General features: G+C 40.2%; 1 protein-coding gene across 1 annotated transcript; it reads left to right on the top strand.

Moving 5' to 3' along the window:
• Positions 1-52110: 52110 nt before the first annotated feature.
• Positions 52111-54973, top strand: LOC145000884 (CASP-like protein 1B2). The gene is made up of 3 exons (XM_078960186.1): positions 52111-52380; positions 52573-52696; positions 54615-54973. The coding sequence occupies exons 1-3, from the start codon at positions 52154-52156 to the stop codon at positions 54855-54857; spliced, it is 594 nt and encodes a 197-aa protein (XP_078816312.1). The 5' UTR covers positions 52111-52153; the 3' UTR covers positions 54858-54973.
• Positions 54974-144179: the final 89206 nt, after the last annotated feature.

Genomic DNA, 144179 nt, shown 5'->3' with positions numbered 1-144179 from the left:
CTTACTTTTTCCTTTCAAATCCTTCGTCAATTGTGAGTTTGGTGTAGGACGAGAATTAGGCTTAGAAGAAAAATGAGAACAAGAAGAATTAAAGGAATATAAATTAGAATGAGAATCTTTCCTCACTTGAGGTTTGAAATGACCCTTCGGTTTTGATCATTTGAAGGACCGAAGCTGGACCATCGGTTGCTATTTGTTGATGAACCGAAACTGCCTTTTCGGTTGTTGTGAGTTGTTGGACCAAAACTGGGTCTTCTACTATAAAAGCTTGATGGACTGAACCCTGGTCGTTGTCTGTTGTTGTTTGGTGGACCGAAACCAGGCTTTCGGTTGTTGTTACTTTCAGGACCGAACCTATCCTTCCGGTCTTGTTCTTTCTGTGGCCCGAAAGTATTCTTTTGGTTCTTTTGATCTAACGGACCGAAGCTCCTTTTATCCTTATTCTCTTGTCCTTTTGGTTTGGAGTTTCTATCAAAGTGAGTATAGTGAGGATTTTGGGAGCGCCAAAATTGCTTTCGCTCTGAGAGATTTTTCTTGTATCTCAGATTCCTCTGGTGCTTTTGATTGTTCACCTGTTTCGGTTGTCTGTGAATATTTGCCTTCTGTTTCGGCTTCTGAACAACAGGTTCGCTTTCCATGGAAGAGGTTTCGCTTGTTGAGGAGACGTATTTCAGTGGAACCTCTTTTGTGCCACTGGTACTGGGCACGCCAAAGTTGGTAGGTTTATTAAGTGGTCCTGCCACATATCTACCTTTGACCTTCCATAATGTTCGCTCCGACAAACCAACTGTTTCATCTGCGTTGTCTATCGGTGCAGACCAGAAAAACTCATCACAACCATCTGCATTATCTTTATTTACCAATGCAGTGAGTTTGGCTGTCTGATGTTCGGTTACTCCTGTGACATTATAAAGCTGATTGGGGGTGGTTCTTACCTTTTGGTATACAACGGCCTTTTCTTTAAGAATTGGGGACTTATTTTTGGACAGACGAGCAAATTCCACAGAATTTTCAGAAACCAAGTTTTTGTGGTTTTCAGGTTCGCTCCTAATAAACTCTGAACAATCAACCTTATCCTCTACAAAGATTTCACTCATGTCATCGTCCTTATTAAGTTCATATGCATTTTCAACATCAGTTTTATTCTCTGAACTTAATTTGGTACTTAATGAGTCAAATTTTTGTATAGTTTCGGCTCTGAGTTTCAACCTATCATTTTCATCCAAAAGGTTCTTAAGCATGTCCTTATGGTCTTTGGACTTTATAGAAGATTCAATTTTGTCCAGACCAAACATATAAGTGGGATTTACATCATCTGAAGATACAACACTTTCACAGTTGTATGCTTCGGCATCAATTTCATCCTCCTTTAGCTTAAGGAAGGGCAAAATCATGTGATGTATTTTCTGGCCTATTTCATAGTCTAAATGTAGTTGTGTAATGTTAGTATAAAGTCTTTTTGCAATCAAACAAAAAACATTTCTCTGTTTTAACAATTTAAGATTGTCTCTTTGCAAATAGATATTTTCATCCCTAGACCTAACCAGCTCCAACTCCTTCTGCTCAATCCACATTCGTCGCTCCTCACTTTTGGATGACACCCTGCTCATTTGGTCAGTCAGATTAGAATTCATGACTCGTGTTCGAGTTAAACAACTATCTAGATTTGAAATTCTTGAATTCAAGTTATTTAATTCTTTTTCATATGATGTTTGTGGAATTTTAAATGAAACAAAAATGGATTGTACCTTCTTGATTAGTTCATCAAGTTCACTGATATGCACACTGAGAGGCTTCGCTATAAAGCACACGTCCTCTCGCTCCTTAGCCTCTTTGTTTCCACCATTAGTGTTGTATCCCCTCATCTGGGATACATCTGTCACCATTAAACATCTTCCACTAGCATCACCACTCTTCGCCACATAAGCCTTTCCATGAATAGGATTTCTCATTTCATCATCTTCTGAGTCGGTCGACCACACCAGTACACCACCAAACTCATCATCATCTACCGAACCCTGCACAACTAGAGCATTCATAGAGGGATTAGTAGCAACTTTCTTCCTTTTAATATCCTCCAGTCTTTTCAGGACACTTGCATCTTCATCCTTCTCCTCATCTTTCTCTGCTATTTTCTTCAACACGCAATCTTTTGCGTAGTGATTTTTCCCTCCATAGTAAAAACAACTGACACCAGAATCAGCTTCACCCTTCGCTTCTTTCTTTGGTTCTTCAACCTTCGGCTCCTCTTTCACTTTTTCAGAGCTGTAATTCCCTGCCAATTTCGGTTCTTGTGGTGGGGAACTTCTTCTTGATGAACCTCCTGGGATTTGACACCATCATTGCATAGTCTTCAGATGTCAGATCATAGTCTCCCAAATTTAGATCTTCTTCTTCTTCTGCTGCGTTCTTACCTTTAGACAGAAGGGCCAAAGACCCCAAGTTTGAGACCACACTCTTCTCTTATAGCACAATCGTTTCCTGGGATTTCAGAATCCCCACAAGTTTTTCCAAAGAATATGATTTGAATTGCTCATGTGCTTTAACCGTTGACACAACCTCCCTCCATTTGGGTCTTAAGCCATTTAAGAAAGTGACCTTCTATTCGATGAGATTTCTTTCTATGTCATGTTTGATCATCTTTTTGAGAAGATGATTGAACTGATCGAACGTTTTTGTAACAACCTCCTCTGGCTTCTGCTTGAAGTATCCAAATTCTGAGAGAAGTAGGGTCTGAATCGAGTGTTCCAGATCTTCATCTGTAGAATACAGTTCTCGCAGCCGATCCCAGATTTCCTTTGCTATACCACATGAATTTACTAACCAAAACGTGTCAGATTCAAGGGTGAATCGAATTAGTCTCAATGTGTAACAGCCCGGAATTTCAGGTATTGCTTTAAATCTAATTTGGGGCATTTTAGGAGGGGACTCGGCGAGTTGATGCCTGACTCGCCGAGTAGGACCACAGACTTGGTCGCGGATTCGCGACTGGACTCGACGAGTCCATTAGGGACTCGGCGAGTCGACGCTGTTCAGCACGAACCCTAGCCGTTTGGTTTTGGATCGTATATAACGCCTCTTAGGCCATCATTGTTCGTTTTTGCTTTCTGAGAAGAACCCTAGAACGATTGTGTGCATCTGGAGCAAGGATTGAAGACCATTGTTGGGTTTGGAAGAGTTGTGTGCAAGGAAAAGGAAGGTTTAGCTAAAGGAACAGCAAGAGAATCACGTTCTGAGGATTGGGGACACAGAAAGTGCATCAATCAGGTAATATCTCGGATTTCGTTCTTCTATGATTGATGTGAATATGAAGTTAGGGTTTATAGAACCCATTTGATGATTAGATGGATTATTATGTTGTTACCCAAGTGTTTATACCCCAGTAATAGGATGTTAGAGGTCCAGATAGTCCCATGAGTGTGTATTTCGGGACCATACGTGTTTCAGGAAGCAGTTGATCGACTGCATGGCATGGACTCGCCGAGTCGGATGAGCAGACTCGGCGAGTAGCTTGAAGATTCACTGGGACTCACCGAGTTGTTCTTCAGACTCGGCGAGTGGAGTCGGGGTGGCCCCGCGATTCTTCCACGAGGACCTCGTCGAGTCAAGAGGGATACTCGACGAGTAGAAGGGGGAACAACAGGGAAAATTGGGGAGGACGTCTAGACTCGCCGAGTCGCCTTTGCACTCGACGAGTCTGGTCAAGTTGACCGTTGACCAGAGTTGACCTGCATGTAAATTCTTAGAGTCAGTTGTCTTGAATGATAAGAGTATTAATAAGGGTATATGGTATTATAGGGAGTCTGCAGATCGGCGGATCGAGTGCGAGTAGTTTCAAGAGTTGATAGCTTACATTACCACGAGGTGAGTCTTCTCACTATACTGTACCCGGAAGGGTTTGACTGTGTGACCGGAAGGTCGAATATGTTATGTGTTATATATATGCTATAATTGAAAGGAATAGTTGCTATGCATGCTATGTATGTTTCTATGGGCTGGAAGGCAATGTATTATGTGACAGGAAGGTCAGGTATGATATATGATATATGTGATATATGTGTTAGAGTAAATGTATTATGTGTTATATATGTTTGTGGGCCGGAAGGCAATCATGTTATGGGCCGGAAGGCAATTATCTTATGGGCCGGAAGGCAATCATGTTATGGGCCGGAAGGCAATTATGTTATGGGCCGGAAGGCAATTATCTTATGGGCCGGAAGGCAATTATCTTATGGGCCGGAAGGCGATTATCATATGGGCCGGAAGGCATTGTACTGTGGACCGGAAGGTCCGGGCCTGGAAAGGCGTATATGTGTAAGTAGTATACTGGGGAACTCACTTAGCATTTATGCTTACCAGTTGTTATGTATGTGTTTCAGGTACTAGCGAGGACCGTGGGAAGGCGCCGGCATGATGCATACACACTGCTGTCATTTGAGATCTTGGGGATTTTACATATGTATTTGATATGAAACATGAAATAATATTATTGGTTGAATGAACTCACTTTATTTAAAATGAAAAATTTATTTGAAAATTTGCGTTGTTACACAATGTCTTAATGTTGCATTGGAACTTCTCCTTTTCGTCCTAAGCGACGTCCTTCACATCTTTTAAAAGATCATTGTACTCCTTCGGAGTTTTAATAATTGTTGAAGTATTTGAGGAAAAACCTTTTAAAAATAATAAATACAAAAACTTTTATAAATGGTAAAGTGGTAAACAGGAAAGACGCAGTGTGTACGATCATCCAGCGCCCGAACGGTAAAGATCCCCAGAATACCTTACAATGTTATGTTATGCACTGAATTATGAATTGTTATGCATGCTAGAAGACTAGGTATACATGATAGGACTAGAATGGCCTGTTTTGTGATGCCTTAGTCTAGGGAGGTTGCTTGTATGAGATATTCGGTAGCGTGCAGGTAGATAGTGCATACGAGAAGTAGAGTACTCACTATTCGGGGTTTGGGGAGGAAGATTTGGGACGAATACTGACACGGTGTGGTCGGTGGTATTCGGCCCGTACTACCGAAGACACCGGGTCGGTGGAAGACCCAAGTAAGAATCCCTAGATATCGGAGACTGAGTAGGGTTGTGTTATCGAGTACAATTGTACTTGATGGAGTCTGTGATAATTTTATGTTGTATTTCAGAGACATCATGGTTACGACACGTCACGGAGCGAGTTCGAGCAGTATGAGTGACGAGGAGATTCGTCAGATGATTCAGGAGGAGGTAGCTGCGGCGGTTCGGGCTGAGATCCCAGAGATGTTTGGGTCCATTAAGACCACCCTGATGGAGGAGTTTGAGGAGCGGTACGCCGCACTGACTGAAGCTGCAGTCGCTGCCGCTACCACAGTTGTGGCCGCTGCTAGGCCGCAAGGGGGTGATTCGTTGCTATTCCGGGAATTCAGCAACACGAAACCCCCTGAGTTCGATGGGACGCAGGATCCGATTGCTGCGATGAGGTGGATCGCCGATATTGAGGGGTGCTTCTACACTTGTTCATGCCCGGAGCACCTGAGCGTACGGTTCGCCTTGAACCAGCTCCGTCTGGGAGCGAAGGATTGGTGGAAGTTCGTGACGGCCAACTTCACTCAGGCGGAGATTTCAGCGGTGACATGTGAGAGGTTTACTGAGATGTTCAGGGACGAGTACGTTCCCCCAGTGGAGAGGGAACGATTGATCCAGGAGTTCTTGACCCTTAAGCAGGGTACTGATTCTGTTGCGGTGGTTACACGGAAGTTTCATGAGAGGGCGATGTTCTGCCCCGAGTTGGTGTCTACAGAGCAGTCACGGATGAGCCGGTACTTGGGCGTGTTGAGGAGGGATATCGGGGAGTTTGTGTCAAACTCCACCTATCGTACTTTCACTGAGCTTCAGGCGAATGCCAGGAAGCGCGAGATCGAGTTGGAGACCCAGGCCAGGGAGGAGGCCGAGTCTCGGCAGGTGGACCGGCGACCGGCTCAGTCTCAGCCGGCAGCCAAGCGGTTCAAGTCCGCTGATTCGAGGACGGGAGGTTTGAAGGGCCGCACTTGCGGAAAGTGCGGCAAGAGTCATGAGGGGGCGTGTAGAGCGGGTGGTTGCTACAAGTGTGGCAAGGAAGGACACATTGCCAGGGATTGTCCTAAGGGGTTTATGGTTTGCTTCCATTGCAACCAGACAGGCCATCGGAAGGCCGAATGCCCGCAGCTTCGTCAGGGATCTACACCTACTACCAGGACTACCGAGACACGACCGGCGAAGGTCGAGGCTCCGAGGGCTCACGGGAGAGCCTTTCAGCTGACTGCGGAGGAGGTCCGCGCTGCACCCGATGTTATGGCAGGTATACTGTAATTCGCGTATTTATTTAAAGTTGAAATGTTATGCTTATGTTAATATATATGTAGGTACTTTTCTTGTGAACTCTATGCCTGATCTTGTGTTATTTGATTCGGGTGCGAGTAGATCTTTTGTATCTTTAGCTTTTAGTCAGCATATCAGCATTAGGCGTGAGCCGTTAAGTCGGCCCCTGAGCGTTTCTATAGCGGCCGAGAGGGTGGTTTTTGCTACGGAAGTTCTTCGGGGATGCGTGCTAGAGATTTTTGGGGTTGCATTTCCGATTGACCTAATTCCTATTGCGATGGGAGATGTATGTGTCATCGTGGGCATGGACTGGCTGAGCCGATTCAGCGCCGTCATCGACTGTGAGCGCCAGCTGGTGACTATACGAGACCCTAGTGGGGGAGTTCTTACGGTGTATGGCGAGGGTACCCGTTCGGGATCAGCTTTTTGTTCGGCCGCTAGGGTGAGACAATGTCTACAGCAGAGATGTAAGGGTTTTGTGGCGTATGTGATGGATACGCGGGAGGCTTCCGAGAGACCGAGGTCAGTGGAGGAGGTACCAGTGGTGCGCGAGTTTCCAGATGTCTTTCCCGAGGATTTGCCGGGAGTACCTCCTGCGAGGCAAGTGGAGTTTGGTATCGATCTGATTCTGGGGGCTGCGCCTATTGCGAAGGTGCCTTATCGTCTTGCACCTCCAGAGATGCAAGAGTTGTCCTCGCAACTCCAGGAGTTGCTGGGGAAGGGATTTATTCGGCCGAGTAGCTCGCCGTGGGGAGCACCGATTCTATTCGTCAAGAAGAAGGATGGTTCACACCGGATGTGTATTGATTACTGGGAGTTGAACAAGGTAACGATCAAGAATCGCTATCCGTTACCGAGGATCGATGATCTATTCGATCAGTTGCAAGGGGCATCTTGGTTTTCCAAGATCGATCTGAGATCAGGGTACCATCAGGTAAGAGTGCGGAATGAGGACGTCCAGAAGACAGCATTCAGGACGCGGTATGGGCATTACGAGTTCGTGGTGATGCCTTTTGGGCTCACCAATGCCCCCGCAGTGTTCATGGACCTCATGAACAGGGTATGCAGGCCGATGCTGGATCGGTCTGTGATTGTATTTATCGACGACATCCTAGTATATTCGCGAACTAGAGAGCAGCATGAGAGACATTTGAGGGAGGTCCTTGAGGTACTGAGGTCGGAGAAGCTATATGCAAAATTCTCCAAATGTGACTTCTGGTTGCGGGAGGTCCAATTTCTTGGACATGTTGTTAATCAGGCATGGATATTGGTCGATCCGGCCAAGGAGGAAGCAGTGATGAGTTGGGAGGCACCGAAGTCACCTTCCGAGATCAGGAGTTTCCTTGGGTTGACGGGGTACTATCGGAGGTTTATTAGGGACTTCTCCAAGATCGCGGTACCGCTCACCAGGTTGACCCGGAAGGGTGTTACATTCTCATGGGGACCCGAGCAGCAGATTTCCTTCGAGATACTTCGTCAGAGATTGTGCGAAGCCCCGGTGTTAGCTCTCCCGGAGGGGATGGAGGATTTTGTTGTATATTGCGATGCGTCGATTTCGGGACTGGGTGCAGTGTTGATGCAGAGGGGCCATGTGATAGCTTATGCATCGAGGCAGCTAAAGCCTCACGAGGCGAGGTATCCCACGCATGACTTAGAGTTGGGGGCAGTACTGTTCGCTCTCAAAATTTGGCGTCACTACCTGTACGGGGTTCGTTGTACTATATACACGGACCATAAAAGTTTGAAGTATTTGATGGATCAACCCAACCTAAATATGCATCAGAGGAGGTGGTTGGACGTGGTTAAGGATTATGACTGTGAGATCCTATACCACCCAGGCAAGGCTAATGTGGTAGCCGATGCATTGAGCCGTAGGGCGGAGAGCACTCCATTGCGAGATGTATGTCTGAGACTGACGGTGATGACGCCAGTATTGGATGCTATTCGTGGGGCACAGGCCGAGGTTGTGAGATCCGAGATGCAGAAGAAGGAGCGGGTCGTTGGGTTAATTTCTGAGTTCGTTAAGGATGGACGAGGACTTCTGACGTTTCAGGGTCGGATTTGGGTACCATTCGTGGGCGGTACGCGTGCTACTTTGATGGAGGAGGCTCATAGATCGAAATTCTCGATCCATCCCGGTGCTACGAAGATGTATTTGGACTTGAGAAAGGAATATTGGTGGCCTTGTATGAAGAGAGACGTCGCTTGGTTCGTTGAGAGGTGTTTGACCTGCCGTAGGGTTAAGGCCGAGCACCAGAGACCGCATGGTAAGTTGCAGCCCTTGGAGATTCCTGAGTGGAAGTGGGAACAGATTACAATGGATTTCATCACCAAATTGCCGAGAACTGCCAGAGGAGTCGATGCAATTTGGGTGATTGTGGATAGGTTGACGAAGAGTGCATACTTCCTTGCCATTAGCGAGAGTTCATCAGCGGAGAAGTTGGCGGAGTTATACGTGAGAGAGATAGTATCTCGGCATGGAGTGTCGATCTCGATTGTTTCAGATCGTGATGTACGCTTCACTTCCAGGTTCTGGAAGAAATTCCATGAGGAGCTGGGTACTAAACTGCATTTTAGTACCGCATACCATCCCCAGACAGACGGTCAGAGCGAGCGGACGATTCAGACATTGGAAGACATGCTTAGAGCGTGTGTGTTAGACTTCGAGGGTAGCTGGGATGCGCATTTGCCTTTGGCTGAGTTTTCCTACAACAACAGCCATCATTCGAGCATTGGTATGCCACCTTTTGAGTTGTTGTATGGTAGGAAGTGTCGGACTCCCATTTGTTGGGGAGAGATGGGACAGAGAGTGATGGGCAGTACAGAGATCGTACTTCAGATGACCGAGCAGATTCAGCAGGTTAGGCAGAGGTTATTGACCGCCCAGAGCCGACAGAAGAGTTATGCGGACAGACGCCGGTCCGAGCTAGAATTCCAGGTTGGCGACTTCGTTCTCCTGAAGGTTTCTCCTTGGAAGGGAGTGATCCGGTTCAGAAAGAGGGGCAATTGGGGGCCCCGGTTCATAGGTCCATTTCGTGTAATTGCAAGGGTAGGTCGGGTAGCTTATCGGTTGGAGTTGCCAGCAGAGTTGGGACAGATTCACAATACCTTTCACGTATCACAGTTGAGGAAGTGTATAGCCGATGAATCGGCGGTGGTTCCGTTAGAGGATATTCAGGTGGATGCGAGCCTGAATTACGCCGAGAGACCAGTAGCTATCAGGGATCGAAAGATCAAGGTTCTGCGATACAAGGAGGTACCTCTGGTGTTGGTTCAGTGGCAACACCGGAAGGGATCGGAGATGACTTGGGAGCCGGAGCGTGAAATGCGGGAACAACATCCAGAGTTATTCGCAGAGTGAGACTTCGAGGGCGAAGTCTAGTTCTAGTGGGGGAGAATTGTAACAGCCCGGAATTTCAGGTATTGCTTTAAATCTAATTTGGGTCATTTTAGGAGGGTACTCGGCGAGTTGATGCCTGACTCGCCGAGTAGGACCACAGACTTGGTCGCGGATTCGCGACTGGACTCGACGAGTCCATTAGGGACTCGGCGAGTCGATTCTGTTCAGCAGGAACCCTAGCCGTTTGGTTTTGGATTGTATATAACGCCTCTTAGGCCGTCATTGTTCGTTTTTGCTTTCTGAGAAGAACCCTAGAACGATTGTGTGCATCTGGAGCAAGGATTGAAGACCATTGTTGGGTTTGGAAGAGTTGTGTGCAAGGAAGAGGAAGGTTTAGCTAAAGGAACAGCAAGAGAATCACGTTCTGAGGATTGGGGACACAGAAAGTGCATCAATCAGGTAATATCTCGGATTTCGTTCTTCTGTGATTGATGTGAATATGAAGTTAGGGTTTATAGAACCCATTTGATGATTAGATGGATTATTATGTTGTTACCCAAGTGTTTATACCCCAGTAATAGGATGTTAGAGGTCCAGATAGTCCCATGAGTGTGTATTTCGGGACCATACGTGTTTCAGGAAGCAGTTGATCGACTGCATGGCATGGACTCGCCGAGTCGGATGAGCAGACTCGGCGAGTAGCTTGAAGATTCACTGGGACTCGCCGAGTTGTTCTTCAGACTCGGCGAGTGGAGTCGGGGTGGCCCCGCGATTCTTCCACGAGGACCTCGTCGAGTCAAGAGGGATACTCGACGAGTAGAAGGGGGAACAACAGGGAAAATTGGGGAGGACGTCTAGACTCGCCGAGTTGCCTTTGCACTCGACGAGTCCGGTCAATTTGACCGTTGACCAGAGTTGACCTGCATGTAAATTCTTAGGGTCAGTTGTCTTGAATGATAAGAGTATTAATAAGGGTATATGGTATTATAGGGAGTCTGCAGATCGGCGGATCGAGTGCGAGTAGTTTCAAGAGTTGATAGCTTACATTACCACGAGGTGAGTCTTCTCACTATACTGTACCCGGAAGGGTTTGACTGTGTGACCGGAAGGTCGGATATGTTATGTGTTATATATATACTATAATTGAAAGGAATAGTTGCTATGCATGCTATGTATGTTTCTATGGGCCGGAAGGCAATGTATTATGTGACAGGAATGTCAGGTATGATATATGATATATGTGATATATGTGTTAGAGTAAAATGTATTATGTGTTATATATGTTTGTGGGCCGGAAGGCAATCATGTTATGGGCCGGAAGGCAATTATCTTATGGGCCGGAATGCAATTATCTTATGGGCCGGAAGGCAATCATGTTATGGGCCGGAAGGCAATTATCTTATGGGCCGGAAGGCAATTATCTTATGGGCCGGAAGGCAATTATCTTATGGGCCGGAAGGCGATTATTATATGGGCCGGAAGGCATTGTACTGTGGACCGGAAGGTCCGGGCCTGGAAAGGCATATATGTGTAAGTAGTATACTGGGGAACTCACTAAGCATTTATGCTTACCAGTTGTTATGTATGTGTTTCAGGTACTAGCGAGGACCGTGGGAAGGCGCCGGCATGATGCATACACACTGCTGTCATTTGAGATCTTGGGGATTTTACATATGTATTTGATATGAAACATGAAATAATATTATTGGTTGAATGAACTCACTTTATTTAAAATGAAAATTTTATTTGAAAATTTGCGTTGTTACACAATGTCTTAATGTTGCATTGGAACTTCTCCTTTTCGTCCTGAGCGACGTCCTTCACATCTTTTAAAAGATCATTGTACTCCTTCGGAGTTTTAATAATTCTTGAAGTGTTTGAGTGAGCGAATGGGCCAACTGTGATTGCTTCCCATATCAGATACCCGTTATCTTCCGATCCAATAACGTAATCTTGAAAATGGTGCATCCACACTTCATAGTCTTGAGTGTAGAGGATTGGGATCTTGGTTGTTGATCCGATGCTGTTAGAGATGTTGATGGGATTAGATTGAGAATCATCCATGCTTGATCGTTCAACCTGTTATAACATTAGAGTTTGTAATACATTAGGGCAAGATTAATAATTAATGAGATACATCAATTATGGAGTGATGGCTCAATAAATATCAATGAATGCGGAATGAACCCTAATCACTTCTTTGACAGAAGAGATGTGTATGAATTACACAGCCTCCTGCTCTGATACCAATTGATGAGATGAAAATCTCTTTGATCATTTAGATCTTACACAGGTTAATCAAAATAACAAACATGAGAATGAATCAATATTGAGCTGAATGATTCAATAGATTCACGCCTCAGCAGAGCTCGATGAAGAACTTCCACTGTAGAGGCTTTCAGGGTTACAATCGATAAAAGCAATAATTGTTTTGAATGATCGACTAAACAGCTACGTACCAAGATGCATGCAAGCATCTATAAATACTAAACCCTAATAATTAAATCATGAATGGACAGGACCAATCCGGATACAAAACCGGGCTAAGGAACGATCCCAAGACGCAATACATTATGAACCCAACACCAGACATCATCTAGATGGACAAGTCAAATTTCGTATTGACCTTAATACCAGGAGCCACACCAATTGCCAATTCACCCTACAGGTTGGCTCCCACCGAAATTCAGGAGTTATCCAGTCAATTAAGAGGACTGTGGAGCAAAGGATTCATTGGACCAAGCTTCTCACCCTGGGGAGCTCTGGTCTTGTTCGTTAAGAAGACGGATCCTTCATAACGTGCAGCGGTCTTAGGGAATTGAATAAGCTCGCTATCGAAAACCGATACCCACTTCCTCAGACTGACGACCTATTTGACCAGCTTCAAGGAGCTGGTTGCTTCTCCAAAATAGATCCAAGACTCGTTTACCATCAGCTCCGAGTCCGAGAAGAGAACATTCCAACAACTGCTTTCCGAACTCATCACGACCATTTCAAATTCGTTGTGATACCCTTCGGTCTAACGACTAAACCCACAGTATTCATGAACCCTATGAACCGAGTTTTCCCAACCATTCCTAGACAGCCTTTTCATTATTTCATTATATCATACTTGTCTGCTCATGAAGCAAGAACAAAAACCTATCAACACCTACGATCAGCCTCGAGAGCATCAGGGTTGCTCCTTTCAAGGCTCTTTATGGTCAGAAATGCAGAGCACTCGCCAGTACTCTCATGGGACCATAAACCATTCACGAAATGACAGAGAAGACAATCCAAATCAAAACTCAACTTCAAGCATCGCGAGACCGACAGAAGAGCTATGCTGGTGAACGGCATAAGCCATTAGAATGTCAAGTCGGGGATCGCATGTTATTGAAGGTCTCTCCTTGGAAGGAAATGATTTGTTTTGGGGAAACAAGGAAAACTGAACTCGCAATACATTGGACTGTTCAAGGTTCTTTCCCGGATTGGTTCAATGGCTTATAGGCTGCAGCTACCTGTCGAACCCAACAACGTATACCCCGTGTTCCCTGTCTCAAAATTAAAAAAAAAATGTGCCTATCAGGAAAAACTCTTGTTATTCCATTGGAAAAGATCGAGATAAACGAGAATCTCTAGTTCATCGAAGAACCAGTCGAGGTTCTCTCATCCATGAATCTACCTTTCGAAAGAATGTCGGGACGAAATTCCCTCTAACGGGGGGATGATGTCACAACTAGCATTTTTAGATAGGAAATTATATTCTCATGTAAACATCATCCATTATAAGGCTTATAATCTAAATGAATATCATACTCTATGCTCACTCAACATATTTCTTATAGTCAATAAGGGGATGGAAATCCTAAAAATCCCGATTTAAGTCCTATATGGGCTAGGATTTTCTTATTGGGCCTAATGGGTCAATAAGCTTCCAATTTGACTACCTTGGGCTTAAAACCCTTAAATGGGCTCTAAATGGACCCGTATTCATAAAACTTAACGTAATGGGCCATGTGGACTTAAAATGGCTCATGTTATCCTTAATGGGCCTTATTGGGCTATAACCAACCTAATTAACTTGAATAGGCCACAAAACCTATTCTTTTAGGCTAATTAGGCCATGAACTATCTTAAGAGGCCCAATGGGCCGAAAACCTTCTTATTGGGCCTCATGTGTTCAAGCAAGACCAAAAATGGGCCCAAGTAATCCACTTCTTCTCCCTTTGAGCCCATTTCGGCCCAACTAATAAAAAAAGGAAGATAAAATTTGTGAATTAATAAGGGTAAGATACCTCAAGTTTACCTTGTGGATCTCCATACCAATTATCCTCTAAACAAGAACTAAATCTCATACTTCTAAGCAACCATCAAATCACACCTCTCTTCTCTCCCCTTCTTCTTACCTTTCTCGGCTGAGAATCACACTAACACACACAAATCACTTAGATTTTTCTCTCAAGAACTCACGATATCAACCTCTCATTTCTTCATCAAAATTTCTAAGATCTTGGGTATTTTAAGTAGGATTTTACACAAGAATCATCATCTTAGGTAAGTTGATGCATGGATCCATGATCTAGTTTCTTTATTTCATCAAAAATCTCTTCTTAACTCATACAAACTCATGATCATACTCTTAGAAACCCCTAAGTTTGAGATCCGCCCAAGAAGGCTTGCAAGGATCAAAACTCTTCCATTTCCTCTTCTAAACCGTGAGCAACAAGCAAAGGTGAGTTCATACCCCTCTGTTTTCGGTTTTACATCTTTTATGGGGGAGAATACAAGTGAAATGTGTAGATCTATGTGTATTTGTATGATATGTGTGATTTCTTGTGTTGATGTGATGATTATGTGTTAAAAGGTGATCTATTCGAGATTACTAACTATAATGGGAATAATATGTGATCTAATACATCTTATACATATTAATATCAAGACAAAAGTGTTATACAAGTTTGAAATGAGCAAAACAAAACAAAAATGTTATTTATGGGCCACTTTTTACAAATAAGCAAAAAGATGGGTAAAATGATACCATTTTCGGTTTTATATAGGTTAAAAAGGTCAAATTAGTTAAAATATGAGTTTTTTTTATAAAGATCGTGACTTTTAAAGGACTAAAAATTTAAATTTTAGCTTAATGGACTAAAATTTGGGCTTTTTGGTTTTTAGGCCCATAATTGCGAAAAATGTGATTTTAAGGACAAAAATTTTTATTTATCAAAATATGAGTTTTAAAAACATAAATAACAAGTTTCAGGGGCTGAAAATGTAATTATTACAAGGAAGGACTAAAAATGTAAAGTTTTTAGATTTTTGGATTTGAATTGTAAAAATTTTTAAAATATGGACTACAATTGTAAATCTTTTTAATTAAAGGTCTAAAACTATCCAAAACCTTATTTTGGGCTAAAAATAGTATTTGGATAAGTGTTTGGAACTAAAATGTCATTTTTCATAAAAAGGGACTAAAATGGTCAATTTTATTAGAAAAGGGACTGAATTGGCCAAACAATTATTTTTGGGACTTTACGATTGAACAATAAGTTTAAACAAAACTTCCAATTTTTATATTATGCAAAATGGGTAAACACTAAATTAAATGGGCTTAATATTTGTAATTTATGCTTAATGGGCCTTCGAGACCCATTAACATAATTATTGGGACCAACAATAATAATAATAATGCATGTTGATTGGGCTTCTGGTGACCCAATTACATGCTTAATGGATCCTCAATGGCTTTACATGCTATTGGGCCTTACTGGCCCATCTGCATTGCTAGTAAGGTCCAACTTACTCATGTGCTCAATAACCTAAATTAACATACATGATTAATGGACCACAGTTGTTCTTATTTGTGTTATGTGGACTTTACTCATACTCATGTAAAAGATAAAGGGATTGTGATAATTACTATTCAACTTCTTGGGGTAATAATTGGGATTAGTGAGGATTATGCGGTCGACACCAATAAGTGTCGGTCGTAGCCTGTAGTTATAACCAAAGTCTCCTGGAGGGAGGGCGAGAGTTTGTGTATATATCTATACGGGGGTGACTCCCCCACACCTGAGCAGTTCGCAACAGTTAGACTCGGCCAGTCTAGGGTGACAAAATCTTAATCAAACCGGCGTTTGCAAAAATGCCAAGATAGGCGAAATAGTCATTATCATGAATGGTTATAACGTCTAACATTGAGATCCATTACCATTTCACTATTAATTGGGAAAATTGACTTCATACATATGGTCGTACTATGAGATTTATACGAATTCATAAAGCTATCACACTGTTTTATATGGGAAAATCTCGGATTTTTCGGGACTCAACAACATTTCTATATCATACTTCAACTGCTATATGAGAAGTACTAATGTTAATACGTCATATATACTAGTTCTGAAATTACACATATCTATACACTATTGGATCATCACATCGTGTTGCAAACAATTTTACTTACAAAAAATATCAGATTTTCTGGGTTTTATCAACAACATGAAAAGTTTTATATAATAAATGCTTATGAACTCACAAACATTTCATATGTTGACCATTTTTAAAATAACTTGTATTCTCAGGTAACAGATAAGCAGAAGATGATTGTCATGTGTGATTAGGACTTTATGTTTTGTAACCTTCAAGCAATATACTTTTGAATATGTAATATTTGTTCAATGTACTTGATGTGAAGTATGTAAGTTGTACTATGTAATGTTGGTAATGTATGTGTTTGTTTCATGTAAATTCATTGTTATGGTATTCAATTGTTAGTCACGCAAGCCCTCAGATGTTTCTGTTGTCCGGTTCGAGGGTGTGACAACCTTAAAAGTCAAATTTAAAAAGTCAAACTTAAAAGTCAAACTGATAAACTGACTTGGAAAATTTGAAAGTTAAACGACAACGTCAAAGTTTAAAAGTCAAAGGTCAAACTTGAAAGTCAAAGTCAAAATCTAATTTAAAAAATCAGAAAAATTAAAAAAATCCAAAATTTTTTGTTGAAAATGGAATTTTTAAAAAAAATGAAAATTGAATTTTGGGCTGAAAGTGACAATATTTCGAAATTAGAATCGAGAAAGGAGTCCTTTTGAATTTAATTCGGAAGGAATGAAGCGTGTGGCAAGTTAGATCAACTGGAAAGAGCGCTTGAATAGTGAATCAGGGGACCTGGGTTCGATCATAGGTAACCCCAAATTTTTTTAATAAGTGCACGCTCCTACGAGGACACCTGCTGACCGAGAATGCGAAGCGAGGACGGCGATCAATAGCAAACGAGACTGAGTCATGAACCCAAGGACCGTGAACTCCGAGGATCGCAAATGAGCAAGCTGTAAACCTCGCATCGCAAACCACCGAGGACCGCAAACCCTCGTGGGTCGTGAACCCTTCTTTGACTGTGAACCCGTCTTCTGTCGTGAACCCTTCAATAGTTACGAAAAAACGATGTTTTTCACCTTTTTTGCTCCAAAAATCGTTTTTATCAAAAATACGAAGAACAAACCCCCTATTTATCAAAGATCAATCCAAAAAGGAAAAACTCCTTCAAAAATAAGATCAAATACGCTCAAGATCTACCAAAATTAATTGATACAATCCAAGCTCTGATACCGCTTGTAAGTCCCAAATCTGCTTGTGTATGAATCAGATGCACTTGATGGTGTGGAATCCTGATCAAGCGGATGATGCCAGATCTAATGAGGAAGAAGGAGGGGAAGAATAATATGAATCTTGTTTGAATTGATGATATGAATGAAGTTCCATTACACAAGATTCACACACTTACACACACTTAAGCCCCTTTCTCTCTCTCCTAGCCTTATGCTCATTAACCACTCCTCACCCCTAACACACACACACACACACACACACACACACACATATATATATATATATATATGGGGAACATGGGTAGTAGATGGGTTCACGACCGTAAACACCCACCTAGGCAGTGAACATAACTGCAAACACATATTACATTACAAAAAACCCAATTGCCTAGAAAAACAAAGTATAAACCAAAATTTGATGCAACACTTGAGGATGACGATCACCTCACCTTTGATGGATATGATCAACGGGGCATAGGTGGAGGGATTGAAAAAGGAGAATTGGACGACTGACCGAATTCAGGGGCAAATTCCATTGTTTGTTCGAGATAGCTGAGGATTATTCACTCAGTGGCGGGATTTGGTTTCCGACATTTGGGGGAGTGAGGAGATCACCATAGGCATTATCACGAAGTTATCTAGGACGATGCAGAGTGTTGATTCCATTTGGGTTATTATGGACAGGTTGACCAAGAGTACTCATTTTAGTCCGATTTCCAACAGTATCTTCGCTGAGAAGTTAACGGATATTTATGTGCGGTAGGTGGTGATCAGGAATGGAGTGCTGGTATCTGTGGTATCGGACTGCAATGTTCGATTCACCTCCAGATTCTGGAGGACGTTTCATGAGGAGTTGGGTACTCAGTTGCACTTCACCACTGATTACCACCCCAGACTGATGGTCAGAGCGAACAGACGATCCAAACACTCGAGGATATGCTTTTGGCATGCGTGTTAGACTTTGGAGGGAGTCAGGATACTTACCTCCCACTAGTAGAGTTCTCATACAATAACAATTATCATGCTAGTATTGACGACCTCCGTTTGAGATACTGTATGGTCGGAGGTGTAGGACTCCATTTTGTTGGGGAGAGTATGGACACCGAGTAATGGGAAGTGGTGCTTAAGACCACTAAATTGATTCAACAGGTGCGTAAGAGACTACGGATTACACAAAGCCTTTAGAAAAGCTATGCTGCCCAACGCCGATTAGATCTCGAGTTTTAGGTGGGAGATTTTATGTTGCTGAAAGTGTCACCTTGGAAATGTGTCATCCAGTTTTGGAAGAGGGGCAAGTTGGGGCCCCGATTCATTGTTCCATTCAGGATTTACGTCCGAGTTGGCAGGGTTTCTTATCGGTTGGATCTTCCGAATAAGTTCATTCAGAACCATAACACATTCCATGTGTCTCAACTGCGAAAATGTGTATCGGATGAGGTTGCGGTTATTTCATTGGATGATATTCAGGTGGATGAGAGCCTGAACTACATGGAGAAGCTGATTACAGTTTTGGATAGAAAAACAAAAGCTCTATGTAACAAGGTGGTGAAGCTAGTAAAGGTGCAATGGCAGCATCGGAAGGGCTTCGAAAGGACTTGGGAGCCGGAGGAGGAGATGAGATCTCACTATCCAGATCTGTTCGCATCAACAGACTTCGAGGACAAAGTCTAATCCAAGTGGGGGAGATTTGTAATGATCGAAGTTGAGGTAATTACTTTTTCCCCCTTGAATGGATTTTTCTTTGCGAAAAGGCCCTACGTACAGTGGGCGTACATAGGCGTACACTTACCATACTGGGGGAAGGCTGGTCATGGTCATGCACCATGTACGCGGGGCGTACCAAGCAATACACGGGGAGTACATGGATCAGCAATAAAACCCTAATTTTAGGGCAAGACCCCTATTTAAACACCTTTATGTTGCTTGGACCTTATCCTACTCAGCCTTAATAGTCTATTATCGTCCCAAAATCCCTAGATTCTCTTAATAGTGTAGTCTTTGAGCATAAAAGTATTTTAGTGGCCATTTTTAGTAGGTTTTAAGAAGAAGAAGGTGGTGATAAAACCTTGGATGTTATTGAGCTTCTAGATCCTGCATCTAGTTCATCTTGAAGAACTCCTGGAGGTTAAAAGTCTTAACCTTGCCATCTCTTTTGATAGTTTGAGTTTGGGTTTTGTTATAAAGTCCATTTTTAGTTCACGGTCTCTCTCTCTTGTGAGTTGAGCATCTCCATAGACTAGGAATGTTAGATCTAAGCTCCTTGAGCATGCTTGATGCATAAAGATGCCATCTTTAAGGTTGTATTGAGACCATGCATGAGTTTAAGGTCTCAAAAGTGGTCTTAATGGGAAATATGAAGTATTGGGGACCCATGTGGCATGCAACGGCATAAAGTTGCCAACTTTATTACCTGGGACATCTTAAAAGACTCGGATCTGAAGTTAGACGTTGAGATCTCAATCATTAAGCACTTAATAGATTTTATGCATGGACTGTTTGTACGTCGGGGGTAAGGTTGTGAATGCAATGCATACAAAAAAAGGGTTAGGTATGCTAAGCGTACTGATGTGGTACGTTGGGCGTATGCAACACAGATGAGTTGGGCTTCATTGGGCTTGTAAGCTTTTTGGGCCCTATTCAGCCTTGGTCCCAGTCCCATTCAGAGTTATTGGACTTTTGTTCTAGTTTGGGGGATTGATGTCATGATTGGGCCTTATCGGGCCATGTGGCCCATTGTAGTTTGGGATTTGATCTTAGGCCCATTAATGTAGGATAGACATTTGGGCCTTAATGGAGGACCTTAGACTGAGATGTTGGGCCTTTTCTAAGTTGTGGCTTAATTCTAATTAGGGTTGTTTGTATATTTGTTTAGTGTGAGACTTTGGGCTAGTAGTCGAGCAACTTTTGTGTTCAACAGACTGAGGTGAGTCTTCTCACTCTACCAATGGGTCGAAGGCACCAACGCTGACCCATTACTTGATATGAGATTTCTATAGTTGAATATGCAATGGTTTGTTATTTGGTATGTATTGATTTACGTGAAGACCATGGGAGAGCCCATGGCTTTTGGTAAGACCATGAGGGGAGCCCATGACCCTTGGGTATAAGACCATGGGGATAGCCCATGGCATCCCGTTTGAAGAACATGGATGGAGTCCATGGCAAATTTATGTGTATATGTGCATGATATTATATGGTTATTTATTTTGTGTATTTTGGGAAACTCACTAAGCATGTGCTTACAGTTTTGTTGGGTGTTTCAGATACTTCTGCTTCAAAGGGTAAGGGCCCAGCTTGATTGTGTAGCGAGCACTCTCCAGTATTTCAACACTAGTTGTTTTGGATACTATGATCTTTTGAACAACGTGTTTATGTAATGGAATTTTGGAAAAAAATATGAATGGGATTTCTAATTATTAAATGAAAATGTTTACCTGAATTTTTGGGTTGTTACAATAATGCTGATACTCGGGTCGAGGGGAAGAAGTCTATTGAGGATGTACCTGTTGTTTGGGATTTTTATAACGTGTTTCTAGAGGATTTTTCGGGAGTGCCTCCTGAGATGCAGGTGGAGTTTCGGATTGATATGGTTTTGGGTGCAGCTCCGATAGCCAAGGCAGCTAATCGTGTTGCATATCTTTAGATACAAGGGGGTCATCAGGCCAAACAGTTCTCCATGGGGGGCTCCTATTTTGTTTGCGAAGAAGAATGATGGGTCCCATTGGACTTGTATCAAAGATAGTCACAAAAAATACACATTTATTTGACTTTAAAAAACATATAGTCACACTTATTAACACTTTTGGCCACTTTTTTTTTTCTTAATTGTATGTGTGACATCCTCAAAATCACGGCCAGAAAAGACCGATTTTCATTTATGCTTTTAAAATAATTTCATAGTAAATCATTTTGATTTGAAAGAGTTGCGGAATTTGTTCCCAAAAACAAAGTATGATAAAATAAGATTTACCAAAGCATTTCTTAAAGAAATGTATTTTTCATTATATTACAATACTCGGGATGTCATGTTCTGATAAACAACCCAAAAGCATAAACATTTAAATATAGACCTTACAACAGTTATTTATAACAACAGGTCTATAATCCAAAAATAACTTGACAAGTCATCCAACTTATGCTCTGGCGCCACTACCTGTAATACAAAGAAACTGAGTGGGTCAGGCTTGGGAGCCTGGTGAGCATATAGGGTATTCAACCCACAATAAATAATTATATTTAATTCCACCAACCAACAATAACCCAATTACCCATTCCCGTTATTCTCACTTTACATCCCTAAGACAACTAACATAAGGGACCTAGTCTAAGAATATTTCATCGGGGCGACAACACATGCTTCAGGGGTTCCTCAGTAATATAAGTCAAATAAGGCAACCATGAGGGGGATGGAGTACAATGAATAAACACCAAGTTCATTAACACCCATAGGTGGCAAGCCTGCTAGTGTTCCACAAGACTATCTAGAGAAGTCTGTGGTCGTCATCTAAACTCCGCTAGATGATGGAATCAAAACAACAACGAGGCCTCTCATCTGTTTATTACACACCAACTATCTACCCATGTTTTACCCAACATATTAGTAGATAAAAATATACATTTTTATACATAGTTTAAAAACCTATATAGCATGCTTTAATAAATACATATTCCACATAACAGATGAGGCACACACATAACACGTATTTCATAGAGAATAAATCAGATCTATGACATAGAAGAGAGTGAATATACATTCACACATATAACAACAAAATATATACACATAGCACGTATTTTATATAAAATACTTCATAATATTGTATTGGAAGAAAATAACTACACACTCACTTGATCAGAAGATGATCGGACAGCACTACGGCTTACAGTAGTAGTAATCCTCAGCAGATCTGGAAGATCTTCACAAAAATCGAACTTCTCGCGGGCAGAGCTTCGGCTCGGGAATCGCACTTCTCGGGATCTTCGAGGCTTCGGAACTTGCTTCGGGATATTTATTGCACATTAATCGAGGTAAAACGGGAGAGAGAGAGAGAGAGGAGAGAAAAAATAGCAACCCTAAACGGCTGGCCCTTCAAATCTATTTATAGGGCAAATTTGGCACTTGCCACGTCGTGGCAACCTTTTTCCACGTCGTGGGCTTGGTCGTCACTGCATACGTCATCGCAAGTTGCATCTGGGGGACTCCCGGAGGTGTCAGAAGACTTGCCACGTCGTGGTCTCTGACACAGCTTTGGGGTTCGCGCCCTGAACTTCAGAAATTCATAACTTTCGCATACGAACTCCGTTTTCGACGTTCTTCATATCGACGCGAAGGTGAGATTATGCTATAAAACTCTCGTTTAGACTCCATTGGCTAATTTTGAATTGATTTTTAATATATTATAATTATATTACTTATATAGTATTTTTAGTAGGTCGGGACAGGAAAACTCTGTTCGAAATTCATAACTCCTTCATCATAACTTTGTTTTCGTCTGTCTTTTTATCTATGGACTACTATCAATGAGGTCTTCAATTCTCATTTAGAAATTTTTGGCTAAATATCACTCGATCTCTATTTCGAGTATTCGGGCTGCATACCGCTAAGTCGAAACTTCGAAAAATCATAACTTCCTCATACGAAGTCAGATTTAGGCGTTGTTTTTATGCACGCTCTCGGTTTAAAGAACTCTATAACCTTCGCTTAGATCACTAAGGATAAATATCGAACTAACGTAAATTTTACTTTTTACGTCATTCAGCGTTGCCGGTTCTGTCATGAAACTTCGATAGGTCATAACTTCTTCATTATAACTCGGATTTCGGTATTATTTATATATTCGGAAACCTCGTTTCAACCACTACAATATTATCCATAGATATCAGCTTTATTTAACATGTCATTTTGACGCTTATTTTTATTCTTAATTAAATTAAGTCACACAATTAAGCACATGACACATAATACTTAAATATTTCATCATTAATACTTCAAAAAGAGTAACAAGGGTTAACCTAGACTATTACATCAATGATAATGCCTAGCCTGGAAACGCGGGCGTCACAATTCTCTCCCCCTTAGGATGATTCCGTCCCCGGAATCACACGTCAACAAACAAATGCGGATAGCGACTCAACATGTCACTCTCCGTTTCCCAAGTGAGATTTGACCCATTCATACGTTTCCAACGGACAAGCACTAATTCGACCGTATTGCGTCGAAGCTTCTTAGTCTTTCGGTCAACAATTGCCTCTGGTTCTTCAATTAACCTCTTGTTTTCATCAATTCTCAATTCAGAAATTGGAATTATATCGGGAACTTCTCCCGTGAACTTTCTCAAATAACACACATGAAAAGTGTTGTGAATTTCATTCAGTTCTTCGGGTAATTCGAGCTTGTAAGCTTAGTTCCCAATTCTCTGAAGAACTTTAAACGGTCCAATAAACCTTGGACTCAACTTTCCCCTTTTACCAAATCTTATAAGTCCCTTCCACGGCAAGACTTTAAGCAAAACCGAATCTCCAACCTCAAAAGTCATCGGTCTTCGCTTCTTGTCAGCATAGCTCTTTTGACGATCCTGAGCTGCTAACATTCTCTCTCTAATTATTTTCTACTTTTCAGTGGTTTGATGGACCATCTCGGGACCCATAAACTGCTTTTCCCCAGCCTCAAGCCAACAAGACGGCGTACGATACCTTTATCCGTACAAAGCTTGATAAGGTGCCATCTTTATGCTCGAGTGGAAACTATTATTGTAGGAAAATTCTACTAAAGGTAAGTGTTCATCCCAGTTACCTAGGAATTCCAGGGTACATGCTCTCAGCATATCTTCAAGTGTTTGTATTGTTCTTTCACTCTGACCATCCGTCTACGCATGGTAATCTGTACTTAATCATAACTTGGTACCCATTTCCTCTTGTAGACTTTTCCAAAACGTTGAGGTGAAACGACTATCACGATCCGATACAACCGTTAACGGAACACCGTGAAGACTCACAATTTCCTTCACATAAGAATTCGTGAGCTTTTCCATAGACCATTTCTCATTGGCGGCTATGAAATGCGCACTCTTAGTGAATCGATCAACGACCACCCAAATCATGTCGTGACCATTCTTTGTTCTGGGTAGTTTAGTGACAAAATCCATCGCAATGTCTTCCCATTTACCCATAGGCACAGGTAAAGGTTCTAAACTCCCATATGGTTTCTGATGTTGTGTCTTGACTCTTGCACAAGTCACACACTCAGCCACATACTTTGCAACATCAAGCTTCATCGTTGGCCACCAGTAGTAGGGTTTCAGGTCCCTATACATTTTAGTACCGCCAGGATGAATTGAGTACATGGTTTTGAGAGCTTCTTCCATTAGAAGATCTCTGATCCCTCCTGAATTAGGTACCCAAATACGATCTTGGAATACCTTCAGTCCATGACCGTTTGTACCAAACACCAACGTTTTGCCCAAATGTTTATCCTTCTGGTCATTCTTCTCAGAAGCTTCCTCTTGAGCTTTCTTTATACTCTCCACAATTGTCGAGACAACTTCTATTCTCAACGCTCTTGGCCTTTTCCTTTCAAGATTGACTTTCCGACTGAGAGCATCAGTAACAACATTAGCTTTACCGAGATGGTAAAGCATCTCACAGTCGCAGTCCTTGAGTAACTCCAGCCAGCGTCATTGCCTCATATTCAATTCTTTCTAATTAAAGAGATATTGGAGACTCTTATGATCAGTGAAAAGTTTACACTTCGTGTCATAGAGGTAATGCCTCCATATTTTCAGAGCGAAAATAATCGCTGCCAACTCCAAATCATGAGTAGGGTAATTCTTTTCATGCTCCTTCAGCTGTCGAGATGCATATGCTATCACCTTTTCTCTTTAAGTCAAAACACAACCCAATCCAACCCCAGACGCATCGCTATAGACAGCGAAGTCTTTAACTCCATCAGGTAGAGAAAGTATCGATGCCTCGTATAGCTTCTTCTTTAGCTTCTCGGGTGCTTCTTTATGCTTATCACTCCAAGAATACGTAGCTCCTTTGTGGGTTAAAGTTGTTAATCGAGTAGCAATCGAAGAAAAGCCTTGGATAAACCTTCAGTAATATCTAGCTAATCCTAAAAAGCTTTGGATCTCCGTGGGACTTTTTGGTTGTTCCCACTTCATTACAGCTTCAATCTTTGCTGGATCAACCATTATCCCTTCTTGGTTGACCATGTGACCCAAGAATTGGACTTCACGAATCCAAAAATCACATTTGGAGAACTTTAAATACAACTTCTCCTTCTTCAAAACTTCTAACACTTCTCGCAAGTGTCTGCCATGCTCCTCTTGGTTTTTCGAGTAAATCAGAATGTCATCTATGAACACTATCACGAATTTATCAAGGAACGGATTACAAACCCTATTCATTAAATCCATGAATGATGTTGGAGCATTGGTTAGTCCAAACGACATAACCAAGAACTCGTAGTGTCTATATCTAGTTCTGAATGCATTCTTCTCGATATCTTGCTCTCTTACTTTTAGCTGATGATATCCTGACCTAAGATCGATCTTCGACAAATAGCTCGAACCTTGCAATTGATCAAACAGGTCATCAATCCTTGGCAATGGGTATCTATTCTTTAGTGTTTCCTTATTCAGCTCTCTGTAATCAATGCACATTCTCATGCTCCCATCTTTCTTCTTTACGAATAACACTGGAGCTCCCCAGGGTGATGAACTAGGTCTAATGAAACCTTTGTCCAATAACTCCTGAAGTTGCATCATTAGCTCCTTCATTTCCGTCGGTGCTAATTGATAAGGTGCTTTTGCTATTGGCGTGGTTGCTGGTAACAAGTCTATTATGAACTCCACTTGTCTATCATGTGGTAATCCAGGAAGATCTTCGGGAAATACTTCCGGATAATCACATACCACTGGAATACTCTGCATCACCTTCTTTTCCTTCTTAGCATCAATCACGAATGCTAAATATGATGTACATCCCTTGGTCAAACACTTTCTGGATTTGATTAGGAAAATGATTCCAGAATTTACTCGATGTTTGTCCCCATACACCATAAATGATTCTTTCCCTGTCCGGTTTACTTTAACTATCTTCTTCTTGCATAATATCTCGGCGTCATTGGCACTAAGCCAATCCATTCCCAACACGATGTCGAAACCATTAAGTTCGATAGGTAATAATTCCTCACGAAACTTATTCCCATTAAGGTCAATTAAGATGTTTTCCATAAGTTGGCTAACAGGTACAAACTTGCCACTAGAAACTTCGACTAATAAAGCATTATCTAGTCTATCAATAGGCAAAGCTAGTTTTCTACCAAACTCATGCGAAATAAAGGAGTAGTTGGCTCCAGAATCAAACTCATTTGGAAGGCTCTCGCCTTCTGCTTTGGTGGAATGTTGGGCTTAGCGGCCTCCTTCTTCTTCGTACAGTCTCTCAAAATGTGCCCCTCTTCCTTACAACCAAAACACATCCTTTTGTTATTCGGACACTCATTGGCAAAATGCCCAATCTTTCCATACTTGTAGCAGGTGACGTCCTCACTACATTTCCCAAAGTGATTTTTCTTACACTTATCACACCATTTCGCTTCGCCTCTTTTTCCTCCAAACTTTTTCGAATCAGATTTCGAAAATTTGCTTCTCTTACCGGAACCTGATGTTCCCTCAAACTTTCTCTTCTCACCAACTTCAACCTTGTCGGTGGTTCTCCCCTTAATCATGTTCTCAACAGACTTGGTAGCCCAAATAGTTCCTCTAGAGTAGGTGCCTGATGAACTGGCACTGCATACTCCCATGAGAGTCCCTTTGTGTACCAGTCAACCTTTGTCAGCTCGTCTGGAACGATACGCAAGGCAAACTCCATCTTTTCTGTAAAGTTATTAGTGTATTCATCAACTGACATGCTGCCTTTCGTCAATGTTAGAAACTTATTCTCCAATTTCAACAGATTTTGAGCCGAGCAGAACTTGCACTTGAACTGCACCAACAATTCTGGCCATGACAATTGCAATGGCTCATTAGGGCTTAGAGTCTTCCCTAGAGTGTTCCACCAACGAACGGCTCCACCTCGGAACTGAAGAACTGCATAGATAGTCTGCAACTTGCCTCTGCAGCCACAAGTCATGAATGCTAACTCCATTTCGGAGATCCACTCCATAACTCCAATAGGGTCCTCCTTTCCACTGAAGGTCGATGGTTTGCAAGTTAGAAAGTCCTTGTACTTGCATCCCATTCCATCATTCCTTCCGTCATGGTTGTTTTGCCTAACTATCGGTGGGTTGGCTTGACCAACAGACCCACTGAAGTTTTCACCTTCCAAGTGCCCTTCATTTAATTCAGGCTTTTTCACATGAATTGACAGTTCTTCACGATTCTGTTGAAGCAACCGCCTAGTATCCTCCATTTGACGATCCAACATTGTTTGAATCATCATTTGTTCACCAGCCATTGTTATTGGCTCTGGTGCTGCAGCTACAACACGTAATTGTTCAATCACTGGTGGTTGATTCTTGTTTTCATCAGCATTTCCAACTCCACTTCTTGCTCTCACCATTTTTGATATATACACCAAATAAGATGAAATTAGATCCTTATTCACGATAGATATTCAAATGATCCTTATCACCCCGAAACGTGTACATGCTAGTTCTAATATCGTAGACGTACGCTTAGAATCCTACACATAAAAGGTTTCTAGATTTGATCGGCAACATACCATAAATCCAAACAAATAATATCATATATGGCAAACATATAACATTTAGCACATAAAATCATTTTAGGCAACTTTCCTAAAATAAACTAGTGCTCGTGTCTAAAACATAACAGACACATATCTCAAAACTTCACTTAGCATTCTAAGTTTAAGTCTAGAAATCCTACAAATTCCTAGTTCGCTTAAACTAATGCTCTGATACCAACTGTGACATCCACAAAATCACAGCCAGAAAAGACCGATTTTCATTTATGCTTTTAAAATAATTTCAGAGTAAATCCTTTTGATTTCAAAGAGTTGTGGAATTTGTTCCCAAAAACAAAGTATGATAAAATAAGATTTACCAAAGCATTTCTTAAAGAAATGTATTTTTCATTATATTACAATACTCGGAATGTCATGTTCCGATAAACAGACCAAAAGCATAAACATTTAAATATAGACCTTACAACAGTTATTTATAACAACAGATCTATAATCCAAAAATAACTTGACAAGTCATCCAACTTATGCTCTGGCGCCACTACCTGTAATATAAAGAAACTGAGTGGGTCAGGCTTGGGAGCCTGGTGAGCATATAGGGTTTTCAACCCACAATAAATAATTATATTTAATTCCACCAACCAACAATAACCCAATTACCCATTCCCGTTATTCTCACTTTACATCCCTAAGACAACTAACATAAGGGACCTAGTCTAAGAATATTTCATCGGGGCGACAACACATGCGTCGGGGGTTCCTCAGCAAATAAGGCAACCATGAGGGGATGGAGTATAGCGAATGAACACCCAAGTTCATTAACACCTACAGGTGGCGAGCCTGCTAGTGTTCCACAAGACTATCTAGAAAAGTCTGTGGTCATCGTCTAAACTCCGCTAGATGACTGAATCAAAACAACAACGAGGCCTCTCATCTGTTTATTACACATTAACTATCTACCCATGTTCTACCCAACGTATTAGTAGATAAAAATATACATTTTTATACATAGTTTAAAAACCTGTATAGCATGCTTTAATCAATACATATTCCACATAACAGATGAGGCACACACACACATAACACATATTTCATAGAGAATAAATCAGGTCTATGAGATAGAAGAGAGTGAATATACATTCACACATATAACAACAAAATATATACACATAACACGTATTTTATATAAAATACTTGATAATATTGTATTGGAAGAAAATAACTACACACTCATTTGATCAGAAGATGATCGGACAACACTACGGCTTACAGTAGTAGTAATCCTCAGCAGATCTGGAAGATCATCACAAAAATCGAACTTCTCGCGGGCAGAGCTTCGGCTCGGGAATCGCACTTCTCGGGATCTTCGGGGCTTCGGAACTTGCTTCGGGATATTTATTGCACATTAATCGAGGTAAAACGGGAGAGAGAGAGGAGAGAAAATAGCAACCCTAAATGGTTGGCCCTTCAAATCTATTTATAGGGCAAATTTGGCCCTTGCCACGTCGTGGCAACCTTTTTCCACGTCGTGGGCTTTGTCATCACTGCATACGTCATCGCAAGTTGCATCTGGGGGACTCTCGGAGGTTTCAGAAGACTTGCCACGTAGTGGTCTCTGACACAGCTTTGGGGTTCGCGCCCCGAACTTCAGAAATTCATAACTTTCGCATACGAACTCCGTTTTCGACATTCTATATATCGACGCGAAGGTGAGATTATACTCTACAACTCTAGTTTAGACTCCATTGGCTAATTGTAACGACCCAAAAATCACGAACAAAAATTTCTTTAAAAGCATTACTAGAATCATATTTATCAAAACTGTATCATAAGTCATAACATAAATTCTCGAGTATTAATTCAAAACATAATATCATTATCAGAGTCGAACATTCCCAGGCTAACTGACTACGGTGTGTGCACTGCACTCTCCCCGAGCTCCTCTTTTGAAAACTGGGTACCTGAAACCAAAACTGAAAACCGTAAGCACGAAGCTTAGTGAGCTCCCCCAATCTAACACATACCATACCAAAACATATAAAGCACATACTGGGCCTTGCCCACTGCATCGGACCAATGTCTGGACTAACTGGGGCCTTGCCCCCTACATCGGACCGAAGTCCGGAAACTGACTGCGACCTTGTCCCCTGCATTGGACCGAAGTTCGGACTAACTAGGGCCTTGCCCCCTGCATCGGACCGAAGTCCGGAGACTGACTGGGACCTTGTCCCCTGCATCGGACCGAAGTCCGGGCTAACTGGGGCCTTGCCCCCTGCATCGGACCGAAGTTGTCACAACTAGCATTTTTGCTAGGAGATTCTACTCTCATGCAATCATTCACCTAGTGTGATAACTTGTACTCTAAGTGAATACTATACTCCATTCCTATTCAAATACATCTCATATGCTCAAATAAGGGTTGGAAACCCTAGATATCCCATTTCAAGTTTACTATGGCCTAGGATTCTCTTATTGGGCCTAATGGACCAATAAACCTTCAAGTTGACTATCTTGGGCCTAGAAACCCTAATTGGGCTCTAAATAGACCACATTCATAAAACCTTAGCATTTTGGGCCATGCGGGCCTAAAATAATTCATCTTATCTCTAATGAGCCTTATTGGGCCATAAAAGATTTCATTTGCCCCAATGGGCCGAAATTTTTTTTTTGTGCTTCATAATTTCGAGTAAGGACCAAGATAAGGCCCAAACTCCTCCATGATTACTCCATTTTGGCCCAATGAAGAAAGAAGGGAATTAATGAGCAATGGACACATCACATTTGCATGGTGGACTTCAATGCAAATTAACCATTAAGTAATATCCAAACCTCATACATCTAGGTAACCATCACATCCTCTCTCCCCCTCTCTTCTTATTTTCGGCCAACACATCTTCTCACCACCTCATTCTCTCAAAAATCTTTCAAGAAAACTCTCTCAACCATCAAGAACACCCTCCTTTCCTTCCATCCAAAATTTCGAAGATCTAGGGTGTTTTCAAGAGGATTCTTCACCAAAATCATCATCCTTGGTAAGTTTATGCTTAGATCCATGGTCTAGCCTCTTGATTTCTTCAAAAATATTCTCTTAACTCATGCATTTTCGTGGATCATGACTCTTAGATCCTTCTTGAATTCGAAAACTCCTCTAAAAAAGCAAGCTATGCCGAATTCTCCTTCCATCTTCTCACCAAAACCAAACCAAACCCCAAGGTGAGTTTCATACCCCCTTATTTTCGGTTTTTATAAGTTTTTGTGGGGGAGAATACAAGCAAAGGTGTAGATCCATCATTATGTGTATGTTGTGGTTGATTTCTATGCTTATATGTATGTTTTGTATGATTTTGATGCTAGATCTAGTATGAAATGCTAAAAACCGAGACATGTATTTTATTATAGCATAAAATATACTACTACATGCAAAGTATACTAAGAAAAATAGCCAAATGGCTTGACAACACTTAATTTGGGCTAAAAACTCATTTTTTTGACATAAAATGTTGAAAATACAAAGTTGAAGGGCCTAAAATGAAATATTTCGAAATCTGATGGGTGAGATGAGTCAAAACAGTTTACATGATGTATTTTCTGAAAATATACTATTTGGAGGGTTAAAAACATAAATTCCAAGCTTATTGGGCTAAATATGACATTTTCGGCCCAATGAGGCCCAATATGCGAAATTTTCTAATTTGGAGGACCAAAACTGCATTTTTCTGTAAAACAGTGGACTATAAGTGTTCCATGTACTTTTCAAAGGTTTAAAATGCTTTTCAAATTTAAAAAGGACCAAAGTTGCAAAAATTTTCCAAATTGGGCCAAAAATGTAAAAATTGCGAAAAAGAGGGGTTATAACCGAGAAAACTACAATTTCAAGGACTTAAGCTGTTTTCTATGAAAAATATGCTGGAAAATACTTATTTCAATAATTTTTGGTGTTAAAATGTCAAGAAAATTGATTTAAGGACCAAACCGAAAAGTTTTTAAATAAAGGGGTGAAAAGGGTAAATTTTACAAATAAAGAGGGACTGAAAACAGAAAATTCTCAAGGCTAGCTCAATACATGCAATTTTACCAAATGATGGTACCACGCCTATCGACGAAATACAATACATTACAATACCAAAAGTCGTTGTCAAACGAATTGGTTCGGTCTCGAACCAATAAAAATCCGAAACTACTAACACGACGACACTACGACATTACGATTCATAACTAATAACGATTGGGAAGTCACTATACATGCGAGTGTGCACAGACGTCTACGCACCATCTTTGGGCCCCAAAGTGTAAAATCTTGTTTGTTGAGCCTAGCTAGCCCAATGACCTGATCTTAAGGCCCGAAGACCTCTCTCTTACGAAGTGTTGGGTTTTACCGATCCGACATAACGTAAAAGGACTTTCAATGGCAAACATGCTGCTGGTCCCCAAGGGTCCTTCAGTGCTGCTAGTAAAGTCGGTAACTCACGATTGCGGGTTGGGCTTCGGGCCCTTCGCAATTGCAATGGTCTTGAACGACGCGGGGAAATACCGAGGGTTTCGCACCTTCTCTTCTTCCCTCCGGTCGTGGGACTACACAAGTCCGGGAGGATTGAGTTGTGTGAAGAATTACGAGTGACGCCTAAAGGATCGCTTGTAAGGTTGTTGATTGGACGTTTTCATTAACGCACGTCACAACACTTCACCACCCACTGTATTCTCAATGCCTCCGGAGCTCAACGGTTTCCTCTAACACAACGAAACAACGGTACACAAACTAAGTAAAGCAAAGTGATAGGAAAACGTCGGGTTTTCCTAGGGTTTTTCAACAATTACAATTATGAATTACCGGTCGAATTTCACAACTCTTACACTTACATCTATAGAATTCAAACAAACATACTCATGGATCATCACATATTTTCACACTATTCTATTTTTAGAAAATATCGGATTTTCTGATGGTTTTCAAACAATACATTGGATTTCAAACACTACTTATGAACTCACCAACATTTCATATGTTGACGTTTTTCAAAATACTTGTATTCTCAGGTAACAGATAAGTCGAAGGGATAAGTGTACTCAGTGACGTTTTGCTGCTTGTTAAATTAGTACCGAACAATCTACTTTTTGGGCATGTAATGTTAGGGAACAATGTACTAAATGTAAACGCTACCAGTTGTATTATTCCAATGCTTGGTGATGTATGATGTTATGTTTCATGTATATTCATTGTGATGGTATTCAATTGAGTCACAACAGCCCCCGGACGTTTCCGCCGTCTGGTTCGGGGGTGTGACAGGTTGGTATCAGAGCTCTGTTTATAGTGAACTAGCATATCTAACCATACATTGATATGCAACTATAAACCAAAAGAGGGACTAACATAACTCTGAACAAAACAAGTAAAACATAACAATAAAACACCCTTGCTTGTATTAGGAACGAGAACCTAACACCGAACCAAACAAGATAATGCTAGTATCTCGGTTGATCCAGGACTGTTCTTAGTTGTATCAAGGAGCGGATGTAGCCTGATCAACTACATTCCCTCCAAGGTACAACCATCACATGTCTTGAAGAAATCGTGATAGCTAGGGAGTCTAAAATCATACCCCTTAATCTCCAAGAAGGGAACCCCAACTAAATCTATGCAATAGTTGTAGGATTATAGGAGTAATTGGCATGCTATTTGATTCTAGTATTCATAGTCCTTCGTGCAATACGCTATAGAAAAGTATCATTAGTCAGGAAACCCTATCTCCCTAGTCAAGATATAGTAGGGTGGCTCGATCCAGAGGAAGAACCGCAGGAGGAACACGAAGTAGAACTCGCCGGTGAACCCGCCAAGTCAATAAGTGGACCTCGAGGAGGAGCCCAAGGGCAGAGATGATGATGACTCGAATGCAGAATCTGATGTCATTAACCATCCATGAAAAGCCAGAGTACCGACTTATCGTGGGGGCCCCAGTGGCTCCATGCCCCCCTTGGGCATACGAAATTTGGAAATAGAGTCACCAGCAGGGGATACGACCACACTAGGGCAGGAACCGAGGTCTCTCCGACCATCGGCCATAAAGGACCCGTTGACCAGGCCCTCCCAGTCTTGGTCCGACGCACCCGAGGTATTGATAACCAAGCTCAGACACCCCAAATCGAACGGAACAACTACGATTTGCTATTGAGAGATGAGAGGCAAACATTGGAAGTGAGCGGAGATTCCCGAGTGAGACGGTTAGTGTGAGAAGTACGCCTACGAGGTATCGGGCAACAAGCAGCTCGTCTCCGAGGTGCACCCACTTCATCAGCATCACTACCAGATACTTCCCACCACGATTAGGATCAGCCTTTTCTAGTTCCCCCCTACTATCTGACATGACTCTCTTTCGTGTACTGAGATGGTACTTACCCCTGAAACAATTATGTGCTATATTGATTTCATATTACTACAAAGACTCAATTATATGCACAAGCAAACCCTCGAGACCACTAGAGACATAAGGATCTCGAAACCAAAACACCCTATATACTCTAAGGATAGATGTGACGATTGTGCCAATCTGTGATTACCTACTACCGTAAATACATCATGGGGATGTTGATGGAAGCAGTAAGAACTATACAACAAGATTCAAAGTATTATAGAGTACAACCAAGAATGACGATCATTACTTACAATCTAGATTATCAACGAGCAGCAGGAAAATGCCATCTCGCAAGAATAACAATCACACTCGTGAGACACCACTCCTGCAGATGGACCCTGCTACATTTCAAGCTGCTGTAACGGCGGCAGTAACCGCTGCTATGGCACAAATCAATGCAAACAACCCCAATGGAGGCAGGAATAGCATTGACAACTCCAGCCAAAGGAACGAACATGGAAACCGACAAGTGACAACCTATCAAGGAACTCCAAACCCCAAGCTTAAGAGCAGGAAACTGAGGTCTGGAAGTAAGCGGAAGGGACATCCCACTCAAGGGTTCTCAAGGAAGCAACATGTTGTTGCTGTTCATGAGACCATGACCCCTATTACACCAACAACCGGGAGACCATATGTTGGAATCCTTCCAAAATGCGACCAGTGCAAATTCCATCATAATGAAGCCTACCGGGAGATGCATTGTGACAATGCAACCGAAAGAATCACACCGCTAAATTCTGTAGAACGTATCCATGCCAGAATCGTCAGCCAAATGGAAATGACAACACTCGCAGCAACCCTAACAACAACACCAATGATGAGACCATCCACACCTGCTATGGGTATGGAGGAACCGGTCACCTCAGGCGTGGTCTCCCCAAGGATAACAATCAAGGTGCAGAAGGATCAGAAATGGTCCTGACCTGGGTTCAAGGCGAAGCAGTCCAAGACCCAACGGTTGTTATTGGTATGTTCCCACTTGACAACTCTTTCGCTTACCTCTTATTTAATGGTAAACCCGATCGAAGTTTCGATTAGTAACATATTCAAACACTTACTAACACAACATCCCGAAAGCTAAGCTAAGCCCTTTCAATGGACATGGCCAACGGGGAAAAACCGACTTAACCTAGGGTACTTATGTGGAGTACACCTTAACACTAAACAACCATTCATGACAAATAGATTTCATGCCAGTAAAGATTAGGAGTTTTAATGTGATAATCGTCGTGGTTGGGTTAAGCCCCCACCGTGCCAATACTATGTGTCGCGAGAAGGCCGTTTGCCTTCACCTTCCTAATCACGAAAACTCTAATAATCCATGGATATAAACCTGGCGCCAATCCTCCTCCTATCTCGTGCATCAAGGCGCAGAAGTGCCTGCACCAGAAGAACTACGTTCTCCTCACTCATGTTGTGGACTAGACCGATGAAGAGGTAGACATACAAGGTATTCCAGTAGCATGTGATTTTTTTCAAATGTGTTTCCCGAGGAACTTTCAGGAATATCCCAGAGAGACAAGTCGAATTTCGAATCAACCTCATATCGGGAACCACATCAATTGCCAATTCACCCTATAGGTTGACTCCCACCAAAAATTCACAAGTTATCTTGTCAACTGAGTAGAATTGTTGCGCAAACGATTCATTAGGCCAAGCTTCTCATCCTAGAGAGCTCCGGTCTTGTTTCTCAAGAAGACAGATCCTTCCGAAGGTACATCGATTTTAGGAAATCGAATAATCTCCTTATTAAAAATCGATACCTACTTCCACGTACTGACGATCTATTTGGCCAGCTCCAAGGAGCTCGTTACTTCTTTAAAAATAGATCTAAGCATCGGTTATCATCAACTTCGAGTCCGAGAAGGCGACATTTCAAAAACTGCCTTCCGAACTCGTCGTGGCCATTTCAAATTCATTGTGATACCCTTCGGTATAACGAATGCTCCCACACTATTCATGGACCCTACAAACCAAGTTTTCCCAACCATTCCTAGTTAGCCTTTTCATTATTCTCATCAATAACATACTCGTCGGCCCACGAAGCAAGAACGAAACACTGTCAACATCTACGACCAGCCTTGAAAACATCAAAGTCGGAGAATATCGCGAAGAAGGCACTGCATGGATGGATAAAACTCTCGAAGTTGAAAGACGAAGCTTATAGGTACGCAAGTTAAATTGGGAGTTAACTGGGTGATTGTCAATAGGTTAACCCAAGCTGCCTATTTCCTGCTAATACTAAAATCAAACAAGACAGAAAGGTTTACATGCATCTATATCAAGGAGATCGTGAGACTCCATGAGATATCGGTATCTACTATCTCGAATCGAGATAACGGGATTACTTCAAGACTTTCACCAACATTTCATATGTTGACGTTTTTCAAAATACTTGTATTCTCAGGTAACAGATAAGTCGAAGGGATAAGTGTACTCAGTGACGTTTTGCTGCTTGTTAAATTAGTACCGAACAATCTACTTTTTGGGCATGTAATGTTAGGGAACAATGTACTAAATGTAAACGCTACCAGTTGTATTATTCCAATGCTTGGTGATGTATGATGTTATGTTTCATGTATATTCATTGTGATGGTATTCAATTGAGTCACAACAGCCCCCGGACGTTTCCGCCGTCTGGTTCGGGGGTGTGACAGAAGTCCGGAAACTGACTGGGACCTTGTCCCCTGCATCGGACCGAAGTCTTGGCTAACTGGAGCCTTGCCCCCTGCATCGGACCGAAGTCCAGAGACTGTCTGGGACCTTGTCCCCTGCATCGGACCGAAGTCCGGGCTAACTGGGGCCTTGCCCACTGCATCGGACCGAAGTCCGGGCTAACTGACTGAACATAGCATAGCATAACATATCAACTAGCATGAACACGTATACTGCATACCACATCGGACCGTAGCCCGGAACACATAACACATAACACATAAAACATAGCACATAAATCCTGTCTGAGCCACGAAGGCATCAAACATACTAACTACTGCATCGGGCCGAAGTCCGGAAACTACTGCTAACTGGACGGGCCGGCATTGTGGCCTTAGACCCGTCCCTACTGGAAGGAAACTCACCTGAACTGCTGAGCCCTACTGATAAATCTCTGGCTGCTACTCGACAATCCCCTGATCCGCTGCTCCTCCAGCTCTCCGAGCTATCAATATACATATAACACTTAGTCTGACAGTCAACTAAGTCAACTCTGGTCAAAGTCAACCTTCCAGGTCAACCCTACTCGCCGAGTCTTCCTAAAGACTCGCCGAGTTCATAAGCTCAGGGTCTTTCTTATTCGCGACCCGACTCGCCGAGTCAGTCCATGACTCGCCGAGTCTAACCAGTTCCAAGTCCTGTCCTGTCCAACTCGCTAAGTCACCACCCGACTCACTGATTCGGGTCTCGGCTCGAAGGGTTCAGGGTTTTCGCGATCTGACTCGCCGAGTCCAAGAACAGACTCGCCGAGTCCTAGACAATCTTCAACCAACTCGTCGGGTTGCTCATCCAACTCGCCGAGTCCATGCCTAACTTCATCCGACTCGACGAGTTGTTCATCCTACTCGTCGAGTTCCTCCTCATCTTCAAGCTACTCGCCGAGTCCACTCGAAGGACTCGCCGAGTCCATTCGGTTCTACATACATGCAGAGGACCTTTGAGTCATGCATGGACTCCAAACTGTAGATCCACTCTTTTAAGGTCTATTCCTTACGTAAAGTTGCAAAATTTACGTGTAGAGAAGGAGATCTAGGCAAGATACGCCATTAACTAGGGTGTAAGGCCAAGGGACTTCAAAATCGACACAATGGCTGATACTTTATGCTTCTCCAGGCCCTAAAACACTTGAATCTGAAGTAGCAACTCCAGATCCGGCTTCTAACCCAAAATAATAACATTATGGCAAAAGAGCCCCAACAACCACACATAGATCTAGGTGCAAAAAGGGTCCAGGAACTAGTTTATTACCTCCAAGTGCTCAAAATGAACTCACAATCCCAGATCTATAGCTCCTTCTTGCTCCTCCAAGTTCCTTCTTCCTTTTCCAAGCTTTAAAGCACCTTCCAAGGCTCAACTAGGAGATATGACGGCTAGGGTTTGATATCCAGGGCTAAAGAGGCAGTAAGGAACCCTGGGAAGAAGATTAAGACATTTATATAGGCCCCAAGTCCCGAATTTAGGGTTTTCCACGCACAGACCAGACTCGCCGAGTCACCCTGGTCGACTCGCCGAGTCGGTCGCTTACTCCCCGACCCGGATCCCGCTCGGACTCGCCGAGTCCCTCCTTAGACTCGCCGAGTCGACCCCTAAACTTAGGGTTTTCTTTCCTTTCTTGGTCTTCGAAACTTTAGGTGTTACAACTCTCCCCCACTTAAACTAAACTTCATCCTCGAAGTCAGCTATGGCCCACTACCTGCGAGCTGCCTCTAAACCCAACCAACTATTCCAACACCAGCTGCCTACCCTTGCTGGCTTTAGCTCGATCCTTCCGACTAACCTTAATCCCTGCATATAACATCTCGGGTCAACGCTGACCCTGAACATCCTGGAGACCCAACTTACTCAACCGACAATCCTTCTGGTACTCACCGAGTACTGAACTGAACCTATAGGGGTTCGCCCCTTCCTGTCCTTGCGCAAATCCCTTGCCCTCCCAAGGCAAGGTTCTATAACCAACTATTTCTCTGTAACTGTGAAGGTCCTATACTTCACCAACTCCATCACCCCTGCCAATTCCAATAAGGGTCAATACCGCCAACAACCACCGACGCCCCTATCTGACATAACTTGGTGCCGAGCACCCCCGGTCCTTACTGACGTCTCCATATTTGGGTTACCGAACCCTACCGGTTACTACACCCCCTCGCAATCTCCTAGTCGCTCCTAGTGACTCCGTAAGATACCCCGACTGTCCATAACTGTCCCATCTATTCTGTCATCCATACTGAATCAGCTTGCTTATATCCCATCTGATTACTCAACTCCTACTAACTCGAGTCTTTCATCCCGAAGAAAAGCTACCTGCCTAGCTATCTTTACATGTCACTTACACTCGGCCGAAGGCTCAACTGATCCTGCTGAGAGAGACTTGTCATTTCCAAATCAACCAACTATACCGTCAACACTTGTATTCCAACTCAAATACAATACTGACCCAAAATTCTGAAACCTTTCAAACACTGAATTGTCTGCAATACTGAACCTGCCTGAAACACTAAACTGCCTGAAACACTGAACTGGCTGAAACACTGAGCTGCCTGAAACACTAAACTCAAATCCAACTGTGGAGTCAAAGGACTCCTCCCTTAGTCGCTTCCACGACTTCTGAATGAAATCTTCCTCAAGGACTAGTTTCCACTAGTTATCCTGTCACTGTGGCTCTAACAGCCTTCCGATCCAACCGATCGGGTCCATACTTCACATCCTGACATCATCCATTCTATGACTAATAACATGATGGCTCCCAGACTGACGGTAGCCCTTAACATACCCGAACCTCAACGGTCCACTGCTACTCTGATCTCATAACTGATGTGACGATCTATAGTCAAGATTCGCTGACTTAGCCATAACTGAACCATTTGGGAAATCCGAAATCTAACTCGTGGATTCCCATATTCCCACCGCTGCACCCGAACGGGTGGGAATTACTACATTCCCGCGTTCAACCACGCGCTCATGCTGCTACCAATCTGATAAAAGCCACGGCTACACCCGCGGATTCACAAGTCTCAAATACTATCTGGCTGCTAATGAACGCTACGGCTACCCCCGCAGGCTTACAACACTCTACTACTATCTGACTGCTAGTGAATGCTACGGCTACCCCCGCAGGCTTACAACACTCTACTACTATCTGACTGCTAGTGAATGCTACGGCTACCCCCGCAGGCTTACAACCCTACTACTACCATCTGACTGCTAGTGAATGCTACGGCTACCCCCGCAGGCTTACAACACTACTACTACCATCTGACTGCCAGTGAATGCTACGGCTACCCCCGCAGGCTTACAACACTACTACTACCATCTGACTGCTAGTGAATGCTACGGCTACCCCCGCAGGCTTACAACACTACTACTACCATCCCGAGGACATCCTGACTATCCCTAGTCCCGCTAGTGATTCTTCATCCCGATTTCTCAAACCAGCCCTCGGTCTTTGAATTCTGCATCATCCTCGACATCTTATATCCTTGATATACTTAGTGCTTCGTCGAGGAATTCTCCGGCTTGGTTCCCAACCCAACTGTCTACTAATCCGGATACAAGAAGCTATTGTTGGGAAGTTTCCAACCTCCCAACTCCTGAATCTACGCAACCTGCATGCTGCCTCATACACTGGCTACTAATACAAAACATCTCTTGTTGCCCGCTCTCGGGTTCCTCATTCCACTCACTTGAGTCTTTACAGGTGGTCCTCAAATCCTGGATTCCTAACCAGTTTCTAACCATCTCCATTACATGAACCCACTGCTGGGAAAAGTTCTCGAACTCTCAATTCTGAACCTCTCAATCCATCCAGCATTGTGCTACTACCACTTCTTCTCAGAGGCCGCGCACTCATCCTGAGTGACTCTTATCCATGTATACCCGGAGGGTTCTCCCCCACTTCGATCCTGCTTACCCCTTGCTGCTTCACATTCAAAAGAGATCCCGACCTTTACTACCATTCCAAAACTTCTACTGGGGAACCCAAGCCCGCCAGGTAGGAATTTGACCATTCCATCCAAACCACTATCCACTCCGAACTAGCGAAACGAACCAGATCTCTCCCTACCATGCTACAGTTACTGCATCCTCCGAAACTTCTCCATATGAGCACATCCCCTAACTACCAACCAATTATCCGAGGTATGAAAATGGCATATGACGTAATCACAAGCAAGCCACTCCATAACACAACACTTATACCACAATTGATGCAGAAACCATAACAATATAATCATAACATAAGCTGACAAACACAAAGTTACATACCTCCATTACTCAGTGCTGCTCGAATCCCTGCTGAAATCTACCGGAGAAACTCGGCTCCGAGCCGTAGGCACCCTTGCCCGGCCTTGACAACCACTGACGGTACTTGAAGTTCCAAGGGCAGGAGCTGGCGCCTGCCCTGCTGAATACAAACTTGGACAGTGGGCCTTCTTGTGGCCCCTCTGACGGCAATGGAAACACAATGGATCAAGTCCCTGGGCGATGGTAACAACACAGTCTCTGCTAAAATGACCAATCTGGCCGCACTTGAAACACCCAGCATCGCCACCACTTCTACGCCTACACACACCCATGTGCGTCCTTCCGCACTTCCCGCATCGACTGCGGCTCTAATAGTCCCTCGTCCTCAAATCTGAACTCTTGGGCCTCTTACTCGAACCTGTGGCAACCTGAGTCTCATCCATTTTCCTCTTCCCTTCCGACTCCCTGCCCGACTCTCGCTCCTGTGTTACCCCAACGGTAATGTCTGCTGACTGAACAACAGATGTCTGATCCTGAAGCCTCGCTATCAATCCATCAGTGATCCTCACGACCGTATCTGACAGACCCTCGCGAATGGCTCGCGAAACTTCCTCAACTATCCAATCATGCAATGGTTTCTCTTGGAGACAGAATGCCCCACACACCCCTGCCCCCTGATAGTAGAAACTAGAAATGGGATCTCCCTCCCTGATGGATCCCTGAACTCCATAAGATTCGGGACCTAGACGAGCCCCAATCTGTCCTGAAACTAACCTGGCCCTAAAGGCCTCAAGATGACTGTCCATGAGCTCCACAATAGCCTCTCTAACTGAACCGAAAATCACTGGAGTCTAATCGATGATGCTGCGCATAATCTCTGCGGAAATGAAATCCCTCATCTGATCATCAAGCTGCCCGGCTCTAAAGCCCGAGCCAGACCCCTCCCCTGCACCTGAACTACCAACTGATATCTCGCGCAACGTCACCATGCTGAAAATATAACAATCCCTGATCAATTACATACTGCTGCTGAGGGATCTCTCACATACTCTACTAGTTCCTTGGTTTCGCCTCGGCCCCTCTTGAATCGAGTACGGATCCTCTGCTTTCAGTAGTATGGGCCCCTACTACCTTCCACATCTATCCGTACTTTCCTCAAGAGTTACCTCAACTCCACCAAGTCCCCTTTACTCTTCTACTGATCTCTGCTACTCTCATCCTAGGCTTGCCCTAGGGAACCTCTAACTCTACCCAAACAGTCCTCAGCTGCTGAAGGCCCCCTTGTAATGCCAATTAGCCACCACCTGAATACCATCACATGTGATGAGGCTCGGATAATCCTTCGAGTAAAAGTCTCGTCCCTACAACGGTTGGACTCAGACAAGAGCTGCGCAGTAGGGCCAAATCTAGCACTCTTAGATTATCCAACCCTAATCACATGTGATGCGACGTATTCACCTAATGGCTAACTCCCATCACTCAGAGTCCCACAAAGCACAAAGCAAGCAGCATTCGGATAAAGGAAACATACTCAAGCAAAACAATTCTCATAACAAGAAACTGCACTAGCATATAATGCTAAGCTTATACTTTCAGGCATAGCCTACACAGCCTATCCTACTACTGTCTACTCATTACTAACATGCAATTCTCATCAAGCTGGAACACATAAAGCAGGCACATAAGGCATCATCCTAGATCCTTAGTCCTATTCTAGCATGCTGTTCTACTGAAGCTGGAACTGAAACTGAACTGAAACTGATACTGAAACTGATATTGAAAATAATAACATAACTTGTATGGGTAAATTGGGAGTACTTACTTGAGCTCGGCTGATTGCATGCACCACACCCTTTTCTCGTTTTCAAAAATCTTTTCTTTCTATGTTCTTTTTCCAAAACCCTTTTTCAAAAATGTTTTTCTTTTGAAAATCCTTTATCGTGTCCTTAGTTTGAGTTCAAATACACTCGAATGCATATCTGAATCCCTCAAACCAAGGCTCTGATACCAACTTGTAACGACCCAAAAATCACGACCAAAAATTTCTTTAAAAGCATTACTAGAATCATATTTATCAAAACTGTATCATAAGTCATAACATAAATTCTCGAGTATTAATTCAAAACATAATATCATTATCAGAGTCGAACATTCCCAGGCTAACTGACTACGGTGTGTGCACTGCAATCTCCCCGAGCTCCTCTTTTGAAAATTGGGTACCTGAAACCAAAACTGAAAACCGTAAGCACGAAGCTTAGTGAGCTCCCCCAATCTAACACATACCATACAAAAACATATAAAGCACATACTGGGCCTTGCCCACTGCATCGGACCAATGTCCGGACTAACTGGGGCCTTGCCCCCTAGATCGGACTGAAGTCCGGAAACTGACTGGGACCTTGTCCCCTGCATCGGACCGAAGTCTGGACTAACTAGGGCCTTGCCCCCTGCATCGGACCGAAGTCCGGAGACTGACTGGGACCTTGTCCCCTGCATCGGACCGAAGTCCGGGCTAACTGGGGCCTTACCCCCTGCATCGGACCGAAGTCCGGAAACTGACTGGGACCTCGTCCCTGCATCGGACCGAAGTCCGGGCTAACTGGGGCCTTGCCCCCTGCATCGGACCGAAGTCCGGAGACTGTCTGGGACCTTGTCCCCTGCATCGGACCGAAGTCCGGGCTAACTGGGGCCTTGCCCCTTGCATCGGACCGAAGTCCGGGCTAACTGACTGAACATAGCATAGCATAACATATCAACTAGCATGAACACGTATACTGCATACCACATCGGACCGTAGCCCGGAACACATAACACATAACACATAAAACATAGCACATAAATCTTGTCTGAGCCACGAAGGCATCAAACATACTAACTACTGCATCGGGCCGAAGTCCGGAAACTACTGCTAACTGGACGGGCCGGCATTCTGGCCTTAGACCCGTCCCTACTGGAAGGAAACTCACCTGAACTGCTGAGCCCTACTGATAAATCTCTGGCTGCTACTCGACAATCCCCTGATCCGCTGCTCCTCCAGCTCTCCGAGCTATCAATATACATATAACACTTAGTCTGACAGTCAACTAAGTCAACTCTGGTCAAAGTCAACCTTCCAGGTCAACCCTACTCGCCGAGTCTTCCTAAAGACTCGCCGAGTTCATAAGCTCAGGGTCTTTCTTATTCGCGACCCGACTCGCCGAGTCAGTCCATGACTCGCCGAGTCCAACCAGTTCCAAGTCCTGTCCTGTCCAACTCGCTAAGTCACCACCCGACTCACTGATTCGGGTCTCGGCTCGAAGGGTTCAGGGTTTTCGCGATCTGACTCGCCGAGTCCTAGACAATCTTCAACCAACTCGTCGGGTTGCTCATCCAACTCGCCGAGTCCATGCCTAACTTCATCCGACTCGACGAGTTGTTCATCCTACTCGTCGAGTTCCTCCTCATCTTCAAGCTACTCGCCGAGTCCACTCGAAGGACTCGCCGAGTCCATTCGGTTCTACATACATGCAGAGGACCTTTGAGTCATGCATGGACTCCAAACTGTAGATCCACTCTTTTAAGGTCTATTCCTTACGTAAAGTTGCAAAATTTACGTGTAGAGAAGGAGATCTAGGCAAGATACGCCATTAACTAGGGTGTAAGGCCAAGGGACTTCAAAATCGACACAATGGCTGATACTTTATGCTTCTCCAGGCCCTAAAACACTTGAATCTGAAGTAGCAACTCCAGATCCGGCTTCTAACCCAAAATAATAACATTATGGCAAAAGAGCCCCAACAACCACACATAGATCTAGGTGCAAAAAGGGTCCAGGAACTAGTTTATTACCTCCAAGTGCTCAAAATGAACTCACAATCCCAGATCTATAGCTCCTTCTTGCTCCTCCAAGTTCCTTCTTCCTTTTCCAAGCTTTAAAGCACCTTCCAAGGCTCAACTAGGAGATATGACGGCTAGGGTTTGATATCCAGGGCTAAAGAGGCAGTAAGGAACCCTGGGAAGAAGATTAAGACATTTATATAGGCCCCAAGTCCCGAATTTAGGGTTTTCCACGCACAGACCAGACTCGCCGAGTCACCCTGGTCGACTCGCCGAGTCGGTCGCTTACTCCCCGACCCGGATCCCGCTCGGACTCGCCGAGTCCCTCCTTAGACTCGCCGAGTCGACCCCTAAACTTAGGGTTTTCTTTCCTTTCTTGGTCTTCGAAACTTTGGGTGTTACACTAATTTTGAATTTATTTTTAATATACTATAAGTATATTACTTATATAGTATTTTTAGTAGGTCGGGACAGGAAAACTCTGTTCGAAATTCATAACTCCTTCATCTTAACTCCGTTTTCGTCTATCTTTTTATCGTTGGACTACTATCAATGAGATCTTCAATTCTCATTTAGAATTTTTTGGCTAAATATCACTCGATCTCTATTTCGAGTATTCGGGCTGCAAACCGCTACGTCGAAACTTCGAAAAATCATAACTTCCTCATACGAAGTCAGATTTAGGCGTTCTTTTTATGCACGCTCTCGGTTTAAAGAACTCTACAACATTCGTTTAGATCACTAAGGCTAAATATCGCACTAACGTAAATTTCATGTTTTACGTCATTCAGCGTTGCCGGTTCTGTCACAAAACTTCGACAGGTCATAACTTCTTCGTTATAACTCGGATTGCGGCATTTTTTATATATTTGGAAACCTCGTTTCAACCACTACAACATTATCCATAGATATCGGCTTTATCTAACATTTCATTTTGACGCTTATTTTTATTCTTAATTGAATTAAGTCACAGAATTAAGCACATAACACATAATACTTAAGTATTTCATCATTAATACTTAAGAAAGAGTTACAAGGGTTAACCTAGACTATTACATCAATGATAATGCCTAGCCTAGAAACACGGGCGTTAGAGTATGTGACTAACTCCCAAAAAAAACACAATCATTGTGTGACTAAATATTACCAAATGCCATAAACACATTAAATGTTGGAATAGTGTCTAAGGCTGCAACTATATTAGGCAAGTATTTGACCCGATTGTGCATGGTCCTTTTGGGTTGCCTTCACCATAGCAACTTGATAGGATGATTTATTATGAGAGAATAAATATTATTAATATATTATGAGAATAATATAAGAAATAATAATATTGTTATTTGATTAATATAAGTCATAGATTAATTAGTATTAATTTGGTGACTTAAAGAGATTAATTAAATAAGATGGTATAACCTGTCAATTGTTTGATAGTTACACTTTGGGCTATATATCCTTTATGGATAAGAGGGTGGACGAATTCTAGGGCTTGGGATAGCCTCAAATTCGTCCAAGGCTTATCTTTGGTAAGGATTAGGATTGCTTAGAGTTTAAGTTATCCAATTAGGATTTAAGGGTGAAACCCTAGGAGCCTTACAAGTATAAATAGACCCCTTGGGGAAGGGAAATCAGCATCTCTTCTAAAGTAAAGAAACCCTGGCCGATTTCTTCCCTCTCCTCTCTCCTAAATCATCCTCTTGCTAGTTGGTGTTTGTAAGCTATTAGAGGAGTGACATTTGTGACTCTAAAGCTCCAAGAACAAGAAGATCAAACAAGTGTTTCAAGGTAAGCTTCTAACTCTGATTTTGTATTGTTCTTATAGCTTATTAGTCATTAGAAGTCTTGGATTCAATGCATGTTTAATTAGAGAAACCTAGATCCAAGCATTAGGGTTTGCATGTGCACATAGGAATGTTCATATGGCCAAAACCCATCATAAAATTCATGTGGCAATTAGATGAACACTAGTCACACAAAATACACATTTACTTGACTTTAAAAACATATGGTATGAGAACCCCTGTTTTCCAAAATAAAATAAAATAAAACTGTTCTTTACGCTTTAAAAATCATAATATCTTTGTTTGTGGAAAATTCTAGTATAATAAAACGTTTTGCGGAAACTATCTCATTTAATTAAAATATCTTGGGCACATATGTTGTTTAGCAATTCAAAAATCCTAAGCATGTGATAATCAATAAACAATATATGCTAGAACGTTAAGACCTAACGGTCTTGAACCCTATTGCAGGTTTTCTCTTTAATCACTCAACATCCTATCTAGTGTCTAGCAGTCTTAACACGACTACTCATGATACATATAAATTGAGTGGATCAAGTTGGGAAACTTGATGAGATACATAAGGCTTTTAATCCTCGATGTTATTATGATAATAATCCATAATAAATAAACCTACAAAACCAACTGTTACCAAACACTTTAGATATATAAACCTAATGAGGATATCTATAAAACAATGTATCCATACATACCCCGCTCAGTCAATTCTCACGAACCCTAATCAATGATCATCTGGAAGAACCACCTTGCCTAATGAATCGTTTAAAACAAATATTTGACCACACGGTTAGGGGATTCCTTGTCCAGTGTGAGTCATTAAAGGAAACCCTAAAGAGGATGGTATACTCGAATGAACACACAATCCTTATTCCTAGATAGTAGATTCAGTACCACCTACAAGTAATGAGCCTGCTAGTGTTTTACCAGACTTTCTAGAATGGTCAGTGGTCATCACCTTACTCTGGCTGATGACTTGTACAGAATCCGCACCCGGGTTCGAGATAGTGGCAGGGAAACAGAACTCTCATCTCCATTCTAATCTCACACATACCCCATAATGAGTCTACCCAATATCCAACTTATCAAATAACTCTAGTATGTAATCTATACTTTAACACGTAGTAGTTTCATAGAACAGAGCAATACTCTTTGTTCCAATTACTACCTATTTATTCAACTTGCTTCGAATGCAACGTCCTTTGTAAGTCTTAGTTTATAACTAGGCCAAACTATAATATGAATAGTCAACTCTTAATATGAATTTCCTGTAAATGCAATATCATTGAGACATTGGGTATGACTAAGCACTTATTCCACTTAGTTTGAACTAAGCATCCCTTATAAGTTTTACTTTATTACTAAACAATATATTTAGCACATAATTCAACCCATGAGTATTCAATATACCTTAAATCTTTCTAAGTAATAATACTTGTATTAAGATTGTCACATGTTATAACCAATAATACTTTTAGCACTTATACAATTATATCTGGCTCGTACAAGTGTTATGTAGTATTATGAAATATGTAGCTAACTAATATTCCAGACAATAGTCACACAAAATACACATTTACATGAACTTAAAAAATATATGGTCACACTTATTAACAATTTTAGCTACTTTTTGCTTAATTATAAGTGACTGATTCCCAAAAAAAATCTTTATGTTGTATGACTAAAGCATCGCAAATACCACATATATTATATACTTATGTGGCCAAAGGACGGGCAATAGACACACAAAATACACATTTACTTGACTTTAAAAAACATATGATCACACTTATTACCAATTTTGACCACTTTTTACTTAGTTGTAAGTGACTAATTCCAAAAAAAAATACATTCTTTGTGTGACTAAATCATCGTAAATGCCATATATATATATATATATATATATAAAATGGCGGATCTCTTAAGGGGCAGGGGAGGCCATGGCCCCCATTTTTCATAGCAGGAACATTAAAATCTTCATACGCTAGTTACTTTGTCACATTAGTATTTAAGTTTTAAATTACCAAATCTAATCTGTAAAGTATAAACTGTCAAATGCATAAATCTATAGAAGATTGATCCCAAATGTAAATTGTATACTTTTAAACTACACCCGCTGAAAAGGGTTTCAAAAATATTTGAAAAAATAAAAATAATACCTCTGGTTTGTTATTTGAAAACTCAAAAACCCTTAAATTAAATATTTAAATTAAATATTTTGAAGATCCCTAAACTCAATACAAGAAAAGGTTTAAAATCTTTTAAAATCAAAACCGTTATAAAATTATCGTGGCTGCCGCTCTCACCCATTCCCCCGATTTGGCCTCTGAATGCTTGAGCCGCCGTCGACTCTGTGCCACCGCATGTCCGCCACTCACTCGGCATATGATGTCGCCGGTTTGATGGTCCGTCCGTGACTCTACCTCCAGCCGTTTGACGGCCGGCTATGCAGCGTGTTCTCTCGCTTATCAGTTATTGTACGTCTCTGTGGTATCCCTTTTTTTTTTTTTTTTTTAAGTTTTGGAGCTTCTTACCCATTGTTTATCGGTGTAACCTAAGAACTTTAGGTGGGTACTTTTTCTGTGATAGTAGTTAGATAGCCAGCGTGCATTTATCTCATATAAAAGATAAAATAATATTATATTTTATAAACACTATGTCACTAATTATTGATTTCTTAATATGATAAATTCTGTTGATGCATTATTAAATGATAAATTCTGAGATGCTAATTCTTTATAGTTTTGTACGTATTAATTATTGATTTCTTAATATGTTAATTTCATGATAATTCTTATATGAATCTGTATGCCGATAATTTTATATGTTTAGTTTCTAGAACTGTGCATTGTTTTTTATGATTTTATGATTTTTTGTTTAGTGTATTATATTATAGGACAACTGTGGAAAATTTTATGCATACACCCCAATATAGCTACAAATAAATTTGGTTACGGCCCCCTGGTGTTTATGTTCTAGTTCCGCCTCTATATATATATATATATATATATATATATATATATATATATATATATATATATATATATATATATATATATATATATATATATATATATATATATATATATATATATATATATATATTATTCATATGGCCAAATGACGAACAATAATTACACTCCAAAACCACTCGTGTGACTATAAAATGTTTACGGTCACTAAAACTAATTATATATAAACTCATACCTAATTAGTCACAAATTTTATGGTTTTTGTTACTGTTTTCAAATAGATATGACCACTAACTCGATAATGTAACCGTATGTACGTTATGGTCACTCGACCTTTCGTCACGCATACGCTGAAAATGGAAGTGTGACTATATGTATATCGTCGCACTTTTTTAGTGTAACGAAATAGCAGTTTTGTTCTAGTGAAACCCGTCAATTATTTAGAGAAACAAGGCAACCTATTAGTAATCTAAAGAAATGAGGCAACCCCAACGGGACAATGTTAGTTATTAAAAAAATAGGGTAATCTATTAGTTATATAAAGAAACGGGGCAACCCGTTAGTTACCTAAAGAAACGGTGCAACCTCTTAGTTGTCTAAAGAAACAGGAAACCAATTAGTTATCTAAACAAACATGACAACCCATTAGTTATCTAAATAAACGGGGTAACCTTTAATTATCTAAAGAAATGGGGCACCCTTGTTAATTATGTAAATAAATGGGGCAACCCGTTAGTTATCTAAAGAAACGAGACAACATGTTAGTTATCTAAAGATATTTACCATCATCTTCCCTAACCCATTAGTAACCAAAATATTCTCCAACATTATTGTGAGCTGTATGAACAACATTTAGGGGTATTCATCAATTTAAATACAATGGAACTGGTACACCAACTATCCATTGGATGTTAGCTTTCGTCAACTGATCCAATCAAAATCATTCTATGCAATCGAACCACACCGATCCAATTGGATATTGGATTGGATCGTTTTATCTATTGGATTTATTCTATTGGGTAAATCTTACCCAACTAATTCTAATCCATTTTCTATCTAATAACAACCAAATATAATTATGATAATTAAAACTAAAACATCACACAATTACGTTGAATAAGACTAACAAACGACACTTCAAGTCTTCAACTTCAAAGACAAGGGTTCAAACGTGCAAAATCATTAAGAAATTTGGTTTTATTTCTAATTTTATTTAATAATAATTGGATAATAATATTTGACGGTAATTAGATATTCAATTGGATGGACATTTGATCAGTTTGGTTTAGTTATCTATTGGATTTTTAGGGTGATCCAATAACTATCAAATCCAATCGAGTTTGAAATTTCAAAAATGATCCAATCCAATTGTAATCATTATCCAATCTAATTGATCAGTTTATAATTGGATCTGTTGGTTCCAATTCAACCGTTTAAGTTCTGTACACCCATAACATTGCCATATATAACATTATACCAATACACCTATATATTTTTGTAATTTTTAACAAAAGGCCAAACATATATGCATTCACCATTTTTGACTGTCATGAACCACCAAAACAAACCACGTCAATACTCATCTAAAAAGTTTGAAGCCATGCTTTTATCTCATAGAAATTATATCAGACATATTTGTGTTGAATATCTTAATATTACGAAAGTAGATCTTATAAAATAACCATTGTTTCTTTCTCATCCAATGTATGTTAGATTTCACGATATGATTGTTAGATTTTTACGGATGTCAAATTTTGCGGTACGGATGACATAGTTCGCTTGTAGTATTTTTCATTTGATTTCAAAAAAAAAAAATTTATTTCATTTATTTTTAATATTTTAATTAATTCTTGTGTTCCTTGCCATCCTATCTAAATAAATCATTCACGCAAACTAATACTTTTAAAACTAAGTTATAAAAACATATAATTAATTAACATCAGTTTAAAACTATATAGTATATAACTTAATTAAATATTTGTTGTTACAATATATATTTTAAAAAAAATCAGTACACTTGCTACTATTTTAGTGTTCCATATAATCCGACTTTAGATGAGCCGTCCACACCTAATTAAGCCAAGAACATTTCCCAACAACTAACACCAACATATACGAGTGTTTGGTCACACCCTTGCTAAACACTTCACATCACCATCCTCATTATATAGACATATACATATGCACGTATACACATCTGAATCTTGGATCAAAACAAATGGGTGAAGAAGGGCAAGTGAAAGTATCAAAAGATAGTATTGAAAGAAGGTCGAGAGTGATGATGGTTGTGCCAATATTGAGGGTTCTGGCATTGTTTGCCACTGCTACTGCTACCATTGTCATGGCTCTTAACAAAGAGGCACACACTTTTGTTGTTGCCACGGTTGGTAATACTCCCGTCAAACTCACCCTCATTGCCCAGTTCCAGCACAACCCTGCCAATGTGTAAGTCTTTAATGTGTTGTTGAAATTTAACAATTATATATATATATATATATATATATATATATATATATATATATATATATATATATATATATTGAAATTTATATATGTTAATGAAATCATATAATCAAGTGGATTGTTTCTTGTATATATATTGTAACCGATATAATGTTTCTAATGATATTCATACAGAATGTTTGTAATCGCTAATGGGGTGGCGACTCTTCACAGTCTCTTGATGCTATCACTGTGTTTTGTTAGCAAGAAATATGATTTGGAGGGCTTGCGGTCTGTAACTGTCGCTACATTGGACATGGTATATCACTGTCTACCCCTGATTATATATGCTATATAATTTAAGATGGTTGAATATCATTTGGGAAATCTCCAGAAAAGTTCCAAAATTTTAATCCAATTTATGAAAAAGTCCCAAAATAAATTTTATTTACAGAAAAGCATAGAATACCGGTTAAAACTTCGAAAAAACCATTTTCGGCCGGTTTCGCAGATTTTGCCGATATTCTGTCCTTTTTCGTTAGTTTGCTCAAAATTTTGGGACTTTTCCAAAAATTACATAATAACCAAAATATTGGGACTTTTTTGAAAATTACCATGAAATTAATGAATATTATTATTAACAAATCTTTTATAAATTACATAATAACCAAAATATTGGTGGCCTAAGTACTCCTCTATTGTTTCCTGGCCACTCAAACTCCCTACGTTCTTCCTATGCATTATTGTGGGTATGATGGTGAGATGAAGTTAGTTAGCATTCCTCTAATGTTGGTGTTCTTCTTATGTTGTTTAACCTAACTACCAACCAACATTCATACCTTACATGTTAACAATCATCGGCTAACACACATCTATAAAATATGAAAAGTGAACCCTGAATGATAATTTATATGGAAACAAGTGAAGGGTGATTATCTATTTAAATTGTCATTCAAAGTTTACTTTTCACTCTCGATAGATGTGTGTAATTTTATGGTTGTTACCGGGCAATGTTTGGAGGTTAGGTGGTAGTTAGGTTAAAGAACATAATGAAAGATCTATATGTTCGTGTAATGATATTTTCTAATAACACATGATCATATAGCATCATGCTTAATAGAAGTAGACACTTATTGATTGTGTATTAATAAATATTATCAACTCTTGTATTGGTCACGCCTAATAGAGTACTTCTCACTATGACACCCACAACGATACATATGAAGAACATAGAGACTTTGAAGTGGCCAACAAACAATTGAGAAGTACATAATCGACCATTCTATTTCTAGAAATTAACAACAAATGTATTTCCTTTGTTTATAATAAAAAAATATTTTTTATGTTTATAAATGATTTGTTAATAATAATATCCCTTAATTCCATAGTAATTTTCAAAAAAGTCCCAATATTTTTGGTTATCGGGTAATTTTCAGAAAAGTCCTAATTTTTTGAGCAAACTAACGAAAAAGGACAGAATACCGGCTAAATCTACGAAACCGGCCAAAAAGGGTTTTTTCGAAGTTTTAGCCGGTATTCTGTGTTTTTCTGTAAACAAAAATTAGTTTATGACTTTTTCATAAATTGGACTAAAATTTTAGGACTTTTCTGGAGATTTCCCATATCATTTAAGTGGTTTATTTTTCTATATTTTTACTTTTAGTTTTTTTAAAGAAGATTAGTTTACTGAAACTTATTATTTTTATTGGTTAAAGAAAGTGTGTATATTATTATAGAAAAAAATCAACATTATTGTATTTAATGAAGAATAAAACACGAATGGAGTAACTGTTTATTTATTAGGATTTTACTTTTTCGGTCAGGGTTATAATTAATATTAATATATATATGAAAAGAGAAAAAATGTTCATTTCGTTATGATTATCTCCTAATAACCAAATGAGAAATTTTTAAACTTAATTAACAGTTATAAAATATGTTAAATGTGTTGAAAAGGTTAAATATGTTAAATGTGTTGAAAAGGTTAGATCAAATGTTAAATAATATAAACTAGGTATGAAACCTGTATATTACACGGGTTTAATAAAAATAAAAATTTAATATCAATATAAAACAAAATATTTTATAAAGTAATACTTTACATAATAGAATGTAATCTTTTGAAACATTTGCAAAAGAAATTAAATCGTTTGGAGTATTTATAAGAATTTATTATCAAATTAATAGGATTATTTTATTTCCTTATAGAACCCATTACAATTTTATGTTCATTTTAGATGATGATTGCATTAGTATCTGGAGCAACTACTGCAACTGTTTTCATGGGCGAGCTAGCAAGACATGGAAACTCTCATGCTCGTTGGAATAAGATCTGCAACAATTTCGAACGATATTGTAACCAAGGATCAGGCGCTATAGCTGCCTCTTACATCGGGATCTTGTTTTTAATGATTGTCTCTGTGGTTAACATCTTTAAACGTGAACAACTGAACACCATTAAAAATTCTATGTGTGCATGATGGATATGATGTCATTGTTTATGAGTATGAGTTGTGTACTTATTGATGAAAATGAATATTTGTACCATTTACTACTTAAGGATTTCTTATGCCGTTTTCTGGTTTTTCTTTGTTAAGTTTTGTTTTATCTAATTTGTACCATATATAAAATAATGTACCTAGTAAAAGAATCTTGGACTTCACCCCAGGTTAGATTTTATTTATTTTGTTTATTATTATTATTATTATTATTATTGTTATTTTATCATGCTCTTTTTTGGTGGATCTTGGACTTCCTTCTTTATCAGTGTCATAGACTGTGTTTTGTGATGTTGTTAGTATCGTGTACGTGTTTGTTAAACTAGAAACATTTTATAGAGTTTAATGATTGGTACATTGTAGCCTGCCCAAAATGTTCGATGCTTGTTAGAAACAATGAACAAAAAATTTCATTTTATTTGCCTACCGTTGAAATTTTCAGCTAGCCTTTTGGGATTTCAAGATTGATGTGTCTATCTCATTGGAATGTTAATTTATCAATTTTCTCTTATGCGATGTAAGTTAGAAAAAGATTGAAAAAACTAATTCATGTTTTCTTCTTTATCACAGTAACTTCACATAATAAGAAATTGCTTACAAATTTCATTGTGTTGATTCCAATTGTAAACACAAACCCGCATCAACCAATAAAACCTTAGCAGATATACAAAAAAGAAAATGTTAATCGTCAAATCATAAATTGATCAAGAAAATTAAAACAACACAAGACAAACATTTAATTAGATTGATAGAGAAGGAGCAAGAACGTTAAGTTCTTCATTAATGGATTCAACATTGGAACTTTCTTCAGGTGTTCAACATTTTAGCAAATGTTCATCATTTGAGATTAATAATAATACATTATTATTATTATATTTTATTGTTTGCATGAATTCGTTTTCGTATTTTTAGAAGTATGTTATGAGTTAATCAGTTGTTTATTTCGTTATATTTTAAGATCAAACATAAAATAAAGAGAACATCATATGAATGTTTTGTGTAAGCAATTTAAAAGGCGGCTGATTGTTACAATGTTAGACTTTTTAAAACCAATAAATTTCTAGAAAAATTAAAGTGATACTCTTTTTATAACTTAAATTCAGATTTCTAGTATTTTATTAACAAAATTTTTCTATTGGTAATTTATTTTATAAGTGACAATTTTAATAACAACTAGGGAAGATTCACTACTTTGCGGGGGTTGGAATGCATGTAATTATAAACTATTTTGGTCATGGAGTGTGTACAATATGACCTGCATAAGACCAGACAATGTTTATGCTACACACTTACTCTACCACATAAATTGAAACAGTTCATTTTTGGATAACTTTTTAATCTAGTGGTACATATTTTCCAATGACATAAATGCAGGAAATAACAATGTACTTACAATTCCTTTCTATAACAACCTTCTACTTTCATTTTTTTTCTTATTGAAACATTGTACTTCAAAAACTCTGCCCAATAATAGCATTGTACTTTCAACTGCGTTGTATTGGATCTGCAATGCCACTTCTAGAACTTCCAAGCCCTTCGCCTGTGACATATATATATATATATATATATATATATATATATATCTTCTAACATCAGGTACCCTGAGAAGTAATATTTCCTTCATATTAATATAATATTTACACAAATTGAAATAGTACCTTGTGTGAAAAAGATTCTCTTTCTTCTTTGTGACTCTAACAGTAAAGCTATCAAGTTCAAGGCTTACTGTAAATAAATGAAGAAAAGTAAAAGTAATTTACACTTTTGGTCCTAAAAGGTTCTCTTGTTAATATCTGGGATCCGAATTGTAAAAATCATGTATAATATCACATTCGTCATCTCCTCATCCACCACATATTACAGAACCAATAGTACCCTCTCACGAAACACCGCCATGATCTCATCCACCATCTTAGTAGTCTGGCGGAGATCCTAAAACTCTTGTGCCAACTACTGCACCTCAATCACTGGTGCGAACTCAACCCTGAATCTAGTTGTAAAATTATCCCATGTCATCGAATCCACAACATCATCACCAACTACATGCCCAACCACCTCCCACCAGTCTCAAGCTCTATCTTTCAGAAGACAGGAAGCAAGTGACCTTTACCCCCTCGTGACAACTTGTAACGCCTGTGTTTCTGGGCTTGTCATGAATGTTGATATAATAGTCTAGGTTAACCCTTGTAACCCGTTTCAAAATAATAGAAGTGTATTATTTGAGTATTATGTGTTTTGTGCTTAATTGTGTGTCTTAATTAAATTAAGTATGAAAATAAGCGTCAAAATAAAATGTTAGATAAAGCCGATATATATGGATAATCTTGTAGTAGTTGAAACGAGGTTTCAGAATATATAAAGAATGATGAAATCCGAGTTATAACGAAGAAGTTATGACCTGTCGAAGTTTCGCGACAGAACCAGCATGACGTTGAATGACGTAAAATACGCAATCAAGATAGATTGATATTTACCCCTAGTATTCTAAATGAATGTTGTAGAGTTCATTAAACCGAGAGCGTGCATAAAAAGAACGCCCAAATCTGACTTCGTATGAGGAAGTTATGATTTTTCGAAGTTTCGGCTTTGCAGTAGACAACCCGAATACTCGATTTGAGATTGAGCGGTTTTTAGCCTAAACAATCTAAACGAGAATTGAATATCTCGTCAATGGTAGTGCAACGGTAAAAAGACAGACGAAAACGGACGTCGGATGAAGAAGTTATGAATTTCTAACGGAGTTTTCCTGTTCCGGCCTATTAAAAATAATATATTATTAATATATTAAAAATAAAGTCAAAATTAGCCATCGGAGTCTAAACGAGAGCTGTAGAGGATAATCTCACCTACGCGTGGATATACAGAACGTCAAAAATGGAGCTCGTATGCGAAAGATATGAATTTATGAAGTTTGGGGCACAAACTTCCACCCCTGTCAGAGCTCACGAGGTGAGCAGATGATGGACGTCTTCTAGGGCAAGTGGCCATGACGAACCTAATGACTTATCGAGCTCACGATGTGAATATTAGAAACTCATGAGGTGAGCAAGCTCACGAGGTGATAATTAAAAACTCACGAGGTGTGTTTAACATTTTTTCCCCTATAACTAGAATTCAAGGGTAAGCCGATTTTTTTCCCTATGGCTCACGAGGTGAGCAGATGATGGACGTCTCTAACACCCCCCCCCCCCCCCCGGCAAAGCCCCGGTATCATTCCCGAGACCCGAAGCGAGTCCAAAGACCGAAGATCCCGAGAAGAAAAGAGTCTCCGAGCCGAAGCTCTGCTTGCGAGAAGCCCGGTGTGTGAAGATCTTCTAGATCTACCAAAGAATACTACTTCTGCAAGTCGTAGTGCTATCCGATCATCTTCTGATCAGGTGAGTGTGTAGTTATTTTCTTCTAACACATAACTATGAAGTATTTTATACGAAATACGTGTTATGTGTATATTTTGTTGTTATATGTGTGAATGTATATTCACTTTCTTATATCTCATAGATATGATTTATTCTCTATGAAATACGTGTTATGTGTATGTGTCTCATCTGTTGTTTGGAATATGTATTGAATGAGAATGCTATACAGGTTTTAAACTATGTATAAATATATATATATATATATATATATATATATATATATATATATATATATATATATATATATTTATCTACTAATATGTTGGGTAGAACATTGGTAGATAGTTGATGTGTGATAAACAAATGAGAGGCCTCGATGTTGTTGTTCTTGATCAACGGAGTATGGATAACAACCACAGACTCTTTCTAGACAGTCTTGTGGAACGCTAGCAGGTTCATAACCTGTAAGTGTTGTGAACCATGTGTTCACCGGTGTACTCTATCCCCCTTATGGTTGCCTTTAGGACATCTATTGTTGAGGAAACCCCTTAGTAGTAATGTCCGTCCCGATGAAAATCCTAGATTAGGTCCCTTGAGATAGATGTTGTTTTAGGGATGTAAAGTGAGGATAACGGGAATGGGTACTCGGGTTATTGTTGGTTGGTGAAATTAAATATACTTATTTATTGTGGGATGAAAACCCTATATGCTCACCAGGCTCCCAAGCCTGACCCACTCAGTTTTGTTGTAATACAGGTAGTGGCGTGAGAGCATAAGTTGGATGACTTCTCAAGATCTTTTGATATTAGACCAATTGTTATATGTAACTGTTGTATGGTCTATATTTTGTTGTTTATGCTTTTGGTTTGTTTATCGGAATATGACATCCCGGATATTGTTATATAATGAAAATGCATCTCTTGATGAAATGCTTTGATAAACTTTATTTTATCATATTTTGTTTTAGGAAGAAATTCCGCAACTCTTTTAAATAAATAAATTTACTCTGAAATTATTTTAAAATCATAAATGAAACCAGTCTTTTCTGGCCGTGATTTTGGGGATGTCACAGTTGGTATCAGAGCATTAGTTGAAGTGAACTAGGAATTTGTAGGATTTCTAGACTTAAACTTATAATGCTAATTGAAGGTTTTTAGATGTGTGCCTATTATATTTCAGACACAAGCACTAGTTTATTTTAGGATAGTTGCCTAAAATACCTTTATGTGCTAAATGTTATATGTTGCCATATATGATATTATTTGTTCGGATCTATGGTCTGTTGCCGACCGGATGTGGAAACCTTATGTGTGTATGATTCTAAGAGTACGTCTACGGTATTAGAACTAACATGTATATTTTTCGGAGTGATAAGGATGATTTGAATATCTATAGTGAATGAGGATCTAATTTCACCTTATTCGGTGTATAGATAAAAAATGGTGAGAACAAGGAGTGGAGTTGGAAACGCGGATGAAAATAGGAATCAACCACCAGTGATTGAGTAAATACCCGTCGTAGCAGCAACACCTGAGCCGATAACAATGGCCGGTGTACAATTGATGATGCAGACGATGTTGGATCGTCAGATAGAGGAAACTAGACGTATTCTTAGGTACAATCGTGAAGAACTGTCAACTCACGTCGAAGAGCCCAAAGTAAATGGATGGCAGTCTGAAGGAGGAAACTTTAGTGGGATCATTGGTCAAGACGACCCACCGATTGTTAGGCAGAATAACCAGGATAGAGGAAATGATGTGCGTGGGTGCAATTATAAGGATTTCATGGCATCCAAACCACCATGTCTACCCGGAAGCCCAACGCCAGTGGAAGTGATTAATTGGATCTCCGAAATGGGGACTATGTTTGAAAGTTGCGAGTGCAGCAACCAGCAGAAGACCGCTCTTGCAATCCCTCTGTTAAAATCTGGGGTACTAAGCTGGTGGAAGCTACTAGCTGACTCGATGCCAAAGGGAGAGGCTAGCAATATGTCTTGGGAAGACATTGTGTAACAACTGAAATTACAATACTGCTCAGAGCAAGACCTTCTGGAAATCAATAACGATTTTCATAATTTGAAGAAGGGAAAGATGAGCGTTATTGCATACGCTGCAAGCTTCACGAAGAAGATGAAACTGGTTCCATACCTAGTTCCAACTGAACTATCAAAGGTCAACAAATTTGCTCGCGGTTTACCAGCGGAATTTGGTCCAATGGTTAAGCAAGCAACGACCTTGAAAGCTGCCATCTGGGCTGCTAAGAATGTTGAGACCTAGATCAGGGAGAAAGGTCTAGAGAGGTCAGAGGTTGGTGAAAAGAGGAAGTTCGATGGACCTTTAGGTTCCAACAAGAAAAAAAAGTTCTCGAAGTCTAGTTCGAGAGGAGGAGGAGGTGAAGCAAAATGGTGTGACAAATGTAAGAAGAAGCATCATGGAAAATGTAAGGTAGTGGCCACATGTTTTAAATGTGGAAAGCCATGGCACTATGTCAATGAATGCATTCTTACAAAGAAAGTTTTGTATGGTTGCGATGAGGAGGGTCACATCTCAAGGGATTACCCGAAGAAGAAGTAGGCTGCTAGACCTAATATTCCGCCAAAGCCAAAGGCGAGAGCATTCCAAATGACACTGGAAGCTGCCAAAGAAGAAACTGATGTCGCTTCAGGTACCTTTCTCATAAACAAATTGCCTGCCCAAATTTTATTTGATTCTAGAGCCAACTACTCCTTTAGTTCGCATGAATTTGGTAGAAAACTAACTTTTCCTGTTGATAGAATAGATAATGCCATATTAGTCGAAGTTGCTAGTGGCAAGTTTGTACCTGTTAGCTATCATATGAAAAACATCTTAATTGATTTGAATGGGAATAAGTTCCATGAGGAATTATTACCTATCGAACTTAACGGTTTCGACATCGTGCTTGGAATGGATTGGCTTAGCGCCAATGACGCCGAAAGATTGTGCAAGAAGAAGATAGTCAACGTAAACCCACCAGGGAAAGAGTCATTTATGGTGTATGAAGATAAACGCAGGGTAAATTCTGGAATCATTTCATTGATGAAAACCAGAAAGTGTTTGGCCAAAGGATGTCCATCGTATCTAGCATTCGTGATCGATGCTAAGAAGGAGAAAAAGGAGGTGCAGAGCATTCTTGTCGTTTGTGATTATCCGGAAGTATTTCCCGAAGATCTTCCCGGATTACCGCCTGATAGACAAGTGGAGTTTAGAATAGACTTGTTGCCAGGGACGACGTTAATATCAAAAGCACCTTACCGATTAGCACCGACGGAGATGAAGGAGCTGATGATGCAACTTCAGGAGTTATTGGACAAAGGTTTCATTAGACCTAGTTCATCACCCTAGAGAGCTCCGGTGTTATTCGTGAAGAAGAAAGATGGAAGTATGAGAATGTGCATTGATTATAGAGAGCTGAATAAGGAAACAATAAAGAATAGATATCCATTGCCAAGGATTGATGACCTATTCGATCAACTACAAGGTTCAAGTTATTTTCAAAGATCGACCTAAGGTCAGGATATCATCAGCTGAAGGTGAAAGAGCAGGATATAGAGAAGACTGCATTCAGAACGTGATATGGACACTACGAGTCCTTGTTTATGTCGTTTGGACTAACCAATGCTCCAGCAGCATTCATGGATTTAATGAATAGGGTTTGTAATCCGTTCCTAGATAAATCTGTGATAGTGTTCATAGATGGCATTTTGATTTACTCGAAAATCCAAGAGGAGCATGGTAGACACTTGTGAGAAGTGTTAGAGTTATTGAAGAGGGAGAAGTTCTATGCTAAGTTCTCAAAATGTGACTTTTGGATTTGAGAAGTCCAATTATTGGGTCACGTGGTCAACAAAGAAGGGATAATCGTTGATCCAGCAAAGATTGAAGCTGTGATGAAGTGGGAACAACTGAAAAGTCCCACGGAGATCCGAATCTTTCTGGGATTAGTTGGATATTACCAAAGGTTTATCCAAGGCTTTTCTTCAATCGCTACTCCATTAATAGCTTTGACTCACAAAGGAGCTACTTATGCTTGGAGTGATAAGCATAAATAAGCATTCGAGAAGCTAAAGAAAAAAACTATGCGAGGCACCGATACTTTCTCTACCCGATGGAGTTGAAGACTTCGATGTATATAGTGATGCGTCTGGTGTTGGATTGGGATGTTTTTTGACCCAAAGAGATAAGGTGATCGAATATGCATCTCGACAATTGAAGGAGCATGAAAAGAACTACCGGACTCATGATTTGGAGTTGGCAGCAGTAGTTTTCGCTCTGAAGATATGGAGGCATTACCTCTATGGCACGAAGTGCAAACTTTTCACTGATCATAAGAGTCTCCAGTATCTCTTTAGTCAGAGAGAATTGAATATGAGGCAACGACGCTGGCTAGAGTTACTTAAGGACTACGACTGTGAGATACATTACCACCCTGGTAAAGCAAACATTGTCGCTGATGCTCTCAGTCGGAAAGTCAATCTTGAAAGAAAAAGGCTAAGAGCATTGAGAATAGAAGTTGTCTCGAAAATTGTGGAGAGTATAAATAAAGCTCAAGAAGAAGCTTCTGAGAAGAATGACTGAAAGGGAGAATGTTTGGGCAAAACGTTAGTGTTCGGTGTAAACAGTCATTGACTGAAGGTGTTCCAAGATCGGATTTGGATACCTAAGACAGCAGGAATCAGAGAAATTATGATGGAAGAAGCTCAAAAAACCATGTACTCAATTCATCCCGGCAACACTAAGATGTATAGGGACCTAAAACCCTATTACTGGTGGCCGATGATGAAGCTTGATATTACAAAGTATGTGGCCGAGTGTGTGACTTGTGCGAGAGTCAAGACACAACATCAGAAACCATACGGGAGTTTAGAACCTTTACCTGTGCCCATGGGTAAATGGGAAGACATTGCTATGGATTTTGTCACTAAACTACCTAGAACGAAAAGTGGTCCCAACATGATTTGGGTGGTCGTTGACTGATTCACTAAGAGTGCGCATTTCATAGCAGCCAATGAGAAGTGGTCTATGGAAAAACTTGCAAATTCTTACGTGAAGGAAATTGTGAGGCTTCACGGTGTTCCATTATTGATTATATCGGATCGTGACAGCCGTTTCACCACAAGGTTTTGGAAAAGTCTACAAGAGGAATTGGGTACCAAGTTGTGTTTGAGTACAGCTTACCATCCACAGACTGATGGTCAGAGCGAAAGAACGATACAAACACTTGAGGATATGATAAGGGCATGTACTCTGGAATTCCTAGGTAATTGGGAGGAACATTTACCTTTGGTAGACTTTTCCTACAATAATAGTTTCCACTTGATTATAAAGATGGCACCTTATCAAGCTTTGTATGGATAGAAGTTTCGTACGCCGTCTTGTTGGCTTGAGGCTGGGGAAAAGCAGTTTACGGGACCCGAGATGGTTCATCAAACTGCTAAAAAGCTTAAAATAATCAGGGAAAGAATGTTAGCAACTCTAGATCATCAAAAGAGCTATGCTGACAAGAAAAGAAGACCGATGACTTTTGAAGTTGGAGATTCGATTTTACTTAAAGTCTCGCCATGGAAGGGACTTATAAGATTTGGTAAAAGAGAAAAATTAAGTCTGAGGTTTATTGGACCGTTTAAAGTTCTTCAAAGGATTAGGAACCAAGCTTACAAGCTCGAATTACTCGAAGAACTGAATGGTATTCATAACACTTTTCATGTGTGTTATTTGAGGAAGTTCATGGGAGAAGTTCCCGATATGATTCCACTTCCAGAGTTGAGAATTGATGAAAACAAGAGGTTAATTGAAGAAACATAGGCAATCGTTAACTGAAATACTAAGAAGTTATGACGCAATATGGTCGAGTTAGTGCTTGTCCGTTGGAAACATACGAATGGGCCAAATCTCACCTGGGAGACGGAGAGTGACATGATGAGTTGCTACTCGCATTTGTTTGTTGATGTGTCATTCCGGGGATGGAATCATTCTAAGGTGGAGAGAATTGTAACGCCTGTGTTCCTAGGCTTTTCATTAATGTTGATATAATAGTCTAGGTTAACCCTTGTAACCCGTTTCGAAATAATAGAAGTGTATTGTTTGAGTATTATGTGTTTTGTGCTTAATTGTGTGTCTTAATTGAATTAAGTATGAAAATAAGTGTCAAAATAAAATGTTAGATAAAGCCTATATATATGGATAATGTTGTAGTAGTTGAAACGAGGATTCCGAATATATAAAGAATGATGAAATCCGAGTTATAACGAAGAAGTTATGACCTGTCGAAGTTTCGTGATAGAACCGGCACGACGCTGAATGACGTAAAATATGAAATTAAGATAGAGCGATATTTAGCCCTAGTATTCTAAATGAATGTTGTAGAGTTCATTAAACCGAGAGCGTGCATAAAAAGAACGCCCAAATCTTACTTCGTATGAGGAAGTTATGATTTTTCGAAGTTTCGACTTTGTAGTAGACAGCCCGAATACTCGATTTGAGATCGAGCGGTTTTTAGCCTAAACAATCTAAACGAGAATCTAAGATCTCGTCAATGGTAGTGCAACGGTAAAAAGACAGACGAAAACGGACGTCGGATAAAAAAGTTATGAATTTCTAACGGAGTTTTCCTATTCCGGCCTACTAAAAATAATATATTATTAATATATTAAAAAGAAAGTCAAAGAGTCTAAACGATAGTTGTAGATCATAATCTTACCTACGTGTGGATATAAAGAACTTTGAAAACGGAGCTCGTATGCGAAAGATATGAATTTCTGATGTTCGGGGCACAGACTTCCACCCCTGTCAGAGCTCACTAGGTGAGCAGATGATGGACGTCTTCCAGGGAAAGTGGTCATGACGAACAAAATAACGTATTGAGCTCATGAGGTGAATATTAGAAACTCACGAGGTGAGAATTAAAAACTCACGTGGTGAGTTTAGCATTTTTTCCATATAAATAGAATTCAAGGGTAAGCCGATTTTGGTTGGTCATCTCTTACTCTCCCAGTCCCGTTACTCTCTCTAAGCCCTATTTTAACCCCCTGAAGCCCCGGTATCATTCCCGATACCCAAAGCGAGTCCGAAGACCGAAGATCCAGAGAAGAAAAGAGTCTCCGAGCCAAAGCTCTGCCTGCGAGAAGCCCGGTGTGTGAAGATCTTCTAGATCTACCGAAGAATACTACTTTTGCAAGTTGTAGTGTTGTCGGATCATCTTCTGATCAGGTGAGTGTGTAGTTACTTTCTTCTAACGCATAACTATGAAGTATTTTATACGAAATACATGTTATGTGTATATTTTGTTATATGTGTGAATGTATATTCACTTTCTTATATCTCATATATATGATTTATTCTCTATGAAATACGTGTTATGTGTATGTGTCTCATCTGTTGTTTGCAATATGTATTGAATGAGAATGCTATACAGGTTTTAAACTATGTATGTATACACACACACATATATATATATACATATATATATATATATATATATATATATATATATATATATATATCTACTAATATGTTGGGTAGAACATGGGTAGATAGTTGATGTGTGATAAACAGATGAGAGGCCTCGATGTTGTTGTTCTTGATCTAGTTATTCAGCGGAGTATGAATAATGACCATAGAATCTTTCTAGACACTCCTGTGGAACGCTAGCAGGTTCATAACCTGTAGGTGCTGTGAACGATGTGTTCACCGGTGTACTCTATCCCCCTCATGGTTGCCTTTAGGACTTCTATTGTTGAGGAAACCCCTTAGTAGTAATGTCCGTCCCGATGAAAATCCTAGATTAGGTCCCTTGAGATAGATGTTGTTTTAGGGATGTAAAGTGAGGATAACGGGAATGGGTACTCGGGTTATTGTTGGTTGGTGAAATTAAATATACTTATTTATTGTGGGATGAAAACCCTATATGCTCACCAGGCTCCCAAGCCTGACCCACTCAGTTTTGTTGTAATACAGGTAGTGGCGTGAGAGCATAAGTTGGATGATTTCTCAAGATCTTTTGATATTAGACCAATTGTTATATGTAACTGTTGTATGGTCTATATTTTGTTGTTTATGCTTTTGGTTTGTTTATCGGAATATGACATCCCGGATATTGTTATATAATGAAAATGCATCTCTTGATGAAATGCTTTGATAAACTTTATTTTATCATATTTTGTTTTAGGAAGAAATTCCGCAACTCTTTTAAATAAATAAATTTACTCTGAAATTATTTTAAAATCATAAATGAAACCAGTCTTTTCTGGCAGTTATTTTGGGGATGTCACACAACTCCTGGTGCGGAAGGCATTAGCAACATCCGTTACCCACCTCCTGCTGGCTATCGGGTCCTTCACCATGTGGTATTCTAAAGCTCCACATGCCCGGAACTCCCTGAAGGTCAATGAACGTGCCCCAATCAAGGCCACCTTCTCAGATGGAAGGAGCCCAAACGCTCCTCCAACACCTTCATGATAACCTCCTTGATCGTACCAAAGATCACATGACTCTGCTCAAGAATGTTGCAGGTAATCTCAGAAGAAATGAATTCCCGCATCCGATCATCTAAGTACTCAGGTCTAAAACCCGAGCCATCGCCAGAACTACCACCCGGTCTGCCTTGAAGAGTCACCATACTGAAAATAGACCATATAAACTGTATCATCTGGAGTCCTAAGTATATTATTTATATATTTATTTTTGGGGTTTATTGAGTAACTCGGTGAGTTAGTGCCTCAACTCGCTGATTAGAGTTGTGATTCGCCGCATGGTTAAGTGGTTAACTCAACGAGGTAGAGAGCCGACTCACCGAGTTGGCACTGTGAGATGAAACCCTAAATCCTCGATTTGGGGCCTATTTATGGGAACTTATGTTCTCATTTGCGCCTCACCAGTTGCCTAACCCCCCCTCTGTGAAACCCTAAATGAGTGTAGTGAGCTAAGAGAGTCTCAAAGCTAATCTTGAGGAATTTTAGTGCATCTTTTGAGGAGAAGAGGATTTTTTACAACAAGGAACAAGGAGGAAAGGCCAATTTGACCAAATCTTCAAGTGGAAGGTAAAAAGCAGACACCTTTCTCATTTATTTGGTTAGATCTCATGGTTATGGAAGATTAGGGTTTCTACCACCTTTTGATTTGGGACTTCGAGCATACTGAAATATCATGAGGTTTAGACCTCAGATCTAGACCTTGTGAGATCCCTGAAGTCCAAAAGGTCCCAACTTACCGTATTATGTGTTACGTGTTTCAAGTACTTCTCAAGATCACGGGAAGGCACCGACTTGATAGTACACACTGGAGCGAGAGTGTTTTTATGATTCTAGGATAGTGATTTTTACTTTCTGGATTTTGATGGCAATTGAAAATATTGTAGTTTTTGGGAAAATATGAAATGAGTTTTATTGTGTTTAAAAATGAAAATTTTGGTTTGAAAATTTGTAGCGTTACAAGTTGGTATCATAGCCTTGGTTTGAGGGATTCGAATATATCTTTAGGTGTTTCTGGACTCAAATTGAGGATTTCAGAAATTTTTTCAAAAGAAATGATTTTTTTAAATGATAAAGAGTTTAAGAGGAAACGAGTTGGAGCAGTGGGCACTATCAGCCAGAACCCGAACGGTGATTTCCCAAAATACCCTTACTTATTTGTGTTATGAGATACTTATGAGATAATAGTTAGGGAGGCTAGAGGCTAGGCTAGTTGTTTCATATCTTAGGGCTAGAGTTGCCTGATTTGTGATGCCTTAGCTTAGGAGTTGTTGCTATCTATTATGTGTTTCGAGTATGTACTGAGTAAAAGTATCTAGCAAGAATCACTTATATAGAGAATTCTGAGGTGAGAGATAATCTAGAGGAGATACCTAGATGAGTTATGAGGGGTCTACTAAGAGAGCAGTTGTTGGGTTTTGAGCATTCTAACACTTCCTAAGTGTACATGCAACCCTAATAACCTTAAATCTATGTTTTCTCTATATACATGCAAATTTCTTTTTCAAGGTTATTTCCTAACTAGCATGGCATGGGGATTACATAAAACATAAAGAACTAGTAGAAATACATACCTTATTGTCGCTTGGATTCCTTCAAGACTTTGTGAGCCTAGCACCCCAAATGTTGTGCCTCAAATGATTCACACAACACTACAACCTTGGAATAACTAGAGAGGATATTTCTACACTCCAAAATCGGTTATGCCCTCTTTAGTAACACTAGTGCCGATTTTTCATGCTATAGGGTTTCTTTTATATTGTGTCATAATTAGGAGTTACAAATGTAAACCCTAATTGTCATGACTCTTCATTTCACATGACCCATGGGTTTGTAACTCCCATGGACTATCCATGGAGCTCCATATGGTTATAACCAAACCCATAAACCATGGATCATTAATTCACCATAAAAGAATTGATGATTGTAACAATCAACCCTATATATTTAATTAGTCTCACTTTGATCACCAAATTAATACTAGATTAATACTTGATCAAATACTAATTAAATAATACTATTATTAATATATTAGAACTTATAATATATAAATAACCATAAGCGCCTTATTCTCTCATTTAGTCTATCCAAGTATTGCAATGCCATGCAACCCAAATGGACCATGCCGGGTCAGGTCAAGATCATACCAAATAAAGTTATGGACTTAGACACTATATCCAACAGTCTCCCACTTGGATAAGTCTAATAACTATATTTGAAAATATGACTTCAAAATCCGACTAGCAATCGTAGCTCTTTCAAAGTCTCTCGGAACTGAGATGATGATGATACGCCATTTAAGATAACTGATCATATAATCCTCTGTTCTCATGATATCAGCCGGACAAACACATGGAACATGGTCTTACTTATTGTCCAACATTTGTTTCTCGATCTCTGATTTGTTTCGACATAGAACTAAATTGAACACATCAATTAGGTTCTGACCGGGCCCGGTACATAGTTCAAAACCAAATCATCGAGGGGCCCAGATATCGCTTCTATTTCTAAAAGGAACAGATAAACTTCGACTGATATGCTTGTACTAACTACGTGTTGAATTATTCACAAAGGCACGTTTTATAACATCGTGTTACCAATGCGTTTTCATACAATCAATGAATAACCAACTCATAGTCAACAACTCATATCTCTAGGTTCGAAGATTTATATGATATTACCGTCTCACGATCACTCGAGATAAATTCCATGAAGTGATGCAAGTGAGTGTGGGTTGAATCTAATACTCAGCCCTTATGAGTACTCATGAATGTTGTAGCAACCATTGCATTGTCTAAAGCACTTTAGACAAATCATACAAGCCAAATTCATGATAGTCTTGATTCATATCTACTTCCAACATATGACTGACTGTGGATGGTTTGAATAATATGATATATTCCATAACATATTTATTCTGGAAGTCAAAACATGCAAAGTGAAACACAAGATAATACTTAATCCTATATGGCCCCAACACTTAGGTGTAAATAAAACAACTTTTATCTAATCACCATATTGATTACTCATTATTTATGTTTCGATTAATCAACTTTATGCTTGAATTAAAACATTAGTTGTCCCTGGCTCCAAGCACGTACACTATGTTTTTCCAAACAATAATTATGCCATACTCCAAGTATGCATACTATGTTTACATATGGTCCTCTCTTTGTGAAATAGATCAATTGTCAATATTCCAATGATGCTCATTTCACAATTCCAATCCTTGTTGTAAATGCAAGAATACCAAACTCTTGCCATTTACTGTAATCTGTTAGATTCTAAACTTATATGCAATGATCCCCTTGTAACGACTATGCACAGAAGTCACAGAGACTTGGCAACATACATTACAAAGTATTCCAATGGGAAACAATTTCATGGAAATGAAGTCTCAAATTCAAAGTACATTCCTTTGAACATCCTTCTTAGCATTAAGTTCTTTAATCTTACACAGATTCAAAGAATAACTTCCACCTATGGAAACAATTCCATATTACCATTTTGACTATCACTTCTGAACAAGAGTTGCCTCTTTACAAAATATGTCAATATGGTCCTTACTCTATACTTCTAATTGTCCATGAGCAACCAATCTTTGGTAAACCTCAGATTGTCCTTGACAATTTTGCTTAATCACTTTAGTCATTTCCAGTTCTATTCCTTTTTCCATCTTAATGCCCTAGGCATTTGGAAAATTTAGAATGGATGAATATTATAGCACATATAATCAAACCTATACCTAAAGCATATGGGACATGATTTATGCTATAAAATTTTTATTTGCCATGTTCTCAAAATTCGAACTATGAAGAGGGATGCCGTAATCATAATCGAATTTTGAGAACGCAACATGTATAGAATTTCCTTATGTTGAACCATTCCAGCATAACATTCATATATATTCTTGACTAAAGTAGATTAAATTCTCAATCTAAGCTTGTAGAATTGGAGTGAAGTATAGAATCCTCTCCCTTAATTATAGCAAAACAACTTTCAAAGCAACTTGAAACTTTTGTTTTCTATAAATAACATTGCTAACTTGCAATACTTAACATAATCATCATGCTCCGACTAGCATAATGATTACCAACATAACACTTTATGCTCCCACTAGCTTTGACATGTACTCAGAAATCAAATGGACTTCTAGAAATCAATACTTTATTGACTTTCTTACCAAAGTTCATATTTCTGATACTAGATTGCTTTGATAAGAATTTATCAAAAACATACACCTTTCCTTAGATAGCTCACATGTTTGTCTAGACCTTTTGCAATTCTCACTAGCTAGTGTGCTGGTTAACCACGCACGCTCCACTAACTATATGAGAATGCAAATATCACAACCGCTATCTACTTAAAATCTTCTTAGTGGAAGCGTTTCCTTACCATCATTTTCATGAATCGAAGAGAAACCTTATGACACTTACATTTTATGGTGTATGTGTTCTTTTCCATGTGAATTTTGTCAAAACCATAATCACATGACTAGGTTAGTGACACTTCCAGATTCATATGGACTGAACTTGTTCAATCTTAATTTCTTGCCACCTGGTAGCACAATGCCCACCATTGCTTCCGGGTTGTTATGCAAACAATTGAGAACTCATAGAACTCACAAGCATAATCAACTTTCAACTGGAATAGACATAGAAATAAGAACACGATAGGTTACAAACCTCAAGTCGTGGGCTAGTGATTAACAAAACTCTTGATTAGTTCTTGAAACTATTTCAGAATCTTTTAGACTCCCACTGTCCTCTTGACATATAAGACTTATCTTTGTCAAGAACCATTCCTTGACAATACAAATATTCAAGAGCTAGTGCGGATTCTTATCAAGTTAAACACTTCCCATAATTGGTCTTAGTTGGTCTTTGCTTTATCCAAAACATCACAACTAACCAACCTCAAATGTACAAGAGTATGACACATCTTACTCTACATTTGATAAGTGTTCTAAGCTTTCTAAAGATTATGTCACTCAATGGCTCAATCTTGGAGTATGACTCTAAGATTTGATGTATGATTTATCTTTTGATTTAACCATTTCAACAACTCATGATTCCTCTCCTTAGCCAAACAAACGAACTAAGGTGTCTTTAGAGGATCAATTGTGACATGGTTTCATATTCACTAAGATAATCATAAAACAAAATACACAAGTACTCTCCCATCTCTTCAGATTGGAGAAACTTTTATTTTTCTGCCTTATTTGATTCTTCTTATTCATTCTACCATACATTGAAACTTTTCCAATGTTTTAGAATTACACTTAAACTCGTAAGCATAACCATATTTACTAAACTTTAGTAAATCATAATGAATAATCTTATCTACCTTTGTGGTGGACCTAACTAGTGCACAACTTAATGTACCCGATCCGTTAGTCCTTCACTTGAATTACATGCGAATGTAAACAAGGAATTAGTCTTAATTTACCAAAGATGAAATTTCTCATTCATCACACAATACAACTTGCATGATTCCAAGTTTCTATCCAAATGAAACTTGGGTGATGGGAATATTTCCTTATTTGGTAAATTATGACACTACCGCTAATGAAAGAATCAAATCCATTTACCCATATTGCTTATCAATGGAAACATATAAGCAACAACCTTTTTCACAAATGCCATTGTAAGGATACTTAAAGTAAATAAAATCAAAACCATTTTCTTTTATTTTAAAACTTTGCGGAAAACTTATCCTTACAATCCATATGAAAAACTTGTTGTTATCTATTCCTAAGCAATATATCATAACTCTTATGTAACAACTCAAAATTCTGATCACCGAACCATGCAATCGAAATCCATCTTCACGATCAGAATCAACATATACTTTCTTTAAGTTTCTTCACTCTTCTTTGATTCTTAAACATCAATATGTGACCCAGTCACATCATGCAATAAGAATCTCAGAATAGAAACTTAATAGAGTTAGATAATGGACTTTACCTAAAGCAGAGTTAAACATTTGACTTTACTATCCTTATGGACTTTTAGGTAAATTTGGCAGCTTCGCAACCAATGCCCTTCCTTTGGCAACAAAAACATATGGAATCTTTGGAAACGATATACGAGACTATCACAGAATTAGCCTTTCTCTTTACCATTTGGTCAACCGAGTTGACTATGGCCAATTCCTTTCAATTGGGAAGAGAAAGGTTTTCTGGACTTCCAATGTTACCATTGTCAATGTCCATGGAAGTTTGGGAAGTTGATCTTCCAATCAAATTTTGCTTTACCAATGCTACAAATCATTGCTGATTCAACATCATCAAGCAAATAGGTAAGATCATTACGGGTCATGTCGTGATCTGTCATCAGGGAGTGACCAAGTCAACAACCAACTACCTTGAGACTTCGACACCCGACTCTCCCGGCTTGTCAATATGTGACTTAATCTCCAAGACCTAAGCACATATAGACTTTGTTTGCCAATAGGGATTGAGTGACTTAGAACTTATCACGTCTTGAAACTTGTGGGATATGGAGATTTATTGGAGTAGGTGAAGGAAGTGAAGTATGATTTTCAGTCCCACTAATGCACAACAAAGGGATTGATCTTTCACCTTGATTGCCATTCGGGATATCATCTTCATTAGGAAGCTTCTTCCCAAGATTTGGGAAGACCATAGCTGTCTAAACTAGACATCTATAATGGGAGAAATTTAAGTTAGTTGATTTAAAGTCCTTAATATAACACCCACTATGAAATATTAAGGCTAGGACCCAATAACCTATTTATAACTGGAAGAGGGATGCCGTAATCCAAATTATAAAATAGTTAAAGGTAGGTAAATGACGATTTACCAATTTCCACCATGAAAAATGAAATATAACTAAGTTTTAATTGGATTTGAAACTCCTAGATCCTTTGAGATACATTGAACTTTTCAATGGCATGTTTGAATCTCGAATGTGCCCTCTCAAGTTTGTGACTGGGATGCCGAGGATCACAAACAAGGTGTGAATAACCATACAAATGGACTTGGTACCCTTAACAATATTACCTAATCGATGTGCCGGTTAACCACACACGCTCCACCGATCTATAATAAAGTCAAGTTACCCTTTGCCACTCTTACTAGTCCATGTTAGTGTGCCGGTTAACCACACATGCTCCACTAATGACTTGGTAAGGTACAAAGTGTAATTTTATGGGCTAGCACCAATTTCACATTTTCCTAAAGTAACTAAGATTGGGAATTTATAATGTATAGTTACTTTATAATGCATTATACTTTTAATGAGTATTTAAAGTCGTATCCTACCCGTTCGGCTAACAACCCTCCACCGATCAAGGAAGCGGTGGGTGAGAGTGGACACCCATTAAGTCACCATTTTATAGGCAACAACCTTATACCCCCTTATAGACCGGCTTCGTGAATGAGGCCTACTAACGGTAAGAACGACATATTCTTATACATATCTATATAATAAAATTGTAATAATAGTATAAGGGTGTATTTTAAACATTTAAAATACATGGTGGTTTAATCTATTAATTAAATTATACTCTTAATTTAATTAAACTTAAACCATGTCTTTATGGAATTATTAACTCTTTTAATTAAACACTTTAATTAATTTAATGAAGTCCATAAAGTTTGAATTTTTTTTAACCTTTAAAAAAAAAGTTTGGAATTAAAGTGTAAGACTTTACAAATTCCAAAACATGAGGGCAAGAATTGAAACTATTCCAAGTCTCTTCAATTTGTAACTTATGAGTTTTAAAGGTTCATAAAAATGAAGACTCTTCATTTTATGAAACCTCTTTAGTTCTTTAAACACAAATTAAATAAGTGACCTTTGGTAATCCATAACTTGAGGACAAGTTATGGACACCATTATTGCCATTAAGATCATGAATTAAACACACATGGAGGTTACACATAATTCCTATGATCTTCTAAAAACTCATAAGAACACAAATTCATGCCAAGCAATTTTCAAGAAATCATATAAACATATACAATACTTGAAAATTAATAAAATTCATGTAAAATGGGTTAACATAATCATTATCATTTTGAAAAAAAAAAACAGATTTTACAAGTCCAAAACAGATTGGGATAATGATTTTAATCCATTTCCAGCAACAAAACACGAAAAGACTACCCAACACGCACCTACTCGTCGAGTGCATTATCCTACTCGACGAGTAGGATGAATTTGTTCATGGACTCGGCGAGTCCTCCCCATGAACTCGGCGAGTCCAGTCGTCAATGAGCAGATTTTTCGTTTTTTAAGCAGTTTTGCATCAAGTATACAGAAAACATCTCTAGGCTCTGATACCACTGTTGGGTTTTGAGCATTCTAACACTTCGTAAGTGTACATGCAACCCTAATAACCTTAAATCTATGTTTTCTCTATATACATGCAAATTTCTTTTTCAAGGTTATTTCCTAACTAGCATGGCATGGGGATTACATAAAACATAAAGAACTAGTAGAAATACATACCTTATTGTCGCTTGGATTCCTTCAAGACTTTGTGAGCCTAGCACCCCAAATGTTGTGCCTCAAATGATTCACACAACACTACAACCTTGGAATAACTAGAGAGAATATTTCTACACTCCAAAATCGGTTATGCCCTCTCTAGTAACACTAGTACCGATTTTGCATTCTATAGGGTTTCTTTTATAGTGTGTCATAATTAGGAGTTACAAATGTAAACCCTAATTGTCATGACTCTTCATTTCACATGACCCATGGGTTTGTAACTCCCATGGACTATCCATGGAGCTCCATATGGTTATAACCAAACCCATAAACCATGGATCATTAATTCACCATAAAAGAATTGATGATTGTAACAATCAACCCTATATATTTAATTAGTCTCACTTTGATCACCAAATTAATACTAGATTAATACTTGATCAAATACTAATTAAATAATACTATTATTAATATATTAGAACTTATAATATATAAATAATCATAAGCGCCTTATTCTCTCATTTAGTCTATCCAAGTATTGCAATGCCATGCAACCCAAATGGACCATGCCAGGTCGGGTCAAGTTCATACCAAATAAAGTTATGGACTTAGACACTATATCCAACAGTAGTTTGATATTCGTGAGAGATAGAGTGCTTGTGAATTAGAATCCTAGGAGGAGGACCTAGGGTGACTACAGGCCAGGTGTGGAAGGTAGTATTGGGCCCGTACTACTAAAACCACCTGATATGTATGCAACCCAAGTAAGAATGCTTAGGATGCTAAATAATGAGTAGGGATTAGTGATCGAGTGTGAGTAAGCTCGAGCGAGTCTCTGATGATTTTTGTGTTGTATTTCAGAGACATCATGGTGGGTACACGCTACAACCCAGGGAGTAGTAGGACTAGCGATGATGAGATTCGCAGAATGATTCACGAGGAGGTGGCTGCAGCCATACGAGAGGTGATACCTGAGATGTTTGGGTCTATTAATACCACACTAATTGAGACATTTGACAAGCAATATGCTGTTGTTACTGAGGCAGCTGCTGTTGTAGCCACCGCAGCTATCGCCGCTGCTAGGCCACATGGAGGTGACTCGTTGTTGTTTTGGGAGTTCAACAACATGAAGCCATTGGAGTTTGATGGGAAACAGGATCCATTTGCAAGAATGAGATGGATCTATGATATTGAGGGATGCGTCTACACATGTTCATGCCCAGATCACTTGAGGTTTCGGTTTGTGCTGAACCAGCTTCGCTTGGGAGTGAAGGACTAGTGGAAGTTTGTGACAACCAGTTTTACCCTTGCAGATCTTACTGCAGTGATATTGGAGAGGTTTGTTGTAATGTTACGAGACGAGTATGTTCCCCCGGTAGAGAGGGAACGATTGACATAGGAGTTTCTGTCTCTCAAGAATAAGGCAGAGTCGGTGACTGAGATTTCGAGGATGTTTCACGAGAAGGCTTTGTTCTGCCATGAGCATGTGTCGACTGAGCAGGCACACATGAGTTGGTATTTGAGCATTCTGAGGAGGGATATTCGATAGTTTGTGGCGAACTCATCTTATCGGACATTTGTTGAGCTCCGGTAAAATTCCAAAAGGAGGGAGATCGAGTTGGAGACTCTGGCTAGGGAGGATGCGGAGTCTCAGGGGAGAGATCGGATGCCAGCACTGTCACACCCCCAAACCAAGGATGGCGGAAACGTCTGGGGGTGGAGGACTTCATGTACAGTATCACAACAACGTGTATAATAGTGCTCAAAGTAAAAACAACCACCATATATATAATTGCAAAAGTTACACCAAAGTATATGTTTACATGTTTCAAAAGCAATTACATTATGATGACAAAATAATTTGTTGACGGATTAGCGTCCCATCCTCAAAGCGATGAAGTTTTCCTGTTTCACTGATTTCCTGAGAATACAAGTAGTTTTAAAGAGTGTCAACACAAAGGTTGGTGAGTTCATAAGAGTTTTGTTTGAAGTGGAACCCGTTTTTCCTTGTAAAATCGATAGGGTTTAATTTCCAGAAAATCCAATATTTTCTTAGTTAAGTGTAATTAGAGATATTCCTACATGATGCATTAATGAACCCTAGTGTAACCCGTAGAGTTCCTCTATAATCGTCCAGCGTATAAAAGTTATATAAGGGTTAAATTAGATAAAACGTTGAATATAGTGGGTCTGCCCTAGGTCCACAACCCAACGAGGAACAGGAGATGAGGCGGGCACCACCAATTCTAGGCCAATCAAGACTAAATTCTTATATGACTCAACACATACGCTCAGCGACTATAGTTGAAGTCTAACAATTTTAGAGGAAGTGTAGTTTTAATATCATAATAACTTTGTATAGAGACCCGATACTTTGTATTTGTACCCCTTTTTGTATAGAGACCCAGTACTTTGTATTTGTACCCATAGAGATAAAAGGTGATTTTAAATCGACATAAAACTCATTTAGGTTTTAAAAATAAAATCCCGTAAACTTATGGATTGTTCCCTATGTGAGCCGTTATAATCATACTATGACTATGTGAACCTGCCACGACGTTCTCAGTGTCGCAAAAAAATGAAATGACATTTGTCACCCGTAGACCTGCAGGTCCAACTGTAGCTAGCAGCAAGGTGTGGGGTGTCAATCCCAATATAGATCTATATACAAGTATCACGTTCTCCCTCAAGGAGATTCTGATTATAACTACCAGGAATTATATCCCGCACTCGGACGTACGGGGAGAGAGAGAGAGAGAGAGAAAAATAGAGAAACTCACAATATAGGATAACAAGTTTACGTGAAATGTGTGTGAATATAAATATTTCTTGTATGAATGTACCCTTCTTGTACGAGTGCGTAGAGTGATGTATCATAAACTATACCTATTATAGTTTATCTAAAATGTATGTACTATGTATGAACTCTTTTATGGAAAAGTATTAGTGTTGTGAATTTATTGACTATACTTTTTATAGTTTAATAGCACGTGTTCCAAAATGAATGAATAATATTTAATATGAATGTTTTAGTTTCAGTTCATAATGATAAACTAGCAAGGAAACACATTCAAATATTAGAACTTATGATTATACACTTTGCTCAACATAATACAAAGTGTTATGATATTTACATGCTGTTGGCAAAATTTATCAATTCTGCCCTGTTTTGGAAAAATCATAGAAAAATCATACGAAGTCGAAAACTAGATCCGTAATTTCTGAGAGTTCACAAAATGTGTCTAGTTTGCTCATAATTTTTATCACAATTTATAATGACCTCTAACTTGGGTGAATAAGTCCATAATCACAGACTGGTCCGGATTGTTGTTTGAAATGATAGGCAGTTTTGTAAAAATCACCATAAATTGTAGAAAAATCGTATGGAGATGTGCAAGTAGCCATTTTAAAGATAAAAACTTGAACTATTTGCACCTTGTACAGTTTTGAAAACAAAAGTGTTTAAGATGCCCAAAACAGTCCGTGAATGGAGTTGAACTTTTCTGATGAAGGCTGTTAGAAAAATTTAGATATGTTCTTAGTGTTTTAACTTGTATTCCCCCCCTGAAAACTTGAGAAAACATGAAAATGTAGGGGTATGAACTCACCTTAAGTGATTCCAGTAGATAAGTGTTGAAGAAGGAAAGTGTTCAACCCAAGAACACTTGAAGATTCGAAGATCTAACACAATTATGAGAGAGATTGTCTAAGATATCCATGATTTGAGTGGAAATAAATGAGATAATCATAAAGAGAATGGATTATGCTTACCAAATGTGGAGGAAAAACTCAAGATCAGCCCTTGAATCTCGAATTTCTAGAGAGAGAAAGTGAGAGAGGAAAGAGTTTGATCTTCTTGTGAAATGAGAGCAAATGAGAGAAGTGAGGAGAGAGGATGAATAATCAGCCCTCAAAAACGTGGGAAGAGGGATAATTGAGTGGAAAAGACATTGATGTGACCTAGGTAAGGTGGAGAGGTGTGGTTAGTCAAAGAGTGGGTGTGGGGTGGTTGCTTGTGACTTTGGATAAGGCAAAGTCAACACTCAACCTTTAATAATTCATCCATTTGATTTTTTTTTTATTTAAATAATGATTTTCATCAAAATATGTTTAAATTATGAATATTTAGAGTTTATAATGTTAAAATATAATTTCTGGAGAAAATCCCGCTTTAAAATCATGAAAAACGGGCTTAAAATGTCAAAAATATCAAAAATGGGCTAAAAGTGGCAATTATGCGAAATCTGGCCGAGTCTCGGCCTTCTGGTGCTGAACCGAGAGAGAGGGAGGCAGAAACCGAGAGGAGAGAAGAGAAAGGAGAGGAACCGAGAGGAGGAGGGTGGAAACCGAGAGGGAAGAAAGCAGAGAGGGGGAACCGAGAGTTGGGAAGGGACAGAGAGGCGCGCGAAGAGACAGAGGGGCAGAGTAGAGACAGAGCGAGAGAAGGGAACAGAGAGCGAGTTAGCGAACAGAGAGGCGGAGGCGGACCGAGAGGCAGAATAGCGGACAGAGAGTGGGACGGACCGAGAGGCAGAATAGCGGACAGAGAGTGGGACGGACCGAGAGGCACCGAGAGGGACCGACCGCTCGGTTGTGAACAGTACTCTCGGTTCCGGTTCTTGCTTCTTGGGCTCGGTCTCGGTTCGGTTCAGCATCAGGAGGGTTCGGCTCTACTTTCGGTTTCGGGTACTTGCTTCTTGCTCTCGGTTTCGGTTCTCTTGGCCACCAGAGGCTCGGTCTCTGGTCCTAAGAAGCCTCTCATTCCGGTTTCGGTTCCTAAAGCCTATTTTCCTCGTTTTCGCCCCGTTTTAAGCCGTTTTTTTGACCCGGTTAAGGGCCGGAATGACCCGACTGATTCCAAAAAGTTACGGGAAACTTTTGAGAGAGATTTGGGAGAGATTTCTCACACTTGGAGAGATTTGGGAGAGATTTGACATTCTTGGAGAGATTTCTCATACAAAGAGATATTTGAGAGAGATTTCACATACCTAGAGGGATTTGGGAGAGATTTGACATTCTTGGAGAGATTTCTCATACAGAGAGATATTTGGGAGAGATTTCACATACGTGGAGAGATTTGGGAGAGATTTGACATTCTTGGAGAGATTTCTCATACAGAGAGATATTTGGGAGAGATTTCACATACGTGGAGAGATTTGGGAGAGATTTGACATTCTTGGAGAGATTTATCATCCAAAGAGATATTTGAGAGAGGTTTCACATACTTAGAGGGATTTGGGAGAGATTTGACATTCTTGGAGAGATTTCTCATACAGAGAGATATTTGGGAGAGATTTCACACACTTGGAGCGATTAGGGAGAGATTTGACATAGTCAGAGATAGAGTGAAAACGATTGAGAGGGGATCCATGTGTGACAAATGTGAGTGTCCGGCATCGCAATGCATGGTTCGTAAACCCTGTTAAGCCTTGATTAAGGATCTTACACATTCCCGATGAGTATGCATCATTGTTTTATCAGTTTGGCTCGCCACGTAGTACAGTTTTTAGGTTAAAGAGATCTAGTTGTACGTACTTTTCGATTCATGTTTTCTTATTAGAGTAGCGACTTGTTTAGTAGATACTGAGCGTAAGTCCAAGTACACAAGGGTCAGTTGAGCTGACCGGTTTGACTTGTTGACTTGATTTGACTTTGAATTGACCGGAATTTGACGGTTGTCACATCATCCCCCCGTTAAATGGAATTTCGTCCCGAAGTTTGCACTTCGAATGGGGATCCAGGAATTTAGAGGAAAGATAGGGATGACTTTTCGTAGTACAAGAATTTGATTATGGCGAGGAATAACTCGCCCGATGTCACATGATTACTACTATGCATGCTTTAATCGATGCTAGATTTATCATATAAAGAATTTCGGGATTTAATAAAGAATTTCGGGATTTAAATGTCGATGTTAGAAACACGTACTGATATTTGCGGGCAGTTCCGGAGTGGTTTCTCCCTCGGTGATTGCAAACACCCTCCCACCACCACCAGCATCTCTTGTCCTTGGGCATTCCCTTTTAAAGTGTCCTGTTTCTCCACACTCGTAACAGGTTGGGCTTACTCTAGAGCCGGGTACCTGGTTGATAGGTCGTGCTGGTGCCTTACAGAAACGAGCAGTGTGCCCCTCTCTGTCGCAGTTTTTGCAATGCATCTTTCGGCAAGCCCCAGTGTGATGGAAGTTACACTTGTTGCATTTTGGAAGTGTTCCTGCGTATGGTTTCATGGGAGTTGGTGTGGTGAGGGTTGTGGCAGCATGAACAGCAAGGATCTGTTGCTTCTTAGCGAGGCCTTGGGTTGATTGGTCTTTCTTGTTGTCCCAAAAATTTCTTTCGTTGTTCCCTCCTCTTGCTTGGGTAAGGGTGGTTGCCATAGTGTCATGGTGGGCATGATGGTCAATGAGTTGTTGTGCTAACTCCTTGGCGCTGTCGAAGGTAGTTGGTCTTGAGGCGAGCACGCTATCTTGAATTTCGGGGGACAATCCCCAGAGGTAACGCTCCAACTTTTTGTCTTCCGGGGTGACCATAGCGGGACAAAGGAGTGCTAGATCACAAAATCGGTTGGTGTAAGTTGTAAGGTCGGAGCCTGCCATTCGGAGATTCCATAGTTCTTGCTCCAGTTTTTGCAAGCACTCTACCCAAGGAGGCGTCGGGCCTTGAAAGCCGGTCAAGGGTTGGGATTCGGAACAAGAGTCATCGGGGTTAAGTTCTCCACTTCAGGGTCGGAGTCAGAACCATCAGCATAGCCTTCAGCTTGGTGACCATCTACAGGGGTTGGGTAATCATTCTCTGGCTCCTCTCCGAGCCATTTGGTATTGTAGTGGTTAGGGTAGTACGGGTCGTCGTGTGGGTGGAAATCCAGCCATGATATCTTCGCGAGAAATGGGGATATAAGAAATAATTAAGCAAAAGTACTAATTGGCTAATTATACGATGATCTTTATCAGGTACTTCAACAAATTGTTTAGTGCATACTAATTATATGTATTCGGGACAGGATAGACCTTCGAATAAGCGACCCTAACTCTAAATCCCCAATCCAACGAGAACAGGAAGTAGAGCAAAGATCCACAGATTCTAAGTCTATGACGTCCTGGATACATAAAATTTTAATGTATCCACTAAGCAACTATTGACCTATTGATAAAGATCTATTTAGTTATCGCAGATGTAATTTTAATAATGCCCAAAATACCCCTATGGTATTCCATTGTGGTAGTGTTGGTAAGTTTTTAGACTTGTTGCCACATCACAACCATTCTTGGGCATATGCTAATCACTCCTCGGACCAGCATAGTTGATCAGGCTATGCTATTCCCAAGACTGATCATACATCCCCAGGCTTACCTGTGATATCCAACAATCATTACTTTTGTTTTGTCCTAAAATGATGCTGACCTTAGTATGTATGCATGCATGTATACTTTTAACAAAAATTATTTATTCTTAAAGGTATAGTGGTTTTGAAATCTTAAAATCAGAGACCTTAGTCCCAATGCATTTATAGTTTGTATATCTTATGTGGTTTGATATACTTAGTTCACTATAAACAATGCTCTGATACCAATCTGTCACACCCCCAAACCAAGGATGGCGGAAACGTCTGGGGGTGGAGGACTTCATGTACAGTATCACAACAACGTGTATAATAGTGCTCAAAGTAAAAACAACCACCATATATATAATTGCAAAAGTTACACCAAAGTATATGTTTACATGTTTCAAAAGCAATTACATTATGATGACAAAATAATTTGTTGACGGATTAGCGTCCCATCCTCAAAGCGATGAAGTTTTCCTGTTTCACTGATTTCCTGAGAATACAAGTAGTTTTAAAGAGTGTCAACACAAAGGTTGGTGAGTTCATAAGAGTTTTGTTTGAAGTGGAACCCGTTTTTCCTTGTAAAATCGATAGGGTTTAATTTCCAGAAAATCCAATATTTTCTTAGTTAAGTGTAATTAGAGATATTCCTACATGATGCATTAATGAACCCTAGTGTAACCCGTAGAGTTCCTCTATAATCGTCCAGCGTATAAAAGTTATATAAGGGTTAAATTAGATAAAACGTTGAATATAGTGGGTCTGCCCTAGGTCCACAACCCAACGAGGAACAGGAGATGAGGCGGGCACCACCAATTCTAGGCCAATCAAGACTAAATTCTTATATGACTCAACACATACGCTCAGCGACTATAGTTGAAGTCTAACAATTTTAGAGGAAGTGTAGTTTTAATATCATAATAACTTTGTATAGAGACCCGATACTTTGTATTTGTACCCCTTTTTGTATAGAGACCCAGTACTTTGTATTTGTACCCATAGAGATAAAAGGTGATTTTAAATCGACATAAAACTCATTTAGGTTTTAAAAATAAAATCCCGTAAACTTATGGATTGTTCCCTATGTGAGCCGTTATAATCATACTATGACTATGTGAACCTGCCACGACGTTCTCAGTGTCGCAAAAAAATGAAATGACATTTGTCACCCGTAGACCTGCAGGTCCAACTGTAGCTAGCAGCAAGGTGTGGGGTGTCAATCCCAATATAGATCTATATACAAGTATCACGTTCTCCCTCAAGGAGATTCTGATTATAACTACCAGGAATTATATCCCGCACTCGGACGTACGGGGAGAGAGAGAGAGAGAGAAAAATAGAGAAACTCACAATATAGGATAACAAGTTTACGTGAAATGTGTGTGAATATAAATATTTCTTGTATGAATGTACCCTTCTTGTACGAGTGCGTAGAGTGATGTATCATAAACTATACCTATTATAGTTTATCTAAAATGTATGTACTATGTATGAACTCTTTTATGGAAAAGTATTAGTGTTGTGAATTTATTGACTATACTTTTTATAGTTTAATAGCACGTGTTCCAAAATGAATGAATAATATTTAATATGAATGTTTTAGTTTCAGTTCATAATGATAAACTAGCAAGGAAACACATTCAAATATTAGAACTTATGATTATACACTTTGCTCAACATAATACAAAGTGTTATGATATTTACATGCTGTTGGCAAAATTTATCAATTCTGCCCTGTTTTGGAAAAATCATAGAAACATCATACGAAGTCGAAAACTAGATCCGTAATTTCTGAGAGTTCACAAAATGTGTCTAGTTTGCTCATAATTTTTATCACAATTTATAATGACCTCTAACTTGGGTGAATAAGTCCATAATCACAGACTGGTCCGGATTGTTGTTTGAAATGATAGGCAGTTTTGTAAAAATCACCATAAATTGTAGAAAAATCGTATGGAGATGTGCAAGTAGCCATTTTAAAGATAAAAACTTGAACTATTTGCACCTTGTACAGTTTTGAAAAAAAAAGTGTTTAAGATGCCCAAAACAGTCCGTGAATGGAGTTGAACTTTTCTGATGAAGGCTGTTAGAAAAATTTAGATATGTTCTTAGTGTTTTAACTTGTATTCCCCCCCTGAAAACTTGAGAAAACATGAAAATGTAGGGGTATGAACTCACCTTAAGTGATTCCAGTAGATAAGTGTTGAAGAAGGAAAGTGTTCAACCCAAGAACACTTGAAGAATCACTTGAAGATTCGAAGATCTAACACAATTATGAGAGAGATTGTCTAAGATATCCATGATTTGAGAGGAAATAAATGAGATAATCATAAAGAGAATGGATTATGCTTACCAAATGTGGAGGAAAAACTCAAGATCAGCCCTTGAATCTCGAATTTCTAGAGAGAGAAAGTGAGAGAGGAAAGAGTTTGATCTTCTTGTGAAATGAGAGCAAATGAGAGAAGTGAGGAGAGAGGATGAATAATCAGCCCTCAAAAACGTGGGAAGAGGGATAATTGAGTGGAAAAGACATTGATGTGACCTAGGTAAGGTGGAGAGGTGTGGTTAGTCAAAGAGTGGGTGTGGGGTGGTTGCTTGTGACTTTGGATAAGGCAAAGTCAACACTCAACCTTTAATAATTCATCCATTTGATTTTTTTTTATTTAAATAATGATTTTCATCAAAATATGTTTAAATTATGAATATTTAGAGTTTATAATGTTAAAATATAATTTCTGGAGAAAATCCCGCTTTAAAATCATGAAAAACGGGCTTAAAATGTCAAAAATATCAAAAATGGGCTAAAAGTGGCAATTATGCGAAATCTGGCCGAGTCTCGGCCTTCTGGTGCTGAACCGAGAGAGAGGGAGGCAGAAACCGAGAGGAGAGAAGAGAAAGGAGAGGAACCGAGAGGAGGAGGGTGGAAACCGAGAGGGAAGAAAGCAGAGAGGGGGAACCGAGAGTTGGGAAGGGACAGAGAGGCGCGCGAAGAGACAGAGGGGCAGAGTAGAGACAGAGCGAGAGAAGGGAACAGAGAGCGAGTTAGCGAACAGAGAGGCGGAGGCGGACCGAGAGGCAGAATAGCGGACAGAGAGTGGGACGGACCGAGAGGCAGAATAGCGGACAGAGAGTGGGACGGACCGAGAGGCACCGAGAGGGACCGACCGCTCGGTTGTGAACAGTACTCTCGGTTCCGGTTCTTGCTTCTTGGGCTCGGTCTCGGTTCGGTTCAGCATCAGGAGGGTTCGACTCTACTTTCGGTTTCGGGTACTTGCTTCTTGCTCTCGGTTTCGGTTCTCTTGGCCACCAGAGGCTCGGTCTCTGGTCCTAAGAAGCCTCTCATTCCGGTTTCGGTTCCTAAAGCCTATTTTCCTCGTTTTCGCCCCGTTTTAAGCCGTTTTTTTGACCCGGTTAAGGGCCGGAATGACCCGACTGATTCCAAAAAGTTACGGGAAACTTTTGAGAGAGATTTGGGAGAGATTTCTCACACTTGGAGAGATTTGGGAGAGATTTGACATTCTTGGAGAGATTTCTCATACAAAGAGATATTTGAGAGAGATTTCACATACCTAGAGGGATTTGGGAGAGATTTGACATTCTTGGAGAGATTTCTCATACAGAGAGATATTTGGGAGAGATTTCACATACGTGGAGAGATTTGGGAGAGATTTGACATTCTTGGAGAGATTTCTCATACAGAGAGATATTTGGGAGAGATTTCACATACGTGGAGAGATTTGGGAGAGATTTGACATTCTTGGAGAGATTTATCATACAAAGAGATATTTGAGAGAGGTTTCACATACTTAGAGGGATTTGGGAGAGATTTGACATTCTTGGAGAGATTTCTCATACAGAGAGATATTTGGGAGAGATTTCACACACTTGGAGCGATTAGGGAGAGATTTGACATAGTCAGAGATAGAGTGAAAACGATTGAGAGGGGATCCATGTGTGACAAATGTGAGTGTCCGGCATCGCAATGCATGGTTCGTAAACCCTGTTAAGCCTTGATTAAGGATCTTACACATTCCCGATGAGTATGCATCATTGTTTTATCAGTTTGGCTCGCCACGTAGTACAGTTTTTAGGTTAAAGAGATCTAGTTGTATGTACTTTTCGATTCATGTTTTCTTATTAGAGTAGCGACTTGTTTAGTAGATACTGAGCGTAAGTCCAAGTACACAAGGGTCAGTTGAGCTGACCGGTTTGACTTGTTGACTTGATTTGACTTTGAATTGACCGGAATTTGACGGTTGTCACATCATCCCCCCGTTAAAGGGAATTTCGTCCCGAAATTTGCACTTCGAATGGGGATCCAGGAATTTAGAGGAAAGATAGGGATGACTTTTCGTAGTACAAGAATTTGATTATGGCGAGGAATAACTCGCCCGATGTCACATGATTACTACTATGCATGCTTTAATCGATGCTAGATTTATCATATAAAGAATTTCGGGATTTAATAAAGAATTTCGGGATTTAAATGTCGATGTTAGAAACACGTACTGATATTTGCGGGCAGTTCCGGAGTGGTTTCTCCCTCGGTGATTGCAAACACCCTCCCACCACCACCAGCATCTCTTGTCCTTGGGCATTCCCTTTTAAAGTGTCCTGTTTCTCCACACTCGTAACAGGTTGGGCTTACTCTAGAGCCGGGTACCTGGTTGATAGGTCGTGCTGGTGCCTTACAGAAACGAGCAGTGTGCCCCTCTCTGTCGCAGTTTTTGCAATGCATCTTTCGGCAAGCCCCAGTGTGATGGAAGTTACACTTGTTGCATTTTGGAAGTGTTCCTGCGTATGGTTTCATGGGAGTTGGTGTGGTGAGGGTTGTGGCAGCATGAACAGCAAGGATCTGTTGCTTCTTAGCGAGGCCTTGGGTTGATTGGTCTTTCTTGTTGTCCCAAAAATTTCTTTCGTTGTTCCCTCCTCTTGCTTGGGTAAGGGTGGTTGCCATAGTGTCATGGTGGGCATGATGGTCAATGAGTTGTTGTGCTAACTCCTTGGCGCTGTCGAAGGTAGTTGGTCTTGAGGCGAGCACGCTATCTTGAATTTCGGGGGACAATCCCCAGAGGTAACGCTCCAACTTTTTGTCTTCCGGGGTGACCATAGCGGGACAAAGGAGTGCTAGATCACAAAATCGGTTGGTGTAAGTTGTAAGGTCGGAGCCTGCCATTCGGAGATTCCATAGTTCTTGCTCCAGTTTTTGCAAGCACTCTACCCAAGGAGGCGTCGGGCCTTGAAAGCCGGTCAAGGGTTGGGATTCGGAACAAGAGTCATCGGGGTTAAGTTCTCCACTTCAGGGTCGGAGTCAGAACCATCAGCATAGCCTTCAGCTTGGTGACCATCTACAGGGGTTGGGTAATCATTCTCTGGCTCCTCTCCGAGCCATTTGGTATTGTAGTGGTTAGGGTAGTACGGGTCGTCGTGTGGGTGGAAATCCAGCCATGATATCTTCGCGAGAAATGGGGATATAAGAAATAATTAAGCAAAAGTACTAATTGGCTAATTATACGATGATCTTTATCAGGTACTTCAACAAATTGTTTAGTGCATACTAATTATATGTATTCGGGACAGGATAGACCTTCGAATAAGCGACCCTAACTCTAAATCCCCAATCCAACGAGAACAGGAAGTAGAGCAAAGATCCACAGATTCTAAGTCTATGACGTCCTGGATACATAAAATTTTAATGTATCCACTAAGCAACTATTGACCTATTGATAAAGATCTATTTAGTTATCGCAGATGTAATTTTAATAATGCCCAAAATACCCCTATGGTATTCCATTGTGGTAGTGTTGGTAAGTTTTTAGACTTGTTGCCACATCACAACCATTCTTGGGCATATGCTAATCACTCCTCGGACCAGCATAGTTGATCAGGCTATGCTATTCCCAAGACTGATCATACATCCCCAGGCTTACCTGTGATATCCAACAATCATTACTTTTGTTTTGTCCTAAAATGATGCTGACCTTAGTATGTATGCATGCATGTATACTTTTAACAAAAATTATTTATTCTTAAAGGTATAGTGGTTTTGAAATCTTAAAATCAGAGACCTTAGTCCCAATGCATTTATAGTTTGTATATCTTATGTGGTTTGATATACTTAGTTCACTATAAACAATGCTCTGATACCAATCTGTCACACCCCCAAACCAAGGATGGCGGAAACGTCTGGGGGTGGAGGACTTCATGTACAGTATCACAACAACGTGTATAATAGTGCTCAAAGTAAAAACAACCACCATATATATAATTGCAAAAGTTACACCAAAGTATATGTTTACATGTTTCAAAAGCAATTACATTATGATGACAAAATAATTTGTTGACGGATTAGCGTCCCATCCTCAAAGCGATGAAGTTTTCCTGTTTCACTGATTTCCTGAGAATACAAGTAGTTTTAAAGAGTGTCAACACAAAGGTTGGTGAGTTCATAAGAGTTTTGTTTGAAGTGGAACCCGTTTTTCCTTGTAAAATCGATAGGGTTTAATTTCCAGAAAATCCAATATTTTCTTAGTTAAGTGTAATTAGAGATATTCCTACATGATGCATTAATGAACCCTAGTGTAACCCGTAGAGTTCCTCTATAATCGTCCAGCGTATAAAAGTTATATAAGGGTTAAATTAGATAAAACGTTGAATATAGTGGGTCTGCCCTAGGTCCACAACCCAACGAGGAACAGGAGATGAGGCGGGCACCACCAATTCTAGGCCAATCAAGACTAAATTCTTATATGACTCAACACATACGCTCAGCGACTATAGTTGAAGTCTAACAATTTTAGAGGAAGTGTAGTTTTAATATCATAATAACTTTGTATAGAGACCCGATACTTTGTATTTGTACCCCTTTTTGTATAGAGACCCAGTACTTTGTATTTGTACCCATAGAGATAAAAGGTGATTTTAAATCGACATAAAACTCATTTAGGTTTTAAAAATAAAATCCCGTAAACTTATGGATTGTTCCCTATGTGAGCCGTTATAATCATACTATGACTATGTGAACCTGCCACGACGTTCTCAGTGTCGCAAAAAAATGAAATGACATTTGTCACCCGTAGACCTGCAGGTCCAACTGTAGCTAGCAGCAAGGTGTGGGGTGTCAATCCCAATATAGATCTATATACAAGTATCACGTTCTCCCTCAAGGAGATTCTGATTATAACTACCAGGAATTATATCCCGCACTCGGACGTACGGGGAGAGAGAGAGAGAGAGAGAGAGAAAAATAGAGAAACTCACAATATAGGATAACAAGTTTACGTGAAATGTGTGTGAATATAAATATTTCTTGTATGAATGTACCCTTCTTGTACGAGTGCGTAGAGTGATGTATCATAAACTATACCTATTATAGTTTATCTAAAATGTATGTACTATGTATGAACTCTTTTATGGAAAAGTATTAGTGTTGTGAATTTATTGACTATACTTTTTATAGTTTAATAGCACGTGTTCCAAAATGAATGAATAATATTTAATATGAATGTTTTAGTTTCAGTTCATAATGATAAACTAGCAAGGAAACACATTCAAATATTAGAACTTATGATTATACACTTTGCTCAACATAATACAAAGTGTTATGATATTTACATGCTGTTGGCAAAATTTAGCAATTCTGCCCTGTTTTGGAAAAATCATAGAAAAATCATACGAAGTCGAAAACTAGATCCGTAATTTCTGAGAGTTCACAAAATGTGTCTAGTTTGCTCATAATTTTTATCACAATTTATAATGACCTCTAACTTGGGTGAATAAGTCCATAATCACAGACTGGTCCGGATTGTTGTTTGAAATGATAGGCAGTTTTGTAAAAATCACCATAAATTGTAGAAAAATCGTATGGAGATGTGCAAGTAGCCATTTTAAAGCTAAAAACTTGAACTATTTGCACCTTGTACAGTTTTGAAAACAAAAGTGTTTAAGATGCCCAAAACAGTCCGTGAATGGAGTTGAACTTTTCTGATGAAGGCTGTTAGAAAAATTTAGATATGTTCTTAGTGTTTTAACTTGTATTCCCCCCCTGAAAACTTGAGAAAACATGAAAATGTAGGGGTATGAACTCACCTTAAGTGATTCCAGTAGATAAGTGTTGAAGAAGGAAAGTGTTCAACCCAAGAACACTTGAAGAATCACTTGAAGATTCGAAGATCTAACACAATTATGAGAGAGATTGTCTAAGATATCCATGATTTGAGTGGAAATAAATGAGATAATCATAAAGAGAATGGATTATGCTTACCAAATGTGGAGGAAAAACTCAAGATCAGCCCTTGAATCTCGAATTTCTAGAGAGAGAAAGTGAGAGAGGAAAGAGTTTGATCTTCTTGTGAAATGAGAGCAAATGAGAGAAGTGAGGAGAGAGGATGAATAATCAGCCCTCAAAAACGTGGGAAGAGGGATAATTGAGTGGAAAAGACATTGATGTGACCTAGGTAAGGTGGAGAGGTGTGGTTAGTCAAAGAGTGGGTGTGGGGTGGTTGCTTGTGACTTTGGATAAGGCAAAGTCAACACTCCACCTTTAATAATTCATCCATTTGATTTTTTTTTTTATTTAAATAATGATTTTCATCAAAATATGTTTAAATTATGAATATTTAGAGTTTATAATGTTAAAATATAATTTCTGGAGAAAATCCCGCTTTAAAATCATGAAAAATGGGCTTAAAATGTCAAAAATATCAAAAATGGGCTAAAAGTGGCAATTATGCGAAATCTGGCCGAGTCTCGGCCTTCTGGTGCTGAACCGAGAGAGAGGGAGGCAGAAACCGAGAGGAGAGAAGAGAAAGGAGAGGAACCGAGAGGAGGAGGGTGGAAACCGAGAGGGAAGAAAGCAGAGAGGGGGAACCGAGAGTTGGGAAGGGACAGAGAGGCGCGCGAAGAGACAGAGGGGCAGAGTAGAGACAGAGCGAGAGAAGGGAACAGAGAGCGAGTTAGCGAACAGAGAGGCGGAGGCGGACCGAGAGGCAGAATAGCGGACAGAGAGTGGGACGGACCGAGAGGCAGAATAGCGGACAGAGAGTGGGACGGACCGAGAGGCACCGAGAGGGACCGACCGCTCGGTTGTGAACAGTACTCTCGGTTCCGGTTCTTGCTTCTTGGGCTCGGTCTCGGTTTGGTTCAGCATCAGGAGGGTTCGACTCTACTTTCGGTTTCGGGTACTTGCTTCTTGCTCTCGGTTTCGGTTCTCTTGGCCACCAGAGGCTCGGTCTCTGGTCCTAAGAAGCCTCTCATTCCGGTTTCGGTTCCTAAAGCCTATTTTCCTCGTTTTCGCCCCGTTTTAAGCCGTTTTTTTGACCCGGTTAAGGGCCGGAATGACCCGACTGATTCCAAAAAGTTACGGGAAACTTTTGAGAGAGATTTGGGAGAGATTTCTCACACTTGGAGAGATTTGGGAGAGATTTGACATTCTTGGAGAGATTTCTCATACAAAGAGATATTTGAGAGAGATTTCACATACCTAGAGGGATTTGGGAGAGATTTGACATTCTTGGAGAGATTTCTCATACAGAGAGATATTTGGGAGAGATTTCACATACGTGGAGAGATTTGGGAGAGATTTGACATTCTTGGAGAGATTTCTCATACAGAGAGATATTTGGGAGAGATTTGACATACGTGGAGAGATTTGGGAGAGATTTGACATTCTTGGAGAGATTTATCATACAAAGAGATATTTGAGAGAGGTTTCACATACTTAGAGGGATTTGGGAGAGATTTGACATTCTTGGAGAGATTTCTCATACAGAGAGATATTTGGGAGAGATTTCACACACTTGGAGCGATTAGGGAGAGATTTGACATAGTCAGAGATAGAGTGAAAACGATTGAGAGGGGATCCATGTGTGACAAATGTGAGTGTCCGGCATCGCAATGCATGGTTCGTAAACCCTGTTAAGCCTTGATTAAGGATCTTACACATTCCCGATGAGTATGCATCATTGTTTTATCAGTTTGGCTCGCCACGTAGTACAGTTTTTAGGTTAAAGAGATCTAGTTGTACGTACTTTTCGATTCATGTTTTCTTATTAGAGTAGCGACTTGTTTAGTAGATACTGAGCGTAAGTCCAAGTACACAAGGGTCAGTTGAGCTGACCGGTTTGACTTGTTGACTTGATTTGACTTTGAATTGACCGGAATTTGACGGTTGTCACAAGCACAGTCGCAACCGGTAGCGAAGCGCACTAAGCTCGTTGATTCAAGATTAGAAGGCTAGAAGGGATGAACTTGTGGTAAGTCGACAAGAGTCATGAGGGATCTTGCTTGTCGGGTAGGTATTTGCTACAAATGTTGCAAAAAGGGGCATACGACGAAGGATTTGCCCTCAACTTGTTTAGGGATGAGCCCAGGGTTCCAATACTGCTACTTTGCGTGCTATTGACAGTCGGCCGGTGAAGACCGAGGTTCCGAGGGCTCGTGGGAGACCTTTTCAGCTAACCGCAGAGGAGGTCAGCGTAGCACCTGATGTCATGGCTGGTACGTATTTCCTTATTTATTTATTTTGTGACTTATTGTGCTTATTCTGTGCTGTATTTAGATACATTTCTTGTGAGTTCTCTACCTGTTTTGGTGTTATTTGACTCAGTGCGATTTGGTCCATTGTGTCCTTAGCTTTTAGTCGTCACATCAGTATCCGACGTGAGGCATTGAGTCGAACTCTGAGGGTTTCCATAGTCGATGAGGATGCGGTTTTTGCTACAGATGTATTCCAAGGATGTGTGTTGGAGATTTTTGGTGTTGAGTTCCCGATAGATCTGGTCCCGATAGCAATGGGAGATGTCTGTGTCATCGTGTGCATGGATTGGTTGAGCCGTTTTAGAGAAGTGATCGACTGCGAGCGTCAGTTGGTGACTATAAAAGACCCTTGTGGTCGGAGTGCTTATAGTGTATGGCAAGGGTACCAGATCTGGGTCAGCTTTCTACTCTGCAGCTAGGGCGAGGCAGAGTTTGTAGCGTGGTTGCATGGGATTCTTGGCATACGTGATGGATACACGGGTTGTTTCAGAGAGGCCGAGTTCTATCTCTAAGGTTCCGATAGCGTGCGAGTTCTTGGATGTTTTCCCAGAGGAGTTACCAAGTGTGCCTCCCTAGTGGAGGTGGAGTTCCGGGAGCGGCACCTATTGCCAAGGCACCTTATCGCCTTGCGCCAACAGAGATGTAGGAGTTATCCTCAAAGCTCCAAGAGCTGCCGGGGAAGGGTTTTATCAGACTGAGTAGCGCACCGTGGGGAGCGCCGATCCTTTTTGTTAAGAAAAAGGATGGTTCACACCGGATGTGTATAGATTACTGGGAGTTGAACAAGCTGTCGGTCAAGAATCGTTATCCACTTCCGAGGATCGATGATTTATTCGATCAGTTTCAGGGGCATCTTGGTTTCCCAAGATTGATATGAGATCTGGATAAGACCAGATGAGAGTATGCAAGGACGATATTCAGAAGACGACCTTTAGAAATCGTTATGGGAATTATGAGTTTGTGGTGATACCTTTCGGGCTCACCAACACACCGACAACTTTCATGGATCTCATGAACCGGGGGTGTGGGCCTATGTTGGATCGGTTGGTGATCGTGTTCATCGATGAAATATTGATGTATTAGAGGTCCAGAGAGCAGCATGAGGATCATCTACGAGAGGTTCTTGGGGTTTTGAGGTTGGAGAGGGTTTATGCCAAATTCTCCAATTGTGATTTCTGGTTATGAGAGGTCCAGTTCTTAGGACACCTCGTTAATCAGAATGAGATACTTTTCGATCCGGACAAGATTGAGGTAGTTATGCGATGGGAGGTGCCGAGATCCCCATACGACATCAGGAGTTTTTTAGGATTGGCTGGTTACTATCAGAGATTTATCAAGGATCTCTCCAAGATTGCGGTTCCTCTCACCAGATTGACCCAGAAGGGTGTTACTTTTGTTTGGGGCCCCGAGCAGTAGGCATCATTCAAGACTCTTCACCAAACGTTGTGCGAAGCTCTGGTGTTAGCCCATCTAGACGGAGAGGAGGACTTCGTGGTCTATTGTGATGCGTCCATTTCAGGTATGGGTGCAATGTTGATGCAAAGAGGTCACGTGATAGTATACGCGTCGAGGAAGTTGAAGCCTCACGAGATGAGGTATCCCACCCATGATTTGGAGTTCAGGGCGGTGGTGTTCTCCCTCAAGATTTGGCGCCACTATCTTTATGGTGTCGGGTTTACCATATACACAGACCATAAGAGCCTGAAGTACCTGATGGATGAGCCCAACCTAAATATGAGACAGAGGAGATGATTGGATGTAGTGAGTGCTATGATTGTGAAATCTTATATCACCAGACAAGGCTAATGTGGTAGCCAATGCCTTGAGTCGCAAATCCGACAGCGCTCTAATCCGGGATGTGTGTATGAGGATGACGGTGATGAATCCAGTCTTACATACCATCCGAGAGGCTCAGGTGGAGGCTGTGAGATCGGAGAACCGCAAGAGAGAGCATGTTATTGGGCAAGTTTCCGAGTTCGTGACAGACAGTCGTGGGCTTATGACTTTCCATGGGCGGATTTGGGTGCCCTATACAGGTGGAGATCGCTCTGTATTGTTGGAGGAGCCGCATAGATCAAGATTCTCGATCCATCCAAGAGCCACGAAGATGTATTTGGATCTGAAGAGAGGGTACTAGTGACCCTGTCTGAAGAGACACATGGCATGGGTAGTTGATAGGTGCTTGACCTGTCGATGGGTTAAGTTTAAGCACCAGCGTCCTCATGGCAAGCTGCAGCCACTAGAGGTTCCCCAGTGGAAGTGGGAACAAATTTCCTTGGACTTTATCACCAAGTTGCCAAGAACTGACCGTGGGGTTGACGCGATATGGATGATTGTGGACCAGCTGACGAAGAATGCTCACTTCCTCGCTATTAGTGAGAGTTCTTTTGCAGAGAGACTTGCCGGGATTTATGTGAGGGATGTGTTAGCTCGACATGGAGTGCCAACCTCGATAGTGTGAAATCGGGATGTGCGTTTTACTTCTAGGTTCTGGAAGAAGTTTCATGAGGATCTGGGTACCCGACTACAGTTCAGTATAGCCTAACACCCACAGACAGACGGGCATAGTGAGCAGACGATTCAGACACTTGAGGACATGATGCGTGCATGTGTTATGGATTTCGGTGGAAGTTGGGAGACTTATTTGCCCTTTTATGAGTTTTCATAGAACAACAGCCACCATTCCAGTATTAGTATGCCTCCCTTTGAGCTTCTGTATGGGAGGAGGTGTCGGACTCCCATCTATTGGAGAGACGTGGGACAGAGAGTAATTGGTAGCACTGAGATAGTGCTCAAGATGACTGAGCAAATTCAGCAGGTTAGATAGAGGTTACTGACAGCCCAAAGTCACTAAAAGAGTTATGCAGATTGGCGACGATCCGATCTTGAGTTTCAGGTTGGAGATTTTGTCCTCTTGAAGATATCCCCATGGAAAGGGGTGATCCGATTCAGGAAAAAGGGCAAGTTGGGGCCTCGATACATTGGTCCTTTCAGAGTGACCGCTAGAGTAGGTAAGTTAGCATACCGGTTGGAGCTACCCGCAGAGTTGAGCCAGATACATAACACTTTCCACGTGTCTCAATTGAGGAAGTATGTAGCTGATGAGACGACAGTGGTACTACTAGTGGACATTCAGGTGGATGCGAGCTTGAATTACATTGAGAGGCCAATAGCGATTTTGTGACATCCCAAAATTTCTCGGCCAGAAAAGACTGATTTAATTTGTGCTTTTAAAATAAAATTAGATTAATCTTTTAAAAGATGTTGCGGAATTTGTCCCTAAAACAAAACATGATAAAAATTTATCTAAACATTTCTTAAATAAATATGTATTTTCATTATATATCAAAACCTCGGGATGTCATGTTCCGATACAGACCAAAAGCATACCAATACATCATAAGCCTTACAACAGTTATTTACAACCACTGACCTATAATCCAAAAATCCTTCTTCATCATCCAAACTATGCTCTGGGTCTACTACCTATAATATAAAAAGCTGAGTGGGTCTGGCTTGGGAGCCTGGTGAGCACATAGGGTTTTCCACCAACAAATAATAAAATTATTAATTTCATTAACCAACAATAAATTTATTAATTTCATCAACCAACAATAACCCTGATTACTCGTTCCCGTTATCCTCACTTTACGTCCCTAAACACCTATCACAAGGGACCTAGCCTAAGGATCATCATTGAGATGGACACTACTGCTAAAGGGATTCCTCAACCATACATGTCCTTAAGGAAACCATGAGGGGGATGGAGTACACCAATGAAAATATAGTTCACCAACACCTAAAGGTTGCGAACCTACTAGCGTTCCACTGGACTGTCTAGAAAGGTCTGTGGTCGTCGTCTATACTCCGCTAGATGACTACAACAAAAACAACAACAACAACAACAAAAACAACAACGAAAACAACATCGAGGCCTCTCATCATTTTAACACACACCAACTATTTCATCTACCCATTTTTACCCAACATATTTGTAGATAAAAATACATATACAGTTTCAAACTTGTATAAAACATCTATTCAACACCCATCTTGTCACACCCCCGAACCAGACGACAGAAACGTCCGAGGGCTTGAGCGTGACTTTCAACATTGCAGTATCATCACAGAGTATATAATTGAAACATAACATCATCATCACACATGTAATATAACAACATTCATTGTTTACATTGAGTATTGTAATTGATTATTACATGCCAAAATAGTCAGAGTATGATGAAACAAAATATAACAAAATATCCATTAGTTTGTTCCGCTCAACTTGCTTCAATAGTTTCCTGAGAATACAAGTTAATTTAAAAAGCTCAACATAAAAATGTTGGTGAGTTCATAAGCATGTCTGAGAAAATGATTTGTATAACTTTGCAATCACAAGAAAATCCTGTATTTTCTTAAAATAGTTTAGTATGTTTGTGTCCGATCTTGTATCAATGCATGTGTGTTTTTGATTAATAGAATGCCAAAAGAGAAGGTAAATAGAATACCCCCAGACAACCGGATGTTTCCTATAAAAGAAGAAAAGAGAAAGCTGTCGTACCAACCCCGAGGTTGAGTAACAGTGTGAGTAAGTTTCTGAGGAATCCAAGATAAAAGAAAATAGTCTTCCGCAAACTTGATAACGTTAATTCCTCTAAGTAAGTCATGATAACCATACTAAATAATGACAATGTTGCCTGTCTTGGCGTTTGTGAATGCCGATTGAAAAAAACAAGAATAAGGTTGTCGTCACCCTAGATTGATATAGTCTAACTGTAGCGAACAACTGAGGTGTGGGGTGTCATCCCCGTATAGATCTATACACAAACCCCACTCTCCCTTTAAGAAACTCTGGTTATAACTACAGTTACGATTGCAACTCAATAGGTGTCAACCGACACATCTCACTAGATATTTAATCGAATTTACGTGAAGAAAAACATATAAACTCATTTCAGTCCCAATGAACCATGTCTACGGACCATCGAGTCTCACTGAACACGTAAGTCATTTTCAGGCCCGGAAGAAATGAGATTATATAACATGGGCCCAAAATAAATGTAAAATGACAACTAAGGCCCATTTAATATGTAAGGTATTTATAAGCCCAAACAATACGCAAATAGTATCCAAGGTCCATCGCGTATGTTAATGGGTCAGTGAGGCCCAATAAACAATTAAATAGTATTCGGGACCTATCAAGCATATGAATGGGCCACTAAGGCCCAATACTATACGAATGACAAAATTCAAAATTTGTCCGTTTGTTATTTTATTGCTAGTATTAGCCAAATTATTTACCAAAATAGCATATAAAGCCCACTTTTTGTAAAAAAGACATTCTTGGCCCAATAAGGCAAATATTTACAATTAGGGTCCAATCTTAGTAAGAATAACACTTTAGTCGCCATTTTGTTCAAACTAGTATTTATGGCTATTTTTGGTAAAATAAAATAAAATTTCTAACCCATTTTTGTCAAAAATATGATTTTTGGTTTGATTTTTGTGGAAATACACTGGTTGTTGGAAAAATTTTTGAAAAATCATTGTGAGTCTAAATTTGGATCCGTAAATTCTGGAAGTTTGGAAATTTTTTCTACTTTGTTCACAATTTTTCTCATAATTTTTAATGGCCTCTATCCTATGTAAAATTGCTCACCTTCACAGGCTGGTCTGAAATTATTTCAAATATGATAGACAATTTTGTAAAATTCGCCAAAACTTGTAGAAAAATCGTATGAAAACGTGATAGTAGTAATTTTAAAGGTATAAACCTAAACCTTTTTCATTTAAATCAGTTTTGAAAAATTTTACCATTAAGGTGATCAAAACAATTCGAGATTGGACCAAAACGTTTATGTCAAGGGCTGATTTTTGAGTTTAAGTTATCCATGTTTGTACACAACACTTGTTTTTATTATTTTAAATGTATAAATCCCAGATCTAGAAGTTTACATGTATTATATGTGATAATACATACTTTTATCAAGGGTTTCATGTAGATCCAAGTGATAAACTTCATATTCGTAACATATTTTTAGATTTATGAAGTAAATAACACATAAACACCAAATAAATCATGAAAAACACAAATATTCATGCATACACACATAGATCTACACAAATAAACTTGTATTCTCCGCTAAAACTTAGTAAAAAACAGAAAATAGGGGATATGAACTCACTTTGGTTTGATGAAGAGTTTGAAGAAGATTTTCGGCCTTAGATGTTTCCTTGAGGAAATTTTTAAAGTCTATGAAGTTCAAGAGCATAGATCATGAGATGATGTGGGTGAAGAAGAGATTTTTGATGAAATCTTGAAGTTAAACTATAGATTTAAACATGAACTTACCAAGTTTGGATCTTTGGTAGGGAACTCTTGTACACTAACACAGACCTTCACGAGTTTTGGAGGAAGGGAAGGATTTTCTTCAATTTCTTTGAGAAATATGAGAGAAATGTTAACTGATTTTGAGAGAAAGTGGGGGTGTTGGTGGGTTGTTTGGGCGGAGGGTAAGAAGAAGAGAGGGGGGGGGGTGGGTGGGAGGCTTTGCCTTGATATATGGGAGGTAATCTTGCATGCCTAGATACATAGAAGACAATGCATGGATGTCTTCCATGTAATTATGAGGTGTCACTTATTCCCTAATCGTTCATTAATCTCTTATATATATATATATATATATATATATATATATATATATATATATATATAGGCCCGAGAATGGTCTTAAGAAAATGAAAATTGAATGGCTTGGGCTCTTTATTGTCTTATCTTGAATTTTATGAGGCCCAATAATATTTTTCGGCCCATTAGGCCCTTATGATGGTTCACAACCCAATTGAATAAAAGAAGTGGAGTTTATGGCCTGTTAGGGCTAATGAAATCGTTAATGGCCCATCATGGCCCATTAGAGATAAGATGCATTATTCTAGGCCTACATGGCCCAACATATTAAAGTTTTCAAAAATTTGGTCGAATTGGAGCCCAATTAGGGTTCCTAGGCCCAAGAAAGTTAAGTTGAAGGTTTATTGGTCCATTTGGCCCAATAAGTGAATCCTGGCTCATATAAATCTTGAACCGGGATTTTTAGGGCTTTCCATACATATAAGATGTATTGTATTAGGTTTTCAACTTAAATCAAAAGTTTGGATTCAAATGGATGGTTTCGATTAAGCATAGAGTATGATTTTCACTTAGAACACATGCCTTACAATAGATGATGTTTACATGAGAATAGAATTTCCTAGCAAAATTTCTAGTTGTGGCACATCTCAAATAAACAAAAAATATAATTACACATAGCACATATTTTATAGAAAATACTTCATATCTATTTGTAAGATGAAAATGACTACACACTCACTTGATTTAATGAAAAACTGTGCCTTGCATCTTTAAACCTAAAAGATAATTTATCAGGGTCTTCGGACACTTCGGGACGTTGGATATGATACTAGGGCTTCAAGGGGGGGGGGGGGTTGTAAGGAAGTTTAGGGAGGTGAAAGAAGTGAAAAAGGATGAAAAATGGTGTAGGAATAGGGAGGGTACACACCTCATTTTGTACGCTGCGAGGGTTCGAACCGAAAGGGGAAGGATGACACATGGCAGCTTCGCAAGCGAGGAGGGGGAGGGGCACACATTGGACAGGAGGCGAGGCCGAGACACGCATCAACAGCTAAGGCGATGACATGCATTAGCTTCGGATTGGACCTCGCATCGGACGAATCAACAGGCAGACACAGGGCAGGCTCGCATGCGAGGCGACATGGCCGACCCCTGACCTTGTGTATGTGAAAATTCTCAGTTTTTGTGCCCGAATTTCAAAAATTCATAACTTTCACATACAAACTCAGTTTTGACGTTCTTTAGATGCACGCATAGGCGAGATTATACTCTACAACTTTCGTTTAGACTCCGTCGGCTAATTTTGAATTTATTTTTAATATTATTATTTTTAATAGACCGGGACAGGAAAATCCGTTAAAAATTCATAACTTCTTCATCCGACGTCCGTTTTTGTTTGTCTTTCTACCATTGTACTACTATTGACGATACCTTCGGTTCTCGTTTAGGTTGTGTCGGCTAAAAATCACTTGATCTAAAATTCAAGTTTTTACCTATTTACTGCTAAGTTGAGACTTAGAGGAAATCATAACTTCCTCATACGAAGTCAGATTTGGGCATTTTTTTATGCACGCTGAACGAACACTACGACTTTCGTTTAGATCACTAATGCTAAATATCACTTTATCGTAAAGTCACTTTTTACGCCACACAGCGTCATGCTGGTTCTGTTGCGAAACTTCAACAGGTCATAACTTCTTCGTGATAACTCGGATTTTGGTATTCTTTATATCTCCAGAATCCTTATTTCAACAAGTACACCTTTCTTCATAGATATCAGTTTTGTCTAACATTTATTTTAGATGCTTATTTTTACCCTTAATTCATTAAATTATAATAATTAAGCATAAAACACATAATAATCAAATAATACATCTTATTATTTCAAAACAAGTTACAAAGGTTGGCCTAGACTATTACATCATCTTATTATTTTTACGCATTCGTATGTTTCCATCGCACAAGTACTAAATCGATCATCTGGTGTCGCAACTTCTTAGTCTTACGGTCAGCGATTTCTTCTGGTTCTTCGATTAACCTCTTGCTTTCATCTAACCTTAATTCAAAAATTGGAATTATGTCAGGAATATCACCCATGAACTTCCTCAAATAACATACATGGAAAGTGTTATGAAAACCATCTAGTTATTCTGGTAATTCTAATTTGTAACCTTGGTTCCCAATCCTCTGAAGAACTTTAAATGGTCCAATAAACCTTGGACTCAACTTTCCCCTTTTACCAAACCTTATAAGTCCCTTCCATGGCGAGACTTTAAGTAAAACCAAATCTTCAACTTCAAATGTTATCGGTTGTCTTTTATTGTTAGCATAGCTCTTTTGACAATCCTGAGCTGCTAACATCCTTTCCTTAATCACTTTCAGATTTTCAGCAGTTTGATGAAGTATGTCGGGTCCCATAAACTACTTTTCCTGAGCTTCAAGCCAACATGACGGCGTTTGATACTTTTATCCATACAAAGCTTGATAAGGTGCCATCTTGATGCTCGAGTGAAAACTATTAAGGAAAATTCTACTAGAGGTAAATGTTCATGTCAGTTACCTTGGAATTCCAGGGTATATGCTCGCAACATATCCTCAAATGTTTGGAATTCCAGGGTATATGCTCGCAACATATCCTCAAATGTTTAAATCGTTCGTTCGCTCTGACAATCAGTTTGTGGATGGTAGGCTGTACTTAGACACAATTTCATAGCCAATTCCTCTTGTAGACTTCTCCAAAACCACGACGTGAAACGACTATCACGATCTGATATAATCGTTAAAGGAACACCATGAGATTTCATTGTTTCTTTCTCGTAAACCTTTGAAAACTTTTCCATAGACCACTTCTCATTAGCTGTTATGAAATGTGCACTTTTTGTGAATTGATCAACGACCACCCAAATCATGTCGTGACCGCTTTTCGTTCTGGATAGTTTAGTCACAAAAATCCATGGTGATGTCTTCACATTTACCCATGGGTATAGGTAAAGGTTATAAACTCCCATACGGTTTTTGATGTTATGCCTTAACCCTCTCCATTCAGCCACCTACTTTGCAATATTGAGCTTCATCATCGGCCACCAGTAGTAGGGTTTCAAATCCCTATACATTTTTGTGCTGCTAGGATGAATCGAGTACATGGTCTTGTGAGCTTCCTCCATTAGAAGATCTCTTATTCCTCCCGTCTTAGGTACCCAAATCCTATCTTGGAATACCTTTAGTCCTTAACCATTTGTATCGAACATTATCGTTTTTCCCAAACGTTCTTCTTTTCGTTCATTTTTCTCTAAACTTCTATCTGAGCTTTCTTGATACTTTATACAATCGTTGTGACAAGTTTGATTCTTAATGCCCATGGCCTTTTCTTTTCAAGATTAATTTTTCGGCTTAAATCATTAGCTACAACATTTGCTTTACCAGGGTGGTTGTCACACCCCCAAACCAAGGATGGCGGAAACGTCCGGGGGTGGAGGACTTCATGTACAGTATCACAACAACGTGTATAATAGTGCTCAAAGTAAATACAACCACCATATATATAATTGCAAAAGTTACACGAAAGTATATGTTTACATGTTTCAAAAGCAATTATATTATGATGACAAAAATAAATTGTTGACGGTTTAACGTCCCATCCTCAAAGCGATGAAGTTTTCCTGTTTCACTGATTTCCTGAGAATACAAGTAGTTTTAAAGAGTGTCAACAATTAAGTTGGTGAGTTCATAAGAGTTTTGTTTGAAGTAGAAACCGTTTTCCTTGTAAAATCGATATAGTTTGATTTCCAGAAAATCCAATATTTTCTTAGTTAAGTGTGAATAGAAATATTCCTATATGATGCATTAATGAACCCTAGAATGACCCGTAGAGTTCCTCTATAATCGTCCAGCGTATATAAGTTATATAAGGTTTAAATTAGATAAAACGTTGAATATAGTGGGTCTGCCCTAGGTCCACAACCAAACAAGGAACAGGAGATGAGGCAGGCATCACTAATTCTAGGCCAATCAAGACAAAATTCTTATAGGACTCAAACATGTACGCTCAGCGATTATAGTTGAAGTCTAACAGTTCTAGATGCAATATAGTTTTAATATCATAATAACTAACTTAAGTGAACCTGATACTTTGTATCGGTACCCCCTTTCTTTATAGAGACCCGACACTTTGTATTTGTACCCTTTTTGTATAGAGACCCGGCACTTTGTATTTGTACCCCATTTTTGTATAGAGACCCGGCACTTTGTATTTGCACCCCTTTTTGTATAGAGACCCGACACTTTGTATTTGTACCCCTTTTTGTATAGAGACCCGACACTTTGTATTTGTACCCCTTTTGTGTATAAGTATGTTATGTAAATGATCGTCAACTATACCTATTATAGTTTATTAAAATGTTTGAAATGTATATGTACCCTAACTATACCTATTATAGTTTAGTATATTTCCTTGTGGTGTTTAAGAATCCCATTCTATGGAAGTCAAATGTATAGTACAATATAGCTATGTTTAACTCGTTTTGTCTTGTACTAATGATTATGATGGAGGATTCTTATAAATTCAGTAAGTAATTTCCTATTATATAAATATATCATAACAAGAAATACATGTAATGTATGAAGTTATCAAAGTTTTAACACTTTGCTCAACATGTTACAAAGTGTTTTGATAGATAGAAGCTGTTAATTAATTCTTAGTCTTTCAGCACTGTTTTAGAAAAGTCATAGAAAAATCATACGAAGTCGAAAACTAGATCCGTAAATTCCGAGAGTTCGCAAAATGTGTCTAGTTTACTCATAATTTTTATCACGATTTTTAATGACCTCCAACTTGGGTGAATAAGTCCAAAATCACAGCCTGGTCCGGATTGTTGTTTGAAATGATAGGCAGTTTTGTAAAAATCACCATAAATTGTAGACAAAATCGTATGGAGATGTGCAAGTAGTCATTTTAAAGCTACAAACTTGAACTATTTGCACCTTGTACAGTTTTGAAAACAAAAATGTTTAAGATGCCCAAAACAGTCCGTGAATGGAGTTGAACTTTTCTGATGAAGGCTGTTAGAAATATTTAGTTATGTTCTTGGTGTTTTAACTTGTATCCCCCCCCCCCCCCTGAAAACTTGAGAAAACATGAAAATATAGGGGTATGAACTCACCTTAAGTGATTTCAGTAGGTAAGTGTTGAAGAAGAGAAGTGTTCAACCCAAGAACACTTGAAGAATCACTTGAAGATTCGAAGATCTAACACAATTATGAGAGAGTTTGTTTAAGATATCCATGATTCGAGTGGAAATAATTGAGATAATCATAAAGAGAATGGATTATTCTTACCAAATGTGGAGGAAAATCCAAAGATCAGCCCTCAAATCTCGAGTTCTAGAGAGGGAAAATGAGAGAGAAAAGAGTTTGCTCTTCTTTTGGTGAAAAGAGAGGAAATGAGAGAAATGAGGAGAGAGGGTGAATATTCAGCTCTCCAAAAACGTGGGGAGGAGTGATGATTGAGTGGAAAGGACATTGATGTGACCTAGGTAAGGTGGGGAGGTGTGGTTAGTCAAAGAGTGGGTGTGGGGTGGTTGCTTGTGACATTGGATAAGGCAAAGTCAACACTCCACCTTTAATAATTCACCCATTTGATTTTTATTACTTAAATAATGATTTTCATCAAAAATATGTTTAAATTATGAATATTTAGAGTTTATTATGTTAAAATATAATTTCTGGAGAAAATCCCGCTTTAAAATCACGAAAAATGGGCTTAAAATGTTAAAAATATCAAAAATCGGCTAAAAGTGATAAATATGCGAATTCTGGCCGAGGCTCGGCCTTCTGATGCTGAACCGAGAGAGAGGGAGGCAGAAACCGAGAGGGAAGAAGAAGGAGGGAAGGAACCGAGAGGGGAGAAGAGGGAACAGAGGGGTGCGAGTAGAGACAGAGCGAGAGAAGGGAAGAGACAGAGAGGCGGGTAGAGACACAGCGAGAAGCGAGCGACAGAGACAGAGTGAGAGAAGGGAACAGATGAGGCGACCGAGAACCGAGGCTCGGTACTCGCGCCCTTAGCCAACAGAGGCTCGGTTCAGAGATAAAAAGGCGAGAATGTTAGAACCGAACGGACTGTAGTGAACAGTACCTTCGGTTCGGTTAGTGAACAGTACGTTCGGTTCGGATCAGCAGCCTTCTTCATCAGGAGGTTCGGTTCCTAAGAGGGGTTTCGGTTCCTAAGAGGGGTTTCGGTTCCTAAGAGGGGTTTCGGTTCTCAAGGTCCGTTTTTCGCGTTTTCGCCCCGTTTTAAGCCGTTTTTGACCCGGTTAAGGGCCGGAATGACCCGAATGATTCTAAAAAGTTACGGGAACTATTTGAGGGAGATTTGGGAGAGATTTCTCATACTTGGAGAGATTTGGGAGAGATTTGACATTCTTGGAGAGATTTCTCATACAAAGAGGTATTTGAGAGAGATTTCACATACTTGGAGAGATTTGGGAGAGATTTGACATTCTTGGAGAGATTTATCATACAGAGAGATATTTGAGAGAGATTTCGCATACTTGGAGAGATTTGGGAGAGATTTGACATAGAGAGAGATAGAGTGAAAACGATTGAGAGAGGATCCATGTGTGACAATTGTGAGTGTCCGGCATCGCAATGCATGGTTCGTAAACCCTGTTAAGCCTTGTTTAAGGATCTTACACACTCCCGATGAGTATGCATCATTGTTTTATCGGTTTGGCTCGCCACGTACTACAGTTTTTAGGTTAAAGAGATCTAGTTGTACGTACTTTTCGATTTATGTTTTCTTATCAGAATAGCGAGTTGTTTAGTAAATACTGAACGTAAGTCCAAGTACACAAGGGTTAGTTGAGCTGACCGGTTTGACTTGTTGACTTTATTTGACTTTGAATTGACCAGAATTTGACGGTTGTCACATCATCCCCCCGTTAAAGGGAATTTCGTCCCGAAATTTGCACTTCGAATGGGGATCCAGGGATTTAGGGGAAAGATGGGGATAACTTTTCGTAGTACAAGAATTTGATTATGGTGAGGAATAACTCGCCCGATGTCACATGATTACTACTATGCATCCTTTAATCGATGCTAGATTTAGCATATAAAGAAATTCGGGATTTAAATGTCGATGTTAGAAACACGTATTGATATTTGCGGGCAGTTCCGGAGTGGTTTCTCCCTCGGTGATTGCAAGCACCCTCCCACCACCACCGGCATCTCTTGTCCTTGGGCATTCCCTTTTAAAGTGTCCTGTTTCTCCACATTCGTAACAGGTTGGGCTCACTCCAGAGCCAGGTACCTGGTTGATGGGTCGTGCTGGTGCCTTACAGAAACGAGCAGTGTGCCCCTCTCTGTCGCAGTTTTTGCAATGCATCTTTCGGCAAGCCCCAGTGTGATGGAAGTTACACTTGTTGCATTTTGGAAGTGTTCCAGCGTATGGTTTCATGGGAGTTGGCGTGGTGAGGGCTGTGGCAGCATGAACAACAAAGATCTGTTGCTTCTTAGCGAGGCCTTGGGCTGATTGGTCCTTCTTGTTGTCCCAAAACTTTCTTTCGCTGTTCCCTCCTCTTGCTTGGGTAAGGGTGGTTGTCATAGTGTCATGGTTGGCATGATGGTCAATGAGTTGTTGTGCGGACTCCTTGGCGTTGTCGAAGGTAGTTGGTCTTGAGGCCAGCATGCTATCTTGAATTTCGGGGGACAATCCCCAGAGGTAACACTCCAACTTTTTGTCTTCCGGGGTGACCATAGCGGGACAAAGGAGTGCTAGATCACAAAATCGGTTGGTGTAAGTTGTAAGGTCGGAGCCTGCCATTCTGAGATTCCATAGTTCTTGCTCCAGCTTTTGCACTTCACCCCTTGAGCAATATTCCTTCAGCATCATCTTGTTTAAGTCCTCCCAACTTAATGAGTTAGCCACTGCAAGCGTAAGCGACTTAAATTTGCCGTTCCACCAAGTGAGAGCTCTTCCGATGAAGGTGAATGTCGCGTACTTGACATTGCTCGCTTTGGGGCAAGCACAAATCTCAAAGATTGCTTCGGTCCTCTCGAACCATTGAATTAGTGCGAGGACACCCCCACTTCCATCGAAGGAATCGGGTTTGCCATTTGTGAAGTCCTTGCAAGTGCATTCCCTTGTGCGTCCTGCACTATCCCCGTGGTTAGGGTTTGTGGCTCCAGATCCAGCACCACCAGTGCTATTTGTGCCAATTTGTGATATTGCAGCTACCACGGCTGCTGTTACTGCAGCTTGGAACATTTCGGGATCAAACTGAGGAGGTGGCGTCGGAGGTGGTGGCGCTGTGCTGCCCGAAGGTCTGGGTCTTTTCCTTAGTGGCATCGTTCTGTCATGAGTTTGCAAAAAGAAAAATGATCAGATGGTAAGTTTCTACTAGTAAAGACAAGTCAGTTGTTATAGAATTAGATTTTTCCTGCATTATTCTTTGATTTAAGAATTTCTTATATATAATTCATAAAGGAAGTCCATATGAATGAACTTCATGAGTTAGTAGGTTTTGTGGTCTCTCTTAGATTTTCCACGAGTGTGCTCAAGGCGATTGGTGCGGATCGTATGTATTCTTGTATTTGCATCAACCTCTGCGTTACTATGGAGAGTTGTTCTACCCGGAATCTCGTTTCGGGCAACTCTACGGACCGGGATTGGAAAAATTCTATTTGCTGAGCTTCCTTCGCTTATGTTGTAGAAGCTTCGTTCTCTATTAAATGACATATGTTGGTCTTGTTCTTCGCTCCAGGTTTCCAAGCACTCTACCCAAGGAGGCGTCGGGCCTTGAAAAGCTAGTCAAGGGTTGGGATTCGGAACAGGAGTCATCGGGGTTAAGTTCTCCACTTCAGGGTCGGAGTCAGAACCATCAGCATAGTCTTCAGTTTGGTGACCATTCCCAGGGGTTGGGTAATCATTCTCTGGCTCCTCTCCGAGCCATTTGGTATTGTCGTGGTTAGGGTAGTACGGGTCATCGTGTGGATGGAATCCAGCCATGATATCTTCGCAAGAAATGGGGATATAAGAAATAACTCAGCAAACATACTAATTAGCTAATTATATGATGATCTTTATTAGGTACTTCAACAAATTGTTTAGTGCATACTAGTTATATGTACTCGGGACAGGATAGACCTTCGAATAAACGACCCTAACTCTAAATCCCCAATCCAACGAGAACAGGAAGTAGAGCAAAGATCCACAGATTCTAAGTCTATGACGTCCTGGATGCATAAAATTTTAATGTATCCACTAAGCAACTATTGACCTATTGATAAAGATCTATTTAGTTCTCACACATGTAATTATAATAATGCCAAAATACCCCTATGGTATTTCATTGTGGTAGTGTTGGTAAGTTTTTAGACTTGTTGCCACATCACAACCATTCTTGGGCATATGCTAATCACTCCTCGGACCAGCATAGTTGATCAGGCTATGCCACTCCCAAGACTAACCATACATCCCCAGGCTTACCTGTGATATCCAATAATCATTACTTTTGTTTTGTCCTAAAATGATACTGACCTTAGTATGTATGCATGCATGTATACTTTTAACAAAAGCTATTTATTCCTAAAGGTATAGTGGTTTTGAAATCTTAAAATCAGAGACCTTAGTCCCAATGCATTTATAGTTTGTATATCTTATGTGGTTCGATATACTTAGCTCACTATAAACAATGCTATGATACCAATCTGTCACACCCCCAAACCAAGGATGGCGGAAACGTCCGGGGGTGGAGGACTTCATGTACAGTATCACAACAACGTGTATAATAGTGCTCAAAGTAAATACAACCACCATATATATAATTGCAAAAGTTACACGAAAGTATATGTTTACATGTTTCAAAAGCAATTATATTATGATGACAAAAATAAATTGTTGACGGTTTAACGTCCCATCCTCAAAGCGATGAAGTTTTCCTGTTTCACTGATTTCCTGAGAATACAAGTAGTTTTAAAGAGTGTCAACAATTAAGTTGGTGAGTTCATAAGAGTTTTGTTTGAAGTAGAAACCGTTTTCCTTGTAAAATCGATATAGTTTGATTTCCAGAAAATCCAATATTTTCTTAGTTAAGTGTGAATAGAAATATTCCTATATGATGCATTAATGAACCCTAGAATGACCCGTAGAGTTCCTCTATAATCGTCCAGCGTATATAAGTTATATAAGGTTTAAATTAGATAAAACGTTGAATATAGTGGGTCTGCCCTAGGTCCACAACCAAACAAGGAACAGGAGATGAGGCAGGCATCACTAATTCTAGGCCAATCAAGACAAAATTCTTATAGGACTCAAACATGTACGCTCAGCGATTATAGTTGAAGTCTAACAGTTCTAGATGCAATATAGTTTTAATATCATAATAACTAACTTAAGTGAACCTGATACTTTGTATCGGTACCCCCTTTCTTTATAGAGACCCGACACTTTGTATTTGTACCCTTTTTGTATAGAGACCCGGCACTTTGTATTTGTACCCCATTTTTGTATAGAGACCCGGCACTTTGTATTTGCACCCCTTTTTGTATAGAGACCCGACACTTTGTATTTGTACCCCTTTTTGTATAGAGACCCGACACTTTGTATTTGTACCCCTTTTGTGTATAAGTATGTTATGTAAATGATCGTCAACTATACCTATTATAGTTTATTAAAATGTTTGAAATGTATATGTACCCTAACTATACCTATTATAGTTTAGTATATTTCCTTGTGGTGTTTAAGAATCCCATTCTATGGAAGTCAAATGTATAGTACAATATAGCTATGTTTAACTCGTTTTGTCTTGTACTAATGATTATGATGGAGGATTCTTATAAATTCAGTAAGTAATTTCCTATTATATAAATATATCATAACAAGAAATACATGTAATGTATGAAGTTATCAAAGTTTTAACACTTTGCTCAACATGTTACAAAGTGTTTTGATAGATAGAAGCTGTTAATTAATTCTTAGTCTTTCAGCACTGTTTTAGAAAAGTCATAGAAAAATCATACGAAGTCGAAAACTAGATCCGTAAATTCCGAGAGTTCGCAAAATGTGTCTAGTTTACTCATAATTTTTATCACGATTTTTAATGACCTCCAACTTGGGTGAATAAGTCCAAAATCACAGCCTGGTCCGGATTGTTGTTTGAAATGATAGGCAGTTTTGTAAAAATCACCATAAATTGTAGACAAAATCGTATGGAGATGTGCAAGTAGTCATTTTAAAGCTACAAACTTGAACTATTTGCACCTTGTACAGTTTTGAAAACAAAAATGTTTAAGATGCCCAAAACAGTCCGTGAATGGAGTTGAACTTTTCTGATGAAGGCTGTTAGAAATATTTAGTTATGTTCTTGGTGTTTTAACTTGTATCCCCCCCCCCCCCCCTGAAAACTTGAGAAAACATGAAAATATAGGGGTATGAACTCACCTTAAGTGATTTCAGTAGGTAAGTGTTGAAGAAGAGAAGTGTTCAACCCAAGAACACTTGAAGAATCACTTGAAGATTCGAAGATCTAACACAATTATGAGAGAGTTTGTTTAAGATATCCATGATTCGAGTGGAAATAATTGAGATAATCATAAAGAGAATGGATTATTCTTACCAAATGTGGAGGAAAATCCAAAGATCAGCCCTCAAATCTCGAGTTCTAGAGAGGGAAAATGAGAGAGAAAAGAGTTTGCTCTTCTTTTGGTGAAAAGAGAGGAAATGAGAGAAATGAGGAGAGAGGGTGAATATTCAGCTCTCCAAAAACGTGGGGAGGAGTGATGATTGAGTGGAAAGGACATTGATGTGACCTAGGTAAGGTGGGGAGGTGTGGTTAGTCAAAGAGTGGGTGTGGGGTGGTTGCTTGTGACATTGGATAAGGCAAAGTCAACACTCCACCTTTAATAATTCACCCATTTGATTTTTATTACTTAAATAATGATTTTCATCAAAAATATGTTTAAATTATGAATATTTAGAGTTTATTATGTTAAAATATAATTTCTGGAGAAAATCCCGCTTTAAAATCACGAAAAATGGGCTTAAAATGTTAAAAATATCAAAAATCGGCTAAAAGTGACAAATATGCGAATTCTGGCCGAGGCTCGGCCTTCTGATGCTGAACCGAGAGAGAGGGAGGCAGAAACCGAGAGGGAAGAAGAAGGAGGGAAGGAACCGAGAGGGGAGAAGAGGGAACAGAGGGGTGCGAGTAGAGACAGAGCGAGAGAAGGGAAGAGACAGAGAGGCGGGTAGAGACACAGCGAGAAGCGAGCGACAGAGACAGAGTGAGAGAAGGGAACAGATGAGGCGACCGAGAACCGAGGCTCGGTACTCGCGCCCTTAGCCAACAGAGGCTCGGTTCAGAGATAAAAAGGCGAGAATGTTAGAACCGAACGGACTGTAGTGAACAGTACCTTCGGTTCGGTTAGTGAACAGTACGTTCGGTTCGGATCAGCAGCCTTCTTCATCAGGAGGTTCGGTTCCTAAGAGGGGTTTCGGTTCCTAAGAGGGGTTTCGGTTCCTAAGAGGGGTTTCGGTTCTCAAGGTCCGTTTTTCGCGTTTTCGCCCCGTTTTAAGCCGTTTTTGACCCGGTTAAGGGCCGGAATGACCCGAATGATTCTAAAAAGTTACGGGAACTATTTGAGGGAGATTTGGGAGAGATTTCTCATACTTGGAGAGATTTGGGAGAGATTTGACATTCTTGGAGAGATTTCTCATACAAAGAGGTATTTGAGAGAGATTTCACATACTTGGAGAGATTTGGGAGAGATTTGACATTCTTGGAGAGATTTATCATACAAAGAGATATTTGAGAGAGATTTCGCATACTTGGAGAGATTTGGGAGAGATTTGACATAGAGAGAGATAGAGTGAAAACGATTGAGAGAGGATCCATGTGTGACAATTGTGAGTGTCCGGCATCGCAATGCATGGTTCGTAAACCCTGTTAAGCCTTGTTTAAGGATCTTACACACTCCCGATGAGTATGCATCATTGTTTTATCGGTTTGGCTCGCCACGTACTACAGTTTTTAGGTTAAAGAGATCTAGTTGTACGTACTGTTCAATTTATGTTTTCTTATCAGAATAGCGAGTTGTTTAGTAAATACTGAACGTAAGTCCAAGTACACAAGGCTTAGTTGAGCTGATCGGTTTGACTTGTTGACTTTATTTGACTTTGAATTGACCAGAATTTGACGGTTGTCACAGTGGTAAAGTATTTCACAATCGTAATCCTTAAGCAACGCTAGCTAGTATCGTTTTCTCATATTCAATTCTTTCTGGTTAAAGAGACACTGAAGACTCTTATGATCCATGAAAAGTTTGCACTTTGTGCCATAAAGATAATGCCTCAAAATCTTTAGGGCAAATACTACCACTGCCATCTCCACATCTTGAGTGGGGTAGTTCTTTTCATGTTCTTTTAATTGTCTCGATGCATATGCTATCACCTTATCCCTTTGGGTTAGAACAAAACCTAACCCAAGTCCAAATGCATCACTATAAATTACAAAGTCTTCAACTCCATCAGGTAAAGAAAGAATCGGTGCTTCACACAATTTCTTCTTTAACTTCTCAAAAGCTTCCTTATGCTTCTCACTCCAAGTATAAGTGTCACACCCTAAAACCGGAACAGAGGAAACGTTCGGGGGTGGAGGACATCATGTTTAGTATCACAAGACATGCATCATATTAATCGAAGTAATATACAACCATCTCATTAATAAAGAAAGTGTTTACAAAGTATGTGGTCACATAACATAGACTGCAAAGTAAATAACAAAACAATACTTGAAGCTATACTGCTCCATCTTCTGAATCCCAGTGTGTGTACCTGTCTACTGGTCTCTAGAGAATACAAGTTATTTTGAAAGCGTAGATCAGCATTTAAGCTGGTGAGTTCATAAGATTTTAGTGATTTAATAAGTTGTAAGAAAGTTGTAGTAAGTTGTAAGTTGTATTTAGAAAAGTTTGTCTGTTCCTCCAGTAAATCCTATATTTCCTGCTTTGTTGAAAGATAAGTAAAAATGACTCTACAATCCTTTCTATGAGTACTAAATGGATACAAGTTATATAAAACTCAGAGTAAACAAACAATCGGTTGTATGTATTTGCCCTAAGCCCACAGCCAAACAAGGAACAAGAAATGAGGCGGAAAACACACATCCCATTGTTTGTTAGATCTTCATTTTATATAACCTTGGATTATTCACTCGGTACTCACGGAGTTAACTGTAATAGTTCCTTTATATTTACTGAAAAGATTCTTTAAGAAAACCCATATTTCTTTTAGTAAAAATGGTAAAGACAATGGTTCCTTCTATAATCACTTAGTTTGTACTAGCTATATATAATCTAATATCGAATAGATAGTTAATTGTGTGAATCTGCCCTAAGCCCACAACCAAACAAGGAACATGAAATGAGGCGGAAAGCGTACATCCAACTACCTATCGGGTACAAATTAAATATAACCCAGATGTATAAACTAAGGTATTATAGAGTTAACCGCCTAAGGTCCTTTAAGTTTATACAGGTTTAATAAAATGGATTAAACCCTTTACTGGTAAGTTTCTAGTTTTGTCTACCAAATGTTCTATTTAAAAAGTATGTTTTGTACTAGAAAATAGTGTATTGAATTTGTATACTATGACCTGGCCCATACCTGGTACCCCTTATGATTACTTGGTGTATACGAAACATATATTTAGCTAAGACCGGATAGATAGTAGGTTGGGTGAATCTTCTCTAAGCCCACAACCAAAAAAGCAACAGGAAATGAAGTAGAAAGCACACACCCTACTGCCTGTCGGATACAAATAACATATATTGTAACACCTGGGAATTTGGGGTATATTTATTTAGCTCTTTTTCTTCTTCTAGTTGTCAAGTTTGGCCTTAAATGACTTTGTGGAAGATGAGTATGTTGGGCTTACAAAGGAGTACGATTCGCGTACTCATAGGCTTAAGTTGGATGCAGTTTACACACGGTACGCTGGGCGTACCTTAAACTACGCTGGGCGTAGTGAGCACATACTCAAAACCCTAAATCTGACTTGTGCACTATAAAAGGAATATTAAGGCCTTTTCCCCAGCCACCATACTTCAGAGAGTGAACCTTAAGAGAAAAGAAAACCCATAGTAGGCTTGTGTGTGTGTTCTTAAGCTTGATCGTGCCATTTCAAGATGAAGAAGGTGAAGAGGAGGCCTTTGGAAGAGCTTGAATTTGGAGAGAAAGAGTAGATACGAGTTGTACATAGGTTGGAGCTTCTTTTTGAGGTAAAAAGCTTCTAGCTTTCCTAGCCTTTCTTGTTTATGCTTTATGGACCCATTTCTAGGGTTTTTGGCCCTAAGGTGGAGAGTTTATGGGCAAATGGTCTCCATTGGCCTAGATCTTCCATATTTCAGAACTATGAGAGTTGTATGTTCATAAAAATGTGATCTTGGACGAGATTATTGAGCCATGCATGAGATCTAGATCTTTTGAGGAAGGAGGAAAGGTATGAGGGAGTGTAGGGACCTTTACAGCCATGCAAAGGCTTAAAGCTTCCGACTTTATGGTTTAAGGACTGTTAAGGAGCCTAGATCCAAGAGATGGGCTAAGCTCTTAACGGGTTAAGACCTAGAAAATGGATTGAGTGACACGGAAGTTACGCGCCACGTATTTACAGTACGCCCCGCATACTGCATTGAGGTCCCCGATTAGTTCCTTGGGCGTTTGTGTACGCTAAGCGTACCAAGGAGGTACGCCCCGCGTAACCCCTCTGTGGGCTTTTAGACTAGAGTTGATATTTGGGCCTTACGTGTTGGGATTGAATCCTTGGGCCTGTGTAGTTGAGTATATGAGCAGAGAACTAATTGATGTCTTAGGCCTCATGTTGGGCTTGTCTTGTAGGATGAGGTTGTGCCTTGGGAAAACCCATTTATTATTGGGCCTTGGTGAGCCCAATGGATTTAGAGCATCGATGGGCTGGTAATTGGTCTATCTTTAGACCTAATAAGTGAAAGGTTGGTCCTAGTTTCTAATCGTGGCAATAATGGTATTTGATACAGAGTTAAAGGCTGGTGTTTAGCAGCAGCATGACTAGAGGATGATTCTTTGTTCTAGCTGAGTCTTCTCACTATACATTACTTAGTGTGGTATTATGAGTTGACCGGAATGTCTTATGTGCTATGTATGAGATTGTGTCCCATGTATGAGATTGTGTCCCATGTATGAGATTATGTACTATGTGATGTATGTATGATATTTAATTGTATAGACAGAACCGGAGGGTCCAACGAGACAGACCAGGCCGAAGGGCCCAACGAGCTATGACCGGACCAGAGGGTCCAACGAGCTACGGCACCGGAAGGTCCTGCTGAGACACATCGGCCGGAGGGTCATAGAGTTGCCTCGAGTGGCGTATGTGTTGTATGTGGTATTTTGGGGAACTCACTAAGGATTTATGCTTATAGTTGCTATGATATGTATTTTAGGTACCAGTAATGATCGCGGGAAGGCGCTGGCATGATCAGTACACACACTAGGAGTTTTACATATTATGATATTGGGATGTAATGTTAGGGGTTGTTATGTGATACAATGACATTTTTATAACTATTATGAGTGAAAGGGTGTTTTTAAATGTGAAAAATTATTTTGAAAATTTACGTCATTACAAGTTGGTATCAGAGCCTTGGTTTGAGGGATTCGGGCTCATCTTTGGATGAATCTGAACTCAAACTGGGGAATTGAGAAAGTTTTTCATAATTTTTTTTTTCTAAAAGAGTAAAAGGTTTTGATGAAGACAGAGCGGAGCAGTGTGTACGATCATCCAGCGCACGAACGATGATTTCCCAAAATACCCTTACGTTATGTGTTATGAGATATGCTATTTTATGATATGCATGCTAGAGTTGGCTAGGTATTCATATTAGGAGTAGAGTGGCCTGATTTTGTGATGCCTTAGCCTAGGAAGGATTCTGCTGCTATGTGATGCTTGAGAGCGAATAGGTAACAGTGAGGAGCTTATGAGAGATCTACCGAAGGGTAGCCTATGCTTACGAGATGTAGAGTACTCGTGATTTGGGATCCAAGGAGGAGGACTTGGAATGAATACTAATGCGGTGTAAATGGTGGTATAAGGGCCTATACTACCAAAGACACCAGATCAGTGCGCAGTCCAAGTAAGAATCCTTAGGGTGCCAAGGAACAAGTAGGGCTGGGTGATCGAGAGCGAGTATACTTGATCGAGTCTCTGGTATCTTGTGTTGTATTTCAGAGACATCATGGTTTGGACACACCACAGACCAAAGACCAGTGACGTGAGTGACGAGGAGCTTCATCAGATGATCCTTGGTGAAGGCGGGGGGTGACTCGATGTTGCTCCAGGAGTTCAGCAACACGAAGCCCCTAGAGTTTGAAGGGATGCAGGACCCGATTACTGCAATGAGATGGATTTCTGATATCGAGGGATGCTTCTACACCTGTTCGTGTCCAGAGCATCGGATGGTTCGATTTGCACTAAACCAGTTTGGCTTCGGGGCGAAGGACTGGCGGATGTTCGTGGCGGCGAACTTCACATTTGTAGAGATTTCGGAGGTAACCTGGAAGAGGTTCACCACCATGTTTAGAGACGAGTATGTTCCCCCGGTGGAGTGGGAATGATTGGCACCGAAGTTCTTGTCCCTCAAGTAGGGGATGGAGTCCGTGACTGTGATTACATGGATGTTTCACGAGAGGGCGTTGTTTTGCCCTAAGTACGTGTCGTCTGAGCAGGCACGCATGAGCCGGTATTTAAGCATTGAGAAGTGATGTCATGGTTCGAGTACCATGATAAGTAACAGATTGAGAAGAGGGAACATGGTGCAGGTTCCATGATTCATAGCAGATCGAGAGGTGGCCACCCGGTTAAGTATCATGTTAGGTGGCGGATAGTGTTTCTGGGCTTTTACTGGTTATTCTATGGGGATGTTATAGACTGAGATCAAAGGTAAATGAGTATGGGGCCAAAAGGCCATGATGAACAAGTTTAGTGGAGCATCCCTTAAAAAGGGAAAATTGAATAAGCTCCGAGGGTTGTGATGATATGCCAGTTGTAGTCGCAAGACTCAAGGATAAGTAGAGTTAGCTATGGGGGATTGCGGTCTGAGTTAAGCAATTAGCCGGTAGAGGAGATGTCACATGCTGTAACCTGAATGGTGCTGTTCATGTTTATTGTGGAAACCTAGGAGGCATGATATTTTAGTTTTTGGGTTAGGAGTAAACCCTGCAGGTTAACATTGATGATGATTTTCCACCATAATATCACGCAGTATGTCTTCCGCGAGGTAATGATTTGCCATAAGCAGGTAGTCAGTTGAGACTGAGATGGTCAAGGACCACGTTACACCTTATTTGAGTATAGTAGGGCGTATGGTAGCGGTATCAGCGAGTATATCAGGGCGTTGGCTCTCCTATCTATGATGGGTATTGAGTATGGGAGTGGGTCCCTACTATTGTGATGATTCATGTGTTGGAACACGGATAGAGAAGTCGAGGTTGAGGAGCATGATGATTTATTGTTCCAGTCTAAGAGACAGTGATATTACTGGATATATGAGATGTTCGGTATTGGGATGATATGAGACCTTGAACGATTAGAGACAATCATGATGAGAAGTTCCTGGAAATTTCATCTGAGATTCAGGGTATTTGAGGTTGCGTGATCTCTCTAATGAGATTATCGGGTGTTGTGTAGCACCTTCCAAGGGTCAGTGCGATGTTGCTAGTGGAAACAGTCTGGAGGATGGTTTGTGCGTCAATTGGTGATGGTTCGAACCCTAAGTGGGGGAGAACCGTGTATCGTATTGAAAGAACCAGAGATTGGTTCAAGAGCGGTTAAGATGTGGGATTTATAGACTGGTGGTAAATTCATGAGACCAAGGTTATTAGTGATTGAGACGAGGTGCAAGCGAGATAATGCATGTAATATGTTTAATAAGGATGAGTTCCTCCACGGAAAGTGACCGTTGATCGGAGATCTTGGGGTAAACGGGAATTCTTCAAGGTCATAATGGTAAATCCGTGATGGTTGGCACGTGTGGTGAGTCAGTGAGAGGTTGTGGTGATGCTACGGGAAGCTGTAGTATTCACTAGTCAGGGGTTGTGGTGATGCTACGGGAAGCCGTAGTATTCACTAGTCAGAGGTTGTTTTGATGCTACGGGAAGCCATAGTATTCACTAGTTAGAGGTTGTTGTGATGCTACGGGAAGCCGTAGTACTCACTACTCAGGGAGAGGGTGTGGTGATACTGCGGGGAGTCGTAGTACTCACTGGTCAGTAGGAGGGTGTCAGGGTGCGGTAGGGAGCCACGTTATTTGTTGATCAGAGCATAATGCAAGAGAGTTCGTAGGCTTGAGTAGTCTTATTGGATTGAGTAACCAGGAGCCTGGGGGTCAGATCAGGAAAGAGATAGAGGTCTCTATATTGTCGAGAATCGTTATACTCTGATTTCGAATTGTGGTTGTTGCAATCCGAAATAATAGGATAAGTGAGGTACGCATTGATTGCGGGAAATGAGTTCTAGTTGAGCGCTTCGTTGGGGCGAGCGTTCCCAACTCTGGGTCGGACCAAACTCTCGAGTTTAAGTTTGGCTCTGGTGGTGCATTGGATAGGCGATATGAGATTCTGGATTCAGAGGTGGGTTCCATTTTGAGGAGTAATGTTTGTCATTCAATGTCTTAGACCATTGTGGGTCAGTGCTAGGGTACGAGAAGTACCGCAAGTTGCATGGAATAATGAGTAACAGATGGCAGAGGTCGGGGTTGAGTCGATCTCCAGTTGGGAAGGTAGCATTCGCTTAGGGTTAAGCGAATTTCGTTACTTGTGTAACACTTTGGGACGATGTGGTTATGGTAAGGAGGAAACCATGAAGGACAGGATGACCCTGGAGGTGAAACTGTTGGGATGAGATCAGACTTGGTACTCAGTGTTAAGGATGGACACGAAGATGCAACTGAGGTTGATGATTTTAGATGTCTGAGGACTTCTGAGCGGGCATGGTTTTCTTGTGTCAGAGAATAAAATGTTGAAAGTTTATTGTTCAGATGGATTCTGATAGTAGTTCAGTGATTGAACCCTGGAGGGATGTGAACCCTTTTGTCCCTTGGGGCATGATTCAGACTATATTGGTAAGTTTGTATGAGTGATCGGTAGCCGATTGTCAGATTTGTCTTGTGAGGATCAGAGGAACAGTGGGTTGTCAGGGTTTGATGATTCTAAGAGCGAATATCATGGTGACAGCGTAAGTGAGCGGTCAAGCGACAGGCCAGGCCACTAGAGTTTCCCCGATCCTGGGAACTTCAGAAAGGGGGTATTATAGCGTCAGAGGGGTCGGTTTTGTTCCAAACTTGGAGTTCCTGGACGGATCCAGGTATTCATGGAGAAAGATATTGTTTTGGTGTGAGAACCTCGCAGTGGTGCTTTTCGAGCGATTGGTTTCTGTCTATATGGTTGCAGGAGAGATTTCGAGGGCGAAATCTAATTCAAGTGGGGGAGAATTGTAACACCTGGAAATTTGGGGTATATTTATTTAGCTCTTTTTCTACTTCTAGTTGTCAAGTTTGGACTTAAATGAATTTGTGGCAGATGAGTATGTTGGGCGTATAGAGGAGTACGCTGCGCGTACTCATACGCTTAAGTTGGACACGGTTTACACACGGTACACTGGGCGTACCTTAAACTACGCTGGGCGTAGTGAGCACAGACTCAAAACCCTAAATCTGACTTGTGTACTATAAAAGGAATATTAAGGCCTTTTCCCCAGCCACGATACTTCAGAGAGTGAACCCTAAGAGAGAAGAAAGCCCGTAGTAGGCTTGTGTATGTGTTGTTAAGCTTGATGGTGCCATTTCAAGGTGAAGAAGGTGAAGAGGAGGCCTTTGGAAGAGCTTGAATTTGGAGAGCAAGAGTATATCCGAGTTCTACAAAGGTTGGAGCTTCTTTCTGAGGTAAAAAGCTTCTAGCTTTCCAAGCCTTTCTTGTTTTATGCTTTCTGGACCCATTTCTAGGGTTTTTGGCCCCAAGATGGAGACTTTATGGGAAAATGGTCTCCATTGGCGTAGATCTTCCATATTTCAGAACTATGAGAGTTGTATGTTCATAAAAATGTGATCTTGGACGAGATTATTGAGCCATGCATGAGATCCAGATCTTTTGAGGAAGGAGGAAAGGTGTGAGGGAGTGTATGGACTTGTACAGCCATGAAAAGGCTTAAAGGTTCCGACTGTATGGTTTAAGGACTGTTAGGGAGCCTAGATCCAAGAGATGGGCTAAGGTCTTAACGGGTTAAGACCCAGAAAATGGATTAAGTGAAACGGAAGTTACGTGTCGCGTAATTCCAGTACTCCTCGCATACTGGGTTGAGGTCCCCGATTAGTTCCTTGGGTATTTGTGTACACTGAGCGTACCAAGGAGGTACTCCCCACGTAACCCCTCTGTGGGCCTTTGGACTAGAGTTGATATTTGGGCCTTAAGTGTTGGGCTTGAATCCTTGGGCCTGCGTAGTTGAGCATATGAGTAGAGATTTAATTGATGTCTTGGGGCTCATGTTGGGCTTGTCTTGTAGGGTGAGGTTGTGCCTTGGGAAAACCCATTTATTATTGGGCCTTGGTGAGCCTAATGGATTTAGAGCATCGATGGGCTGGTAATTGGTCTATCTTTAGACCTAATAAGTGAAAGATTGGTCCTAGTTTCTAATTGTGGCAATAATGGGATTTGACACAGAGTTAAAGGCTGGTGTTTCGCAGCAGTATGACTAGAGGATGATTTTTCGTTCCAGGTGAGTCTTCTCACTATACATTATGTAGAGTGGTATTATGAGTTGAACGGAAGGTCTTATGTGATATGTATGAGATTGTGTGCCGTGTATGAGATTATGTGCTATTTCATGTGTAGAAACATAAAAGTGACCCTCTTAAACTAAGACACCGCAATCATCTATCTACCACAACTGCTCACCATCAGCGTTCATCTCAGCACCTGAAGTCATCTCATCTTCAACATCTGCAGTCTTTTGTTATTTCTTTTCTTATCTTTATGTAATGTACTCTATTATCCAGCATGCCTTGCACGGCTGCTTATAGAGTAGTTGTTTATTTCTGAGACTCTATAAATAGAGACTCTTTCTGATGTATTTGATATAACTCATAACTTCTTAATACATAAGTTATCTTCTTCATTCATCTTACTACTCTTCATACTCTATATTGCTACTGAAACGTAACCTCTCTTCAGAGCAAGTCTTTTAGACTTAATCACTAAACTTGATCTTCCTTACTAACTTGGAATGAATGCATTCCTTGTTATGAATCAGTTTAAGTGTATTCTTGATATAACAATTGCTGTCATTTATATTTCCTTACTTTCCGCAACTAACTATCTAACTATCTAACTATATTATTGTTGAGCTTTTAGATCCTTTGAGATTAACTATTCCGCAATATAATTGTTCTAACGTTTGTTCAAGTGTGACTCCAAGTTTTATCTCTCAACAATTGGTATCAGAGCCAAAGTGGTTGCTTTTTGAATATCGGAACTCTGATTTTCTCATTAATGCTTCTATACCACTAAAGCTCATTTTCTCAAAAAAAAAAAAAAAACAACAACAAAATGGCACAGTCGTTATCTCTGAATGTATCAAATAGTGATGGTGGTTCTAACCGAGCTCCAATACTGGTAGCAAATGAATATCATCACTGGTCACAAAGAATGGAGAGGTACTTAAGAAGATTGGGTAGAGATGTATGGTGATCCGTGGAAGAAGGACCACACGTTCCAGTCCTCACACCAGTCCAAACTGACGGCGCGGCAACCAGGCTAGGAGGAGGTCAACCAACCATGAGCCGTCCCACCAAGGATGATGAACTGCAAGTCAGCAAAAGAGATCTGGGATGTACTCAAGAACCCATACGAAGGCTCAGAACAAGCACAAGATAAGAAGCTCACTACCGCACTCAACGACTTCAACAACTTCAAAGCTCATACAGGTGAAAGTTTGGAAGACTCCTTCAAGAGATTCAACCTGATAGTCACAAAGTTATCAAATGTTGGTACCATCCGTAGCAACCATGAAACCAATCTACAGTTCCTTAATGGCTTACGACGACATTGGACTACGGCTAAGATGATAGTCCAAGGTGACAGGAAAATTCACTCTTTATCACTCTACAAACTCTATGGAGAACTCCAAGCACAAAAATCTACTGTACTCAAAGACTATGCTGACTTTGGAGGACCACTTACTCTCATAGCACAATCTCTACCTCAGTCACCCTATTCTTCATCGTATGATACCCCACCACAGTCATACGAAGTGGATTCTGAGTATGATGATGAAGAAGAATTTCAGAAGGCTATTGCTTTGGTTAGTCAACAACTGAACCGCATACCACCTTCTTCTTTCTGCAAGAATCAACAATTCAACAAACCTCCATTCAACCGTAACTTCGGTTCTCAGAACAACCACTCTCGATATCAAAAAGGCTCTCAGAACAATCAACCAAAGGAGGTACCGTAGTCTCCTCAGAACAATGACTCTGGTACTCAATCAGAAGACAATATTGATGTTGTGATTTGACACAAATGCAATAAAGAAAATCACTTCACAAAAGACTGTAAGGCTAATGTAGTCAAGGACAGAGCATTCTGTCTTAGAATGGCTAAAGAGTTGGAAGAAACAGAAAAGGCAAGGGCATATGTGGCTCATGTTAAAAGAGACCATCAAGTTTGGTCATCAGGAGATGAAGAAGAGACCATCAGCAGTGTTAAAGAAAAAGGGAAAATCTGCATGCTGGCCACTACGAATGATGATGGGTCAGCAATCTTGAAAAAAAATTACTACTACATGGCAAAGGATGGGACTCTAAGCATCGTTGAACAGGTAAAACACATGATTCAAACTTTAAATTATAGTATGCATGATTGTCAATCCTACATAGATGATCTTAATGACACTTGTGCTACCGTCCTTACAGACTATAACAAAGCCCTAGATGAGAAGAACATTGTGTCCCAAGAGATGTTCCATGTGAGAGGTAGACTGGATAACAAGAGACTTAAGATGGCAATGTTAGAGAAGGATCTAGAGTTAGAGAAAGATGCTAGAATGTTAAGTGAAACCCAATTAGATATAGCCTTGAACTAGAGAGATTTAGCTCAGGGAGAAATTGTATGCTTAAATCTCTTAATTGAAAATTTATTTAATGAAAGTGAGGCTATTGAAAATTTGGTAAACAATGGAACCGTGGACAATACATATAACTGGGGTTGGTCAAATGGATATCCTACCGCAATGGATTCCTCACCCCGGTTCAATAAAGACATAATGTATGTCCCTCCTTATAGAGAATTCCATTGCCCTATCAATGACAAAACTTTTTTCGAAGATATCAAAGCTCACTTGGGTAGATTACACAATTTGAGCAATAATTATGTTATTGAGAAAATTGTGCCTGAGGATTTTGGTCACACATGTGATCAAACTCCCATTAGTGCACCAGTCATTCAAATTCTCAAACTTCATCCGTAGTTGATGAAAAAATTGTTGTTGAAGTCCCTAAAGTCTCAAAGGACGTTCCATCTTTGTCCTTAGACCACAGTGTTCCACACTGTAGTGAAATGTCCTAGAAGTGTCCCACCGCAGTTTCATCTAAAACCTATTTGATGGTAGTCAATTCATCTGTACCAAAACCATCAGTTCAAGGAACCACAACTCTTCAGCCGATTTTTCATGAGTTACCTATAGAAAATTTTGAAGTAGGACAATGCTCTCAAATTCTAGAACCCCCAAGTTCTGATGATTCTAGCCCACGTTTTCAAAATCGTTCAAAAGGTTCTAGGAAACCACAGTTGAATAACAATGACTGCGGTTCACCAAAATCCTTTGCAAAAAGGGCTATCAAAGAAGAAATTCAATCTCGAGGCACAAGCAGACAAAGTCTTACAAAAATTAAGAAACATATGAGAATTCCAAAGTCTAAGAGTCCAAAAAAATTTGTTTTCACAAACTACATTTCAAAAAACTCTTCTTTCATGGAAACAAGCAAAAAGGGAAGTTCAGTTTCAAAAGTAACTCTGGCTACTTCTGACATAACCCAAAAAGTTGTCAAACTTGTGAGAAACTACATTTTTCAAGTCTATTCCTTAAAAGGCCGTAATTGGAAAGGAATTTTACCCACTCCAACACTTTTAAAATCACATCAAAACAAGTGGAAGGGAATCTTACCAAATCCACCGAAAGGGACTTAAAGATTTACACGTGCTAAACCTCATTCAAAACAAAATTTTCAGAAACCAAACAACATGCATGTCAAATCTCACAGTCCAAAACTCCGTTCAGAAAAAACTTTTCAGAAACCAAATGTCAAATCTTTCAGAAATTACCCACCTCGGACCAATACCAAGTCCAATTCACTCTATAAACCGTTGACCAAGCACAATGTAAGATTCAATGACAAACTTTCTTTTTGTAAATGTCAGTGCAAGTGTCAAAAGATTTTATCTCATGTCAAATCAAATCAAAGTCAGAAAACTCATACTTTTCAAAAACCTCGCAACAATCCAAATCTGAACAAACACCCAGGACTAGGTCTAAAAGTTGACAAAAGACTTGTCCATTCAACCTCGGACTATGCATCATTTAAGAATACATCAATTGTACCTGGCTCCAAACTTGTTTGGATGCCTAAACTAACCGTGTAATTCTCAGGCTTTGTGTAAGGAGGAACAAGAAGAAGAATGGTTAAATGACAATGCCTGCTCCTTGCACATGACCGGAAGGTTAGAGTATGTTCGGGATTTCAGGCCTATATGCAATGGTGGAAATGTCACTTTTTGCAACAATGCCAACGGTGTCATCCGAGGTTACGGTGTTCTCACTATGGGGAACTTTTCCATTCAGAAGGTTGCTTATGTAGAAAGCCTTAAACACAATCTTATCAGTGTTGGCCAACTATGTAAAGCAGGACATCGTGTTGAATTTGACGATCAATTCTGTTACATAATGACGAGTGATCGAAGTACTTTCTTAATCAAATCTCGCTCCGAAGGCACGATGTATCCTCTGGATGTTTCTCTCATCATTGGTAAACCGCAGCTGTAGTTTCTATCCAAAGTTGTATCCGAAGTCAGCTGGCTAGGGCATCGCAAGCTAGCTCATCTCAACTGTCAGTACATCAACAACCTAGTTACTAGAGAACTAGTCCACGGTCTCCCAATTCTCAAATTTAGCAACGATACTCTTTTTCCAGCTTGTGAATGTGGTAAACAATCAAAACCAAGCCATCCTTTCATAATGGATTCTTCCATCTCTGAACCACTGGAGCTACTAGACATTGATCTCTGGTGGTCCCTCAACCGTAGCTAGTCTTCACCATAAAAAGCATATACTGGTTATTATTGATGCTTATACACGCTTCACATGTGTCTTATTTCTCGGACTCAAGTCAAAAACACCACAAATCTTCATTAACTTCATCAAAGAAATCGAACTTCAAATCAAGCTTCTAGTCAGACGCATCTGCAGTGATAATGGAACTGAGTTCACTAATCATCTTCTCAACAGTTTCCTTGTTTCCAAAGGCATCTCTGACAACTTTTCATCCCCATATACGCCGCAACAAAATGGTGTAGTAGAAAGAAGGAACTAGACATTCGTTGAAGCAGCCAGATCCATGCTTAACTTCTCCCAACTTCCTCTCTACTTCTGGGCTGAAGCAGTAGCAACCACATGCTTTGTTCAAAACCGAAGTATCGTATGCAAGCTTCTCAATAAAAGACCATATGAAGGTCTCAACAATCTCAAACCTAATGTTTGTTTCTTTCATATCTTTGGATACAGATGCTTCGTGATCAACAATAGAGACCAACTCAACAAGTTTGCACCCAAGTCTGACGAAGGTATCTTCCTTGGTTATTCCACTAACAAGGTTGCATATCGAGTGTTCATCAGAAGAACAAGGTTGATCATTAAAAGCTTTGATGTGAAATTTGATGATTCTCACATTCGCATCGCACCTCCGTCCACCGAAACTACTACAATTATGGAAAGTGACATTCCAGCCGCTTCCGGACCTCTGAATCTAGTAGAAGTCAACTATGATGATCTTTTTGATCCCATTGAAACAGCGAAACTATCTGAAGTTCTGATGTCACCCGCAGCTCAACAACAACATGCCGATGTATCTGGACCATCTCTATCTGAAGTAGCATCGCTCAATACTTCCACCTCTCCGGTTGAGGGGGAAAGCTCTACTATGGATCTTGTTGCAACTGCTGATGTTCCAGTACCTGATGTTGCTTACATTCCTGCCCGAAGTAACGCTTCACCATCAAACGAACCGTTGGAGGACACAGATGATGAATTCCTAGAGAATATTGACACTAGAACCGATCCTAAAATTGTCACTCTTCCATCTGCATTCCAGGGGGGAACCTTCTCAGATTCCAGAGGAACTCCCATCCGCAATCCAGGGGGAACCTCAACCTCTGTCGATTTCTCAAGAAAACTCTTCTCTAATAGATCAAGATGATTTAGCAGGATGTTCTCAAATCCAGGGGGAACTGCCATCTCTAACCACAGACTCCTCTGACATCCTAGATATTCCTTCTACCGCAACGGTTGATCATCTAATGCCACGTCTTCATGTATGGATGAAAGACCACCCACCAGGTCAAATTATTGGCAACCCATCCGCAGGTATCCAGACTCGATCTTCCAAGGACTTATCTGATCACTGCCACTATGCAGCATTTATGTCATCGGTAGAACCTAGAACGATCAAAGAAGCATTGGTTGAACCGGACTGGATAGCTGCAATGCAATAAGGATTAGAAGAATTTTGTCACAACTAGAAATTTTGTGTCATATAAGCTATATACTCAAGTAAAGGTTGAATCAAAAATTTTAAAGCATGTTTGATGCCTATTATGTAACATCAAAATTTCAATCAAATACATCATACAAGTACTCTACATAGTCGTCAAACAATTGGAAACCATAGAAGTTCTTGTTAAATCCATTTTTGGACTAGAACTTCCTTATTGGACCTAAGTGGACCAATAAGCTTCCAATTTGACTATTATGGGCTTAGAACCCTTAAATGGGCTCTAAATGGACCCACATCTATGTATTTCAACATTTTGGGCCATATTGGGCCTAGAATGAAATGAATTAAAAGCTTTGATCCATGATTAACCTAATCTAGCTTAATAGAGCATAAAAATCACAATTTTATCTTATAAGGCCAATGATCACCCAAACTAACTCTAATATTGGGCTTAGGGGCAAAAAGCCCAAAAACCATTCTTCCTTTCCAAATTCTCGGCCCAAGGCCCAAACCCAAGGAAGGTGGAAGAGTTGACTTGCCATTGCCACCTCATTTTTATCTTTTGGACATCCATGCAACATATCACATATACCCATGCATACATCACCTCAAAGTCACTCTTCTTCTCCTCTCCGACTCACTCTCGGCCGAATAACACCCACACACACACATCTCTCACAAACTCTATCTAGATCACTCAAGGCTTCTTTGTTCTTCTTCATCTAAAATCTCGAGATTTAGGAAGCATTCAAGGAAGTTCTTCCACAAAAATCATCATCTAAGGTAAGGTTTTGCTTGGATCTATGACTTGTATTCCTTGTTTTATCAAAAATCTCTTCCTAATCCATGCAAAAATCGTGATCTTGCACTCTAGAAAACTCCATAAACTCGAAAACTTCATCAAGGAGTGCAAAGGCCAAAAATCACTTCATTTCTTCCATTCATTCTTCAAAAACTGAATCAACACCCAAGGTGAGTTTCATACCCCCTTATTTTCGGTTTTTATATGTTTTTGTGGGGGAGAATACAAGCAAAGGAGTAGATCTATCATTACGTGTATGTTGTGGTTGACTTCTATGCTTATATGTATGTTTTGTATGATTTTGATGCTAGATCTAGTTATGAAATGCTAAAAACCGAGATATGTATTTCATTATAGCATAAAATATACTACTACATGCAAAGTATACTAAGAAAAATAGCCAAATGGCTTGACAACACTTAATTTGGGCTAAAAACTAATTTTTTTGACATAAAATGTTGAAAATACAAAGTTGAAGGGCCTAAAATGAAATATTTCGAAATCTGATGGGTGAGATGCGTCAAAACAGTTTACATAATGTATTTTCTGAAAATATACTATTTGGAGGGTTAAAAACATAAATTCCAAGCTTATTGGGCTAAATATGACATTTTCGGCCCAATGAGGCCCAATATGCGAAATTTTCTATTTTGGAGGACCAAAACTGCATTTTTCTGTAAAACAGTGGACTATAAGTGTTCCATGTACTTTTCAAAGGTTTAAAATGCTTTTCAAATTTAAAAAGGACCAAAGTTGCAAAATTTTTCCAAATTGGGCCAAAAATGTAAACATTGCGAAAGAAGAGGGGTTATAACCGAGAAAACTGCAATTTCAAGGACTTAAGCTGTTTTCTATGAAAAATATGCTGGAAAATACTTATTTCAATAATTTTTGGTGTTAAAATGTCAAGAAAATTGATTTAAGGACCAAACCGGAAAGTTTTTAAATAAAGGGGTGAAAAGGGTAAATTTTACAAATAAGGAGGGACTGAAAACAGAAAATTCTCAAGGCTAGTTCAATACATGCAATTTGACCAAATGATGATACCACGCCTATCGACGAAATACAATACATTACAATACCAAAAGTCGTTGTCAAACGAATTGGTTCGGTCTCGAACCAATAAAAATCCGAAACTACTAACACGGCGACACTACGACATTACGACATTACGATTCATAACTAATAACGATTGGGAAGTCACTATACATGCGAGTGTGCACAGACGTCTACGCACCATCTTTGGGCCCCAAAAGTGTAAAATCTTGTTTGTTGAGCCTAGCTAGCCTAATGACCTGATCTTAAGGCCCGAAGACCTCTCTCTTACGAAGTGTTGGGTTTTACTGATCCGACATAACGTAAAAGGACTTTCAATGGCAAATATGCTGCTGGTCCCCAAGGGTCCTTCAGTGCTGCTAGTAAAGTCTGTAACTCACGATTGCGGGTTGGGCTTCGGGCCCTTCGCAATTGCAATGGTCTTGAACGACGCGGGGAAATACCGAGGGTTTCGCACCTTCTCTTCTTCCCTCCGGTCGTGGGACTACACAAGTCCGGGAGGATTGAGTTGTGTGAAGAATTACGAGTGACGCCTAAAGGATCGCTTGTAAGGTTGTTGATTGGACGTTTTCATTAACGCACGTCACAACACTTCACCACCCACTGTATTCTCAATGCCTCCAGAGCTCAACGGTTTCCTCTAACGCAACGAAACAACGGTACACAAACTAAGTAAAGCAAAGTGATAGGAAAACGTCGGGTTTTCCTAGGGTTTTCAACAATTACAATTATGAATTACCGGTCGAATTTCACAACTCTTACGCTTACATCTATAGAATTCAAACAAGCATACTCATGGATCATCACATATTTTTACACTATTCTATTTTTAGAAAATATCGGATTTTCTGATGGTTTTCAAACAATACATTGGATTTCAAACACTACTTATGAACTCACCAACATTTCATATGTTGACGTTTTCAAAATACTTGTATTCTCAGGTAACAGATAAGGTGAAGGATGATTTGTACTCTATGACGTTTTGCTGTGGTTTAAGTAGTATCAAACAGTTATTTTTTTGAGAATGTAATGTTTTGAACAATGTAATGAATGTAACATTACCAGTTGTATCATTCCAAATGTTGGTGATGTATAATGTTATGTTTCATGTATATGCATTGTGATGGTATTCAATGAGTCACGATAGCCCTCGGACGTTTCCGCCGTCTGGTTCGGGGGTGTGACAGGTTGGTATCAGAGCTTTGTTTATAGTGAACTAGCATATCTAGCCACACATGGATATGCAACTATAAACCAAAAAGAGGGACTAACATAACTCTGAACAAAACAAGTAAATAAAACACCCTTGTTTGCACTAGGAATAGGAACATAACGCCGAATCAAACAAAAATAATACTAGTGTCTCGGTTAATTCAAGACTGTTCTTAGTGATACCAAGGAGTGAATGCAGCCTGATCAACTACATTCTCTCCAAAGTAAAACTAACACACGTCCTGATGAGATCGGGATCTCTAGGGAATCTAAAACTATACCCCTACCGCCGAAAAGAGAACGCCTGTTTAGCTTGTGCAATAGCGGTAGAGTCATAGGAAAGTGATAACTTATTCGTATACTTTCTCCCAGTCTTCATGGAAGGAGAGCATCAGGGCATTCAGTTTCACCAAGCTTTAGGAGCACACGGGATACTCGAAAACGAACCAGAGGGGAATCAGGAGGGAGTCCACGGCGTTGAACCTGACGAATACATGGATATCGACTACGAGTTCGAGGAGACAGACGATGACATGGGGGAGGATCAGGCCCCGGATATAGATCACGTCGCATCTCCTGTTAGCGAAGCGCAACAGGATCACCACGTCCCACCAGTGAATCCCGCGAGGGAAAATCGCTCCCTGCGGCAACAACTGTTCGCCATGGAAGCACGTGCCGTGCAAGAAGAGCTGGAGAGGGATGATGTCATTGTAGACATGACTGAGATGGCTCAGCTGTTGGCTCAGCACTTCGGCATATGATTTCACCGTTATAGTAGGACACAGCTCATCGCGGTTAGGGATAGACTTATCATAGTAGGTCGTTAGGAAATATGCTATGTACTCCGAATCTATGTTTAAGTGACTACACTACTCATAGAGTCGTTATGCTGTCGAACTAGTATCACTCATGTATGCTCCTACGAGCAAATTTTCATGTATCAAATGCGGATAATATTAATAAATTTTTATGTGTTTTATTACGATATTGCAAATTGCTATGTGTTGAGATATTATTATTGATTGGTCAATGGTAGTAGTGTTTAAGTTCGTACCATGCACCTAGTCAGTAGGATCACGACCTCACCGAAACAACATACCCTCAACATATTTCCGTATTGTGACAGAAAGATGCCTCCCCGACCTGCTCGCGGAAACCCAGGACCAACCCCACCTGAAGTTGACTCAGCCGCTTTCCAGGCAGCTGTATCTGCAGCAGTCATTGCAGCGATTGCGCAAATTCAACAAGGGAACAATGGAGGAGTCAATGGGCAAGGAGCCGGAAGTTCAAACAATGGAATGAATCAAGGACCCACCAAGACATGTACCTACAAGGACTTCACAAACGCCAAACCACGAACTTTTAATGGCACTGGAGGGGTGATCACTCTTAAGCGATGGATCGAAAAGGTGGAGTCGGTATTCGAGATTTGCGACTGCCCTGAGCACATGAAGGTGAAGTTCGCAGCCTGCACTTTTGTGGATCAAGCACTCACCTGGTGGAACGGACATGTAGAATCCATGACACTCCCTGTAGCCAACTCTATGCCGTGGACAGAGATGAAAGAAATGTTAATGGCAGAGTACTGCCCACGAGGCGAAATACAGAAGATGGAACAAGAGCTATGGAACCTCACTGTGCAGAACGCGAATATCGATGCCTACATATCGAGATTTAGCGAACTATCTCTGCTGTGCCCGGGTATGATCGCCTCGGAAGGAAAGAAGATTGAACGATTCATCTGGGGACTCACATCACCAATTCAAGGGAATGTGATAGCTGCAAACCCCGAAACATTTGACAGTGCAAAGAGATTGGCAAAAAGGTTGTACGACCATAACAACAAAAAGGGAGAGAAGCCAGTGGAGGCTGAGAAGACGAAGGAAGGAGATGGCAAGAGGGGAAAGAACAATAAGAGGAAGGGGCGCCAGGGCCCCGACACCTCCAAGAAGCAGCAGACAGTGGCGGTTAATGCTGTTACCACATCGGTTCCAGCCGCACCACATGCTCCAACCTCAGCCACTTCAAATGCTTCCAAACCTTATTCCGGTAATCTTCCCAAATGCAACAAGTGCGGTTTCCATCACTATGGAGAATGCAAGGATTTTCAGTGCACCAGTTGCAACCGAAGGGGTCACACCGCAAAGTACTGCAAGGCTTACCCTCCCCATAACCAAAATCAGGGAATCAACAACAACAACCCTCGCAACAACAACAACGCCCATGCCAGCGGCAATAGCGCAGGGCCTAGCTACACCTGCTTCGGATGCGGGAAGACTGGACACATCCGCCGAGACTGTCCCAACAACAACAATTTAAGAAATGGAGGAACAGGAAGGATGTTGACCATGGGTCAGAGTGAGGCTATTCAAGACCCCTCTGTTGTTACCGGTACGTTTCTCTTAAACCACGCATATGCATGCATCTTATTTGACACCGGAGCGGAGCGAAGTTTCGTAAGCAATAAGTTTAAGCACTTATTAAAACAACTTCCCCAAAAGCTAAATGAAGCCTATACGGTGGAAATGGCCAATGGGAAAACCGAATCCACTGGGGAAATCTACACCGGATGTACCCTAACTCTTAATCAACACGTTTTTCGAATAGATCTAATGCCAGTGTCAATTAGGAGCTTCGATGTGATCATCGGCATGGACTGGTTAAGCCCCCACCATGCCGAAATTATGTGTCATGAGAAGGCCGTCCGTCTTCGTCTTCCAAATCACGAAACCCTAGTAATTTACGGAGATAAATCTAGCATGAACCTTCGCCTCGTTTCGTGTGTCAAGGCACAAAAATATCTACGAAGGAACAATCTGGCGTTCCTGGCTCACGTGGTGGACAAAACCAAGGAGGAGATTAATGTTCGAGACATTCCCGTAGTATGTGAATTTCCGGACGTGTTTCCTGAAGATCTTCCGGGAGTACCCCCAGAGAGACAGGTTGAATTTCGAATCGACCTTATTCCAGGAGCAACTCCTCTTGCTAAATCACCCTACCGGTTGGCTCCTGCCGAGATGCAGGAATTATCCAGCCAACTCAGCGAACTTTTGGATAAGGGATTTATTCGTCCTAGTTACTCGCCATGGGGAGCTCCGGTGCTCTTTGTCAAAAAGAAAGACGGATCTTTTAGAATGTGTATCGGTTACAGAGAGTTAAATAAACTCACAATCAAGAACCGCTACCCACTCCCACGAATCGATGACCTATTTAACCAGCTCCAAGGAGCTAGTTATTTTTCTAAAATAGATCTACGGTCCGGATACCACCAACTCAAAGTCCGGGAAGAGGATATTCCAAAAACCGCTTTCCGAACTCGCTACGGACATTATGAATTTGTCGTAATGCCCTTCGGTCTAACGAATACCCCTGCCGCATTTATGGACCTAATGAATCGAATCTACCGACCGTTTCTCAACAACTTTGTCATTGTTTTTATCGATGACACCCTCTAAGGTCAAAGCTGTAGAAGGATGGGCAATCCCGACAACGCCCACGGAAAATCGTCAGTTCTTGGGATTAGCAGGCTACTATAGGAGGTTCATTCAAAGCTTCTCTAAGATCGCCAAGCCACTAACCTCGCTTACGCAAAAGGGCGCACCATTCAAATGGACAGACAAACAAGAGATTGCGTTTCGAACCTTGAAACAAGATCTCTGTAGCGCACCTGTACTATCTCTGCCTGAAGGAACGGAAGATTTTGTAGTCTACTGCGACGCATCAAATCAGGGTTTAGGTTGCGTTCTCATGCAACGTGGGAGAGTGATAGCCTATGCATCCCTCCAGCTAAAGACGCATGAAGTAAACTACACGACCCATGACCTAGAGTTGGGAGCTGTAGTCTTTGCCCTAAAAATTTGGAGGCATTACCTTTACGGTACAAAGTGCACCATCTTCACGGATCACAAGAGTCTCCAACACATCTTGAACCAAAAGGAGTTAAACATGAGGCAACGAAGATGGGTTGAGTTGCTAAATGATTATGAGTGTGAGATTAAGTACCACCCAGGCAAGGCCAACATGGTAGCTGATGCATTAAGTCAGAATGAGTACTCTAATCGTTGTACGAAAACTCTCTCAATAACCATTCAATCACACCTGGCCACTCAAATTGCAGTAGCCCAGTCAGAGGCCATGAAGACAGAAAATAGAGCAAGCGAAGTATTGCGCGGAATGGAAAAGAACCTGGAGGCAAAGGAGAATGGAGTATACTATTTCATGAACCGTATTTGGGTCCCTAAATTTGGAGGGTTTAGAGATGTTGTCATGAAGGAAGCCCACAGGACGCGATACTCCATTCATCCCGGTTCCGATAAGATGTATTTGGATATTAAACAACACTATTGGTGGCCTAACATGAAGGCGGAAATCGCGACCTACGTCAGTAAGTGCCTTACGTGCGCCAAAGTAAAAGTGGAATACCAAAAACCCTCAGGATTGTTACAGCAACCGGCAATCCCTGAGTGGAAATGGGAGGGGATTTCTATGGATTTTGTGACCAAGCTACCCAAAACGTCGGATGGATTAGACACCATATGGGTAATAATTGACCGACTAACGAAATCTGCCCATTTCCTGCCAATTAAAGAATCGTACAAGATGGAGAGATTGACGCGTTTATACATTCGAGAGATCGTGAGACTCCACGAAATACCAACATCTATCATCTCGGATAGGGATAGTAGGTTCACGTCCCGATTTTGGCAATCACTCCATAAGGCGATGGGAACAAACCTCGATATGAGCACCGCTTATCATCCACAAACGGACGGTCAAAGCGAGCGAATCATCCAAACGCTCGAAGATATGCTCCGCGCATGCGTGATAGACTTTGGAAAGTCTTGGGATACCCACCTACCCTTAATCGAGTTCTCATACAACAATAGTTACCATTCGAGCATCAAGGTGGCTCCTTTCGAAGCACTGTACGGGCGTAAATGTAGATCACCGTTATGTTGGGCTGAAGTAGGTGACACCCAGCTAGCAAAAACCCATACGTCGGACAAAACACTAACGGGACCGGAGATCATCCGTGAAACCACGGAAAAGATCGTTCAAATCAGAGCTCGATTGCAAGCATCGCGTGACCGACAAAAGAGCTACGCTGACAAACGGCGGAAGCCCTTAGAATTTCAGGTCGGTGACCGAGTACTGTTAAAAGTCTCGCCCTGGAAAGGGGTTATACGTTTCAGAAAACGGGGAAAACTAAATCCACGATACATTGGACCTTTCGAAATCGTCGCCCGAATTGGTCCAGTAGCATACAGACTGCAACTACCCGCAGAGCTAAACGGTGTACACCTCGTGTTTCACGTCTCTAATCTGAAGAAGTGTCTCTCAGATGAAACACTCGTCATTCCTCTTGACGAAATCGAAATCAATGAGAAACTCCTGTTCGTTGAGGAACCAATTGAAATCATGGACAGGGAGGTGAAGCGTACTAAGCAGAGTCGCATCCCGATCGTGAAAGTACGGTGGAACGCAAAGCGTGGGCTAGAATTCACTTGGGAACGCGAAGACCAAATGAAGCAAAAGTACCCTCACCTATTCTAGCTTTCTCAAATCTAGCTTTCAAACAGAATTTCGGGACGAAATTCCCTCTAACGGGGGGATGATGTCACAACTAGAAATTTTGTGTCATATAAGCTATATTCTCAAGTAAAGGTTGAATCAAAAATTTTAAAGCATGTTTGATGCCTATTATGTAACATCAAAATTTCAATCAAATACATCATACAAGTACTACACATAGTCGTCAAACAATTGGAAACCCTAGAAGTTCTTGTTAAATCCATTTTTGGACTAGAACTTCCTTATTGGACCTAAGTGGACCAATAAGCTTCCAATTTGACTATTATGGGCTTAGAACCCTTAAATGGGATCTAATTGGACCCACATCTATTTATTTCAACATTTTGGGCCATATTGGGCCTAGAATGAAATGAATTAAAAGCTTTGATCCATGATTAACCTAATCTAGCTTAATAGAGCATAAAAATCACAATTTTATCTTATAAGGCCAATGATCACCCAAACTAACTCTAATATTGGGCTTAGGGGCAAAAAGCCCAAAAACCTTTCTTCCTTTCCAAATTCTCGGCCCAAGGCCCAAACCCAAGGAAGGTGGAAGAGTTGACTTGCCATTGCCACCTCATTTTTATCTTTTGGACATCCATGCAACATATCACATATACCCATGCATACATCACCTCAAAGTCACTCTTCTTCTCCTCTCCCACTCACTCTCGGCTGAACAACACCCACACACACACACACATCTCTCACAAACTCTCTCTAGATCACTCAAGGCTTCTTTCTTCTTCTCCATCTAAAATCTCGAGATTTAGGAAGCATTCAAGGAAGTTCTTCCACAAAAATCATCATCTAAGGTAAGGTTTTGCTTGGATCTATGACTTGTATTCCTTTTTTATCAAAAATCTCTTCCTAATCCATGCAAAAATCGTGATCTTGCACTCTAGAAAACTCCATAAACACGAAAACTTCATCAAGGAGTGCAAAGGCCAAAAATCACTTCATTTCTTCCATTCTTTCTTCAAAAACCGAATCAACACCCAAGGTGAGTTTCATACCCCCTTATTTTCGGTTTTTATAAGTTTTTGTGGGGGAGAATACAAGCAAAGGTGTAGATCCATCATTATGTGTATGTTGTGGTTGACTTCTATGCTTATATGTATGTTTTGTATGATTTTGATGCTAGATCTAGTTATGAAATGCTAAAAACCGAGATATGTATTTCATTATAGCATAAAATATACTACTACATGCAAAGTATACTAAGAAAAATAGCCAAATGGCTTGACAACACTTAATTTGGGCTAAAAACTCATTTTTTTGACATAAAATGTTGAAAATACAAAGTTGAAGGGCCTAAAATGAAATATTTCGAAATCTGATGGGTGAGATGAGTCAAAACAGTTTACATAATGTATTTTCTGAAAATATACTATTTGGAGGGTTAAAAACATAAATTCCAAGCTTATTGGGCTAAATATGACATTTTCGACCCAATGAGGCCCAGTATGCGAAATTTTCTATTTTGGAGGACCAAAACTGCATTTTTCTATAAAACAGTGGACTATAAGTGTTCCATGTACTTTTCAAAGGTTTAAAATGCTTTTCAAATTTAAAAAGGACCAAAGTTGCAAAAATTTTCAAAATTGGGCCAAAAATGTAAAAATTGCGAAAGAAGAGGCGTTATAACCGAGAAAACTGCAATTTCAAGGACTTAAGTTGTTTTCTATGAAAAATATGCTGGAAAATACTTATTTCAATAATTTTTGGTGTTAAAATGTCAAGAAAATTGATTTAAGGACCAAACCGGAAAGTTTTTAAATAAAGGGGTGAAAAGGGTAAATTTTACAAATAAGGAGGGACTGAAAACAGAAAATTCTCAAGGCTAGTTCAATACATGCAATTTGACCAAATGATGGTACCACGCCTATCGACGAAATACAATACATTACAATACCAAAAGTCGTTGTCAAACGAATTGGTTCGGTCTCGAACCAATAAAAATCCGAAACTACTAACACGGCGACACTACGACATTACGACATTACGATTCATAACTAATAACGATTGGGAAGTCACTATACATGTGAGTGTGCACAGATGTCTACGCACCATCTTTGGGCCCCAAAAGTGTAAAATCTTGTTTGTTGAGCCTAGCTAGCCCAATGACCTGATCTTAAGGCCCCAAGACCTCTCTCTTACGAAGTGTTGGGTTTTACCGATCCGACATAACGTAAAAGGACTTTCAATGGCAAATATGCTGCTGGTCCCCAAGGGTCCTTCAGTGCTGCTAGTAAAGTCTGTAACTCACGATTGCGGGTTGGGCTTTGGGCCCTTCGCAATTGCAATGGTCTTGAACGACGTGGGGAAATACCGAGGGTTTCGCACCTTCTCTTCTTCCCTCCGGTCGTGGGACTACACAAGTCCGGGAGGATTGAGTTGTGTGAAGAATTACGAGTGACGCCTAAAGGATCGCTTGTAAGGTTGTTGATTGGACGTTTTCATTAACGCACGTCACAACACTTCACCACCCACTGTATTCTCAATGCCTCCGGAGCTCAACGGTTTCCTCTAGCGCAACGAAACAACGGTACACAAACTAAGTAAAGCAAAGTGATAGGAAAACATCGGGTTTTCCTAGGGTTTTCAACAATTACAATTATGAATTACCGGTCGAATTTCACAACTCTTACGCTTACATCTATAGAATTCAAACAAGCATACTCATGGATCATCACATATTTTTACACTATTCTATTTTTAGAAAATATCGGATTTTCTGATGGTTTTCAAACAATACATTGGATTTCAAACACTACTTATGAACTCACCAACATTTCATATGTTGACGTTTTCAAAATACTTGTATTCTCAGGTAACAGATAAGGTGAAGGATGATTTGTACTCTATGACGTTTTGCTGTGGTTTAAGTAGTATCAAACAGTTATTTTTTTGAGAATGTAATGTTTTGAACAATGTAATGAATGTAACATTACCAGTTGTATCATTCCAAATGTTGGTGATGTATAATGTTATGTTTCATGTATATGCATTGTGATGGTATTCAATTAGTCACGATAGCCCTCGGACGTTTCCACCGTCTGGTTCGGGGGTGTGACAAATTTGAAAGTAACAAAGTATGGCAACTTGTTCCTCTTCCACAAGGTCATACCATTGTTGGTACAAGATGGGTTTTCAAGAATAAGGTCGATGAATTTGGCTCTGTCATCAGAAATAAGGAAAGGCTTGTTGCCAAGGGCTAAAGTCAACTAGAAGGCATTGACTACGATGAAATGTATGCTCTGGTAGCACGCATGGAAGCCATCCGGATCTTTCTAGCATACGCAGCCCACAAAAATATCAGGGTACACCAGCTGGACGTTAAGAGTGTTTTTCTCAATGGGGAACTAAAAGAAGAGCTTTATCTTCAGCAACCTCCAGGATTTGTAAATGATGAATTTCCATACCACTGCTACAAGCTTGAAAAAGCAGTTTATGGTCTGAAACAAGCCCCAAGAGCTTGGTATGAGACACTCTCTGAATTCCTTGTCTCATCCGGGTACAAAAGAGGAGTGATTGATCCCATATTATTCAGAAAAGCAAATGGTGACCACCTTATGATGGTACAAATATATGTGGATGATATCATTTTCGGGTCGACTGATCAAGGCATGGTAGATGAATTTTCCAAGCTCATGACCAACAAGTTCAAAATGAGCATGAATAGAGAGATTAATTTCTTTCTAGGTCTTCAAGTTAAAGAAGTTCAACAAGGCATTTTCATTCATCAAGAAAAATACACCGGTGAACTTCTGAAGAAATATTCAATGGACAACTGCTCTTCTGCTAAGGTCCCTATGGCTTTCAGTTATAAGATTTCTGCTGATCCCTCCGGTGAATCAGTGGATCATAAAACTTATAGAGGTATCATCGGTTCACTGATGTACCTCACCACAAGCAAACCTGACATTGTCTTCGCAACTAGTGTATGTGCAAGATACCAGGCTTATCCAAAATTGTCTCACATGACCGCATCCAAACAAATTCTTTAGTATCTTAAAGGAAGCAAATTAATTGGTTTATGGTATCCCGCAGGCAACGAGTTCAGTCTTTAAGCCTTCACAGATGCGGATCATGCAGGTTGCAAGCTCGATAGAAAAAGTACATCAGGTGGATGCCAATTCCTAGGAGGAAGACTTGTAAGCTAGTCCTCAAGGAAACAAACGTGTGTATCTCTATCTACTGCAGAAGCCGAGTATGTGGCTGCAGGCAGCTGCTGTTCCCAAGTTCTTTGGATGAAGACACAATTGCTAGACTACGGGTACAGAATGATGCGGATACCAATTTACTGTGACTCTGAAAGTGCTATAGCAATCTCTCATAATCCTATTCAGCACTCCAAGACGAAACCTATTGATTTATGGTATCATTTCATCAAAGATCATATTCTGAAAGGTATTATTGAACTCATCTTTGTTCCTACTCATGAAGAGATTGCTTATGTTTTTACAAAATCACCTGACTCTAAAAAACTCAATGCATTCTTACAAATGTTAGGAATGATGAATCAGGACCCGCAATTCTTTCTGAAGTGTTAGCTACCGCAGACCATCATTGGTCTTCATTGCAGTTCTAAATGAGAATTACATTTGATGGATGGTTTTGGTACCGCAACCATATATCATACGTACTTCTCATGGGTTCTATTGATCTTTTATTTCTAACTTTTGTACAACTATTTTTCTCATAGATTCTCTCTGAAATCTTTCTTTGTTCATCCACGATGAAGTTTCTCAACCGCAATGATGAGTCCATCCGCAATAATCTTAAATAAATTTCAACAGATTCATTACTCTCGAATCCTTGTGTGCTATTTAATGATCCTTCATTAAATAAAATACAAACATTCCCTTTAACAACTGTCACATTCCCTTTCTGAATAAACCCAGTATCAGACCTATTTTAGGGATGATGACAAAAAGAACGATTCCCAAATAAATCCATCATCAACTTGTCCTTTCCTCTCCCAACCACGTCCAATTAGTTACAACTTTCTCTCTTATCAACTCAAGTTTACCTGACATAGTTTCATGTGTCTAATCCTCCATTAAATGCAAACCCCTTTTTGAAATCTCTGAAAATCTTTCCAAAACCCGTTTCATCTTCGTGTGGCTGAGATTTAATCCAAGAATCATTGATTCCCCCCAGAAAACCCATTCAACTTCTTACCTTTTTTTTTACCTAGGGTTAAAATCCTTTTTACCTCCTTTATAAACCCATCTTCTTCCCTAAAATCGTTTACGCTCTCTGTTTAAACAATCGTTCTCTCTCAACTCTCCAAAACTTCCATAACTCTCAAAAACACCATTCTCTTATCTCTCAATGGAGAAATCAGGTGCATCAAAGAAGCAATCCAAGGCTTCAGGCTCCATGAATCCAACTGGTTCCACATTTCCGACGATAGCTTCAAGCAACTTCAGAGCAGTTTTTGAAGATCATCTGCCGTACAATGCCCCAACCAAGCTTATGATCAAGCATCTCAAGAACCATATTTTGTTTGACCCATTTGATGCATTCACTGATGTTGTTCCTGTTTCTACACTCTTCAAGTGTGCCTTTTCTGAATACAGACCATTGGAGAACCCATAAGAAGTGCATCTTAACCTTATCGATGATTCTTTGGTCATCTTGACCAAGGAGAAGTTCTTGTCTGCCATAAATCTTCTGGTTCATCCCTCCATCAAGATCTTCATGTCATCCTTATCTGACATCACCACCACACTCTACCAAATGGGTTATCAGAAACTGATCCGAGGGATTGGTGAGTTTAAGAAGAACCAACTGCATGCGGTTTGGCAGTTCGTATTTCATTTCGTCATCCGCTGTCTATCTGGCAGAATCGGAGGCATCGACAACATGGGTCTGAAGCTCCTTGAACTAGCGTGGAGAATCTACACGGGCCACGATGTCAATTATGGCCAGATTCTTTGGGATGATTTCCTCCAATATATACCAAAAGAGCACCCAAGGGAGAACCCAACCGAGCTCACATTTGCTTGCTTCTTGTCCTTATGCATATCTGATCTACATGCGGATGCTGGTCTCAACATGGGCAGTGACATCAACTTATTTGTCACTAAGGATCTCAAAAGGTACAATCCCTCTTCCGATCAAAATTTATTTGGACATATCTGCAGGCTTCCCATTCACATTCTTACTTTGCTTGGTCTTGAGATTGCTGATGTCTCAGATCATATAGAGGCCACGGAGTGTATTATCCCATACCCTTCTACCCCACCTCTTCCTTCTTCAACCATTCTTCCTGAGGGTACTGCAGCCCCCTCTACCACTACACTATCTAACCCATCTCAACGGAGAATAACGGTGGCATCTAAAAAGAAATCTAGTACACCTAAGAAGACTGTCCCAAAACAAACCGCACCCTCAAAGAAACGCAAAACCAAACCCACCACTGTATCGAGCAGTGACTCTGAAGATGATAGAGAACCAATATTTATCCTCAAGAAAAGAAAAACAACCGAAACCACTGGCCAAATGCGTGACTGGACTAATACTATAGCCTCTCTACAGGCTCCGGTAGTCCTTGGGATGGCCGCACATCCATTCCATACCACACTCGAATACCACTCAACCTCATCATGTGAGATTGTTTCATCATCTTCCTCATCTGAACTTGGAGATAGCCCCCTAGTTAGATCTCAAGTAGATCAATCTGGACATCGCCCTAAGGTCTCCAGGGCTTCCCGACTGCACATTTTTTCTCTTGAGGAGTTAGACTCCATCCTTTTGCATGTATCACAAACACTTCAAACACGAATCCATCCGCAGGGCATCTCTTTCGCCCACGCCAGAACTGGGCCGAGGCCAGAATTGACCACGGGTCAAGGAGACCAAGGAAGCCCAGGAAATCCTACTCTGCTTCCATTTCTTCCAGGTGGTTTAGGCACGGTGAGCACTCATGTGCAAGGATCCGTGAACCCAAGGGACACCTTGGTGCGGACACAACGAATTGACGACAGTGATTCAAGTGACTCTTGGAGTCGGTATCAGCCAACTACTGATGCCGAAATCAAGAAATATGCTTCTTTTAAAAGAGCATTCCAAGCCCGCAAGGAGCAACAGGTCAAACAACAACAACAGAAGGAACAAGAAATAGTATCTGTGGCCAAGTACTGGGCAAATGCCATCAGCAATGCCCATACTGCTGCCACAATCCAAAAGGTTCAAACCTAGATGGATCAAATGGCAGATACTATGTTGCAAGCTCAAGCTTCATCCATAGCCGCAACTACCTCACAAGTTCCTCCTACTCCAACTCCTGTTCCATCTCCCGCAGTCAACCCATCTCAAGACGAAGAACCGGCAATTGAACTCAACTCAGCCCCAACCTTCAGTTTTGATATGAAGACATCCAGGAGGTCAACAAACCAAATCCTTAAGACGATGACCCTATGATGTTCGAAGAAGAAGAAAGTCCAGCGGTTCTCAACATTCCACTTCTAAGGCCAAGGAAAAGAAAAAGAAAAAGAAGAAGGATGCTGTCACCAAGAAGGAATTCCTCAGTCTCCAAGCCAAAGTTGATCAAATTTTGGCTGCTGTTAAACCTACCCAACCTCCATCTGAAGAAATTCCAGGACCACAGTCCTTAATTGAACGAGTTGAAAGACTTGAGACGAGAAAGCGTATGTCTGCTGAGCGCATCTCTCTCAAGGTCGAAATAGGGATCCGATCTCTTGACAACAACCGTAAGGTTGATCATCAGGAATTTATGGCTGCAGCGGAATGCCTCATTACTGAGTTGTCCGCAATCAAGAAGGATCTTCAAGCAGTCATTGCAGATCAAGCTTCACTATCTCAGAAAGTGATAGAGGAGAGTCATACTGCCTATGAGTCCACTATCTCTGTTCTTCATGCCACAATCAACCGAATGCAAAAATCCCTCACCTCTAACTTCCATGGCCCTGAGATCGTCCAACTTACCAAGGAAATACACAAGCTACTCTTCAAATCCTCCACCCCAAACAACTCACAATTGGTCGACACCATGAAAA

The sequence above is a fragment of the Lactuca saligna genome, chromosome 1, assembly GCF_052625555.1.
Source record: "Lactuca saligna cultivar CGN05327 chromosome 1, ASM5262555v1, whole genome shotgun sequence".
Classification (NCBI taxonomy): Eukaryota; Viridiplantae; Streptophyta; class Magnoliopsida; order Asterales; family Asteraceae; genus Lactuca; species Lactuca saligna.
Note: the sequence above shows the minus strand (reverse complement) of the source record. Positions and strands in the feature narration are given on the sequence as shown.

Excerpts from the sequence above, each read along its gene's own strand:
- LOC145000884 (XM_078960186.1), top strand. The coding sequence starts at position 52,154 with ATGGGTGAAGAAGGGCAAGTGAAAGTATCAAAAGATAGTATTGAAAGA. Across the intron at positions 52,381-52,572 it reads CAGCACAACCCTGCCAATGT|AATGTTTGTAATCGCTAATG; the intron begins GTAAGTCTTTAA and ends ATATTCATACAG. Across the intron at positions 52,697-54,614 it reads CTGTCGCTACATTGGACATG|ATGATGATTGCATTAGTATC; the intron begins GTATATCACTGT and ends TGTTCATTTTAG.